Source organism: Camarhynchus parvulus, chromosome 1, assembly GCF_901933205.1.
Source record: "Camarhynchus parvulus chromosome 1, STF_HiC, whole genome shotgun sequence".
Lineage (NCBI taxonomy): Eukaryota > Metazoa > Chordata > Aves > Passeriformes > Thraupidae > Camarhynchus > Camarhynchus parvulus.
The window spans coordinates 17,431,833-17,576,011 of NC_044571.1; the positions used below are offsets into that span (position 1 = coordinate 17,431,833).

At 41.4% G+C, this 144,179-nt stretch overlaps 4 protein-coding genes across 9 annotated transcripts; 3 read left to right on the forward strand and 1 right to left on the reverse strand.

Moving 5' to 3' along the window:
• Positions 1-23,218: 23,218 nt before the first annotated feature.
• Positions 23,219-54,210, forward strand: AP1S2 (adaptor related protein complex 1 subunit sigma 2). 5 transcript variants are annotated; one of them, XR_004060822.1, is made up of 7 exons: positions 23,219-23,380; positions 24,364-24,542; positions 31,728-31,836; positions 32,741-32,878; positions 40,654-40,747; positions 51,433-51,441; positions 52,288-52,390. XR_004060822.1 is itself a non-coding variant. In XM_030950573.1 (6 exons), the coding sequence occupies exons 2-5, from the start codon at positions 24,364-24,366 to the stop codon at positions 40,696-40,698; spliced, it is 471 nt and encodes a 156-aa protein (XP_030806433.1). In that variant the 5' UTR covers positions 23,219-23,380; the 3' UTR covers positions 40,699-40,747; positions 52,288-54,210. The 5 variants fall into 5 exon arrangements, 4 of the variants coding, with proteins under 4 accessions (XP_030806433.1, XP_030806260.1, XP_030806347.1 ...); XM_030950573.1 differs by lacking the exon at positions 51,433-51,441 and having other exon boundaries at positions 52,288-54,210; XM_030950400.1 differs by lacking the exon at positions 40,654-40,747 and having other exon boundaries at positions 52,288-54,210.
• Positions 54,211-54,270: 60 nt separating this feature from the next.
• On the reverse strand, positions 54,271-73,243 carry ZRSR2 (zinc finger CCCH-type, RNA binding motif and serine/arginine rich 2). The gene is given in 12 exon segments (XM_030950059.1): positions 54,271-59,296; positions 59,929-60,038; positions 60,219-60,274; positions 62,514-62,727; positions 65,712-65,827; positions 67,927-67,965; positions 70,284-70,370; positions 70,680-70,788; positions 71,088-71,184; positions 71,322-71,337; positions 71,339-71,402; positions 73,197-73,243. Coding segments are annotated over 12 exon segments (1,437 nt in total). The 3' UTR covers positions 54,271-58,814.
• Positions 73,169-99,916, forward strand: CLTRN (collectrin, amino acid transport regulator). Of its 2 annotated transcripts, none has more exons than XM_030950180.1 (6): positions 73,169-73,287; positions 80,415-80,473; positions 86,239-86,324; positions 93,456-93,572; positions 95,386-95,580; positions 99,586-99,916. In XM_030950180.1, the coding sequence occupies exons 1-6, from the start codon at positions 73,230-73,232 to the stop codon at positions 99,734-99,736; spliced, it is 666 nt and encodes a 221-aa protein (XP_030806040.1). In that variant the 5' UTR covers positions 73,169-73,229; the 3' UTR covers positions 99,737-99,916. The 2 variants fall into 2 exon arrangements, with proteins under 2 accessions (XP_030806040.1, XP_030806130.1); XM_030950270.1 differs by lacking the exon at positions 73,169-73,287 and adding an exon at positions 79,979-80,045.
• A 10,292-nt stretch (positions 99,917-110,208) lies between these two features.
• Positions 110,209-134,652, forward strand: ACE2 (angiotensin I converting enzyme 2). Its single transcript, XM_030955525.1, has 18 exons — positions 110,209-110,397; positions 113,368-113,526; positions 115,416-115,509; positions 116,135-116,278; positions 117,621-117,733; positions 118,254-118,362; positions 119,085-119,182; positions 120,666-120,835; positions 121,889-122,115; positions 122,902-123,046; positions 124,514-124,612; positions 125,253-125,375; positions 125,706-125,878; positions 126,767-126,825; positions 131,290-131,390; positions 132,338-132,454; positions 133,715-133,909; positions 134,532-134,652. Exons 1-18 carry the CDS (start codon positions 110,215-110,217, stop codon positions 134,650-134,652), a joined length of 2,430 nt encoding a protein of 809 aa, XP_030811385.1. The 5' UTR covers positions 110,209-110,214.
• The last annotated feature ends 9,527 nt before the right edge of the window (positions 134,653-144,179 follow it).

A 144,179-nucleotide genomic window follows, 5' to 3' on the forward strand; every position in this document is an offset into this window, starting at 1 on the left:
CATCACTACTCTGTCCTCCCCCTTAAGGGCTAGAGTGAAAACTCAGGCCCCCCACTGACAGCAGGAGGTGAATGCACCTTTGTTTGTTATATTCTTTTAGGCAATAACCTATTCACATAATTCTCTTCCATGACTGGAGAAAGAGAAAGGACACAGAAAAAGAAGGGACACATTCAGGGACTTTCACAGCTGCAGGTTCCATAAAAAGACAGATGTATGGCATAGTTAATTAGCCTTTTTTTATTTCCATAGGACACATAAGTGACAACCAGATAAACTGAAATGCCTTTTGTTTTTGTGAAAATGCACTGAAGAGGAATGCTCTTTTCACTGTCATATTTTGGATGCTGTGCAATTCCTATGATACTGCTACTTGGGAGCTTCTGCAGCATTACCAAGTGAATTTACTGAGATTTTAGTTTTTACAATGGATAACCAAAGAATTAATTTAAATTATGAGCCTGACATGAATATAGTATTTAAGTATATTTAAATTTGGGAAAGTAGCCTGAGACTTTCTTTACTTCTGTTTTAGTTCATGTCTTATTGCAAGAAATAAATTCAGATGTTTAATTATTTAAAGTCCTAATGGTGTTACTTGCCATTAATTGCTGAATACAGATAATATTTTATTTATAGATAAAAATATCTTATGTTTGTTTAGGAGTGGTAGAAAGCAATAATTAAATAAACAAAAAATATTCAAATAAAGTAAAATAAATAAATTAATAACTGAAGTATAAAATTATGTTTATATTAGCAGAAGAATTATCTGCTATTTGTGACTGAATTCTCCCAATAATATATTATTACTGTCTTCATATTTTGCACTGTAAAATCAACTTGCCACTTCTGCAGTAAGTCTTTACAAAAGATATATTAAGGTCATGTCAGAATTTCTAAGTAATCAAAAATATTTCACAATGGATTAAGCATTAGAAACTAAAAAAATCCAGCTATAGGATGACTTTACAAGAGCCAGTTTTGGTCACTGAATCCAGAGTGTTGGAGCCTGTTAAATATTAATAAACAAGTGCTACAAAAGGATTAGTTCAGACTGGGAGCAGGTAGAGTGAGAGACAAGCCCTTCATACTGGGTCTGAGTAGGACTGACAGTGTTTGTTACACTTCTGAGTGAAAGCAGAGAACTGGATGCCTATTTGATATTCAAAATGGTCAGACTTTTTGTCAGAACATAAAATAAGTGGGAATAACAGGAAATTTTCCAGTTTGTAAGCAGTGTCCCACATTTGGCAGTTTTAACAGTGTAGATAAACATTATTGAATAATTCCTTTAAAATACACTTAAAAAAATTATTTAACAAAAAATCTGAATACTAGTTTGTGATGGCTTTTTTACACAAGAAATCGAACTAGTGGGAACAAGAAATCTGTTCTAGCACATGGGAGGATGGGAGTAGTTTATGAGTGTTCAATTAATTGTTGTCTGTTTTGATCTTTCCAGGAGTGTCACTTCAGACAGAGTTACTGAGATGCTACAGTGGTGTCTTGTTAGTATCATCCATGCTGTTAGAGTTGCAAAATAATCCTGACCAGCTTCTACAAACTAAACTGTAAGCAGGGCTGGGTCTGGTACAAACTCTGACTATACTCACACAGGTTATTTTGCCTCAGGAATCTCCTGAGAGCTATGATGGGTGTCTGGGTGCAAAGGCTGTGGGTTCTCCAGGCTGCTGTGTGCTGGTAGCACCCAGATGAAGCATTTCTCTCCACTTTTGGACCCCTAAATGCTTCTTAGGTCACTTAATATGGCTCATGCAAATTTTCATACATCACAGAATCACAGAATGGCTTGGGCTGGAAGGGACCTTTAAAGGTCATCTAATCCAACCCTCCTGCCCTTGGTAGGGACAACTTCCACTGGATCAAATTACTCTGAGCTCAATCCAGCCTAGCCTTGAACACTTCCAGGGATGGGGCATGCACAGGTCTCCTGAGCATCTTGTTCTGGTGCCTTACTGTGGGAGGGTGGATTGTAGCAGAATAGAGATAGTGCTGAAGGCAATCTCACCCCTGAGGAGCTGCAGCTGAAATAATTACCAAAGAGTAGGAACAGCCCTGCCCTTAACAGGTCACAGCTATGTCCAATAAGGATGGGTGCTATAAAAGAGTGGGTTAGCTGATTGAGAAGACAGTTGGAGATTGTTGGCTGTGCTGTGAGGAGGAAGGGTCAGGCAGTTGTGCTGGGGACAGGAAGGAGTCAGCTGGCAATGCAGAAGAAAGAGAAGAGGAGTCAGTGTTGTGAGGAACTGCCCATGGGCACTAATAGAGAGAAGGTATGAAAGTTTTACAGTAAGATAATAAACTGGCAATGACAGTCAGTTTCTATCCACCACTGATTGCTGCCAAGCGCTGACACTCACAATTGGTGGCCCATATGGGGATGAGTCCTGACACCTTACCACTCTCACAGTTAAGAATTTCTTCCTAATATCAATCTATAAGTGTGAAGTCATAATCAGTGACAGGATATTGGGATTCAGAGAGAAGCAGAAATGCAAACTTCAGGAGCTTAATCTTAATTAGAGACCACCAGGGACCAAGGCCTGCACTCACTCTGCACGACTGGCCAAGGAAGGACTGAGGATGTCATAGTGTGAGAAGAACTCCTGGCCTGGGACAACCACCCTGCTGCAAGGCAGCTCTGTCTTTGGAGAGACTTTGCACCCACCCTGTTGGACACATGTCCGTGTATCTGTATCAGCTCAGGGAACAGACTGCTTCTCACAAAAAGCAGTGAGTTGGGAAAGGGCTTGGTGAGGGTTGTAACATGGAGAAAAAAACATAAAAGAAATGTCAAGCTGGGGCTGGAAGGTTATATTGGTTCTGTATGTGGCAATTGTAAGGCTGCTGCTAGAATAGTGTGTTGCCAAGGATGATGCTGGAGGGGGGAGATTCAAAGAAAGAGCACAAAAGAGGATCTAGAATGAGGAAGGTATTCTTAGAACTGAGCTATTCAGCTTTTTTGAGAAAGGGTAAGTGATCTTACAATCTTTTAGATAGATATCTACACATGAAAAAAGTGCTGGTTTGGGGATTACTTTTACAGGCATGAATTAATGGCAAAAAGGGAGGAGGAAAACTTTATAGGGTTGCAATATGCTGTCACCACTGTCTGATGCTGCCCATTTGCTTTTTTAGTGATACAGGAGCTACACCCACAAATTTCCCCTTCCTCCCTGGGAAAGTGGAGCAGCTTCCCCAGCCTGGCTCTTCCATTCTGCAGACAGCAGGTTACCAGGATTCAGTAGCTAGAAGCTGAACTCTGCCAGACAAACTCAGATTTGAAGTAGGACAGAATTTCCCTGAAATAAGGTAATTAACAGCTGGAATGATTTGTCAGGGAAATGCACAATTTCCTAAAATGAAATTGTCTTTCAAAATAGGCTATAATCCAGTTGGAGAGAACAGCTTTAGGCCCTATTTATGCAGAAGACCAGAGTGAAAAAATACAGGGGTTCCTTTCACCTCTGCAGTCTATGAAAAATGCACCTGATGTTTATAGACACTTCAGTTCCTGATCATGCTGACTTTGCAGTAGTGCTCCTGAGCTGACTTGAGGCAGGATGTGGTGCTGCTCTATTTGCTGCTTGTCAAATTTGACAGTTATAGGAAGGAAGGGAATGGATCACTTCAAAAACTAAAAATGCATTTTCCTCACTTCTCTTTTTTAAAACCAATCAGTGTAGCAGCTAGTTAAAAAAATGGCAGAGAGGAAAAAAACCAATATCTAGTACAAAATTTCATGCCTGTATGGTAAAATTTTCAAAATAAATGTGTGGATGTTGAGAAATTCTACAAAAGAAAGAAGTCAGTCAGATCTCAATAACCCAGCTCTCAAAGGCAGTTTGCATTTCCTTCGGTTCTGTCCCTCTCCATGTGGCATGTCTGAGCAAAGCCCAGAGTGCCAGTGGCTGTGCCTTGGCTGACATGGATGAGGGTGCATCCAGGAGAAATGGAACTGCCATCGTGTCTTCCACTTTCTTCTCTGATCCTGATGCCTGCTGGCTATGAAATGGTGCTGTAGCACTTCTGCTTTACACATACACTGGCCAAGCCTTAATGTGCATTCAGAGCAAGCTGTTTTCCTTGGTCATGCCAGCTGCAATGCAGAGTAAAAGGAAAGGCAAACAGGCACTTAAATGGGCTTTGAAGCCCTCATTGCAATGCAGTGAGAATAAAAGCCTCTTTGCTGCAAAAAAAAAAATCAATTTGCAGCAGTATAGAGGCTCTTTCTTCACTGTATCCTCAGCTTACACTCACACTTTTACTTATGTTCCTCCACAAATTGACACCAGTTAAGATGTGGCAGCATGTGTTGTCTGGCACTATTTATTACATGGCTGGCCTGGGAGAGCATCCCACTCCTCCACTCTCCTAACTTGCCTTGATCACCTGCCTTCCAGTGTGGAGGTGTGTCGCCGGTTGGCCACAAGGTTTTCGGGGTGAAGGAAGAGACGAGATGGGCTCCATGATCAGAAGGCTTGATTTATTAAGTTATGATATAAACATCTATTTAAACTATACTAAAAAGAAAAAGAAAGGGAGAGTTTCCAGAAGCTGCTAGCTACCTAAGAATAGAAAGTAAAGAAAGAATAACAAACCTTGCTCTCTCGGACTGTGTCCAAGAGAGCTCAGTTCCGGATTGGCCATTACCTCCAAACACTCAATCTGGGCCAATCCAGAACTGACCTGCTGCATTCCACAGAAGCAGATAACCTATTGTTTATGTCTGGTTGCTGAACTTCTCAGCTTCAGCAGGAAAATCCTAAGAGAGGATTTTTCATAAAAGAAATGTCTGTGACAGAGGTGGACATGACATGGAAGTGGAAGCACCTTCCTGCATCCCTCTGCTCAGCTGGAGCATGAGGTCAGGTGCTGATTGGATCAGCAGCGGGAGCTGGCTGCAGGTTCCACTTTGCACAGGTGGGTTTTGGTCACAGTACTGCCAAAGGCTGTCTTGGCAGCTTTGGCCAGGCATTTCCATCCCTGAGCCTTTGCCTTTCTCCCCTTATCCTGCAAGCTCCTCAGGTCTGGGGGTCTTTTCCTGTGCAATGCACAGAATTACACTAACAAATAAACTGTCTATAACAATCCATGTTGCTCTATTTCTCCCCTGGCTGCACACATAGCTCCTCTACTACTTGATGTTTGTGCACCTAGTCAATCCAAGCAGGTTCCTGAGCACAGGACCACAGATGTCTACCCTAACCTGCCCCATTGTGTCTGAGTGAGTGCTCCCCAGAGCTGTTTCCAGGCACGGTCTGGCAGTGAAGGCAGCAGGGTGGCCCTGGCTAGCAGGCAGTGTGCCCACAGCCCCTCCATCTGCCAGCCAGATGGTGAGCTGGCACAAATATGGGCTATCCCACAGCAGGCAGTCCTGACTCCCAGGAGGTTTCTGGGCATGTTTCATTTTTGAGTAGAGACACGTGTCCATGGTCAGCATGCCCCGAGTCCATTTAGCCCCAATACAGGCAGTGTCTGACTGCAGACTGTGCACAGCTGTGCCCTGACAGCAGGTCCAAAAAATGTAAACTGTTTTCTAGAACCAGGCTGGACTCAGCTTGTAGCCCAAAAGGAGTGGGAAGTAAAGCAGCATCATATCCATGTTATTGCTTTCATTTCTCAGCTGTTTCAGAGACTGGAGTTTCTGGCATAATTCGGGCTCTACAGCTCTGCCTACAGAGCTCGTGGTACAGTCCTTGTGAAAAAACCTTGATAGCAGTTATCCTCTATTGCTAGAAGATTTCTGCAATCATACCCTCAGCTTTTCCTTCATTTACTGAAGAGAATGGAATAAGAAAGTGGATCTTTGTATTGCACAAAATATATGAGAGCACTGGGAGTAGCATCTCAAAAGCAATATATTTTAACTTCATAGGCAATATTTGAATAACCAACTGGACAAAATTCTGTATTTAAGTAAGTATTCCCAAAGTCTATAAACTTTAGACCCCAGGCAGATTTTGCTTTTTGGTATTCTTATGGCTCAGCTTTGTACCTGAGGTTGAGAAGCTAGGTGGAAAATATGAGGTAGTCCTAACTGCTATTTATGTAATTCTAAATTATGGAAAACATAAGCTTTTTCTGGAATAATGCTTGCACCACCTTTTTCCAAGCAGCTGCACAAAATCATTACACTTTCCAAAAATTAATATGTTTTTTCGACTTTGGAAAAAAAGAATTTGCCCATATCAGCATTTTGTTTCAGTAACTTAAAAATTATTATCTCCAAATGTCAGATTCTACATGATGATTAATAGCAGGCAATTTTACCTCAAAACTATCCAGGTTTTAGTGTAAGTCTGTAGGTCTTAGTGGAGGATTTGAGTTCATAATGAAATCCAAAAATGCAGGTTTAATTATTTTGCATACTGAAGCTGTCAGGACAGCTGAACGTGTTTCTTGGAAAAGCAAGCTCAGGTTTGGGAGATGAAAATCCAGCCACAAGATGGCATCTCGTTCTCACAGGAACACCCAGCAATGGGCAGCAATGTTGCTGAAAACAAAATGAGGCAGTGATAGGCATTTCAGTAAAACAAAACCATTTTAGACAGGACATTTGGTCATAGTGCTGCCCAGAATAGGGCTGGCATGAGAATGAAGTAAAATTTGGAGCAAAGAGCATATCTTCCTCTCACCCCACCCAAACTGCAGTTGTGATCTAATGTTTTTAATTGCTGCAATTGAAATAGAAAAGTCTGAATCCACCATGAATATAATGCAGGCACTTTGGGGCTATTAAAGGGAAGATGGATCACTAAAATTGGTTTGAGAACCTTTTGAGTGTAAACTACTCCAAAAGACAGTCTGTGGCTAATGTTCTGAACAGGAAAATACTTTGTCACTCTCTGGGATGAGACAACTCTTTCCTACAATTCTTTTTTTCCAGTACATGCATAATATCTGTGGTATGTTTCCAGTTATCAAAGAGTGATGAGACACAAAATAAAGCTATGGGCTCAGCTGAGAGCTACTTTAGTAATATTACCACAGAGAAAAATGTGAGTGGCTCTGGAATTGATATAGTATGAAAGCTAAATTTAAAAATACACACATTCTGGCTGACACTGCAGTTTAAAAAAGAAGGCTCTGGAACATAAATGTCTTTTATTTCTTATGTTAAGTAGAATCTTTGCAGTCTCAAAGCACTGTATGAATTAAAGACATGAGTGTGGGTCCTCTCTGGCCTCAGACCTTTGTTTTTCCCTGAGTAACACCACACATCTCTGCACCAGAAGCAGTACCCCAGGGACCCCAGTGTCCCCAAGAGCAGAGAAAGAGGAAAGGCAGCAAGGCTCCCTCCAGACTGCCCTTTGCTTTATGGCAGCAGCAGCACATCCACCACCATCTGGTTTCAGCTAGGGTTCAAACAGGAGCCATGGGATGAGGGGCATAGCAGGGAAGAAGCAGTTGCCTGCTTAGCCAGAAGCTGCCTGAAATCTCCCTCTTGGCCTGGATCATGCCTCTGTGTGCTGGTGGTGGATGAAGTTACAGGTAGTCCCAAGAACAGGGGAGTGAGACCAAGGGGACAGAAAGCAGATGAGCTGAAAGGTGGATAGAGTGGCCTGTGATATCCCCAAAACCAGGAGCCTATTTGGGCCAGAGAGTGCCTTGTAAATCATGGTCCTTCCAAAGGCTGTTCCTTTAAGGGTGCACATAGGTGACACCTTGCTCAGGCACACTGGCCTACTTGCTGCTGCTGTTCTGCTTGCTCTGAAGTGAAGTATCTTGTAAATGTCCTGTAAATCATAATCTAAGACAATACTGCATCTGGCTCAAACTGCAGTGAGAGTTTCAAGAGTCAGGCTGCTGTCACCTGTATTGGATTGACAGCACCTCTTCACCAAATTTTACATGGGCCCTCTAATGACTATGAGAGGTCACGAACCTCCACAGTGGCTCATCAGGCAGACAGCACCATGCTCCCCAGGAAAATATTGAAGCTTCAGCTCACCTGCTCAACCATGAATATTGACTACTGGAGTACCTTTGTCCTACGGAATGCTTTCACTAATATACTCAACAAGTATCCTCTGCAATTAGCATCTGAAATCCATGAAAAAAAAGCACAGCTCTCTTCAGCTGTGGCTTGGAGAAATGCCTTATCAAAGTTCTCCCAAGGTCTGCCCCTTTTGTATCTGTGTAAGAGACAAAACATTAAGTGAATGATTGTGTATTATTCCCATGTTTATTAATGGGAGGAAATACTTTGCAAAGCTTTGCCTGTTATTGAATAGAAAGAGCGACGCAATAAAAAAAATAAAAACAGTTATGACAAGAGTTCAGGAAAATATCAGGGAAAATATAATTGAAATAGTCCTTTTTTTCCCACATTGAATTCTGTCTCATTTTTATCCAGCCTGTTTAAAAATGGATCTGTTCTGTTTGCAGTGGAAAAACAATAGCATAGACAATTTACTCAGAACAATCACTTATTTGAGATCTGTTATAGTCAGAGAGCTCCAACAAAACCTGTGTCATCACGGAAGCTCATGAATGCTATTACACATCTGCACACACAAAATGTGACATTCCTGACACTCCACTGCCATCTGAATAGATGAAAAAATACTTTAGGACACACTTCAGAGCTGAGAGCATCTTGCAAGAGCTTCCACGATTTAAAACATTGAATCAAGGGGGTTTTAAAAATTAATTATGAAAACTGTACTCAGAATTATTAATAATTTGTTTCTAGTACTGTGGCTTAATTTCAGCTTTCTCATCAGGAGAGCTGATTTCCCCCAGGAGAGCTATGTTCCATCTTGTGCTGCACCAAAGCCCTGACACTTGGAGAAAAGCCCACACTGAATGCCACTATGCTGGCAGAGCTCCCCAGAACTGAATCTTGCTCAGGTAGACATAACTGCTTTGCCTACATCCCATAGGTCTGAACTTCCCAAGTCAGAGAGGAAGCAAAAAATTAGTCAGATTTGAGATTTTTGCACATGGTCTTGCCAGCAGTTCCTCCATTTACTAACACTTGAGAGCTGGGACTTCACAATAAAACTGTTTAGCCCTGAAGACTACCCCTGCTTCCACCTCTGTTACCAAACATGGGAGCACACTGGAGTTTTGGTGCCTGAACCAGAGCAAGCACCAGTGATGAACTAGTGTCTCTCCTCCACTCTGGTTCCCATGGACAGAATGTTCTGATGAGACCTGCAATGTATCTGCAGGTAAATACAGGTGCAATTTCAGCTTAAATAGCTTACATGGAATGTTCTCCCAGAGGTTCAAAAATGTGAGCCCATGTTCTAAAAGACATGTCACATACATAGAATAGAATGCATGCAGGCTTTTCAGACTCCAAAATGAGTGGATCTTTGCTAAGGTTATCTAAATAATTCAAAGAGATAGATTAAATAACAAATGCAACATGTACTGAAGACATACCCTGACTTGGTATGTCTTCAAGTCTAAACGGGATCATCTAAGTCACACAAGTCCCACAGCTCCCTTTCTGATCATTATGCTTCTTTTGCCACTAAACATCAGCCTTCCTGACATGGTGAGTTCTGAGGTTAAAAGATGTTCCTGTTCATCATAACTCCTGCCAAAAGAGACCTCATGACTCTTCCTTTATCCCCAAATTCCTCATTTGGCTCCACATGCTGCAATCTTCTATAGAGTTGTGATGAGCACGCAACCAACACTATGTACAATGAGAACTGCCAGGGCCCAATGCAGTCAAACACCCAGGTTCTACCCTGAGTCAGGGTTAGGTCTGATTTGGCAGCTGTCAGAGGGGAGGGAGGGGAGGGAGGGAGGGAGGGAGGGAGGGAGGGAGGGGGAGGGAGGGAGGGAGGGAGGGAGGGAGGGAGGGAGGGAGGGAAGGGAAGGGAAGGGAAGGAAGGGAAGGGAAGGGAAGGAAGGGAAGGGAAGGGAAGGGAAGGGAAGGGAAGGGAAGGGAAGGGAAGGGAAGGGAAGGGAAGGGAAGGGAAGGGAAGGGAAGGGAAGGGAAGGGAAGGGAAGGGAAGGGAAGCACAGTACAACCTTGGCGATTCTGCCTTTGTAACTCCACATTTCATACCGGTATCTCATCAGTAGTTACAGATTATAGTGAAAATCTCAGAAGCCACAGGCCAGAAGACCGCCTTTCCTCACCACAGCAGTAGCCTGTCAACATATACTTATTTAACAGGGCTTCAGCTTCTCACCTAAAAAGCCACCTTCCATATACATTTTCCCTCATAGATGTTTTATCCAGACACTTCTTCCTAGAGAGAGCTTGTATTTTCCCCTCCTTATGCATCAATTCATTTGTGATACAAGACTTGCAAAGGTTTTAATATTTGTTCTGTTTTTATATGGTCCATAAGCACATTATTGTGACACAGAATAATTGTTTCAGTTCCAAATGTGTACAGCCTGGGGACAGATCATGGACACAGATGCATCTCAGAAATATACCAGAGACTGGCAACATTTACTGTGTGGTTAGCAAGAAAATTTTCTATTTACAGTAGATCCTTCCTAACTTGTCTGCAAAATTTATTAGAATAATGGGATTTAGGAGCTGGTAAAAATGCTATTGTTATGATCAAAGAACATATTTAAGCCTTAAGGTGCTTGAGGATTGCTCTGGTTCCACAATGAGTAGATCTAATTAATTAGTAAAATCAGTAACATTTCTTCAAAAGCATGTAAGGAACCCTTACCAAATCACACATGTAAATTGGTGGCATCAGACTGTATTACAGATCAATTGGCCTATAATCTTCTCTTTTCCCTATGGAACAGGGAAAGGGAGCACCACACTTCCAATAACAGAAATATTAATCCAATGGTGAGACTGCTTTGCCATGTCCACAACATACAGTTAAGGAGATCAAATGACGTCAGAAGACCACTTTAGATGGAAGAGAGCTTCTCTCCATTTCACTTCCAGCTGCCACTCCTATACTTCATTTCAGAATGCAGTTTTCAGAATGCAGTGTTCAGAATGCAGTTTTCAATCCAAGGTGCAGGTGTTGCACCAAAGTGGTGGTGAGGATGTCCTGTATGATGCCCAAGGGATGGAAGCATGGACAGCTAACCCTGTGCAGATTTCTGCACTCACAAAACCAGCATGGATCTGTTGAACACCACTGGATACAAAAGGAAGAAGGAGACCATGAAGCCCAGTGCTCTCATATCTGAAAGCAAAGTATGAAAACATTTCATTGAAACCCTGATTTAGCCTGTATGCATCCAGACTGTATTTGCACAGTGCCTAACACACTAGGTTTTGGAAGGTCTAGGGACCAGAAAATAACACTATTTTTTTCTTAGGTAGGATTTAAATAAGCACAGTAGAACTACTTTAGCAAATTTATTTATTTATTTATTTATTTATTCAATATTAATGTCCTGGGTATCTTCCTTGACTAAATTAAAATGACCTAATGAAAACATCCAAATGTTTCAGATGACTCTGTGCATCTGAAAGAGCATTATCATGTGACCATATTATTTAAGCATTTTTCAGGCACAATTAAGAAAACAGTGATTGGAAAAGTATCCCAATTGGGACAGATAACATTTATATGGTGTGTGGGATGATGGGAGATTTAAAAGTGCTGTTTGTTACGCTACAGACAGTTATGAAACAAATGATCTGGCTCTAACATAAACTGTTAAACTGAAAATATGCCAGAGGGAGACAGCTGCCAGTACATTAAAAAGTCATTTTCTCAGACAACAAAGACTTAAACCAATCATTTTATAGACATATTTCTTTCCCCAACCAGATTTTGGTAATTCTAATGGTTTGCCTATTGCATGGAGAAGTAAAGTAAGCTTTTGCTCATATGATTTGTCAGGAATTTCTGATTCGGAAGAGCAGATGGTGCTAAAAAACTGAACAAGGATAACAGAATTATCAGGCTTTCAACTACAAAATCCATTCTTTCCATACACGTTTAAAATAGAAGCAATGCATATCACAAGCCTCTGACCACAGACAATCCACAGTTTGCACTTACATGGGAACGGTTTCTAGTGTTGAAGATCAAAGTTTGGAGTAATGTTTTCTGGATTTGTGACAAAGATTTTGAATTATAAATTAAAGACATGGCCAAACTTGCCATTGGTGCAAATCTGGACATCCCTATTAAATTGATGAATGTAGGGATTTACACAGCATAAGGACTCAATGCCAGACTTTCTAAACTATCTATGCCATATTTCATGCTGACCCAGGTTACTGCCTGGACAAGTCTTTGGGTAGTTGGGCTTTGAGGCAAAGGTCAGAGCACTGTCTTTTCCCGAAAAAAAATTTTGTACTTTCATAGCATCACCCAAACAATTTTACAGTACGGTACTGAGAGTGGCAGGTGGCAGCTATGCACAGACACAATCTGTTAAAGCAATAATAATGATCACCACTCGGCATTCCTCTCTCTCCAGAAGTGGCAACACTAATGAAAATGTAATCTGATCTTTTTTAAATATGTCATTACCAGGAATTTCTATGACAAGTCTAACAGCACTGTCTGTACTCACCAGCAGCAAGGCCCACAGCTTCTGTTTCCTAAGAGATGGTGAGGCACTGGCTCCACTCTGCAGCAAAGGGAGAAAATGGCAACCACATAAATCTGCCTGCCTGGTGTCTGGTGAATCTGCCTTTTTCTGATATGGACCCTGCATCCCTGGCTCTGCCTGGTTCCAGAGGCATCTGCCCTGTGTGCGTGGGAGAATGTCTGTGGAACATTCAGGAATCAAGAGTGTCCCAAACCCCAAAATTCACCCTGAACCTCAAAGCTCACCCTGAGCCCCAGTCAGGCATAGCCTCTCAGCACAGTGGCATCCCTGGTATCCCTCCCCTGGCCAGGTGCTGCTCATCCCAGCTGAGCAGGATGATTCAGCACTCAGTAGAAGGTAAGCAGAGACGCTGCCAAAGTCTCCAAAGCGTTGATGCCTACACTGGAGAGTTATTCAGGGCTCCCAGCCAGTTTGCAGCCTGCACACATCCATCATCCCCTCCCCAGTCTGGCAATTTCAGTCTGGAGCTGCTTTAAGACCCAAAACTAACTAACCTAGTGTCTGTCTATTCCTACGACTGGGTGGATCTGCAGTGAGGGTTCAGGCAAGCCAGCGTCAGCAGTCCTGCATCCCTGACCCACAGCCCTGTCATTCCCAGGCATGCCAGGCCTCCCATGGGTGGCACAATGGCAGGTCCTGGCACTCAGAGAGCTACTGGCTCAATGCTCCAGTACACACGAATGGGTACAGCAATAATGAGTCAATGGGAGCATCTGTCATGCTGTGACATGGAAATGTTCCCACGTTGGGCTACTGTGTAAGCTCAGAGCTCCTCAGCTCTGAGGGGGGACCTCAACAATGTGTGCAGTGGGCAAGCATCAGATTTAAGTATGCACACCTTGGTCTTAAATGAACTTTCTTGTGGAACATGCCCAGTCACACAGAAATGATCTTTTAAAGCACATCACTCCTAATTTAGGACATTTTCTCATAAAAGTTGTTTAGAGCACACATATAAATGAAAGATAGAAAAGGAATAAAAGCCCTTTTACTCTCAGCATTTTAGTAATCTCAACATAATCAATTAAATCAGCATAAAGTACAACCATTTCCAGTTCAGACTCCACCTGGTTTGCATGATGTTGTGCATTGTCACTGTAGATAGAATTTTCCCAGGAAGGAACCAATTTCCCAGGAAATGAGTGCAAATGTACAGTCAATAACACTTTCTCAGACACCGATGTGAGCACACACTCTGATCTCTTGCTGAGCATGGGGTTCTGACACCAGGCAGCCCCTGAGGCCAAGGCAGACAGTGAATGATGGTGGTATACTCTGCTCTGAGCCATCTGCAGTGACATTCTCCTTAACCAGCAACCACCCTTTTCCTTCCCACTTTCTAGAAAAGAAACAGGAAAGTCAGCTTCACAATTAATGTTTACAAACAAGCATTCCTGTTTCCATTTTTAAATCACTGTTTACTCATACTGTCCATCCTTTTTATGGTGATAAAATTGATGCATTCTTCTACCTACACTGGCATCACAAGTAGTTTCATCCAGCTGCCTATGAAGAGACAATCTTTATTCCTGAATTTGTGTTAGATATCTAATTTGTATTAGATATCTAAGAGAGATCAGCCCAGCTCTCTGTTTCATTAGGAGGTATATAAACTCTATATTCTATATGACAATTCTAAATGCAGTATTCTTAGGTGTGAAGCCTTCTTTGGGGGAGATTAAACTGAGACCCTAATTTCTATCTCTTTTCTTCAGACAGTATTTTTTAACCAATATATAGACACCAATACCCAACCATGGACACCCATTTGAGTCTGAGCCACCTTCACCTGTCAGCCGCCACCTCATCCAAGCCACCTCAGCTGTTGAATGAAAATGAGGGTAATGTGGGGAAAGAGCAGACTAGCTCAGTTCATCTGCTCAATGTGTTCTCTTAAGAAGAAAGTGGTGAGGTAAATGATACCTAACTAGCACCTAAGGTAGTGTCTGCATCTGTAGTCTCTATAAGCTGTAATAACCCAGGTACACCATGTACATAGGAGAGTGAGAAATCTTCTGAAAACCGCTGTGCACAGAAGTATCTCTCAAAGCAGGCAGCTGTGATGGGGAAACCACTGATCTCTAGCTTTGGACAACCATGCTGCTTTCCTGCTTTTGTACTATTTCCTTTTCCAGCTACTTAGCTGTGATGAATTGTAATGGGAGTCATTCTGGGTAACGCAAGTGAGAGTGGGCTGAAGCAGGCGAGCTGCTACATAAATTGGGCTGTTTGTTACAGCTTTTAAGTTGCTTAAACAGCCACACTGATGAAATGTTGGTAACCATCTGCTACAAACATTTGTAAATAAATATAAACCAACCTAAATATTTCCTGGCTTGTTGCTCTGTTTCAGGCATGGGTCTCTTGTCTGAGGAACCTTTTAAAATTTACCTGTAGTTTATGCACAGGCCTAATTTTTTCAGACTGTTTAGCTACCTGGGGGTAATTTCACTACACTGTTTTTTAGCATCCCTCTATGCAAATTATCATGACTGAATGGAGAGGAAAGACACTTAATTCTGAAGACAATGATGATGATGATGATGATTATTCATATCATTTATCAGTGTCAAAGCAAACTGTTAAACTTTGAATTCTTCATGGAAGACTGGTTAGAGAAATTAATTTTAAGCTTTATTTACATAATTTTTTTCTGTAAATCTGAGCAAGTGGGATCTCCTTACAAAAGGAAGAAATTTGAAAGCATTTAGGAGCCCCATCCAAAGCTCAGCTGTGTTTGGCTCTATAGAAATAAGGGACAGAATTTTGAAAGTCTGAATCTTTAGTTTCAGCCTTACATGAGGGTTGACTGTGATATACACAACACTCCTCATTTCAATGCATCCTGTTCAATACTTCCTCTCTGGCTTGTGATCACCTAATATATCTTTGTTTCCATAACAGATGCTTAATGGGAAAATATTATTATGAAAACTGTACTAGAAATCAGCTACTGGATACTTCTTCTAGCATCTACCACAAAAAAATGTTACTTGTTGACTGTCACTATGATCTTGCACCAGACTGCCCCAAGGAAATAAATGCTGCTCACTCTCAGATCCACTTTCCTTTCTGACACCTTTGTCTCTGCAACAAAAACTGCCTCCAAGCTAAGAGTGCTCTAAGCAAAATCCACAATTTGGGGAGAGTGTTTAAAATATGATGAAGAAATGAAAGTACTCCTTGAAAGCTAGGTTTTGCTGCTAGAGTATTGCTTTCTGGCAAGGGGTAGTTAAGGTTTACAACATAATTTTACAACTCCTCCAATACAACAAGGACTGTGCTTGTTTTAGACATCTTTTTTATTGATGACCTACATTGAATTATCTCTTATGTGAACAAGACTTCTAAATCAACTGGTCAGATGTAATGTGGTAGAAATATCTTTCATTTTTTTTTTAAAGAGTTCAATTATTCCTTTTCCACTAGAGAACTAGATCAAATATGAGCATAGCTGTATTATTTTGCACAAACCAGTGATCTTTTTATTTCTTTTTTGCTCCCACATGATTGCAATGCTTCTGAAAGCTGCCAGGATGCATTAAAATAATTCATGAATTTATAATAAGGGCCTTGGTTTCCACACTGCAAGTATTTTGCAGTAGAAAGGATACACTGCCAAAGGATTCATCCTTGTTAATAGCATGCTCTCTACTTGTGAAACATTGCCCTTTCAGGCTTGAGCAAATAATTGAATGTCCTTTTGGCTCTGTTCCACTAATGACCCTCTGGAATAGCACAGAATCCTAAAGTCAGAGAGTAAATGGGATCCCTTCTTACTGGTCTTCTAAGTGTATTTGATATCCTGCTGTATTAAATAAATCATGATTTTTAAAAAAGTGAGGCTTGCACGTGAACAAAATGTTCAGGGGGGTAGGAGGAGCTACTTGTTTCTTTTACAGTGATTTGAAAACAGATATTAAGATTGGTATTAATGGAGTGAAAGTGGAAGTGTCTGTGTGTGTGTGAAAGTACCAGAAGAAGCAGTTGTATGTGTTAAAAAGTTATGTGGATAGAGAAGAAGAACAAACTGACCTAAAGATAAGGTATCAAACAAGACAAAGAACAAGTCCAGGGCAAAAAAATACACAAAGGCAACACACATTCATGAAATTCATTGATTTGTGAATAGTGAAACAAAATAGGGAGGCGAAGTATCCCAAACACCACTCCCTCCCAGAGAATATAAAAAGCAAGTTCAAAATCTTGCTAACCAAGAAACCCAGAGGCACAATGAGGAATAACAGACAGCATCCTTATTTTCTGTACGATTCCACACACGATCTTGGCCAGACCAATGAAACACACATATTTATTGTATTATGAGGTATTTCCCAGTATGTGGGTGTGAAAGCCTAAAAAGAAACAGTCAATAGTTTAAAGAGATTTTGTTTATAAAATCACATTCCCATTCAGTGAGACACTATGAGCCTTATCACACTCACTCCATATGCACTCTAGTTCCTCAAAATCTGTCAAAACCTTGAGTTCCCAGGTAAATGAGGCACATATCCCCCTGGCAGAGATGTTTGCTGTCATTGCTGTCCTGCAGCTTTGTGGAAGACTGAGGGTTGCACTGCAGAGAGTGGCTTCACAAAGCCATGGCAATAGAGGTGGCCTAGGCAGCTTGAACAAGAATTCACATGGATAAAATTGTCACAAGTGGACACAGCCAGCACAATATCTATGTATCATTTAAATTTTTCTAGAGCCTTTAAAACTAGACAGTAAATGGATTACAGGCTTTGACTGTCCCAGTTTCATCATCTTAAAACACTTCAACCACAGAAAAATAGCAGTAAATGAAGACCTTATGTATTGTGTGATCCCTTTATGGAAGTAGCAGAACATGCAGTATATTTTCTTTAAAACAATAGAGGAAGTTATACAATAGAGGAAGTCTTCCAGAATGACTTGAAATGAAAGCTTAGTGTAAGACTGTAGAATCAGTGTGGAAGTTTGGGAGATTTATGAGTTTGATAATAACATGAAAAATTCTGGTTTCAGGTTGCGACCTCAGAGTCAGAGCAGTTTCCAAATTTTATTAAAAGTTTCTATGTGCTGAAAATTAAGACGCTTGTTGTGGAAGTCCAAATCTTGTGGCTATGCAAAGCAATGTACCAATCCGGGAAAGTCAGAGGTTGGAAACTGGATTATCTCCTTGGTGCAAAAGGCAATACCTCCTAAGGTATGTTAGCTCAGTCTCCATACACAGACCAAGAGGCCTTACAGGATCACCAGTTGGGCCTGTCTCAAAGCAAGGACAGAAGTGGACATAGATGCCTAAATGAGGACTTCAGTGGATTTCGGATGACCAAACTGTGTACCAGAAAACCTGTTGCAGTGTCTCCCTCTGAATGTCTGACTTCCCCAGTGTCCTATCCAAATTCATGCCCTGGTATATTAAAAAGATATCTTCATCCTGGGAAATATTGAGTAGTTCTGCACAATCCTGTCCAGATACTCCTTCAAATAAGGGGATGGATACAGCAAGCACATTAACCTGCAGCATCAGCCACTTCAGAAACCGCAGTGGCAGCAGCACCTGCTTTCTTAGGATTGCCAAAGCATGAGCAAGATATATGTGAGGTGTGGTATCGAACAACTCTTTAAAGTATTGATGCAGTCTCAGAAATCCCAGCCTCCTCTCCTTTCCTCCCAGCCACTTTCTTGTGAGGCTAAAAATTCAGGTTTCCCCACACACTTCCTTCAGAAACTGCTCAGTTCTTTGCTGCACTATGGCAGTTTGTAGCAGTGGAGCAGGAGGAAGCATTAGCAGTCATAACAACTTCTTCATAGATGTCTGCAGTGCAGTTATTTTCTTCACTTTTGGGGCCTCTGAGCACTACTCCAATATAAACACGGATAAGCAGAAGATAAGAACATGACCTAAATAAGAGAGAAATCTGCTGCTCACAAACCTAACACAGCCAGTGCTGCCAGCTGGTTTGTGCATGTCCTATTCTAATGGCTCCTGTGTCTTGCACCAGGCTGAGGCTAATAAATATGGTAGCTCACTGACTGGCATCTACCATACTCCCTTTCCTCATTTGTACATATCCAGATACTTTTAAAAGCAAGTTTTTATTTTCCAAAGCAAAGGACATGTGTAAGACGTGGTTTAGACTGTAATTCTCATAACCAGGCTGCACACTTCAGCTTCAAACTATTCCTTCAGCTCTGAATTCAGCTTCAGGGATAAACCTCCATGATAATAATTTTGGAGCTGTGCCTGTCACACATGTGACCTGGCATCTGTGTTCCTGGGAGCCATATGTGTCTGTTGAAAACCAACTGTGTTTAAAAGAAGACAGGCAAACTGGTAACCCCTACAAAGAAAAGACAGAGGAGTAAGGACACCAGCCACGATCTGATGATTTAATAGCACCTAGCAATCAGGCTACTAGATTGCACTTAATACTATTTCATCAAGAGGGATTGCTCACTGAAAAAAAAAAATAAAAAAAAGGAGCACAGCAATGAAAACTGTCCTTTGTGGTCTCATTTATACTTCCATTGGTTCCACTGGGATTAGTGTTCTGCATGAATCATAATGGGACACTGATAGCTTGGCCAATACTCAGACAGCACATCAGGGAAGGGAACTTCATACAGTAACGTAACATCTTGTTTGGAGGCTTAAGAGGCAAAAATCCAGCAGCAATCACTTCCAAGGGCACTAACTCAGTTCTTATTGCCTTCATAATGACTCCACAGTTATTCAGTCGATGTAAATGTAGCCTGATATTGAGCACCAAGAAGATAAATTAACAGTAAAGTGAGTCTTACTCACATATCCACACCCCACTTCAGTAGAGGACTGCAAAAACACAGCATGTACTCTTAAAGTATGTTGCCCTCCTCTGTAAGGTGCTGAGATGGCTGAAAAGGAGGCAGGAGCAAGCCCTTTCTTTACAAAATACTGTGTGAAGAAAAAAAAAAGCTGTTAAAATTTAGTAAGCAAATTTTCCATTGCAATTATTGAATAGTTCATGTTATAAATTTCATGTTACCCATCATTTTGGCTGAGAGTGAAAACACGACAAAATTATTTTATGAGCTTCAGATTTGGCAATAACAACATGGATGAAGTGCCAAATGCCAGGAGGTTATGGCATTAATTTTTGTATAAGACCCACCATTACAGACAAAACAACTATAGTCTAATTAAATAAAAGCAAACAAACAAACAAATCCACCAAAATTGACATAAACCATAGCACTCAAACCCAAGCAAATTTAATCTTGTTTGATGTAAGCTTCCTTCCTGCCTCTCTCCCCAGCTCCAGGCAGTTCTCTTCTGTGTTTCCAGTCATGCTGGAAACAACTTACAAAACAAACTCTTGGCTGAAGACCCAAAATGTCTTATGGTCAATGAACATATCCCCTGAAGACTTGCCTTACATCTAAAGTGGAATACAAAGGATTCTCCAACTATACAAAGGATTCTCCAACTATAGCAGCTAAAAAAAAAATCTATCCAAAATAAATCAGGGGATTATTATCAAGCTGGATATAAGACAATGAACAAAAGCTAATGAACAGAAGACTCACTGTGTCATGTTAAAATTAGATTGCATTGACATTTGCACTGTCACGGGTTTGCGGAATACTCAAAGGCATATTATTGTTGTAAGCATCATATATATCTTTATCAATTTGATAATTAGAGCTAATTCAGTACATTTCTAGTTCAATGGGTAAGTGACAGGATAATGTCATTGAGGAAAAAATGATGGAGTTGGTATTAAGAGGCAAATTAGTGCAAATTTTAACACTGAAAAAAAAATGTGAACAGAAAGTCTTCTGAAGTTCTTGAAAGAAACAGCAGGAACAGAAGGGACAGCATTACCTCTGTCACTGTCCCCCAGCACAGGTGCTCAGTCCTGAAGCCAAAACCAGCCTTGTTGGCAATAGGAGATGCAGCAAAGTGCCACAACAGGAAAAGAGATGGGAACACTTTAAACTGCTTAAAATAAACAGGGTCATTTTGAAAGAAATGAATTAAGGAATGCTCATATGAGTGGCAATCCCAGCAGGCTTAAGAACATTGCATCCTCTGTCTGAAATAGGGATGAAGAGGCAGGACAGGCTGTGAAAGACAGAAAGCTTGTGCCAGAAAGCTTGTGCTTGGCTAGAGTTTCCACCAGTGCATGTAGCACAGGTCTCACATGCCTTATCACAGCATCCAAAACTGTGTATAGCAGAGTCATTCTGCCCAGATGCAATGAAGAAACTCCAAGTTAGAGTCTGAAGAAATCCAGCCAAGTAAAAGAGAGAAGAAAGAAAAGTAGTGGAACAATTGCCCTTGTACCACTGTATGAAATGATACACTGTAAATGAGCAGTAAAATCTGGAAAAAAAAAAAAAAAAAAAAAAAAAAAAAAATAAAAAACATACAGGACTGAAAAACAACAACAAAAAAAAGAATCTGAAGCTGAAGCTTCAAGACATTATGCCACCAAAACAATTTCTTGAACTATCTGGGTAGTTTGATTTTAATCAACTATGTGTTTGCAAAATGCGTGGTTTGATCCATATGCAGAAATATTTCACTGAGCTGGGAAGTGACAAATCATAACACAGGTCTGGTGTAACTCCTTCAGAAAATCATTTTGGAGCTCCCATTACCATAACAATGCTAATAAACTGGAAGTTGCACAGATGAAGAGAAATAAAAATTGGTTGCCAGCTTAAATTATGATTTAGAAGTCTCAAGGTCCCTGAAGTGTACATGCACTCAGAGAATCACCAAATACACGATGCTGAATTCAAAGATGAGCGGAGTGCTGATTAGGAAAGAGATTGTTTATGAAAGTTTTCTGAAAAACAGGGTATTTTAGACCATGGAATAACCTCACAGGAAAGAAGCAGAACTGCAAAGCCTGGCAACTGCTGAGGACAAAGTGACAGCCTGGTGTAAGGGCAGCCTCTCGGAGGTAACAGATCCACGCACAACTGTTCCTGCGCTTGATGAAAGGCAGGTAAACACGAGAACGGGACAGCTGCTCAACGAACATTAAATGTGACAGGAACAAGCCCCTACAACAGCAGCTCTCATTTTCTACATGACCTCTAATACTGCAATTGCCTGATCCATTCAGCTTGGTTTCACATATGCCTCCTTGTCCTCATGCCACTTCACTCTTACAATTATAACCTCTTCTATAAAATCAGGAATACATCTGCAGTTTTCCTCAAGTACAATTGACTATAGCATTCCTTGAAACGCCAGAAAATTGGCTTTCCTTTCAGACCATGCACATTTTTACACAAAAGCATTTCCAGCCCCAGTTTCTGCTGCTATAGCCGTTTCGTAGCCAGAAGAATGGGCGCTTATTTAAAGTGTCAATAATAGAAAGTAATAAAAGCGTGACACATCCTGAGGCGCTGCGAGCTGCTCCTGAGGGAGAGCTGCTTTGGGAGCACGACCCTTTCCCGGGTTCTGTCGGTCACTGTCACACCATTATCGGATCAGCTCGGTCAGGGCACGGCTGTGCATTTACTGCGGGGGGTGGTGGTGAGCAGCGACGATGCCGAGAGCTTCAGGTGCTCGAAGCATTGTTTTTACCATACGGGGCTCCGACTTCGGCTTGCAGAGACACCGCTCTGTTTCTTCCAGCTAACTAATGCGTTTTCAGCCCACCTCCATTAGAATTTTAACACCAACCCACAACGAAAGCAAAACTGGCCAACCAACCAAACCCCCAAACTGAGCTGTTTCAGCATGCAAAGCCCCTGCAGACACACATGAATAATTTTAAAACCAAGCACTAATGAAACACAACACCGCTAAATCCCTGTCGGCGGCTGGTCCTGCCAATCTAATTGCACCTCGCAATCAAGGTGACTTTAGGGGAAAAACTTCCACTTGCAGGGACAATCCCCTCACGGGGTCGGTTCCCTCAGAAGGACAATCCCTTCACAGACTCGGTCCCCTCAGAAGGACAATCCCCTCACAAGCTCGGTCCCTTCAGAAGGACAATCCCCTCACAGGGTCGGTCCCTTCATGAGGACAATCCCCACACAGGGTCGGTGCCTTCATGAGGACAGCCCCCTCACAAGGTCGATCCCCTCACACGCAACCCCACCACTCCCGCCGGCGCGCGCCCCCTCAGCCTCCGCCCCCCAGGCGCGCACGTGCTGGAAGCAAACACGGGGCGGCGCATGCGCGACTCGGCCGCCCCTCCTTTACCCCCCCTCTCGGCTAGGGGCTGGCGGGGCCGGGGAGGAGCCTCAGTCTCCGGGCGCCTGATTGACTGATGTCATTTCCCCGGCTCCGTGCCGCGCCCGCCCATTGGCTGCTCTCGGACCGCTATCTGCACCGCGCCGCCTGGTTGGCTGTTGCCGCGCCGGCCGCTGCCTTATCGCAATTCGGGCCACGCGGATTAGGGCATCTAAACCCCGCCTCTTGCTCCAGCCCCTCCTGCCGCCAACACCAGCTCCGCCTTCCCCGCCTTTTCCAGCCTCTCATTGGTCCGGGACAGCTTCGCTCCTCCCTCTCGCCCGCGCGCTGAGCTCTCCGATTGGGTGACGGCCGAGCTCTCCCCGCTCCCCCCTCCGCGGCCGCTGATAAAGTTTTGTCCGGAGGCGCTGGGGCCACGCCCCCTCCATCCCGGCCCCGCCCCCCCGCGGTCCCGGCCCCGCCCCTGACCTGCCCGAGGGGGGCGGCCGTTGAGGCGCGCGCGCGCTCGCGGCGGCGGCACCTCCCGTCCCCTCCCGACCCCTCCCTCAGTCCCGCTCGGCGGCCGCGGCGGCAACATCGCTTGCACAGCTTTGGGTAGAGGTGCCTTCTTCTTCTCCGCCTCAGCTCCGCTATCCCCCGGGCACGGTGAGCAGAGCCGCGCGGAGCCGGGCTTTCCTCCCGAGCCGCCCGCTCCGCGCCGGGGGAGCCGGGGCGGTGCTGGGGCCGGCGGGGAGGCGAGGCGGGATGTTGGGAGGCTGCGGGGGCTGCGGGGCTCTGCCCCCGCCCTGGCACCGCGGAGCCGCTGCGGGCGCGGCCGCCGCTCGTCGCGGCTGGCGCTGGTCACGCTTGTCACCCGGGACCAGGCTGGGCTTTAGCATCGTATTTCATGTCTGTCATATTGCCTGGGAAACTTCTCCAGCCCGATACAACTTCGAGCAAAAAGGCAAAAGAAAAAAAGCCTGAGCCTTTCTATTTAATGTTACCGCTGCTGGAAAACACAGCCCGGCAAGTTCCTCTTAAAATACAATTGCAACATCACTCCTTTAGAGGAAGCGAGACCTGGAACATAGGACCGCAGGGAAAGCACTTAATCTCTCCTTTTGTGTAACGTGGGAAAAGACTGGGCTTTTCTGTGCCGTAGGACTCTCCGCTGGGAGGTTTGATGTCTTTTAAAGTATTCCGAGGCTTTTCAGAAAGATTTTAAGTGCAAATTGCTCCTCTAAGGCTTTAATCGGCTGAATTGGAAATGAGGTTGGGTATTGGAAGAGTCTGCTGTGCTGTTTTTCTGTCATTTTGGGTAGAAAACGCAAATGAAACCGTAGGAGTGCTGGACATGGCTGGTCTGAAATTGGGGTATATTCACTCCCCAGCCCATGGTTCTGACACCCCTTCTGAAACTTGTGTGCGCTTTCTTCTGCCTTTGGCTTAACTGACCTTGCTCTGCAGAATCCTTTGTATCATTGCTACTTCTAAATCTTGTGTAACATCTGCCAGTGCTATAGAAATATATAATGTAGTTTGGGTTTTGGATGTCCGACTTGCTTCCTGCTTGGTTTTTCTCAGATCTTTTGGAAACTCAGAGACTGAGATTAATGCTTTTCTCTTTTCCCCTCCTTCCAATTCAACAGATGCAGTTTATGTTGCTTTTTAGTCGCCAGGGGAAACTGAGACTCCAGAAGTGGTATGTCCCATTATCTGACAAAGAAAAGAAGAAAATCACAAGGGAACTTGTTCAAACAGTATTAGCCCGCAAACCGAAAATGTGCAGCTTCCTGGAATGGAGAGACCTGAAGATTGTCTACAAAAGGTGGTTCTGTCTCACTAACCTCGTAATTGCCATACATTACAAACTGTGTGTTAAGTAGCAAGAAAATAATGAAGGTTGTTCTTGTTTTGTTGGTTTTTTTTCCCTTCACTCTGCTGGTTACAGAGAAGGCTGACTTTTCTCTTGCATCTAATTTGATAACCAAGCAGGAGTCATTCATGTGTGGAAAATCACTCATGCATTTAGAAATGTGCTGAAGAAATGATCTTTCCTCCTATTTTTATAAGGAGTGGCAGTTCTTCTTGGTAGTCTGTTTACATTCACGCAGTACGTACATGCTTCATATTTGTACACGTTTCAGATTTAATAAGTGATAAAAATTTATAAATATTTACCTCAAGAAGTGGCTTCATAGATCACCTGAAAATGTAACTTGCTTTTAAAGGCTTCTAGAAATAAGGACATAGTTTTTCATAGTTTTTCATGGTTTAGGTGTTGCTTTTTTTTTTTTTTTCCCCGCTGTATGTACAAAAAGCGATTTTTTCATTATTGAAAAAATCATGGCTAGCTTTCTTTTGATGGATGTACTGTATAATTTTCTTCATGATAATTTCATTTTTCAGGTGCTCCCTAAGCTTTGTAGGAGCATTTAGCAGGCATTTTTTAGCTTTGTGCTGATCTTTGGAATGTATCAGAGTGTAGTGGTGTGAGCATAATTCTTCTCCAGAAATAACAGTAATCCTCCTCCTGATGTGGTATACTGCATCTCTTCCAGCTAAAGGTGGTGCTACAAAGCCTTGAGTTATCTCTCTTCCTTAGTTAGTTGTAAACCTGAGAATGTTTATGCATTCCTGTTTTCTCATGGAGATGGTAGATAGTTTGTGCCCCACAGTAAATATTGTTGTATTCCCTGTAGATAGGACAGAAAGGACTGGAGCAGAAATGAGCAGTTTGTAACTCTTCTTCAGGATAACAAATGGGTAGTATCAAATATGTTTAGATGTTTTCAGTGCTGCTCTCATATATACATTGCTTTGTGTAAAGATACGTGTGTGAGTATTGCTGGTCTGCCTAATGCATGCAGTTCTTCAACACGAGGAGAAAAGAGGAGGAACAATGCATGAAGCTATGCTAATAGCATACACTGTTTCTTCTGCCTCTTGATTTCCTCACAAAACTCCTTGAACATGTATGTAGACAAGCTTGCTCAAACACTTGTGTGCTTCCTTCCATATTAATGCCTCCAAGTGCCTTTTCAGCTGGACATTTATGGGACTAAATCAGAAAAATGAGGCATTAGTAGGCCAGTCTGTTTCCTTCCTTACTGAGTCTTGGACGGCAGTAGTTGTTCTGGGGATGCTTCCACACAGCTGCTTTCCCTCCCTGTTTGTTGCTGTTAACAACTCCTTGCCATGTCCTTTTGTGGCTAGGGAGCTTGTGGAAATTGGGGTAGGACTGTTTGAGTTGCTGAACGTTGTGGAGTTCTTACATCTCAGTGGTGTGTTGTGGGTCCTGCGGTCAAGGAGAATGAAGAAATTTGCTGGGAGACATCTATGTCTGGCTAAAAATGGTCTAAGTGCTGCAGTCTGTCTGCTGGACTGCTGGTGTGCACAGCTGACTGCAGTAGCTTATTTCACTCTCTGCAGACCAGTCTGGCACAGGGAGCCTGTGAAACTGCTCAAGATGAGCTTGTACCAAGCTAATGAACATCTCAACTTTTTTTTTGACTGAAACATCACCAGAAGGACTAGGTGTAAGAGGTGATAGTTTAAATGTCTGTATCTGGTAACGCTAATAGCTTTTAGGTTTGTGGGACTTGTTCCCATCATTGCATCATGGTTAAAGATGATGAGCACCAGCTAGTATGATTTCTTTGTAAAAGGTGACTTTTTATAGCTGAGAAGGTGATGGGCTAAAAGCAAAACACACCAGAAGGAACTCTGTGGCTTGTGAAATAGCAAAAGGTGCTCGCAGTTCCTCTTGAGCGTCTCTAGAGGATCTCTGCTAAGATTTGTTCTTGTCTGATCTGTTGCTGGGAATAATCTGAACCTGCTGGTACAAATGTTTTACAATATAAGTTCTAAAAGTATTTGCTACTTTGCATCTTAAATTCTTGAAATTTAAGTGCTGTTATTGTTTTTAGAGTGTGTTTGTTGTTCACATGTAGGAGAATTGAAGCTAGATATTGCGGCTCAAAGAATGATTGGCAGTATCAGAACTGTATTCAAAGGTCTCATCATACCTTTTTGAAGGAACAAAATGAACTCAAATGCAGCAGTTGGGGAGATAGTAGCCTTCCTTATGATACTTAACACTTATTAAGACTGCTGGGCTATTTTGATTAGCCTCCTTAGTTTAGCTCTGTAGCATTTCATCTTTATAGGATGTTTTCTGAATTTTTAAGGAAACAGATCTTAAAATTGATCTAAATGTAGGTGATGTAGCTTTTATTTCCCTCTGGTTTCATACATTTAAAATGGTTGCAACATAGGCTCAGTCGTTGCCTTCTAAAGTTTTTTTCCTTCAGCACTACAGAACACAGACAGAAAGGTGCCTAGCTTTTGTCATGGTGTGTGAATTGGCTTCTATGTATTCTGTAGCTGGTTTGGAAGATAGTTTTTCAGGCTGATAGACACCAGAAGATTAAAAAGAAGATGTGAGCTTCAAACTTCAAGAAGCATAGAGATTTGAAGTGACTTGCTGGGAAAATAAAAAATTAAATATGGGAAGCCAACCACAATTATGGTTTATGAAAATAGAGGGGGAGTCATATGCAGACAACTGATTAGAAACTTAACAAACACAGCTGATGTGTTTGCTCTTCACAGTTTGTTATTTAAAAACTAACATTGTGGTTTTGGAGCATATAGGGTAGAAGTTCATGCAGCTTTCCCCCTGTGGCAGAAAAAATGTGTTAAATGTTAAAATTTCTAATTTTTTCTTGGAAGACTTCTTCTGTTCACAATTTTAACTTCTGGCAATATGAGTTATTTTCATTGTGTAGTATATTGCAATGAAAGTCAGAACTTGGAGAAAAACCTCTTTTATATAAGTTTTACTTGGCTAGCATTTGTTTAGCTGCATTCATGGGACATAGTTTAGTTATTTAGTTATTTGATTAAGGATTGTGGCTTTGCTTTTATGTGTCAGTTTGGAACTGTATTTGGAGTATGATATTATGAAACTACAGTAGCTTTTGCTGCTCTTGATGTGGCTGTTGTCTTTTTACTTTTGCACCACATAACCATAATCAAAGGTTATATTAAAGACTTATTCTAAGTTTTAAGACTTTCTTTCTACCCTCCCTCCTCTGAAAGAAGCAATGACAGAGCCCATTGTGCAGGTGGTGTGTCTCTTAAAATGTTGTGAACTGAAGGTACAGCCATGTGGCCAGTGGGATGTGCCCAGCTTGGCATGATCCCTTTTTTTCCTTATGTATAACTTAGCAGCCAGTTGTACCTCTTAAAAGTATTACTGTGATGTTAGTTAGGTAGCTTTGTAAAACTGGCTGAATGCAATGATTTTAGTGAATTAGATACTTGGACTTGATAAATTTAATTAGATCAGGTCTTCTTTGCACAGAGTTTTAGTTTCTGTGGCACTAGGAGGACCTCAGTATCACAAAGCAACAACTTTTTCTTAGAGAATGAGCAGAATTAAATTCTTGTTAATTTTGGAGCTGCTGGGGGCTATAGCCTTGCTGAAATAAGAAACTGGAAAAGTGCTTCACTTTGATAGACTGTGTCCTGGAGCCTCAGAAGTTCATGTTTTTTTAAAGAAATTGGTAAAGTTGTGGGACAAGAAAAAAACCTTATGTCAAGCACAGCTTATTAGTTGTCCCAATTTTCATTGGGTTAGCTATCAGCAAACCACAGATTCTTGGGCTCATTAAACACTTGTCTGCCTCCTCATTGTCATTTGAAGTTCAGTTCTGTTCTTACCAAGCTTTGTGAGCTTTATACTTCCACAATTAGGATCTACATGCAAAGTGATTTAGATGCTGACAGACTTATGGCTTGTTTGCAGGCTTATCTGGTGCTGAACTTGCAGGGATGACTTCAAGCAGGTGTTCTCTCATCAAGGAGAACACCACTGAGCTGGTAGGATTTGTAAGTTGTGCTCTGTCTGCAGTGACCTGATCTCTCAGCGGAGTTACTGAACCTGGCTGTGAGAGCAGAAGAGGAGAACTCTGCTGAAATATTGCCTGCCTGTTTTGAGGCTTCCCACAGCTGAATTATTGCAACTCTTGAGGGGAAGATGCATGGATTTGTTTCCTATCAAAAAAGAAAAATCTCAAGGCCATCTGTCTGAAGGCAGGAATTTGCATAAGTATTTATACCTGCTGTGTTACCTTTTTGTTCTTTAATCCTGTGTTACATTTTCAGGTGATTTGGTCCAAACAGTTTTTGTTCTCTCTGGTTTTGGTCTCCTTTCTGATAGGTGGAGGATATTTATCATAAAATATTTTCCTAAATGAGGGTAAGCAGCTGAATTGAGTCTGATGATTATTTTAATAATGTTTAGTGAGATAAAAAAAAAGGCCAGAACTACAATAGGAATAAAAAAGGCAGAATGTTTCTTACAGACTACACTTTATTGACTTCTGGGTATGTACTTTTCTATCAGGGTTTGCCTTTTTATTGGGTGCATATGAAAGGTTTCTGTCAGGCTCATTAGGAAGAAGCTGGTTCTGCAGAGCAGAAATCTTTTTGAGCCTGAGTAATCTACTTGTCTTTGTGTGGATACTGTCCATGTAAACTTCTGTACTTGGCAAAACTTCCAGTGTCTGCTATGGATTATAAATGCACGCTTTTTTTTTCTGAAGCCCTTCCTGCAGGGGAAAAAATTAAAATAATGCCTCTGAGAATTTGGATCTGAAGCATTCCTTAGTAGTATGCTCATGCCCTTTGGCATGACTTGTTTTTACTCTTCTGCCTTTTGCCATTCAGGCGCATTAAATCTGCATTTGTTTTCTTTTGTTGAGTAGTGATCCATTAGTCGAGGTTGCTACTTAAAAAATAAATACCAAAATATTCTCTGCATATAATAATAGATACCCAGGCTTCCATTTTGTGTTGATATCCACTGAGTAGTTTTTGTTTCTTGGTCTTATTTCTCCAGAACTGCAGTTGGCAGGGCTTGAATGTGCAGTCTACTTGCTAGCTGCCAAATACAGTCTTTTGAAAGTATGTTTTGTGCTCTCTTAAATGAGGACACTGAGAGCAGACCATGTTCTGAGAAAGTATTTTGTGTTGGACTCCCTCTCTCCCCTCCTCCCTTCTTTTTCCATAAAATAGTTCTGTGGGTCAAGAGAGACTCCTAAGTACTAGAGGAGCAGAGAGGGACTGTCCATGTGGATAAACTTAAAATATTTGAGTCAAATTTGATTTGTTAAGGTCTGCTGGTACATGGTTCAACTTGTGTTTAGGCACTATAAGGAAGCAGTTGAACTGCCCTTCATCATAATCAGTGCTGCTCTTCTGCACGTGATGAAAGGCTTTGTTTAGATGGATTTGACCTGAGTGCTGGTGATTAGTGTAAATATCAAATAATGTGTCAATGCTCTTTTTTGCTACAATGAAATATGATGACATGGAGCTTGACTTACAAATTCCTCAGTAAATTTGAAAGCATGTCTTTTTTCTTTATAATATTTCTTTCCAGTACTTTTAAAAATAGTTTAAGTTCCTTATACAGATTGAATGTTGCAAGCTACTACAATGACTGTAAATGTCCTTGAAAAATTAGTGAGGCATAAACAGAGCAATGCAGAATCAAAAGAACTGTGCTCAGATGGGACTTGTGATGCGCTGATGAAATCCCCTTGGTGAAGAGATGAAAGAGAGGGAATGAAGGTGTCCTTCACTGGAGGTGTCTTCCTTCTTCTCCCATCATGTTTTGTGGTAGGATAGGCAATAATATTTTATAGTAGTTTAGAGATTTTGTATAAAACCTTGTATAAAAGCTATTCTGATTAATCTTTCATGTTGTAGCTGTAGCTGATTTGGAGCAGAGTGGGAGAAGGGGGGATGTTTTCAGATCATAAATGGTACTGGATAGGTGTCTTGGAGATGAATTTCAACATAGCTGAAAATACAGCAAGGTTTTTTCAGAATTTCTAACTTCTAAAAAGTCTGACAAGTCCCAGCTGATAAAATATGTTTAATGTTTAAAAGATGGATGGATTTTTCTGTATGGGAAATAACTATGCACCTTAAGCTAGGTATTATATATCTGAATGACTTATTTTTCAGTAGGGCTGTCTACACAGGAGTGCTTAATGTGGCCAGTTGTCCCCTCTAAAGAGGCAAACAAAAGCTGTTTCTGGTTTCTGTAAATTAGCAGTTACAACAGGTGGTACTTGAAATCTGGTTTGTGCCATGTGTGACTGAAAGGCATATGGTTTTGGCATGTTAGAAAAGACTAAATGGGGTTTTCAGCTTTCGTTCCTGCTTTGTTTTTTTTTTTTTTTCCTTAATCAGATTTCTTTAAACATGGCTTGAACAAAAATACAAAAATATAATTGAGCACAGTAGAATTGGATGGTCTTTTTGTTAAAGTGGAACTTGATCATATCTGAAATTATGACTCCCCTGTCTTCCAAGATGGAAGTGGATTGCTAGAAACTATTTGATGGCCTCTCATCAGTCTGATGCTAGGACAGTTAGTAGGGATTGCATTGTTGACTTAGTAGTAGTTGGGATGGATGACATTGGTGTTGGTTTTGGAGTTTTTGGATTTTTAAAATTCTCTATAAAGACCAAACCCTAATTGCTAATTCAGTCTATCTTTCTTGAGGCATTTTCTATGGTTTTTATTATCTATGTATAGCTTACATGATGAAAGTGTAACATGGGATCAGTTGATTAATATACTGGTGTGTGGATGTTACAGAGAGAAGAGAAGGTATGTCATCTCAGAACTCTATCACAATACTACAAAATCAAATATATTTAGTTTTCCAACCACCTCTTTGGCTATTTTAGTTCTGTCAGATAAAGGACGGCACAGAGTGAAGTCGTGCTTGACTCAGAGGCATAACTCCCATGTACATGTGTGTGTCTTCTGGTCTTTCAGCCATTCTTTGGTAGGACTTGCTTGCTTGTGATTTGGAGTACCAATATGCTGAACTTGAGCATGAGGGACTGCTGAGAATGTGATACTCCTCAAGTGCATTCATTTTGCTTATCCTTGTATGCTAACATCAGGATTATTTTGTTATTACAGATATGCAAGCCTCTATTTCTGCTGTGCTATTGAAGATCAGGACAATGAACTAATAACTCTGGAAATAATTCATCGCTATGTAGAACTTCTTGACAAGTATTTTGGCAGTGTGAGTTAGTTCTTTATATTTTGTCATTTTGTTTTATGCCCACAACATTTTTACAAGAAAATAACCAACTAGTAATTGAAAGGTGTATTTAATACATTTTGTGTGACTTGCTTGGCCAAACTAAGCTGATGGTTGCCTCTATTAAAATACAAAATTAAATTATTGATTTGTAGAAGAGCTTTAATTAATCTGGTGTTAATTGCCTGTATTTGTTTCATTTCATAGTAGTCTCACTTGGGGTCAGATAAAATCTTACTCTTAGCAGGAAGCTTTTCTTCTCCCTGGCACAGCTCTAGTGTGAGCACCTCTTATGTCTGCTTCCAGAGGAGGCAGTTGGTTGTGAAGTAGCAGGAATGGTTAGGAAAGATGTGAGAGACATCTGTTTACCCAGACAGCAAACACAAACTGCTACAGTAATGCACATGAACACTCCTGGAAAAACTGGTGCTCATTCTGCCTTCCTTTTGTAGTCCTTCTGACTATGAAAGGCACAGACTGAACAAGAAATCTGAGATTATTTGTTTTCATATCTTTCTGTAAGGTTGTGTGAGCTGCCTTTGCATACTGCAGGCAACGAGAGAGCTTCTATGGGGAGTGTTCTCTTGTGTCTTGAGGAGCTGTGTCTTACAGACTGCTGTGAATTGAAGCCTTTTTAACAGTGAAAGCTTTTTTCAGAGGTTACTGTAGCTGTTTTTAACTGAAGAAAAAATCTGATGTGTTGTTTTTTTCCCTCCAAGGTGTGATTTTTACTATTGCCCCAGTCCTTACAAGGTTACAGCCTTAGGCTAATATCTTGATTTGGTAAAGTTTGGTGAAGCTGTGAACAAGTTTAAGTTTTGTGAGAGGATATACCTCAAGTGAGAGTATCCTTCCACTTTGCAATAATGCCTGATGTTTTTTCTAGGTCTGTGAACTTGATATCATCTTCAATTTTGAAAAAGCCTATTTCATTTTGGATGAGTTCCTTTTAGGAGGGGAAGTTCAGGAGACATCCAAGAAAAATGTTCTTAAAGCCATTGAACAAGCAGATCTTTTACAGGAGGTAAGCACATCCAACTTCTCTGGCCAAAGTGTCAGCATGGTAGGCTGGGACTCAGAAACCTCCTGTTCCTCTAAGCTTCTAGAACGTATTTTTTAGCATGCTTAGCATGTAGTTTCAGCTTGTTGTCCTGAGTTAGCTGCTCTTTTCGTTTGGTTTGGCATGTTGACTTTGTAACCTACTGTGACTTCATGTTCTGCTAGTAAATGCAAGTGGCTGTTCTGTGTTTATACTTCTATAATTGTAGATCATGTTAATTTATCTTAGTGTTGTTCATGTGTCTTTCATTCCTTCTTTTTATTTATTAACCATTAATTTTTTTCTCATACCTGATGCATGTTCACTTCTTTACTTTTTCATTGCTGAAATCCAGAAGCTAGACTCCCTTCTTTGAGACTTGTTCAGGTATAGTTCTGATTAGTTCTTAGACCTGCTTTTCTGCTATAATAGCTGCTTACTGAGGAACATTTCCAAGCTGACAAAGCAGTAATAATAGTGCCGTAGAAACATAATAAAGTATAAGAACATTGTTTTTTTCTCTTTGAATGCTTTTGTTGTTTTTTATTATTATTGAAGAATGATGGATTGCATGTCTACCATTTTCTAAAAAAAAAAAGTGATATGAAGGGGTTCAATGGTATGGAAAAAATTAATATAATTTCTCCATATTTCTCCATCCTGTGCTGGTTTTGGGTTTATCTGATTTTGTTTGTTTTTTTTTTTTTTCCTTACTGAAATGTACACTGTTAAGGTCTTTGGCTGGTGTGCTGGGGAATCATCAAGTCTTGTGTGCAAGTCAGTGAACATATGTTTTAACAGTGATGGTTCACCTTTATTTTTAAAATCTACTGAGGTTTACTGCCTAGATGCTAGATCCAAGTTGCTCTGTTTCCCCCTACGTGAACCTTTAGTTTGTTGTTTTCTCCTATGAATTAATTGCTTAATTCTTTTACAAGCCTTCTGTGTTCCACTTGGTAGTCTTTTGTTGGCCATAGTATTATTGGATGGGGAAACACAAGGTGATCTTTACCCTGGTAGCTGTTTTTCTTTAATCCCTTCAGAATACATGCAGATCCCCTGCACGTTAAAGTTCTTGTCATGAGCAAGGTCAGCCATTACACACAGATTTGATACCCTATTTTTCTAGAAAGGAAATACATGCACTTATTTACTTCTTGTGTTATGATTCAGTTTAAGTCCTTCTTTACTCTTTGTAGGAATTATCTTAACCAGAAGTCCTGTTGCAGTTTACAAAGAGGGGAGAAAAATAATCTGTTCATTCTCTTGAAATCTTTTGCTCTTTATATGAAAACAGATATCACAGATTAGTTATATATTCCACTTTGTCTCCTGAAAATACAGTTAATTGTACATAAAGTAGAATAACTATGTTCTTTCTCTTTGTTACTCTTTTTGAACTTTATTTTCACTACTTTCTGTAGTGGGGCTGTTCTAAAGAAAAAATACATAATATTTTAGAAATTCATTCGTACTATTTTTCTTTCCAAGCAACAAACATTCTCTTTTTACAGAGAATATGATTTCATACTAATATAACTTCAAGTTAAAAATCTTAGGCCAAGGGAAATACCACTTTTTCAATGTGAGACTTTTCCTTAACCATGGTAGATGTACTCTGATTACCCTTCCTTTCCCCATCTTTAGGAGATTTTGAGTTGCAATGTTTATTAAATAATTCTGATTAACTTGAAATGTAGGAGTTTATCACAGCACCACTGGAGTCCTATGTTGGGTTTCTGTATTTTTCATTCTTAGTTGTATTGACTGTTGATCAAGTATAAAACTACTCCCTATACCTCTGTTTTAGTTTATAAACCCTGTAAAAGTCAGGGTTCATATTAAATTGAGCATCCAATAAATTTGGACTATTTTCTATGGAAATTTGGTTTTGTATGAACTTCTGCTATGTAAATTCTGGGTTTTATGAAGAGAGTTGTTAAAATAAGTTTCTCACATGTGGAGAATTTTTAGTATTTTGAGTTAATATCTGCTTCTCAGAATACTGCAGAACTACCAGACTGAAACATGGTGTGATTCCAAATGCAAAACATATTTCTTGCAGGTTTGTCATGTGTTTGTTTTTGACCATTCAGATTTTAATTATGTGCAACGAAGTCATTATTTGGCCCTGAATACTCATATTGCCAAGTATATATACATACATATGTATGTACATGCATATATATATATAGTCAAATACACAATATTATTACTTGAATACACAGCATTATTAATTAATAATGCTACAGGTATTGTTGTCTGAAGTACCTTAAAGATGAAGAGCTGTAAAGAATACTTACACAAAAGAAAATCATTACAGATCCATTAAGTGACTGTTTGTGTAATGTTAAGAGGAAGTACTCTAAGGCACAAATTGCTGAGTAGTGAATTAGTTCTTAATAGCCTAGCCTACTTGTATTTTCTGTTGAAGTTTTCCAGGATGTACTTCTATGTCTGAGCACCTACTTCAGTTTGTCATAAAGTTCTTAGTGCTGTGAGCTCCCATCACTAACTGCTACAGTTTGTGTGATGGAAACACACCAACTTGTTTAACCCCTCTCACCTTCACATTCTTGTTAGTTCTTCAGGAATGTACTTAGTTCAAGTATTCATTCCCTACCCCCCTCCCCCATATTTATTACCACTTGATAACATATCAGCAGTCAGTCATCAATTTTGGCAGTGGTACCCAGATGAAGGGTAGTAAAAGGTAATTAACTCCAGTACTTCCATTCTTCCTTGTCTCTCTATTGTAGAAATGCTTCTGTTCAAAAGAATGCTGATGATTTTATATCTTGTTTGCTAGAGAGATTTTAATACTTAACTAGTGATTACAAAGGCATGCACTGCTGAAAAGGTGGTTTTTGCTTGTGTGAACAACTCAATTATAGTGAAAGAAATTGGTAGATGCAGTGTGGTGTTGCATGAATGAAATATATACATGTGATGTGTGGAACTGCTAAAAGATAAGCCTGTGCATCATTTTGTGACACTTGAGTTTTTTAAGGCGTGAAACTACCAATGATAGATGTTCTGTACAAAAGAGAGGATTTGATTTATTTCTCTCAAAAGTCTAACTGCTCTGGGGTTTTTTGGATGGCTTCAGTGAGTTCAGTATGGTGCTTGGGAGGTTTGTGGTCATTTCCTGTGCTAAAATGCTGAAATCAAGGAGTTAATAATTATAATATTTAAACAGAGCAGTCATGTATATATTTTAAAGCAAATCTGTACAGATTTGCTTCTCTTCATTTGAAGTAGGAAAAATTTCCTAAACATTGGCTGTGAATGAAAATGTTTTTTGTTGATTATCCTAGGGTCATTTTAGAAAAGTATTTTCAAAATTATCCCCATTTTGTTGACCACTGTTCTCTTGTAGGATTTTTTGTGTATTTTTTTAGTATTTGATTGCAGAACATCTAAATACTTAAAAATACATATTTTTAAAGAGGTTTCTAAATAAAAAGGCCGACGAGTCTGTCCACAAATCAGACTTGCTTGTTTGTGTCACTACTTCAGTAATGATCAAAAACTTAAAAGCTATGTGAATGGTTTTTTTTCTTAGGCTTTTGCAGTTTGGCCTCAGGCAGTATTTACTAGTCCTTCCACATGAAGAATAAGAGATAAGCTATCAATTAACCTTATTTTCTTTGCTGTTTCAAATGCTTGCCTCATCCTGTATCCAGAAGGGTGTATCCAGACAGTGTTCATGTTGGCTGACTTGCCTCAGATGCTTAGGGTAGCTGCATAGATTGAAGCTTTTGGTTTTAGAATGAGCATCTTTGGAAATGAAACTCTGGTGAATTTCCTGCATATGCTATGAGAATTTTCTTACTGGAGATGAAATGTGCTTATTGGACACCATAGGTTTGAAAGTATGCATAATAGTAGGTATTAGATTGTTTTTGAGATGTGCCAAAACTCCTTCATTTTGTCATTAGCACTGGCAAAATTCTTATATTTTAAGCCTCCATTGGGAGTGAGTATAAGGAATTTTGTCTGGTTTAGGAAACAGCCTTTGTAAGCACCTTTTTATTACCATTTGCCTGAGAAACTGACCACAATGAATGCAATTAATTCAGTCTTCACTTCATGTTTTTTCTTAAATATGGACTGTTGAAATAGACTGCCTTCCTCAGTTGGCAGTGGCATTGTTTGCCTTGGCTGTACCTGTGTTCCCCTGAATGTGGAACAAGAATGAATAATGAGATCTTTATTATCATGGAGATCCAACTGCCTTGACTGCCATCTGCTCTTCACATATAACTTCAGTCTCACTTTCAGGTGGTCAACTTTGTTGATCAGTGGGTCGCTGCAATTTTAAGACATGTATCTGCTTGATTTTAGGCACAGATAATGATCTACAATTACATTTTAGTAGATATATATATATGGAGACCTATGAGAGTTACTGTGAATGAGAAATGATAGATCTTTAGTTCATTATTTAGGGATTAGGAAACAGCTATGATTTTTATGGATTTGGAATCCCTCCCAACTCACAGAAGAACAAGTTGTAGTGTTTTGGTAGCTGATGCTTTTGTAAAATGTGTTTCAGAACTCAGTCTCTGGAGATGTATTTATAGAAGAAAGGGGTTATAGTGCTGTTAGAGTGTTTGGCACTCTCCATGACGCTCAAAAAAGTCATGGCAATCAGATGCAGTCCCAGGTGACTGGGAAGAGGGAAGCTTTGTACCCATTTTTAAAAAGGGTAGAAAGGAGGACTCTGGAAATGACTTGCGCTGACTGCTGTCCATACCTGAAGGATCATGGACCAGATCCTCCTAGGAGCTGTTCTAGGGCATGTGGAAGACAGGGAAGTGATTTAGGACAGCCAGCACGGCTCCACCAAGGGCAAGTCCTGCCAACCCCTTCTGTGGGGCGGCCTTTTATAATGGAGCAACTCTGTCAGTGGGCCAGGGTAGGGCTACAGATGTCATTTGTCTGGGCACAGTTCCCATACCATTGCTCTCTCTAAATTCAAGAGGGGTGGATTTGATGGGACAGTTACATCCAAAGGATAGCAGTCAACGGCTTGGTGTCCTGGTGCATTTCAGTGGTGTTCCTCAGGGGTCAGTAATGGGACCAGTGCTGTTTGATGGCTTGGTTAATGACATGAGGGATTGAGTGCACCCTCAATAAATCTGCAGGTGACACCAAGCTGAGTGGTGCAGTTGACACATGTGAAGGATGGGATGCCATCCAGAGGGACTTGGACAAAGCTGGAGAAGTGGGTCCCTAGGAATCTCAGCAGGTTCCACAAGATCAAGTACAAGATGCTGCACCTGGGTCAAGTCAATCCCTGGTACCTGTACAGGCTGGAGGGTGAACAGGTCAAGAGCAGCTGAGAAGGACTTGGGGTGCTGGTGGATGAGAGGCTGGACATGACCTGGCAATGTGTGTTTGCAGCCCAGAAAGCCAGTTCTGCCCAGGGCTGCATCATAGCAGTGTCCCAGCATGTCAAGGGAGGAGATTCTGCCCTTCTACCCTGCTCTGGTGAGACCCCACTTGGAGTGCTGCATGCAACTCTTAGGAACAAATCTCTAAAGGTTTGTGAATTTAATTGTAGCAGACAGGTCTGTAAACCTTGATATTTCTGTATTTTTAATAGATCATTTTAAACAGTCCTTCTTGTACTGCAGAGTAGGCTTTCCTGCAAATGCTGACCGAAACACACTTGGACATTTAAAGTAATAGAAAGTATTCCAGAAAATGAACAGGAGAACCTGCATCTCTTTTTCCCAATTATTAATGGGGGAAGAGGAGGTTAATATTTTAACAAGAAGATTAAATATCTTCTTGAAAAAATGGCACCAAGTATCCAGTGCCATTATCATGCTTTGACCTCTTCCCATGCTCAGTCTGATTTTTTTTGTTGTTTCTTTAAGTGTGTATGTATGTAAGATGTGGCTAATTCTATTACATCAAAGAAATCAAAATTAGAAGATCTTAAGACTCAACAAGTTGAAGAAGTCCTTCATAAAAGTGTTAAATATACATTCATTAAGCTTTGCATATCAAAGCATCAGAAAGTTTCAATTAAAAATAAGACAAATGAGCATAGGCAGTCCTTGCTGTCTCCTAACTATCCAGTACTCTCTCTGATGTGAATTCCATTACTGATCAGTTTGCAAACTGTGAACTTGATAATTTATTGATATAAGCAATTCTTGTAGTGCTGTTGAGGGTATATTAACAATACACTGAACTCTTTGTAGATTATAATTCTAATAAAGATGTATTTATTCTGTACATTCAGCTGATAGATTCTTTTCCAGAGACATTCTCCTGTCCTCAGCAGTAGAAGCACTGTGTCAGGGTGATGCAATGAAAATTTTAGCATTGCTGCATGTGCCATAGCTGTTTTCAGGAGTTTAGTCATGTGCTGCTCATCAATTAGCATAGTAAATTCAGTGAACAATTGCAGAAGGCTGCTTGTAAGTAAGGAGTTTCTTACCTTCAAAATCAGGTGCTCTTTCTGAATCCTCACATTAATCTGCATTTTAATAGAACAAGTTCATTGGATGTGGCAGGTTGTTGAAAAGATCAATGTTAATGTTTGGATCTTGAGATTGTGAGGAGAAAATTCCATTTTTACTCTGTTGTCTGAGATAATGTATCATGTTGCAGTGCTACTACCCTTTCCTAGAATTTTCACTACCTGTGAGATGATCTTAGCGTGCCAGAGAATATTAGGTGGAAAGAATACGAATGTCCCCAGGAGGCATCCTGTTGTGTTTGGTTTTAGATTCTCATTTCTTTGTCTTCTCTATGTGTTATACAGATGTTGGGGCACATTGCTGGTATGTGTTTTAGGGCTTTTATTTATTTTTAAGGGAGAAGCTATTTTTTTTTGTTGCCAAGCTGTCTAACAACAGTAGTAGTTCTGGTGATGGATATCAAGATACAATAAAAGTGTGTATATTAAATTTTATAAAGGCTGAAAATTTGATATTAGAAGGCAAAAAAAATCTGAGAAGACCTATTGTTCAAAACTCTTTGAGAATTCTAAGTATGTTTGATTAACAGATGGATTGATTCAAGTGAAAATGTTGAACTTCTTGCACTAAGCAATACAACATGAAAGTGACTACTCAGCAAGTAACAATGGTGACTTAATAAATATGAATTTTGAATTAAATTGTTACATTACTTCAAGGATGATAGGTTGAATGAAACTTTTCTTCATGGAACAAGTCTTATTATTTATGTTAATAATAATACTGTGTGACAGTTAATTACTGAATGAAATATATGTAAATTTTGTATTCTATTATACTTTTAATGTGTTCCAGTAATGAACAACTGCTCTTTAAAAAAGTAAAATCTTTGAATTTAAATTCCTTCATGCACAACTGAAGCTTTCTAAGGAATTCTTTACAACATACTCTTTTAAGGTATCAATATCCTGTACTCGGTTAAGAAATGAAACGTAAACTCTAGAGGTTTTTTTAATGCATCTCCTTGAAGTCTTTGAACAAATGTTTTCTTTTGGTGCATTTCTATTCGCTTTCTTAACAGTGGACTTTTAGGAAAACCTATTAAAATTGTATTAATCTAAAGAATAATAGTAGCTGAAACAGATTTAAGTGAAATAACTGAATTTATATCTTCTGTATATAGTTTAGAGTATTTTAAAGTCTTATTTTAAATGTAAATAAGCTGTACACGTTTGGGTGGCTGTTGGGTTTTTATTTGCCTTTTTTTTTTCATTTAATAGTTGATATTACATTTTCACTGCTGCTTGATTTTGTTTGTAGAGCCAGAATGAAGACTGGGGAGGTTTGTCTGAGGATATCTTATGATTAAGAGCAATCTAAGGCATTAGCCCTTTTGACCCCATCTAAATGATTGGTAACTACCAAGTTTACCATTTTGGTGGCATGGATTAAATGGGTGCTATGCAAAGAGTGCTGCACGTGTAATTAAGTCCTTGCAAGGGTAAACAGAAAATGGGTGATGGGCTTAACTTTCTGCAACACTTGCATGATGGTCTTTGAAGAGTGCTTTGAGTGTTTCCTTTTATTTTCCTTTTATGTACTAACCGCATCAACTTGAAATCTCTGACTTCTACTGGCTTTCTTTGGTGTTGGTAATTAAGTGGGATAATGCAAGTTAGAGAAATGGATACCAAAGCTAATAACTAAACAGATGTTTGGCTTTGTTTACTTACAATCAGCCCATATAAACATGTATTTATTGGAAAATGAGCTGTTTACATCTGCTATGCAAAGAAAATGGGCCCTAAAAAGATTGGGTGCTGCTGCAATTGACTGTGTTTCAAAATGCCGGATGCTGCATGACAGAACAAAGCTTATTTGCATATATAGTGCATTGCAACATATTTTTGTCCAAAGCATAAGTGGAATACGTTGTGGCAGTTCTACTAATAAAGGTAAGATTTTAATTTGCATAAAGCAAGTTTAAAACATACACGAAAATGATTTGCTGGGAAAAACTTAATTAGTCTGCTACTTATTTGATATCATGATAAACAAGTAGTTCAGTAAACAGATTGGCTTTTGTACTGTGGAACTGTGGTAATAGATCTAATTTCATATGCAGCTTTATAAATACCAGGATTTAGTTTCCAGATAAAAGAAAACAATTGTAGTAGGCAAAAGTATTTGTAATATGTTCAAAACCAAATTCACAGTTGGTGTATGGGTATTTTTACCGTTTAAGAGTTTCCTAGTATATGATAGAGCCATTGATTTGTGTTAGGAAGAGGAGAGCAGCCAATAATCTGTTTGCATAATAGACCTGAAGAATTAGGGCAGTCCACAAGTCATTTGTTGAGAACAATTTCTTTATGAGCTTAGACAGATTCTAAAACAACTGTAAGAAAAACTTAAGTGCTCAAGCTTGATACTTTCTACATTCCCTCCCTAGTTTTATTGCTTTTTCTGTGCTCTTCCTGATAAGAAGTTCATGTACAAAGAGTGTGATTCTCCTGGTGAGGTAGAATTGAAACGGTGCCTATAAAACTTTCCTTGTAATTAGAACTTTAAAAAGCTACCTACATTGTTCAGCACCTGTGCTATGAACAGAGCTTAGGAGTTGTAATCTTCCTTTTTGTGTCTCAGATGGCTACAAAGACCAATTCTGACACATACAAACTCAGGCTTAGGTAACTGTGTGACTCCAGTTACTTGCCTACAGTATGTCCCTGGGTGAATTCTGTGTGTGGGCATAGTTTTGCTTGAAGAAATGTGCTCTGTCCCATTTAAATTAAACACAGTTGTATTATCTGATGCCCATGGAATGCTACTTCTTGGCCTGTACTGCTCCTTGGAAGGAGTGAAGGAATTTACAAGGTTGTCAAGGTTCCTCAGAATATGGAGAAATAGAAATGGCATCTGCTGAGCTGAGTGGAGAGGGACAGATAGATGAAATCAGAGATGGGGAATAGATAGCCTGCAGTAAGGAGTTGCAGGTTGTATATAGGAATGAAGATCATCTGGGTTAGAGAAGGATCTCCTGAGGTAAAGGAGGTTGCCTTAGGGCAAGGGGAGGAGTTTGGCTCAGAGCTTGGGTGTTTGGATTAACCTGATGTTTAACTAATTGGTTATACAACTTTAAATTACTTTAATCCTTGTTACTCTGAGGCACAACCAAGCCTAGAATGAGTAGAACTTGGTTTTTTGGTTGGCTGTTTTAGAGAGATTTTCTGTAAACTAGGGTGTTGAGTACTACATGTTCCATGTGGCAATTGTAATAAGCTGCATATTCAGAAGTAGTTGGTTTCATAGAGAATGTGGTTAAATTTATGGTAAGCCTTGCATAATACTGAAAAACCACATGAAATCTTGATATACATTTAAATTGTTCTGTGTAAAAATTCTGCTTTCTATGGAGAGCATTTTACAGTGGTAAAGTCTTGGTTTTGAGTCAGGATGCAGGTTGCTCATCACCCAAACTCATGCTGAACAGTGACTGTTGTTGAGAAAGCTGGATCTGTTCTCACTCCCACCTTTGTGTTGATCTGCTTGACCTGTGGTTCTGGGGCTCCTAGCTTGTTAGCCAAAACTTGAGCTCATGTAGAGGGAGCATGAGGGAAGTGCCAACAGGAAAAAACCAGTGGCATTGAAAAGGGAAGTAAAAAGCAGCTGCATTTGGCAAGCTAGGACTTTTGCTAAAGTTGATAGTACAGCTTAAATTACATCCTATTTTTAAAAAAATCACAATATCTAAGTGCTTTAAAAAGCCAGTGTTCCACACATCTTGTCCTGACTCTCTGTCTGCTGTGAACCCCCAAGTCAGCCTGCAGAGGTAGGGTCTAATTTACTTGTCATATGCTACACCCCTGCTGTTGGCCTGAGTCATGGGAGAGTAGTGAGGAGCTTCAGCAGCAGTATTGACTTTGGGAGTTTTCAGCTGTCCTTTCTCTCTCTTTCCTTGTGCCAGAAAAACTATTTATACAACCGTTCTAGAACTGGATTTCAGATCCATTTAAACTGATTCAATTAAAATTGCTTATTTTAAAAAACATATAGTCAGCAGCTTTTCTTTTCTGTGTTTACAACTTGTGCCTGCAAACATTTGTCCAAGCAATTGTAAGAACGCAGAGTGCTGCAGTACCAGGAAGGAAGGGAGATGCTTAAATGCCATTGCCATGGAAGCTGAATAGTATTGGACGTGACATGGCTTGTTGCAGCAGTATATTCTGGTCAGCTCTTCAAAGGTAACAGCCCTGCAGTTTAAGCAATGCTTCCTTGAGCAAAGGAGAATAAATGATGCAAACCTGTATCTGCAGTGCTGAAAGAAAGCGTTAATGAATCCTTATGTGCCTAGTGTGACAGTTTGCCAAACATCCAGACACTGTCAGATTATCTGATGGAGAACTCAGTGATTTTTTAAAATAATTTTGGCTCTAACTTCACAATACAAAGTGTTCAGCCGTAATATGTGCTTAAAGCATTTGTGTTTTTGTGGTGGAGCCTCTGATGGATTCTTAGAACCATCCTTCCTGCTGAAGGCTGGGCTCTCGATTGTTCCTGGCTCGCTGCATAGCAACTGATTGGCACATGTGGAGGAGAGCCCCAGAGCGATTATCACCTCTGAGCTGGCAGATCAGAGCAGCAGCTCAGAGGCAGGAAGCACCTGCTATTATCCGGTTATAGTGCACAAAGCTTCAGCTGATCTTTGCAGTGCTTTTGGGGAAGAGGCAAGCAGGGGCTGCTGTTGCACCCTTCTGCGCTGGTCTGTTGAGGTGATGTTTTAGAGCTGAAGTCTGTGCATTTGCTTTGGTGTTTTGCTGAGTAACATTTGCAGGACAACTTGCTGTTTCATATTCTAGTTGAGAATTCTGTTGACCGGTTTGCTTCAATCTTGAAGATTTTTTGTTTTCTCTGTATAGAAAGCTGCAGACAAGATCTTGACTAGGAGTTGGTATTGATGAAGCATTCATCTTTTTATTTGTTTGCTTATGGGTTTTTTCATTTTTTGTTCTTTTTTTGTAAGAGCATTGTAGTTAATACTTGTCTTTGAAGATGTTCAAAAGATGTTTGTGTTTCTAGGTTCTCTGAGATAACACTTGGGTCTTCTTTGAAAGTAAAAATAGAATTTTGTAATAAAAATGCCCTGGTGGGAAATATCAAGGCCAGACTAGATGGGCCCTGAGCAACCTGGCCTATTGTAATGTATCTGCCTATGGCACAAGGGTTGGAACTAAATGATCTGAAATATCCCTTCCAACCCAAACCCATCTTTCTAATAGAAGTCTCTGAACAGTTAGCTAACCAAAGATTGGGAAACACATACTCTCCTGTTTTGAAATTGAAAAGGCAAATGAACAGCAGCAATTTCCTAAAGCAGCCGTTCATTAGAAATATTGCCTAATAATGATTCAGAAGTAGAGTGTAAAAGTAATTGCTTTTGAAGCATTGCTAAGGAAGTACTTGTTAAATGTGAATTTCTTCCTACTGTAAAAATTTCATGTTGCTAAACATAATTCCTCGTCCTCTGCTCTTGATTCTCCCATAGCCTGCTTCTGTAGAATTCTTCCCAAAATTCCATGCACTCCATGGACCCACATCTTGTCTGTTGTTCGAGATAGGGTTTTGTTAGATGATGAGTGAGGAAAAAAGCCGAGTCTTTGTCAAACAATGGCAGTTGTAATTTTTGTGTGCAGTTTAACATGGCTTGCCTTCACAGACTTTGTGCTGGGTTTGATGGTAAAGAAGTTAAAATAATAACATAAGCAAACTTTCCCTGAAAAAGAAGTTGAGCAAAGTGTTGATGAAGTCTGTGTCAGTGCCATGAGATGTCATCAGTAAAATGGCAGCCCTGCAACATGCTGAACTTGAGACAGTTTGGTATAGACATAAAGAATTTCTTTTCTCTCTCTTGCCTGAGGAAATAGCACAGTTTTTTGTCCACTACAGACTTAAAATACCTTAAATTGCAGCAAGTAAATAATTCAAGGTAGCTGTTAGGCAAATTTTCCAGTGGAAAATGATAATTTAGCATTTAAGTAGATTGCCTGAGGGACAATAAAAAGGCATCACTGGATGCCTTTAATAGATGAAATATCTCTCAGGAAAGTTATAGGTATACTGTTTGGGGGACTGGATTAAATGAAGTCCCTTCTAATTTTATTTTAGCTATGATTTTTAATTAGTTAGGGTCATGACAGAGTTGGCTGAGAAAATGTCCATTGGGTTGGACTGGCTAAATAGTTCTGTTTGCTCAGATCAACTGTACCATTTTTCTAATTTAAAAAATTTCCAGTGACTCAGGCTGACAATTTCAGAGAGTATTATTAGCTTTTTAAAATGAGTTGTCAACACAGATGTCGTTTTGAAGAAGATTAATTCTAGTAACTTTTAAAATGCTGCAATTCCACAATGCGCAGATTGTGTTGTAGAGCTATTACTTTCTGGCAGTACTAGGATCTAAGACCTTTGTGTTCAAGTCAGATAAATGGTTTACAGCCAAAGTTTTAGGTGATGATTTTTCAGAGGTGTATTTCATGTTAGTTTGCCCTTATATTGTACTGTAAGGATACCATTGTCTCTTCCCTAGCTTCTAGATCAACTAATTTATAAACTTATTAAATCTAAATTGGTATCTTAAATAACATCTGAGCCTGTGAAGTGTGTCCTTGAGGTCTGCACATTCCCACCAAAGGAAAGCAAGGTAGTCTAGATACTGATTGTGCAACTGTGCCTTCTCTATATTGTCTTTTCTGGTATTCAGACCAGCAGGCTAGCTGCTCTGGAGACATTGTAGTGGGGGTCACAAAAAAAGGTCAGTCAGGGTTGAAACTTGTGAAGTGCTGTAGTTCTGTGATGGCAAACAATTTGTCAAAACTTTATTTTCCTTTTGGTTTCTTGTCAGGCAGCCCACAGTGCCAGCCCCTCTGTGTGGGATGGTCCTGGGTGTCCTTGGTGGGGTACAGAGGCCTCACTGGAACACCAGTTTTCCTTCTCAATATTACTGTGTTATCACTTTATATCTCCATTACTGTTGTCTTCCATTTAATCCTTCAGGCTCACTTCTACAAGGTCAGTTTATTGCTAGTCTACTTGCAGGTGATGTTTACACATTCTGTTAACTAAAAAGGAGTGAAATAAGCACTTTCTTCCTATTGTTGTCTGACCATCTGTCTTGCTTCATCAGTAAACCATAAGTTTCTGCAAAGATGAGGCACTGATCTCACAATAGTAACGTGAGTCAATAATCTAATCTTGTGTACCATGATTTTAACATCAAAAACAGTGAATTCCTCAAGGTATAAACCATTGAACATACAAACAGGGTGGGGATTACCCCAGACTCTGTGGGACTGTGCAAATTGGGAAAGGACATGAAATGAGCACTTCCATGGCCTTATTTGTTGATGTTTACAGTTATGTAAAATGGGACATGGTCAGTGTTTCCAGGACAAAGAGGATGCTTAAGAATATGTACACACAAAATCCTCGAAGACAACAGTGGGTTGCAGTCAGCTTCATAAGAAAGAGAATGAGCTGCTCTTGTAATTCTTTCTGTCCAGAGAGCTAATGTAAAATTAAGGAGAAATTTGTTAGGAGATTTGACAAGCATTTCAGTGAAGGCACCAACTTTGATGGCTCCACATTTCCTATGGTAGACAGTGCAACACATGAGTTTTTTCAAGGAAGAGGGGAATCATGTGAATGCATCTATAACCCAGATAAAAACTGGGCATTTTAGATTATTACAATATGCCTGTTCTTCAGTTGTCTTAATGAACAGTCACCAGTGTAAGTAAAGCAGAAGTTTTCCCTAGAGACCTTGCTGGGAATATTTGTCTATGGGAATTCTAAGGTTAGTACTTTCTTATTTTTAGTCAAAACTCCCTAGTCCCTAATAACATACACTTTTCCAGTTAGGAAAATGCCTCAGCATTTTGTTTTTAATGTAGACTGATGATTTCTATTTAGGCCATGCAAGTGGTGTTAAGTGTTGAAATATACATTTGTAATTTTTTATTATATACCAAATTATTTTCAATCTAAAAATTATAGCATGCATCATATAACTTATTTGTAACTGTCACAGAGTTACATATAGGTGCTGTTATTTTGTGAACTACTGGATTTGTAGTTAGCTTGGTCAGGATAATGTAAACTACTGTGACATGATCTTCAGATTACTGATACTGAAAAGCAGTATAAAAAACTGTACAGCTTCTGGAATATTTTTGTTGTGCTTTTTTTGTAATTTGAGAGTCGAATTTAAAAACACGCAAGCTTGGACATGCAGATAAACTGAGATGGCACAGAGGAGACAGTTTTAGAAGTCCATGGGAACTCTCTCAGTTCTGTTTTAACACTTCTGTCATTCTGGGAAATGGGATACTAAAATAGATTGAAGATTGTAATTGGTACAGGATCAAAGATGGAAACTGACATACAGAGAGTTGAGTTTTGTGTGTTTTCATCCCAGAAAAAGTTATTTCAGCATATATGGGGCTGATGCTCCTCAATTACTGTTACTCCATTACTGAGTGTTGCTTGCTTTCTAGCTCATCCTTCAGCAAATTGAATACTAATGTTCATGCCAATCATACGAGAGTGTATTGAGTTCAGCAGCATAATCCAAAAGCAAAGAAAACTTTGCCTGCTTTGAGAGGTGTATCAGAGGCCTCCCTTTTTTAAACAAACTCTCTTTCAAGAAAAGGAATTTTTGTCACCACTAATGCCACCGCTGGACTACCCTGGCATGGTGAGCTCACAGCCATGTTCTGGAGGCCTGGTACCTCTCAGTGTGTGTTTTATTAGAGCAGATGTGGTGGGTGATGTCAGATGCTGCTTAGCTCAGTGCCTGTCTCTGACAGAAGCCAACAGTCAATGCCTGATGCAGAGACAAGGAATAGATAGGGTGGCCCACCTCTGGTGCTTCAAACTTTTTTTGGCTAAGAAGAAACTCTGAGCTTATGTAATAAAGTATTTATGACACAAAGTTTTTCTGTCTATTGTTGGACACAGCGTGCAAGTATGGGGGGGTAAAGCAATGATTCTCCCCACTACCCTCCCCCCGTGGACATCTAGAGTAGTCAAAAATACAATATTGTATTTCTGTATCAAATGTCCTTTTAATGTCAGAGATACAATAGTGAGGTAATATTTTTGTTTTCTTGCATATCTGTCCACCTTTCTATTATGTATAAGAATATGTACATTTCTTTTGTAGCCACGTCATGAATACTTTAATGTACCAGTGTACTAAATGGCTTCATTCATCATGCATGCAGAATTTCAGAGGCGATAGACCTGTGACTTACTCATGACAGAACATTATCATCAGCTTGCTGAATCCAGTCATCCTGAATCTAATAGAATGCCACAACCATTCTCTGCTGTTGTACTTTCCTCTTCCCCCTCTGTTTTACAGTGTTGTCTCTTCACATGTCTCATTTCAACAAAACTTGTGCTTGTTGCCATATGGTTTAACTTTTTTATTGTGTGTAAGCTTGAAGTCTTATGCTTAAGAGTTCTGTAGCATTTTCTGAGCTAAACATCTATATACTGCAATACCTACATTGTAACATTATTCAACCCACATTTATCTTTTAAATAGGTTGTGGTGATATTTAAACATATTCTTAAATTAAATCTGTAGGTGAAGTTAAGACTTACAGAGAAAGTAGTGAAGGAGAAGTATCATGTGAAATGTGTATACACACAATTATTAAATGATGCTGAATTAAATTCTGTGTAGACCATGCATCTTAATTAAAGGTGCAAATAACACTATCCCTTTCTGAAGACTGGCACAATAGTGTGACTGATCTTACAAAAAGGAGAGGGGCATAATTGATTAGGTCAAAGAGAATGATGGGTAAATCTGAAATTAAAACGTTAGTATCTAAGTGTGCAGAATGCTCTTGTGAGTAATTTAAGTTACTGCCACTGAAAGCAAGAACAATACCATTGCTTGACAAATGAATAATGGAATCATAGAAACATTAAGGTTGGAAAAGACCTCTTAGCCTATTGAGTCCAGCCATTAATGATTAGGGTTGGAAAGATCCAAGTCCATTAACAGTATACTTGCAATATGCCTTCTTAAATTGGCATTTCCAGTTTTAAATGCAGGCTGCCTTGTGTATGGGAGAACTGCCATGAGGGGGAATAAAAGTACATTCAGTTGAAAAGTGGGCAGTGAGAGGGCATGTAATGCATCCTGTTTGTAACCTGAAACCAGGGCTGATTCTGAAAATTGTTTCCATGAATTATCAAGGAGGCAGTTACTAAAATGAACCACAAACAAGCTAGTTCCCTGTACTATATGTGGTAATGCACTACCTTCCAAATGTTAAACTGACAAAAAAAATGGGAGATTTAGGGGATTAGACAAAAGATTTGGATTGGATTTGCAGCATTCTGAAATCTTAGAAAACAAGATCATAGGAGTGGTTTTCCATTTCCAAGTTTGCCTTTTTTCTGTAAGCCATTAACAATGTGTTTGGATGTCTGGTTAATGCTGCTTTAGCCTGCATTATTTCATGCCTGTTGGCTTAAAATGCTGTGCATTGAGCTATAATGAGATGCTGTTTTTCTTGTTATCTGTATACAGCTGCTTGCTTCTAAATGACTAGGTAATGAATTAGCTTTTCTGGCATGTTTGAAATAAAGTATTGCATGCACTTTTGTCTCATGTGAATGACTTTTTTCCTCATCTGTGTTCTGATATTTCAAATTCAAATTGTTGTGCCTTGGGTGATTCTGAGCTGCAGGTAGTGTATAACACTGCAGAATATTTTACCTAAGAATTGGATAAAATGTTTGACACTTAGTAAAACAAATAATGTGAACAAAACATAATTCATTCTGTTTGTTTCTTAAAACTAATAATTAATGAAGTTATTCTTCCAGCAAAAGACATTAGCCTTTAGGTGTTCCTTGAGATTATATTGTTGATGAGGAATGCACATCTGTCTCAAGATTACTGCTTTAGTAATAAAAAACATTAAAATATGTCTGAGTTCTATGGGTGATGTATCTGTGGACAAGTAGCTAATGTCCTTGAAATAGGTTGCTTTTAATGGTTAGCCAGTGACCTTGATTTACTTGAAGAAATGTAGAGTTTAGGTTTATGCCTGCTGAAAATCATCTCAGACTTTGAAATGGCATTGAAAAACAACAATACTAAACTGCTCTAAAAACAGTGGCATCACTGCTCTGTATTTCTTCACAGATATAAGGAACTTTGTTTCCAGGTAACTTTATAAATATCTCTTGCACTCCTGTGTATTTCCTAAGTGCCCACTGCTGTCTAATCAATTTTAAAAGTGAATTTATTTCAAATATTTTGAAGCCCCTGAAATGCTTGAGAAATTGTATTCTTGTAGAATGCTCTTCAGTTCTGGTGTCAGAATTAGTTAACAGTATAGGATTTCTTGAGTAAAATGCCTTACCTTGGTGGATAGGGGAGGTGTGTGTCTTCCAAAATGAATGCAATAAAGTAATCTGGGAATATAATACAAAAAGTTATATTAAAAATGCTACACAACCATTTCTTCAGTCAGTGCCTGCTTTTGGGGATTCGTTAAAATACACATGTAAATCTTTAATCCTACCATCCTGTTTGGCTTTGTCAAGGTCACTGCAGATCTAAGAATATTTAAATATTGCATCTGTGAGGGGGAAAAACCCAACCCAGCACTACATCTTTAATACACCAAGTATCTTTTTTCCAGATTTAAATTGCATTTTTATTGCAATTTTTTATTTCCTTCTGGATTTTAGAAGCCATCTCAATATGCCTGTTCCAAGCTCTAATTGATTTTTAATGAAGTTGACTTAAGGTATCATAGGTTGTTCCTTCACTGCTGAATCACCTTATACATGAGCTGAATGATCATAGTAAACTTGATCATTTTGTGCCACATAGTCAAGGCTGATAGAGACAATATTCCGATGTTATTTGCAAGGTTTGAGGTGTTTAATTTTGTGTTTTACTGACATTATTTTCCTAATAAATATTTGCAAAGCAGTTGAAAAATAATTTGTTGGCTGCCTTAACTGTTATCTGCTTTTTTTTCTGCTGCATGACATGTCTTGTTTTAGGATGCTAAAGTAAGTTTATTCATACTCTTGATGTTAAAGCTTTTGTTTTGATACAGACACAGTATCCCCTTTATTTATCATGGCATTGTTAATAGTTATTAAAAAAAAAGCTCAGCTTAATGTTTCTAGTTTAAATAATTTCAGATGCTATGGAAGTAATGAATACAAAACTGATGATAATTTTTTGGAATTTGGTATTAAACAACTTTCTCTGAATCTAAGGAAAGCTTTCTAAGATTAGAATTTACCTAAAACTTTATGCCTGGTGTGGAATAATAAAATTCCTGTCCTAAAAGCTCCCCCCTCTTTGAAAGGGATCAATTTGACACCAGGTATTGTGACCTGCTTTTATTAATTAAGCATGGGATCACTGTATAAAAAATGAAACAAACCAAAACTCTTTTTATAAAGATCTTAAGGGATACTGTATCTGAGTTCAATCTGTAATTTCATTCATCCACTTATTTGTTATTTCTGAACAGATTTTTGAGACCCTTGAAACAATTCACCACAAAATTCACTGACTCCATTGCAGGCTCCTTCCCCATCCCTCCCCAGTTCCTATCTCTGTTACTCATTTGTGATTTGTTCCCTGCTGGTAGATCTAAATTGTTTTATTTTTATTATGCTTAAGGGCAATAAAATCCACTCACTATTCTTGTGAACCATGGCAATCTAATTAACAGCTCTGTGAAAAGTGCAGCTAATACCACGTTTGCAAACTGCAGTGCTTCCATGTTTTCATGTCTTTTCAGCTTACTTTTTCAATTCAGCATCTTCCATACTAACTCATGTACAGCTCTGCTCAGTAGAAACAGTGTTCATTTACTACTGTCTCAAATTTTCCCTCCGTAGGAAGCAGAGACCCCACGTAGTGTACTTGAAGAAATTGGATTGACATAAATCTTCTCTTCAGCTGATGCCATCTCAGTGTTTCATACTGTAAATGTTCACTGCCTTCATTGTAATGTTTAGCTAATGGTGTAAGATGCTGTTTGTCAGTATTACTGTTTTGCTAAGCTGCTTCATTCAGGCCGACAAGAAAAATACAAAAATACTTTTTTTTGAAAAGGGAACCAGAAACCTAAGTTCAAAATTTATAAATGAAAGGGAATTAGATTTAAATTGACTCAGTGTTTCCCTTCACTGCATTTATAGGAAAATTGCATTTGACTTCAATAAGCCTACTGTTTTTTATAAGCGAACTTGACTTCAGGAAATAAATGTATTATTATGACATAAGCATAGCCTACCTAAATGAAAAGAAACTACATGGACAACTCCAAATATGAAATGTTACAGTGTAGAAATTGTGTTTATGCAACCAAAGAATTTGTTCATCTACATTTTAGTCACCACTTGTGATTATTCTGCTTATTTCAGTTGTTGCATAATGATTGGAAGTATCTGTTTACTACTGAATTTGTCATTATACCAAAGAATCCTGCCAGGATCTGCATATCAAACTGGTAAAAAACTGTTAAGGTGATAACTGCTTTTTTAGGAAAACTGATCAACTCACTAGACATGAAGGTATATTTTAGTGTAGCTACCTTGAGCAAAACTGTGCAAGTTAATATATTTCCAAGAGAATGCATGTAGGGGAGAAGGAAAACTAACCCAGACTGAATAAGGAAACTGATTTTAGGTCTGATATTGGCTTGCTTTGACCATGAACACAAGGAAAGGAGGTCAGCTTTTTAACTGAATAGAGAGATGCATAATGAAAGCTGAATACTTTCAAAGATGGAAAAGAAGCTTTACAGAAGGGACCTTTTATTATTTTCTTTCGAAGTCTACCAATTAATTTGTATTTTCTGGTGTTTTGTAGTTATGCTTTATTGGGTGTATAGGTACCTTTAGGACACACTAAGTGTCAAAGTCATTTAACTGCTTTTCTTGATCAACACATTAAACATGTGATACATCCCTTACAATACTCCTGCGTGATGTAGTTGAACCAACTAATTTGCAGTGAGAGCTGCATTAGATTTGTATAGTATATTCACTACAAATCATGTAAACTGATATCCAGGAATATTTTGACACTTTGGACAGACTCTCAGTAATTACAGACTGAGCCTGTTTCACTAGCAGAAATGTGATCCATGTGTGATTTTAAGGGAGACAGTGGGAGTCTACACCTGGGAGTAGCCGAGTTCTGTTGCCTGTCCCCTCCCTCTCCACCCAGACACCTTCCCCTAGGAGTTTTGGCTTGTTCACTTGAGTGGTGCCATGTTTTCACAAAGCTCAGCTCTGGCAATGCTGCTGGAGAGTGGGTTCAGTAGTACCAGCCAAAGGAAAGGTGCAGTGGTGCCACTTCTAAGACCCTGATCCAGACCCCAGCATCAATACTGGGGCCAACAGAGTGGCCAGCCAGGCCCAGGCTGTGTGTGCCACTCCTATGGCAGTACCAGAGTGGTGTCTTTGAACTCAAGCCATTAGAACTTGTCTATGGATGCCCATTCCAGGATTTACACACAGATTCCAGATGACCAGAGACTGTTTTTTGTCCCAGAGCATTTCCCCAGTGCACAGTGGGCAGGGGTAGATGAGGGTAGAGTGGTAGTGAAAGGACCCTGTGTGTGAGATTGTAGCGGTGAAATGGATTTAAGTCAAACCAGAAGCAATTTTATACATATTAAACATGTTTTTAAAGTTTACACTGTCACTTGTATGTGCTTGGCTGGATTAAGCTTCGTTGTGATTGTGACAAACTGTGTGACCTCTGTCTGTCACATTGGTTTAGTTGTAATAAATGTCCATTTTTACACCATTGCTGTGTTTATATGTAATTAGTGCCTGTATTCACAGAGGAAAGAAGAGGCCACTCAGTGCTGGCTTAAAAAAAAGGGAAATTTTATTACAGTGCTTAACCTGTTCTTGAGCACTTCATTAAAAAATGTTGAGGATACTGTGTCCAAGTTCAGTTATTTACATCCATTTAAATTGTAGAGAAAGCAATAAATTAGCAAGTTTTTGGAAAGCTTGCCACATTAAACATGAAATTTATTTAAGTGAATGTCAAATTGATGGGGGAGGTACCATTTAATTTGAAAATTAAACCACATGTTGAGAGAGATTTCTGGCTAATAGAGACTGAATATTCAGTTCTTTTCATAAAATTCTGAACAAGTCAATGCAATGTTTACAATCCTGGTCGCAACCAAAAATATGTCAGATGAATCTGTTCTCCACCTTTCCAAAAGAACTGAACTCCTTGATCTTATCAGCAAAAGCATGGGGAAAAATTAACATATTTGGGCATTTCTGAAATCAATCTGAAATGAAATTCCGGTTTTTGAATTTCCTGTCTTGTGCAGAAGGGTTGGGGAGAGCTAAAGAATAAGTAGGAATTTCTGGATTTTTCAGGCAAGTTGATTGTTGAGTGTCTTCGACTTCACTGACTTAAGTCTTTAACTCGAAGAGGCCTTCCTGAATATGTGCTGTTCCTTTTGGGGTAAGGCCACAGTGATGTTCACCCTCTGGCTGCCTCTGTCAAGTTCCCATGTACCGTGGGTTACGGCTGTCCAGCTTGCTTTGCAGTCTGTCCCACAGCTCGACAAAGTGTTACCTGTCCATGCCACATCAGTTCTGGTTTTCAGCCATAGATACTCAATTCACCTGATACATCAGTGCTGAGCAGGAGTGTATGTGGAGTAAATGGGGTTCATTTTAATTACAAGCTTACAGTGAAAGCAAAATGAGCTGCACTCTTTGGATGACGTAAGAAAGTAAATTAAGCTTTTAGGTTATTAACTATCATAAACTTCCATCTTTCATGTTTTGTAAGAAGTGCTGATCCAGGACAGGAAGCAATAGCATCTTTTAGCAGGTTCTTGCATGTCTTTAGAAAAAAAACAAGTTATTCAGCGCACAGGAATGTCACTGGTAAACCGGAGGGCATTTTCAGTACACTGAACGTGCTAATGCAAAACTGGATGCAAAACAGCCATGCTGCCATCACAGGGCGTCAGAGTGGGAGAGGAGTCACTAGGGATGCATTTTGGACAATGTGCCCTGTACACAAGGGCTGGTGCCAGAGAGGGAAGGCCTTGTTGGGTGTCCACAAGAAATGCCTTGCATTCAACACACAGACACGTGCCACCCCTCCTCAAGCCCTGATGGGGGTTTGCTACTCTGGACAGGCAGACAGGGAATGAAATCCCACAGAAGTGGCCACCAGCTACAGTTGGAGGGAAGGCTCTGCTGCGAGGGGACAAGCCCAGCTCCCTGATGCCTTAATTCTGCTGGGCAGCAACAGTGCCCATGCCTACAGGGGTTCCCCCTGTGCTGCTGAACAAGGCAGCGCTGCTGCCTGGCTGGGCTGTTCCTCCTCCACTGAAGGGCAGGGCAGCACCTGCTTCCCCATCCTGACTGAAGCAGGGCAGCTGCAGGCCCTGGCACTGCCACCCTGAACCTCTGTGTAAATGCCAGAATTACTCCAAAGCACCTCCGTGATCCCTGCAGAATTCACAACTGAAAAAAAGGTATTTTGAAATAATGCTACTTTTAAATAGTCGTCGAAGACAAAACAAAACTTGGCCCATATTAATTCACTTTATAAGGTCCTTTCCTGTGGAATATGCACAATAACATGCAATGGGAATGGGCTGTTCCTTGCAAATTTAAATCCTTTCCATGTTCTTCTGGGGCTTTTTCCCGTAGGGAAAGAAAATAATTAAGCTTAACATTAAAAAACTTCTAGTCTGTTTGTCTCTCCAGAATAAAATAGCTCACTCAAATAATAAGGAAACACAAAACCATGCATATAACACTACCTAAGATTATGAAGCAGAGAAACAATACTGAAAAATACAAACTCCAAAGTTAGAAAACTGGTGGAATCCCAGGTTTCATGCTAACAAATGCAAGCTAAATGTCAGATCTACAGCACTCAAATTCTGTGTAATAAACGGACATCGTGTGAAAGTGCACGGCAATCACAGCTACCAGTCCTACACTGTACAGGTACAGCCAGCACGTTTGGGTCCAGACCTCAAGAAAAACAAGCTGAAGCTTCAGCCATTGTAATAGCAGAAATAAAGTATATTTAAATTTTTACATGCATTTCTGAGCAAGTTTGGGGTTTTTTTGTTTGTTTGTTTGTTTTAAATACAGCCACTTAGCTTCCCAAATCGTGTTGCAAAACTGTGGGGACAAGGAGCCTAATCACCTGTGGAATTCTCACATGGTTGTTAGTGGGCACTTAGTTTCTAATCCCATGGAGGCCTGGTTTGCTTATTTCACCTGACTGGTCACAGGTTCCCACCACCCACTCCACCACATTTCCTTGATCTGGACAGCTGATTTTGCTGGGCTAATGCTCCATGACATCTGTCCGTGTGACACGGGGTGCACAGTGGGGGCACAAGCCAGCTCTCCCACCAGGAGATCTCTGGGAAGCAGGGCAGCCCAGGGAATGGAGGATGGAACCAGCCTGTGGTGGCCAACTGAACCAGTTTGCCACATGCAGTGCAAGTGACCCAGTGAGACAACTGAGCATCTATAAAAAAATAGAAACCTCAGGGAAAATTTGCCTCTAAGGTGTGGTGAGAAAAAGGTACATTATAAGAAACTGGCAGTAACAAATTTCTCAAATGGAATTAAAAACTTCGTGCTGTCTGTCCTTTGAAATATGCCTTTTAAAAAAGTTATTATTTCAAAAGTCATGCTAATTAATTACAATTCCTACATCTGTTAATAACTAAAACATTTAATGAAATTAACTAAGCTACAGCTCTGCCTAAGTTATGACAATATATCATCAAAGTTGGGTTTGAACTGAACATCACTTTTGTTGTGCTACTCCATATTGGACAAGTTACACATGAAGAAAGAAGGAAAAATATATAATCAGCATGCTAGGTGCACTATGCATTTAGAAAAGCAAAAATATATATATCATATCCAGAAGCAATGTTCACTTGATCTTAACTATCCTGGGGAAAAACATTCTTGCTGTGAGGAATGCTGTTGGTAAAGTTCAGATACCTAGATTTTCTAAGGGAGTTTATGTTACATTGCTGGGAGTTGTAATGAATTCCTATTTGGGAGCACTTCATGCCTGTTTTAGGCTTCTAACTCATGGGGTCTGATTGGCTCTCTGAAGGCAGGAGCCCAGTTCTTTGGAGAGGCTAAAGACAGGGAGGTATCTCTACAGACCGTTAGGGCACCTGCACCTTCGGTGCTACACGCTCTCTCTAAGTGTCTGAGAACACTGAGGTGCCCAAGTTAAAACCTGAAGATAAGCCATGTGAAATACAGTACATCTAACAGCACAAATCTTTTAAATAAAAGTGAAAAAATATTGGTAAGGATTTATCTAACTGCAGGTACTTCGCTAATATAGCTGTCATTTCAAGGAGGTTTTGTCCCAATAATTTCGTTTTTATGTACCCTACTCTTCACCTTGGCTGTAGGAAAGCAAGGCAGTAGGGTGCCTTAAACTATTTGTAAAATAAACCTCAAAAGGCTCTAAGTCAAGTTCTCCTCTCCCAAAACCATGAAATAGTCTTCAGTTTCTTCAGCCACTCTGCAGTCATCTTGACTGAGCCTCCACAATCACATCTTTGGTTCCCTGATGGACACTTTCCACCCCTCCAGCACAAGTTAGGCAGGTCCTTGTCACCTACAAATGGTGTGCAACCAAGAGGTATGCAAAGCAGTTATAACCTCACTCAAGGATTACAGTTGCATGGTCTCCAGTCTCACTTGGGGATTAAGGTACTGAATAAACTGATTGTTTCTCTGTGTACTTTCTGCATGGTTTTAGTCTACTGCAATCCCTACAAGCCATCAGCTCAGCAGCTCAGTCAGGGCCGAGAAAAATCCAACACTCGTGACCAAAAAGCTCCTACTGGGCAAGTACTGTACAATCAAACACTGATGTCTTTGAGATCCCTTTTCTCCAACTCATAAAACGATTATATTTTCTTTGTCTAGAAAGCAATTTCCAATAAACAGATGAAAAACACAAATGGCAATCACCTACACAGACCTGGATCTGCAGTGTGCTGGGGTGTGAATTTACTGCACACTGGCTGTTCTGTACTAACAGTAAACACTTAACATACACATAACAGAAATAAACATATACCAAAGAGGCTTCACCTCTCTATTTGTACTCAGTGTGCATCCAGGTGTAGCAGCTGTTCAGAGGGACAGAGTAGCTAGAGTACTTGACATTCACACCTTCTATAGGACTGAAAACTTTAAATTTTCTCAAGCTTCGCACACAGTAAACTACGTTCCTTTATTAGGAAGAAACATTTTAATGTGCAAGAACACTTTATTTGAAATTCATATATATCTGGTACCCTATTGGGAAGATTTCTTTTTCAGCTCTATTTTTATCAATTAGTGATTTCTGAAAGTAATTCTCACTTTGTTTTGGGAGTTTCACTATTTTTTCCTCTGCTGCTTGATCTCTTTTTACCCCTGCTCCTGGATCGAGAGGAGCTCCTGCTGCGTGTCCGACTGTGACTCCTGCTGCGACTCCGGCTGCGGCTGCGGCCTCTCCTCTTCCTGCCCCTGCTGTGAGACCTCCTCCTCTCTCGGCTCCTGGACCTCCCCGAGCGGCGCCGCCTCTTGTTTTTGCGGCGACTCTTTTTCCTCTCTGATTCTCCGTTTCTGCGGTGGGAATGGTCCGGGCTGGGGCTGCCCCTCCTCCTGGAGCGGCTGTAATAGTCGTCACGATGGCTCGATCGGTTTCTCCTCTCAGAGTTTTTAGACAACTGATGAGTCCGTTCAGGAGAAATACGTATGTCTCTGTTGGCCTCCCAAAACTCGTTGTTTGGATTTTTGAATACGTGAAGAAAGTTGCAGTGTTTCCCTCTTGGACACTTCTGCCTTTCAAATAAACCTGCAACAGATTAGGGTTTGCTTTTTTATGAACCAGACCTGTTAAATCTCTTTCTTCATTATGTACTAACTGGAAGAAATTTAATAAACTAAATTTTGCTTCTCCAAACAGAAGAACATGCATCTGACCACCTATCAATTTAACTCACACAAGATTAATTTTCATTGTGTACTTTTCTTGGAATTAGCTTTTTAACAGCTATGAAGATTGGTTTTAGCTTAGAACAAACTTAATGAAATTAAGTTTTATTTACCTTAATGTAAGAAGGCAAATAAGTCACATGTTATATGTACTGCTTAGAACTGTTGATAGTCCAGAAACTGCCGTTGCTTCTGAAGAGATAAATTAGTACTTCCTGGAGTTTCACCTTAAGATTATTAATTCCAAAGCTAGAATCCAAAACTTTTTTCCCAGACCACGGTAAATCCATTAGAACAATTCAGACACTTACATGACATGGTGTAATACTCCTTTTCTTTCCTGGATCTACACAAGCAAGTTAGAACATTTGTCTTCCAAACCGAAATGAATACAACATTAAGCAGATCTGAACACTACAGCCTAATCCCTCTTTTTCACATCCATGAGTGAGTATTCTTTCAGTAACATACATTCTCTTTTCCAAGACTCACCACATATGGCAGTTTTCCACCTTGTCACAGGACAGAATTCACAATGAAGCTGTCTGCCTGCATACCATCGTCCGCTGAACAGAGCCAGAGCTGCCTGACAGTCCTTCTCCCTTTAAAAAGTAAAAACAACAGATGGCATGACCATCGCACAATCATTTCAGACACCCCCTACCAATTCTGGGTTCCCAGTACAGTGTAAGAATGAACTGCATGGATGATACAAACACTTCTTACTCATCACTCAGCTCTGGAGTTTAGCTGTAACCCTTGGTAAGACTGTGAGTACTTACGACTGGTACTGGACGTACACATTTCCTCGCAGGTGGGGCTCATAGTTGCAACTGACCTGAGGGGATGCAAACATGAAGTTAGGGCAGTGGAAGGTTTATGCTGCACAGCAGCTCACACGTTCTGAGATGGGCAATTCTCATTTAAGACAGTTCATCCATATCAACTTAGAGATGATGTTTTTCAAAACACTAAGTGTTAATAAAACAAACAAACAAAATCCTTTCTGGCTTATGTTTAAATTATGCTTGGATTAACTCTGGGACCTTGGCTTCACTTAGTCCACAGGAAAGCTTGTTTTCCATTGTCTTGCACTTGTCTGGGCCAACCCTATGTGCAACAGCCAAATCCTGCTCTAACAACAATTATTAGTATCCTCACATGGAAAGGAGGGATTCTTTACAGTAAGAGACGCTAGAGCAATGCATCTTCACAGCATCCCTTTAAAATGGCTTCAAAAAGCTGATGACACCATCTTTCATTGTACAGTTCTGAAAAACCTTTTTTGTAATAATTTAGCATTCAAAGTAGATCTAAAGCTCTCAAAAATTAACTTTGAAAAAGCTTGCTGCTAGTTACAGAAGATTCCAACAGGCAGGTCCAGGCAGGTGAAACCCAGTTCTCCAGGACAAACTGTGATTCCAGCCTCTGTTGCCCTCAGGCCTCTTCCAATATTTGCAGCAAACAAAGTTAGCAGCTCCTTTCATCCCTGAACCCTGACTGACCCTCAGGGAATACCTCTGTGTGCTGGATCAGCAAAGGGCTTCAGCCACAATAACAAGAACTTGTATAATTAAGTATTACAGGATAAGGAGTCAAACTATTTGAGATTAAGTGTCAATACAAGAACAAGTGAGAATGATTTTGCCATAGACATTTTTGGGTAGGAAAAGAACCCTAGTGTTCTAAGGTAGTGTTTTATCAGGACCTTCCAGATTCTGGAGCAGCTTCCCAGAAAAAACAGCCAGAATAAAACCTTGGGCTACACTGGAAAAGTCGGTAAGCTGACAGAGGGGTGTGTATAATCTGATTCTTAATGGTCACAGAGGCTCAGCTCACTCACAGTTAAGATCCCTGCAGCCAACATGTTTTTCTGAAGCATCTCTAATGTAGCAAAAATGTCCATGAGAATCATCTTGCTGTTGTACAATTGCCTCAGAAGCCAAGGAATGCCACACTAATAGTCACAGGGACCCAAGCAGGTGCAGCTTAGCACACCTGCACAGAACCATGGTACAAAGCCAAGGACCTGACTTTGCTGATAAGGCATTTCAAGCCACGCTCCATAGGGAATCTGCATCCTGTTTTCTAGTAGAAGACAACTGGCTATTATTCCATGAGTCAAAATATGGAGGGGATGTTCCACTCCTCCAAACAAGTGAAGGTTTCTTACCTATAAAGCTCATAATATAACTACTGAAAACTCACTCCTTCTACTTTCCTCTTGCTTGAAATGCTCATGCCATCTCAGTCCTGAGGCAGCTGTCAGTAGATGAACACAAAAGAAGAAAAGGCACTATATGCCTCCTGGTGACTGCAGGAAAACACTCAGGAATGGCAAGCAGAAAGGGATGCTGCAATAGATTCAGATACAAGGAGATTGCACCATCCAAGCTGCATATTTTCGGGGCAACATGGGACTGTTAGCACACATCATTCATCTCTGAGGTCTCCATTTACAGATCCCTCTTTATCCCCGTAAGGAACAACAATATAAATGGGAAAAAATCAGTACAAAACACTGAGCAAACCAAATGCACAAACTAAGCATGGATGACAAATCTCAAACCCATTTATGTAACTTACCTTTCTATAATTCTTCCTACTGAAATATCTGCTATCTTTTCAGTTCATTGTAATCTGGTTTTATTTTATTCAGCCAGTCCTAAAATGATATTGTTTGGGTGTACACTCCAAATGTATTTCATACCCGCACTATTTCATTCCTTAGGCCCAAATACAGTAGCTCAGATGTATTTATATTGTCTAACAGTGTTAATGGATCCTCTGGGACTTTGCACAGGATAAGAAAAGAAAGGAATATGAGATAAGTGAACTGTTGAGTAGTGTGAATAACGTGCAATATAGAAGCCCAAACTTTTCTAACACTTCAGAGGAATGGGAGAGAAGATTCACCCAGAGTAAGATGGTGCTCTGTAAGAGCAGTGACAAGTTTACAGGTGCCATGAGAGATGCACAGTTTGTTGTAAAGACACAGCATAGTGCCCAGAGGATTTAGCTGGGGCATGCTGGACAGAATTCCTTGTAAGGCTCCTAAACCACACATAGATGCATACCTTGAATTGAACCACCTTCCCCACATTCTGAAATTCAGGGAGCACATCCTCATAGAACTCCAGGAACTGCTGGTAGGTCTCCTCATCACTGTACTCCAGACTGGCATCTGTGTCATAGTCATCCCTCCGGCACTGCTCCATGCCAAAGGTGATGAACATCCCTCGCACCAGCAGCGTCTTGCTCGATGTGGGGTAGTTGTGCTTTCGAGAACACCTGGACAGGTGCAGTGAAGAAAGAGAAGTGGAAAGATTGGCACTTCCAGCAGAAGACACACTTGTTGAAGCTTCAAACATTTGTCATTTTCAGTTACAGTTACTATAAAAGAAAATCCATTACTGGAAGATCAAGATACTTCAATTACTAAACCGAATATTTCAGAGTGAATTTGTACATAACCTTAAGGGTTCCTTAATGCCATTAACAAACACATTCTTGCTTAAGAAAGCAGAACTATAAAAGTTGTAGATATCAGTGTCACAATGAGAGCTGAAGTAATTTCTTTTAGGCTACAAGGGTTAATGTGTTCCCATTTTCTGAGGGGCTTAAAAGACTGTCAGGAGTATTTCTATAAAGAGATTTTAAAGCAAGTCACTGCTCCTCTTTTTGCAAACTGAAAAACTTTTACTGTAGTAGTTTCCATCATATGGGAATGGAAGGTGGGAATGTGGGAAGAACAGCACATTTAGACCTGCACCTGGATGAGTATAAGACTGGTATTTTTCCACTTCTAGCAAAAAAACACCCAAATGAAAACAAACAAATTAAAAAAACCAACAACAAAAAACCACAAACAAACACAACAAAAAAACCCAAAATCGCCCCCCACAAAAAACAACCCCCCAAAAGCCTACAAAAACCAAAAGCCAAACAAACAAAAAGATTCAAAGATTCTTCTAAATCAGTCATATCTTAATCTGCAGCTTGTTGGCAGCCATAAAAGTATTAGATCTCCCTCACCATCCATCATATTCAGGCTACCTCACTAGCATGCTGAAATACAGTTCTCCCCTAGACACCTTTAGATTCAGTAAGAACACAGATGTTCTCCATGTTTATTTCACTGTGTTTTATGACTCCCATTCAGTATATCCCCAAGCAACTGGGTCATGCACTCTCCCAACACTTTTCTCCTTTTCATGACATGACCAGAAAAACATCCAGACTAGTCTAATCTCTTTATGTCACTGGGCAGCACAAAAGAACTGCAGGAAGGTCAGGTCTCAAAATGGACAATTACAACCCAGACTTCAGCTAGGAAGTTTTTCTGTACCCAGTCAATCAGAAATGGACTCTCACCTTCTGGTTGGCCCCTTAGATTTCAAAAAGCAAACAACAAAAAAAAATCCAATCTCAAAACCCTAAACTAAACCAGGAAACAATTAATTTGATGATTATTGTTTTTTTACATTTTAGAAGCTGCCTCCTTCTGCTGTTCAATTTCAATAATAAAACAGAAAATATTAAACCCACCTAATATTGTTTGTGGACAAAATGATATATTCACATGGCAGAACAAAAGGAACCCCAAGGAAAATGAATGACCCAAGAATCCAATATTACTGCAAAATGTTAGGGTTTGAATTACTGGGGAAATTGGTAGTAGCAAACTCAGCCAGTTTCAGCTTATTCAGGACATAGTAAGCTTTGACGAGATTCAATAGTTATTTGTTGATAACACTGGCTGTAAGTTTTTCACAATTCCTTTCAACCCATCCTTCCAGTCCTACCCTAGCTGTACCAGTCCTTCAACTTAGAGACAGCACCAGATGTTAAAATGACCAGATTATGAGGGAAGCAGGTATGTGAAGAAAAAGAAGGAAGATTAAATGGAGGTAGCTGAGATCAACAGGGGTGAAAGAGGAAGGGCAGAATATGATGTTTCTCAGTATTTATTTTCCAAGGGTTATTCATAGTTCAAATGCAAAGTTCAAAGCAAAACTGAGTTTTATGGAATCCATAAATAATCTATGGAAGTTATCACCATTAAAGATCACTACAACAAAAATACTGCAAAGACTACAAAGACCCAGACATTTGAAAAAAAAATGCTGTCTGCAGTGATATAGCTGGTGAAATTTTTATTATGGAATTCAACACATATTTCAAAATAGGAAAAAAAAAAGATGTAAACTTGAAGCTTCCATATAGTTGAATTATCTTATAATTATCCACAATATACATCACACTGGAACAAATTACTCCCAGGGTAAAGAAAACTACAATAGCTAGACTGCACATGTTTCAGTGATACAAGTTAGTAAAATAACCTTGTAAGTTTTTGCTGAAGATTCATGTAATAAATATCAGAGTCCTTCCCTGCTAAGCTGCTGTTTCTCCTTAGCACAAAAAAAATCAGGGATTCTCAAACCAGAAGCTGCATTTGGGTCATCATTGTTCCTGGTCGCCAATGAACATGTACTCACTCCATAAACTCATTTATACTTCTGGTTTCCTCTGCATCCTCTGGGAACAAGTTTGCCATTTGTTTCATATAAGAAAGTCTTTCCTTTGTCAAAGCTGGTAAACGTTCTGAAACATCTGACTAAATTGCAAATAATCATTCCCACCCTACTCCTGAGTTTGCTGTTCATCTACCACAGTCCTCTTCCATCCCCCTCTTTGAAAGCAGAGTCTGGACTTGTCAGCCACTTCCACAGAGATGCTCCTCATCTCTCATCATCCTGATGAGCTTCTCTGTTCTTCCCTTTAACTGCACTTCACTCCTGAGACAGGGGCATCCTGTCAGTGTACCAGAATCACAACTGAATGCATCACACATTCAAATAGTGAGAACTCTGGAAGCTACCTAACAACTTTCCCAATTGTGCAGATTTACCTTAACTTACTTTCTTTAATCCACTTGGGATTTGAACATATGCAAATTAGAAAATATAAAAAACTAGCATCTGACATATCAGACCTGTACTAATAACAGACCATATACATTCTATCAGAATATACCTGTGCATGACTCTAGGCTAAGAAAAAACAATGTAACCAGAATGCACCATCAGTAATATGCCGTAACAATAAATAGCTCAATTCCAGCCAGGCAATGCTCTGCTCTCAGTCCACATCCAAATACACAGAAGTATTTTATGCAGCATTTTTTCCTCAGTTTGCTTATGACCTAATTAAGTTGCCTTTGTTTTATCTCCCCAACACACTTCTATCCTGGTAAATATTCAATGGATTACCTGTCTCCAAATCGGCAGGAACCTGTTTTAATATAAAATGGACAATTTGCTCTGTCCTTCTCTGTTCCCAGATTCTCTGGGGGCTCTGGGTTATGCCAACTCACACCATTCTCCAGCTGTGGAAGAAACATTAAAATAGACAAAATTTAGAAAACAGGAAAGAAACGGAGTGTCAAAAATAAAACTTAACAACTGAATTCACATGCAGTTATGAGAGCTATGCTTCTACAAGGCAAGCTGAACCTATTTAAAGCATTGTTTTTCAAAGCTGCCCTGTGCCTTGGGTCTCACTTTATACATCTGTGTCATGGTTTAACCCCAGCCAGCAGCCCCAGAGAGCCACTTGCTCACAGCCCCACCAAGTGAGATCAGGGAGAGAATGGAAGGGTAACAGATATAAAACTCATGCATTGAAATAAAGACAGTTTAAGAGGGAAAGCAAAAGCCAGGCAAAAAAGCAAAGCAAACCCAGGAATTAATTCAGTGCTTCCCAGGTGCAGGCAGGTGTTCAGCCATCTCCAGGAAAGGAAGGCCCCACCACGTATAACAGTGATGTGGGAGGACAAACACCTTCATGCCAAATGTCCCCCTATTCCTTCTTCTTCCCCCACTTTATACACTGAGCAGGATGTCAGATAGTCTGGAACATCCCTTTTGTCAGTTGGGGTCACCTGTCCTGGCTGTCTCCTCCCAACCAACCATGTACCCTCTGCCTCTTCACCAGTGTGGCAATAAGAGAAGCAGAAAAAACCTTGGAAGAAAAGGTCTGTGTAGGCCCTGCTCAGCAATCACAAAAACATCTCCACACTTTCAACCTTATTTTAAGTGTAAATCCAAAAGAGAACCCTATACTAGCCACCATGAAAAAAATTAACTCTACCCCAGCCAAAACCACCACAACCTGGCAGAGAGAAAGCTGAGACTATTTACTTATTTTTCTCTGCAACAGCCCAAAGCTCAGCAAGCTCATCGTTATCACTGTTATGTGCATCTAGAAAAGGCTAAAATAGAAGTAACCTGCCAAAGGACAGAATTTTAAAAAATTAAATTCATATAGTTAGCACTGGAAGTAAAAGTGTCCATACTGATCATCTTGTGTCATTAGGAATTCTCTAATTCAAAATGGCCTCACCAAGTTGCAAGCCTTGAATGACTACAACCAAGACACATATTTTAAAAGGAATTTTCATTCTAACCAAACAATCTGTAAAGCTTGTTCCTAAGTTCTCATTTTAAATCAACTGAAAATTCTTTTTACTCACAAGCAGCATTTGACCCAGATACCAATTCTGCTCATGACTCGCAGCCATAATTTGCTATCACCAGAACAGCCCTGTTATGTCAGCAGTAAATGAACCCTGAACTGCTACTCTAATGCAGTCTCTAACATACCACGTTTCTGACTATTCCTTTGCAGACATGACTGCTAATGCATCTTGAGCTCTGGGCAGGCAGCACTTCAGAGCAGTTTCCTACCCATCTTATGAAACAGATTCCCTACCTAAAGAACTGTTTAAACATAATTTGGAACCAAATGTAACTCCAATGTAGCTATGGTAGTCAATAAACAATGGATAACTAGGTTAAAACTTATTTTTCAGATTCATGGTTTAAACAGAGCAGGAATCTTCACAAGTTTAACCATATGACAGGGATAAAAATCCAAATTATTCTTTAAGGCAATCTCTAAGAGACACATGGAAACTGCAGTTTTCTTTTCTACACACTGCCAGTTTGTGATCCATGCTCTTCCAGGCATCCAAGCAGTCAAGCTGCTCCCTTCCCCACCTTTTTTTCCTTTCCGTAAGGATCTCTACCACTCAATCCTCTTATTTAGAGCCTGACATCTGCTTAAAAAGCCACGTTTATCTTGCCACCCAGGACTGACAGATTTATTTAGAATTACAATTCACAAATAAACCATCATGCACAGTGGTTTTTAACAGCACACAGCAGTATTTCCAGGTTCATTTTGACTCAGACCTCCTGAACAGTCATCAGCATGCACAACTGCACTGCCACCAACCAGCCAGAAATATGCTTAATTATGTTCCACCCAGTAAATAATTGTTTACAGCTCATGCAAGCCACTATATATTAAATTGATTCAGGCCATTAGGTTCTGGAGAGCAGATGGACAGCATGCTAGAAGGCAAACACTGGATGGAAATTAAATTACTTTTCAGTTCTTTTTTCAGAAAGTCTCTGAGCATACCTGGCTTTCAGCTTGATCCAGCATCCTCTGCACAGCTGCCTATAAATGGTGCAAACACAGGACTAGTGAAAACCCTGAGGATACACAAAACATCTGGTTTCTTTAGTTAAGAACCTAATTTACAATGCTCAGTGATTATGCATAATGAAGGTGTGATGGGGTTTGCTTTAAAAATGGGAGATTTACTTTGGCTCTGTAGCAATTCATGTACTACAAAGCTGTTAAAGGATACATCAGACAAGACCCTCACGCAGATGATCTTCTAAACTAAATGACAGACAACAGAGAAGTTTAATTTTCTTTTTTAAAACTATCATAGAACTATTGATGCTTAAATCTATCTGCTGCTCTAGCACACAGCCTGGTTACAGGTGAGTCCATAATCGTTCAGTTGCACGAAATGTTTTAACTTACACATTTCATGCAACACACAGAAAAATGCAATGCTTAGTGAGCCTCTGTTAAAGCAAGAGATATAACTGGTAAGAAACTTAAACATTGCAAGTTAACCACATCTAGCCTTCCAAATACAGGAAAGCAATTAGGATTTTTTTCCTTCATTTTTCTAAGTGGGCTGAGCATAACAATACAACTCTCCAAAACTGGCTGGACACTACTTCTAATAAATTGCGCTATGAAGTTCCTAGAAAAAAGATATTTTAACATAATCAGTACAAGAAAATATGCTAGGACTGGAAGAGAATTAATTAAATTTTAAAAGAGCAAATGAAAATTAAAAAATGCAATTAAAGATGAGGTCCCAGACAGCACCTGGTACTGATCACCAAGGATGTTAGATAGTACCCGCTCTAATAAAGAAAAATTAAACAGAACAAACAAAACTCCCTGAACCACACAAAAAAACCCCAAAAAAAAACAAAAAAAAAAAACAAACAAAAAAAAAAAAAAAAAAAAACAAAACAAAAAAACCCACCAAAACAAAGAAAAAACAAAAACAAAAACAAAACCAAACAAAACCCAAAGCCAAAACTAATCCTTCACCCTCTCCAAAAAAGCCTCTAATCACCACCACCCATCAAACTAGAAAATCTATTTCTTCATTTTAGGGAGGGAAATTATTTTTTTTATTGTATCACTGTTAGAACTTGAATAAACTGCTGTTTCAAGACACAGGCAAAACCAATTAAACAACTTTCTGCTGCTAAAATGGGTGGCTCTGCTTTTAGCTGGGTAATCAGTTTCCCTCTGGGTGCCTGTCATTGCCCTCTATAAGCCAATTTAACTCACTATCCCCAGAAATAATAACCCAGAAAAACACAAAGCAAAGAATCCAACAACCAAATAAAAAAGAAAGCTGCTTCCATCTAGTTCAGGGACACCAGTTATCCCACAGAGGGCTTGGGCACACCCAAACACAACGACAGAGGGGAGGAAATAAAATCCTGCTGTTATCATGGCTCAACTCTCTCCAAACTGCATCTCAACCCTAAATAAAGGACACGAGCATAATTTTGTCTCCCTACTCTGCAAAGACAGAAATGGACACCTGAACACCAGAGGAAACAAGACAGGAAATACAATAGTTGCTGTTCTTTGGCATCCCTCATTCAAGTGTTACATCATCACTGGCACAGCCACTAAGTGTCTGCTCATGGCTCCTCTCCGCTGTGGCTATCAGACACAGCTCCCAGAGAAATGACTGGAAACTTTGTGACTGTGGAGAATCTAAAGTGACCAGAGCCTAGAAAGCTGCAGTCACTCTTCAGTGGCAGTAAGAGGCTAGTCCTCACACTGGATTACTGTACAGGACACCTTACATCCAGGTCAGTGAACTTGTAAAACTTAAGACAAATGTATCATTAACAGAAATGTTATCAATGACTTGTATCTTCAATATCATTTTTATTCCACCCAAGGAGCTCTGAAAAAAGATACATCCTGTTGGATGAGTCAGGTAAAGAAGAGCTGTAACACATCTTTTGATTAATAACTGTGTTAAGGAACAGCAGCAATGTACTTCCATATTCCATATCCTCTTTGGGCATTTTCTTCAGCACTGACTGTGTTTAACTGGGACATTAAGGAAGGATTATGTTTAACACATGATGCAGAAAGTGCACTTATCAGAACCTGCACTGGCACAGTACCTTTGTATTCACCTGATGTAAACAATTACATACTGTGAACAACCAGATGGGTTAACAGGAGTTACACTTCAGTATATGGAGCCCCTGGATGCTCTTTAACACTGAAGAATGGTTTAGGAGCTTAGACAGAATGGGTTAACTAATGCATTTGCTAATTATAAAAAAATCCCTTTTCAACATGCACAACTGTTGCATCTGATCATGTCACAGGATATATAACATGTATATCCTCCCACCACCAAGAATCACCTCTCTCTCTCTCTTCTCCTGTTGCTTCTGCTGTGCCACTTCTCTCTCTTTTCTTTGCTGCTCTTCCCATTCTTCTTTGATCTTCCTCTTTATGACAGAAAAAAATAAATTAAGGAACAATGCTTTACAATCAAAGTCAAAAGCAGCATGTTGCATTACAACTCCTTGACCATTAAGTTTTCATCCAGTCAGAAGCAACTAAATCTGACAAAAACCCTTTTAAGAGCTGTTGTTTTCTTCTCTTCTCAATTCTGCTTTTCTATACAAAAGAGTGGAGAGTCTATGCTTGCAAACACACCAGCATCAAGAAAAATGGGTCCATCACAAAACAATGAAAGTTACTATACTCGGCTACCTTGTTGCCTAGCACAACTCTAAGGTTTTACATCTTTATACCTCTTCTTCCTCTTGACGCTTTCTTGCAGCCTCTTCTTTTTCTTTCTTTAGCTTGAACTCTTCTTGGGCCTTTTCTTCTCTCAGCAACCACTGCTCATGTAGTTTTTGTCTACCAAAGAAACCAGACACCATTCAGACCACCAACTTAAGGACTACCCATGACTGATGCAACTGTCATAAAAACAATTCAATATTGTATTTATTACTACAGTAACTGCAACTTACCTAATCTTATTTAAAAGAGAAATTTCCATAGGAATCATTCAGGCTTTAGAAGAAAGGACTGTGTAGCCTGACATATTCAATAAAGACTGTGTTTCACAGAATATATTTGAACTTTTCAAAGTATTAAAATGGAATTGATTAAAAAGTGTTTATTGCATATATGCCATTTTCAAGATTTCTCACCTTTCTGCCTCAAGTTTTTTTTCTTCTTCTTCTTCCTCCTCTTCTTCCACTTCCTCCTCTTCCTCCTCAGACACAGATTCATCTTTTTCTGCAGCTTCTGAAAAAAAGCACAATTCAACACACCTACACAACTGCATGCTATGGCCAACACAGATACACAAAATGATATCTTAAAAAAAAAATCCTCACTAGTTCACTTCTAGTTCCACTGACAGTACCAAACACTTCAGTTACCTGAGTCCCTTAGTTTTGGCAAGCGCCTGCCGCTTTTTTTTCCTCTTCTCCTTCTTCAGAATCGCTCTGTACTTTTGATGGCTGAGGATGAGAGAACAATGATTATGTTAAAACAGCCAAGCAAATACTTTTTACTGTCATACATGCACTTAAATTTCCTTCAGCAATACAAAATCCCACAAACTGCAAAATTACAGGCATTTATATGAAACAGTAACTCCACAGCAGCATGTGATGTGACAATGAAATCTGTAAATCTGTGGCTGTGCTGTTCAGACTTGCACATGGGCAGCAGCAAGAAGACACCTCACATGGGGTCTCATCTGAGTTCTGAAGTACTCAACATCATCACCAACTCCATGAAATCTCCTTCAGCTCCTAAAACCTGGTCACTAGATAAGGGAGAAAAACTTGGGCATCTCCTACCCTACAATTCTGGTACAACTTTCAGCACATTCTAGTCTTTCTTTTATGGGACATGAAATTTCAAGTCCTTTCTTTTCTCTTTTGTTATTTTCCACACACAGCAGTCTCAATGCACAGCTAACAAAACACACTCCACAGCCCGCAGAGACAATGCTCAGCACTGCTCTTCTGCTACAGAAGCTTGGCCACACTCTTCCTTGCTTGTTTGACAGCTTTGAACAGCTGCCTACAAGCAGCACCATGTTTTCACTATGGTTAAAATACCTCTAATGTCTGAAGCATTTTCACATCAAGCTCTTTTCTGTCAGGTTTCATTCTATCTTTCCTTTTCCTAGCCAGGTGATAATGGAGAAATAGGAAGGAGGGATCATCTTCTGCTCTTGTCCTTGTGCCAGACCAAATGCTGATAGGAGATTACTACCTTCCCCTCTTGGAGTGTGTAATTTCAAAAGATTCCACAAGTGTAACTCAGCCAGCCAGCCAGAACTTCACCCACATCTCCAGTCCTGTTCAGGATTGCCCACATCCTCACTACCTGCACACCTGTGCATGCCAAGGTGACACCGCGGTGCTTGTCCCGGCAGCAGCGCCTGCCCGCACAGACAATGTCACCACCTGGGCCCTCTGCCTCTGCCCCGGCCAGCCTGGCCGATTCTCACCTCGGGTCCCTGCCTGAAATGGATCGCATCCCTCAGCAGGTGCCTGGGGCTGACAAGCGAGAAACTCCTTCCCAGTTCCTGGGAACCTCTTTTTCTTGAAACCCAAGGAAGGAAGAGACGGAGGGACTCCCCTTACTCCCGGGCCAGCACAGGAGAGGTGGGCACACAGCTGACGCGCAAGTGGCGCCCAAGCCGCTCCAGGGCTGGGCTTCGCCTCTCCCTCCAGCCGCAGGACACCGGAAGCGAGGCCTGGGCAAACCCCTGCAGACCCCGGCCAGGGAATCCCCCTGCGAGCACGGCTACCCTGCCCACGGCCTCCGCGGCGGGGCTGGCCGGGGCTCAGCCTGGGCACGCACATGCCGCTGCCTCCCCGCGCCGCGGCCTCCGCTGTCCCTCACATCTCCCAGTGCCGCCGCTTTCCCGGGCGCGGATCGCTGTCCCGCCCCGCCGCAGCTGGGGCGGGCCGGCACGGCGGCCCCGCTCCCCCCGGATCCGGCCGGGGACGGGACCGGCAGCGCCCCCGCCCGCTGCTCCGCGCCGGGCCCGCTCGCCGCCCGCAGCGCGGCCGCGTTCCCGTCCCGAGAACCACCGAGCCCAGTTCCCCCGTCCCGCCGGGCCACGGCCGCGCGGAGCTGCGCCACTGCCGGGCCTGGCCACGGGGCGGCCTCAGCCGCGGCCGTCGTGCGCTCGGGCGGTCCCGGCCAGGACGGGGCCACAGCTCTCCGCAGGGACTCGCGGGCCCTCCCCCTTGCCCCGGGGGCTCCCAGCCCCGGCCCGGCCGCGGCCTCACCTCGGCTTCCCCAGGGGGGGCTCGGGCACCAACATGGGCGCCGCCATCTTGCGGGAACCGACGGGACGTCACGTGACCCCGCGGCGGAAGGGTGCGCAATCGGTTCCGGCGGCCGCGCGCGGGGCTCGGCGCGCGCCGAGGTCCCCGGGCTGAGGGCGGCGGGGTCGGTGCGGGCTGAGGGCACGGACAGGCGGCACCGAGGGCGCGGAAAGGGGGCACCGGGGGCACGGACAGGGGGCACCGGGGACAGGGAAAGGCGGCACCGGGGGCACGGACAGGGGGCACGGACAGGCGGCATTGGGGAGCCCGATTTACAGAACTGTCCCAAGGACCGCAAGCGAGGGAGTGCAGAGAGCGTTCCGTTGTCACGGAATCCCTGAGTGGGTCAGGTTGGAAGGGACCACAGTGGATCATCTGCTCCAATCTCCCTGCTGAGACATGGCCATCCCAGGGCGCAGGGCTGTGTCCGGACGGTTCCTGAATATCCCCAGTGAGGGAGACTCCACACCCTCTCTGGGCGATCTGTTCCAGTGTTTGGTCACATGCAGCAAAGAAGTTTTTGCTCCTGTTCAGGTGGAATTTGCTGTGCAGCAGTTTCTGCCCGTTCCCTCTTGTCCTATTGTTTGGCACTGCCGAGAATATGAACCCCGCTGGACCCATCCTCTGACGCCTCCTTTTAAGTATTACTATGTGTTGATGAGGTCTTCTCTCGGTTGTCTCCTCAGGGCTGAACAGGCCCAATTCCCTGAGCCTCTCCTGACTCTGTGGGATGTCCTCAGTCCTGTTGGGTACCTGGGTGCCCGTGCAGTGCTGCCTGAGCTTGCCTGGGATGCTGCTGCCCATGGCAGTCACTGACACTCCGGGCAGTGCCTGCCTGCCCACAGCCTGTGCTCTGTGTGGGAGCTGCCTTGGCTGTGTTGGGAATTGTGTGTGGGAGCGGGGTGTTCAGTGCCTGCCATGAGGGGAGCTTTCAGTGTGTCCCTTGGCTGCTGTGAGCATGGCTGCCCTGCCCCACAGCCTCTCAGAGCTGGGGGAAGTCACAGTTCCCGTGCATTGATCAATGTAACTCACACTGCTGATGTATTCCCATCATCGTCTCTGAGGCATTGTACCTGACCTGATTATAAACGCATTTCATGCAGGAAACTATTCCACACAGACCCTCCTGGGCGTGATGGGTGGAAATATGCAAGTTGTCAGTAATCAGTTCCTCTGTGACAGGAGTGATAGATGGCAGCTTTCAGAGGCAGTGTGCTTGCAGCTTTCATTTGGGCATGTTTTGCATAGCCATTAATAAAGTACATTGTTGATTAAGGTCTAGATTACTCTCCTAAACCACAACGTAGGAGCTTATTTCTTACATCCTGGAGGTAGTACACTGCAGGAACAGCCAGAGCTGGTGATGGTGAAGCACACCACAGCAGGCTCTGTCAAAATCTGACTAATTGACTGTGTTGTTCATTAACAGCATAATGAGTATCCTCTTTCTTACTCTGAAGCTCAGTGGAGTTATTCAAAGCAAGCATGTGACTGCTGTAGTCAGCAGTTACATTTGCCACTTGACCAATGAATATTCAGACCATGACCTCTCTGCTGTTACTGAACCATGTGCCAGATCCTAGACTCTTAAAATTAAGGAGCTGTCATCAGTAGTACTTCCACTGCTCCTTGTGCAGAACATACATGTAAAGTAACACATAATTTGCTGTTTCTTGGATACAGAAGATGGCAGTATTGGGCATTTAACAACTGATGAACCATTGGCACCCATGAAAGTTTTGAAAAAAACAACCAAATGTGTTTCATAATCTTATGTCATTAAGAAATTATAACTATAGCTTTCATCCTCCCATCAACAGAGGAAATGCCATACTATTAACCTTCCTTTAAGCTATTTATGAGTCAAAATTGAGAAATTCTGTAATTTCTTTCTTTTGGTATGCTACATTTCATCATGACATTTTTCCAATATTCTTGGGGAAGGCACCATCTTAAGCTTATATATTTCAGCAATTAAAAGCAGGATCTCATTTTAAGAAAACACAAAACATAACAGCTATTAGAGATATCCAGAATGATTCTGGAAAAAGCTTTCATTCTTTTCAAAACAAGGATACACAGTTGCATTTTTCTCTGTTTTGTGTATTTTTATTAGTTTATACACATGTAGCAGCTTGGTTTTCAAGTCCAGGTGCAGACTTCCATACAATTTAATTGATAGAGTGTCAGAAAGAAAAAGATATGGCAATTCCAGGCAAGAGCCATTCACATATCCAAAGTACTACTGCATTCCAGTCAGTAGCTGTTATTCCTTACACTGGAATTATAGACCCCAGGCCTTCACAAGCCTAGTTTATTTTTGTGGCAACCTTCAGGTTTTGGAACTCACTCTTTCATATTTTCTAAAGAGAAATACTCTTTCATGGTCCAGTACCACATGAACCCTCTCATGAGAAGGTCAATGCTGGATGCACAGATTGTACTGTGTGGGAAGCCCAGAACAGAGAAACTTTTATCTTACAACTTGTAGTTATGTACCATGCAAGTAGTAACTACCATGGATGTCCCACCTTGCACTGCAAATCCCTGTGTGTCTTTCCAGATGTATGCACAGAGCTGTGCATGCACAGTTGAGCATCTCTCTGTTGAAGTGCAGTGACTCTCTTTGACACACATTTGAACTTCCTTCCCCTGTGGCTCTTCTGGTTTCCATTTCTTGTATTTTCTGCCATTGTAGAGTAACATAAGCAGATAAGAAGGGTTCACTCTCTTTGTTGTATGCCCCAGCCCTCTGTGGAAAAAAGAAAGATACATTTGATAAGCATACAAATTATGTAAAATTGTCCTCACTATAATATTTGCCATATGCTCCAGGAGAAGAGTGGCACCTTTCCTCATGGAATTGTACATCTGTTTGTTTCTTTTTTTTTTTCCCTGGATGATGCAAATGGAAATAAGAGAATACGAGGGGCAGTCAAATGTCAGTCAAATCACTCGCTTGGATTTGTCTGACCCAGAGGATATGTGCTAAGTAGGAGACCTCCAGGAAGTGTGGATTTGGGATGGGTCAGTTTTCATTGACACTTCTTGCTGTGTTTGTATAATAAACGTGACAATGAAGGGGTGGCAACAGCACCATCCTCCCACCCCCTCCATGCTGGAAGTCTCTGCTCACTCTCAGTGCCAGCCCTGCTGTGGGCTGTCCTTGGTGCTTTCCACTGCAAAGTGCCCTTTCCAAGGTGATAGATGGGAATGCTGGCGAGTGCATCCTTCCCCCACCTGCACTACTGTGCAGAGCTAAATGATTTCTCACCCACTGTCTGCTTCTGTGAGCGCTAATAAAAACTTGGTGACCGCCACTTCTGCACTGTTACAGTGGTGACTGTGGTGGCAGTCCTCGTTCAACACCCTGTTCCCCCATGTCTTCTGGAAGTGACAATGCAGTGTTTGTCATTTCCACTGCACCCAAGGAACTGCAGAGCACTGTGCACAACTGCAGGTCGGGTCTGCAGTTCTCCAGGTACATTTCCATGAGTGACTAAAGCTGACAGTCACACATTGGCTCTTTCCTCCTAAGAATTGGACACAACTCTTTGAGACTAAAGATTAACTTCCTCAGAGTTTAAAATTGTTAATTTGTCAAATTTGAAAACTGAGGTTAAGTTTAGCCATAGTTGTTAATTAACTTGTACAATAGCTATCAATATTTTACTTCCCTGGGATTTTCCATTTCCAAGACATTGAAAGGAGCAGAAAAAGTACATTACTAATCATATGGAGAAGATTGAGGGGATTTGTTTGTTTTACCAAGTCATATGCTTTCATGACTTTTCAACAAATTTCTCCTGATTTGTTCAGTACTCCAAACTTTGATGTATTTTTAAATATGTACATACAGATTATACATGAACTTCTGTAGATAAAAATACTGAAAAAAATTACAGAGATACTCTTATTTTCAGCTAGGCAGACAAATTCATTTGGTACAATAAGGAAATAATTCTTTGCACTAGTTCAATGATATTTCTGGAATGCAGATCATGCATGAAGTTCTTCATGGCTATGACCTGCAGCTCCACAGTAGTTAGGAAAAACAAAGATAGTATAAAAGAGGAACTACTTAGAAATCTAACACCTCACAAAGTAGTCAGTTAAAAACATGCCTTGCATATGTGCCGGAAGATTGTCATTTATTCAAGCAAACTGATGCCTGACTGATTAATCAGTGGCAAACAAATGCAGACATGCTTAAACAGTGCTGTGTATCTGGCCAAAATGGAAGCAGAGAGGCTGGGCAGAAAGTTATCCATGCATGTAGATTTATTACAAAGATACGAAGTGGCAGAATGTCTGTCTGTCCTTTTAGGTTATACAGATATACTCCATTTGTAAACTGAAAAGTTGCAGTGCTTTTTAAGACACTATTTAAAAATACCATTAATTTGAAGCAAAGTTATCTTCCTGCTAACACCTGGTATATTCTTGCATGTCCACCTGGCTTATTTGAAAACTGTGCTGGCTTTGGGAAAAGATTTATAGATGTGTAGCAACTGGTGCAGCACTCTGTGCATGTACAGTTGGATATGCACGTGGGCCTTCAGCTGGATGCATTTGGCACACATCCCCGTTGCTGTGCGCGTATATATCAACTTCATGATGCTCTCCCTGTGAGCTCTGAGCTGGGGTGTTTATCACACTGCTTCTTCTCCTGACCTCCTCCCCTCTCTGCTGGAAAAAATAATTTGTCTTCCTTCTTACCAGCAAGACAAATTGGGGAAAATCAGCCATCCTGGCTGGAATTCAGCAGCTCTGATCAGGGAATCCAGTCATGTCCTCTGAGTTTGTTCCTGCTGGGTGTCGTGTCCCTTTGCTGTACTTTGACACTGGCCCCATGCAATTCTGAGGGGAAGAACTGATTTGTGGTGTTTTACAGAAGGGGGAAGTGGTGATGCTGTGTATCACACTCAGTTCCATTTGACTTCTGGCAGCAGGGAAAGAATGCTTGGCTTTTCTTCTCTCTTCCCAAGTTCTCCAGTGTTTCCTCCAAAGGTACAAAAAAGTTCATGTGTTCGCTTTTGAAGCAATGCACATGAATTTACCATGAAACTGACTGCATTCACATTCTTTTAAGATTTTTTTAAGTTACAAATGCTACAGAAACCTGATAGTCCTTCATATATCTGTACATTTTTCAGTGTGCTCCTTTTGGTGTGCATATACACAGCATGTTAATTTAAGCTGTCATTGGAAATGAATGCATCACTTTTTTGTTTTCATAGGCATAGATTGAACATATGAGCAGATAATGTATCCAATAGTTTTGTACCCAGACTGGATTGCCTAGTGAGAGCAAAGAGGTGCCTGGGAATCAACTTGGTGAATGACTTTTAAAGATGGGCTATCAAGTCCTTTAACAGTGGCCTCTAAAAACAGTTTAAATTACTGAAACAGTAAGTCCTCTGCTACCTGAAAGTCTGAGTATCTAATGCAGTAAATATTGGTTATTGTTTTTCATAAATTTAGCCCACAATTAAGTCAGATTTTCTTACTGTTTGTCATTCATGTGAAGCTCTTCGGGTTTATAGTCTCAGGACACTTCTTGGTGCTAAAGGACCAACTGAAAGTAATTCTGAAGTGATCTTCAAGGTAGGAACTAACCATTAATCAGAGCGGCTGCAGGGGGAATACAGCAACATAATGAAATAAAGTAATCCTGTCTTGCTGCTTAGATTGCAGACACTGTGCAAATACCTGCAATACATATCAGTTTCTGAATTCTTTTTCCTCCATATTTATTTATTTATCTTGGTAAACATTTGATTAATAGTGCAGAGTGCATTAAAATCTTTCCACATGTGTGTGTAGACATATACACAGTGGGTCATGTCTACAAAACAAAAATACATTCCTTTTCAACGGGCTTCCTACTAAGTCCTTTATTGCACCTCTGCTTATTCTAGTTGCTACCATAATAAGCCTCTGACAGGAAAAACGTATTTCTCCCTACATATAACAGTTCTTTTCATGCAAAGCAATGCCTCAAATGTGGGGTGTTTTTGCGTAGAGCAAGGCATTTGCTCTGCTGGGCTTGAGCAAGGACACAGGAGTGGGGCTGGGGTGGGGATGGGGGTACTTGGCACTGTGCCCATCAGGCTGGCCTTTCCCAAGGGCTGTGAGTTCAAGGGAAAGTGAGGGGCAATGCCTGAGCTCTGTTTTTTTGGATCCAGGTATTCTATATTCATCACACATTTTTTTTTGGTGAGGTGAAAAGGGTGCCCAGTCTTCCTTTATCTTCAGGGACCCTCAGTGGGGCCAGACAGTTTCCCCTGGAAGGCAGGTGGCAGCTTCCTTTGGGATCTAGTGGCAGCCAAGCTTCAGATTTGCCTGCTGTGGGTAGCAGTTGCCAGTTGCTCTGGTGTGACATGCCACAGACACTTTGTGTGTCTGACACTATGCCTGTGAGAAAAAGAGATTGGCCTGGAACACTCTGTAAAATGTTATATTTTTCTAAAAAGGAATAAGGAAAATTAAATACTTGTTGCAGTTTTTTGGTTTTGTTGTTTTTGTGGTTTTTTACTACAGAGAAAGGTAGTAAATAACTAACAGACGACAGTTGTTTCCAGTGCCTGTTTTTAGCTAAAATAACGGGGGTTAATTATTAAACCTTTTACTTGGTCGTTCACTTGTGCTTCTGATGCTTTAATCCTGGGTCACACAAAGTTTAAGAGTGCTTTACAGGGGAGTCTCACTTCTTTCTGCCTCAACCTTTCCATGCTGACGGAATGTTACGGGCTTTGCTGCTTATACTTTCTGTAGTTGCCATTGCTCATGCTGAGCTCTGCAAACCAGGTAAGATTTGGAGCTAATTCCCATCTTTCTTTAGGTAAAGTAGGTAACAGTTTAGACTACAAAGCAGCCAGCTTCTAAGATTTTCATTTTAACTGGTCTTCAGTTTGAAGATTGAAATGCTGAGTATTCACTTCTTTTTTTATGAGTTTGCAAATTAAGTATGGAAGTTGGTTGCACTTCAAGAGGTCATTGTAAACCTCATTGAGACTGTGTTGGGATTTTTTCATGCAGGTAACTTCTGTTCTAACCATGTGATTTCTTAAGACACATTTAGAAACTGACATTTGTGAAACAACCAGGGAAGTAAATGATTTAAAATCCTATTTTGAGTGACTACCAATATATGTTTGCTTTTTTCTCTTTTGTCAGATGCACAGAATGCTTTCAAAGTACGGATTAGTATCAAAACGGCTTTGGGAGATAATGCAGTGAGTAAAATATCTTCACATATTCTTCCTAACACAATATCTGCCAAAACAGAAGTACTGTATACTATAAAATTTGAGAATGCAGTGCAAGCAATCTATTCTGCAATGTTAATTGTAATAGTTTGCTCAAGTCATGATCCAGGCCTCCATTTCTTGACATTTGACTAGCCCACTCCTATAAATGTCATCCTTTAGGAAAAATATAAAGCTTGTTTGTTCATAAAGATAATTTTCTGGTCAAAGATTTTTTCTCCTGGAAAAGCAGTAGGGATGTTGCATTTTATACATGAGAAGTGCTGCATAAATGTAAGTCTGTATTTTGGGAAAAGCACTTCTGCTCGTGAGTGCTAATTGTAAAGTCAAGCATGTCTAGGAAGAGAAGCAGGAAAAGATATTTAGGTCTTTATGAAATGGGACTTTATATCAGGCTCTCAGACAACCATTAACTGTAGAGATCATTCAAGCATGTCTCATCAATTCCTTGCCAATGGAGGGCTGCAGATAGTGGCCTTTCTTCTCTGCCTGTGGTGCACAGGCTTGTCTCATGAAATGCTGTGGCTTAATTCAGATCTTTGGGCTTAACGTAGAAATACTGGTGTGGGCAATGAAAACTATGTAAGAGATTGCTACATTAGATAACAGGGTGGTCCTTCCTGATCTAAAGCACTATTTAATATGTCAGAGCCCAGTACTTTGTTAGTAGTTTTGAATACTTAGAGCAAATCTGCAGCACGTTAACAGGGCTCAGCAGAAAATTAGGTATGAAACATCCTGGACAGTCATGTCCACTGTAAGTCTGGTGTCTGATCATGTTATGAGCAGTAACATGGGAAACAAAAAGCAGTAGGTTACATGTTTTAAAAGACTGGTGATATGAGAAACTCCCTGTGACTGGAGAAGCTGTTCTAAAATTAGGTAGATCAGGTAATTTAAACTAACATTAGCAGGGACCGAAATTTCACTAGTTATTTTATAACCCAGACAAAGTACAAAAAAATATTCAAGATACCTGCTAAAGTAAATGTCTTGAAATTCATAGTGAAGTCAATTCTCTTGAGTGGGAGACTTTAATTAAACAGTAGTGCAAGCCTAGTTTTTTTTTTAATGATTAAAAATAGAGTAATACTATGGCTGAAAAGATGTCAAAATAATTATCAAAGCTCCTCTTGATGATAAGTGCTAATATTTTGATTTAATCTTGGTTCAACATAGTAACAAAGAACAAAAATTTCTGTTCCTGGTAATGTCCTTTTTTAGTGCCTTTTCCTTTTCCAGCTGTAGTAAAATAAGGGGAGGTTGTTTGATCATTTATATTTTTTTTTTGTTTTTCACTCAAAAAGGGTATGAGACAAATCATTACCCATGAAGGCACTTTGTATTGCTGGGAAAAAAGCCATAACCGAGGAGTCTATTGGTTTTTTGTAGTTGTTTATGTCATAGAACAAAGTGTGTGAAAGCTCAAAGAATGGGACAGTCAAGAACAGCATTTTAGAACAACAGCTTGCTGAAAGTGGTATGATGCCACAGAAAATCATCCACAAATAATAAACCATTTATTAAGTACACAGGTGGTAGTAGTTCCTTTTCATAGCCATTGCAGTCTTCTCTGTGAATGATTGAAATTGAAAACTGAAACTACTATGGAACTGAAATTCATTTTGTTAAAGAATTTGGGGCAATTTACTTCTTTGTGTTGTTTATTTTAGCAAAGAAAAGTGTAATACTGTCATTGTGTCACAGCAGAACGTGGTCAGCTTGGTTCATTTCCAGGTCACTTCAAGCTCCATGATAACAGAAAGCTGAGATGCTGTGGGAATTTTTCTCTAGGAGTGGCAGGATAACTCCAGTGTACATTCAGGGGCATAGGAAAGAGGTTGGTGCAGCTTTTCTCATGGTGTAGTGCATGCCATCCCCTGTGTATGAGACTGATGAAAACAGCACACCATTTTTTGATTTGTTCACCAGGTAAACTGTACTCTGAGCCAGGGAGTTCCATTTGGTGTATTTATTTAGTTCTTATCACAATGGAGCTGGAAAGACCAGCTCTGATGCAGTAGGTATTCAGTTGTTATCATTTTATTTGCAAATAATGGGTGTACTTGACAGAGGTGGTGTTTGCTGATCTGTGGGAGGAAACACAGGGCCTGTAGGCCTAAATGGAAGGCGATTTATGCGTCTCTCTGAGGATGGTTTTTGACTTTATGAGCAACTTCTGGAATAGCTGCTAGTCACTAGTTGCATTCTGTTCATGGAGCCAACAGAGGGGTAGAGAGTCAATTCAAAAGGGACAGAGGCAACTAGAGAGTGAGAGGAAGTGATGGGCACTGACAAGTCTGTGTAACTTGGTGTCATCACTCATTTTCACCATAAGAGTCAAAGATTTGGCTCCTCAGGGGATGCAGCCAGCTGAAGTAGACAGTGCACTTCCCTTTAGCCTCATGTATTCAGGCTGCTTCCAGGGTAGAGGATGAAGAGAAGGAAGGCTGCCATACACCTTGTGTTTTGCCACCAGATGGGATCCAGAAGTGTGTGTCTGTAGCCACTCTGCAGTTTGAATGGCTGTAAAGTTAAGCACAGAACCATTCAGGAGGGAAGAGATCTTGGATGGTCCCTAGTCCTCACCTGCTCAAAGCCAGGTCAACACTGAAATCAGGCCAGGTTGCTCTGTGCAATCTTGTAATATTATATTCTCATATCTTGAATTTTGTCTTTTACAGCACTATTACAGCACTTCACCCCCTCAGCAATCTACACTCATCATCTTTCATGCATTATCTCATCATCTTCTTCATTCAGTAAGAGACATTTAAGACTGCCTTTCACAGTTAGCTGTGTCCAATTCTGCTCTTCCTTAACTTATAAAGGATGGCAAGTGCAACCGAGCCAATGTTTTTGTGTTGGTTCCTTTGTAGTACAATAAAGATGGTAAATTTAACAGTTCTGATACCATCATGTAGTGTTTCATTGATAACAGTTATGTTTACAGCATGTGGTTCCAAATGATATTTAAATATGGTTGCAAATGATATTTAATGTTTCCTCTAGAGCAGCAGAAAGTGTGCATCAATAGCTGCAGTGCACAGGGACATCCTCAGTCATCAGCTGTGCTCCAGGCCTTTGCATTTGGAGGATAAAGATGAAGCTGAGAAAGCCCTGTGTTAGAATGAATCAGTTCTAGTGGAAGGTGTCCCTGCCCATGGCAGGAGAGTTGGAACTAGATGATCTTCAGAGTCCCTTCCAATCCAAATCATTCAAGGTTTCTTTGCACCTCTGATTAGAGAAAGCTGCTGATAGGAAACAGTTTTCTGGAAATTCATGCCCACCTGTCCTGAGTTCATACAGTTTTTTAGCTTAAAGTTGTTTTTGCCTTACTTTTCCTCCTCATTATGTTGACTCCCCCTTGTATATTCCTGTAAGCATTCATGTACAGGGGTTCTTGTTCACCTGGAGCCCACAGCCATGTCCATCTCCTCTACTTCCTATTTAGCCTCCATTTTCTTGGGGCTTCTTGCCCTTCTGCCCAGAAGGTTGTCTGCAATATCTCCTCCTGACTCAGGAAGACCCTTGATTTCTGCTGATCTTTCTCTGCCAGTCTCCTCCCCCTCTTTCTCACAATTTTCTGTTTATTCTGTCTCTTTTCCTACTCTTCAAGCGCCTACTCTTTCAACTGAGCCTGGAATTCCTCACTACAAATTATCTTCCCTGATTTGAGATACTCTTTTTGTTACTCTGACTTAAAGAAGTGCTAGGCTACTGCATTATTTATGAGAGCTGTGAGAAATTGTGCATGTATATATGCATTGCACTAAACATAAACATACTGAGTCCATGCACTTCGTAGAGCTGCATTGTATTTGTGTCCATGTGAGCATGAAATGGAGTGTGCTTCATCATTATCTATTTTCAAGACAACTGATTAAATTATCTCTACAGCTGGTTTAATTCACAGGCTAACAAATGACGTCTTTCCTGTCCTTTTGGACCTGCTCTCAAAGACTGCAGATGGCATGTGGGGATTCAGTCAATAGTGCCACACAGAGAAAAAACAGATCTTCCCTTTTAGTAATGCAAATTGTGCTTCATGGTTTAAATACAGATATCTTTAAAGTTATGATAAATAGTTCTATGGCTCCAATCTGTATTAATTCCTTTACTACGCAATCTCTTTCTTTCAGTACTAGTTGCTCTCATTACTCTCACATTTTCATCAGTGCAGTGGGATCAAAACACAGACTTTTATAACTTTTTTTCCAAGGAGTTTCTCTCTGGGTTTTTTTTTTTTCAATTTAAGTTCCCAGGTTGACAAGCATTATCACAGTATGTTCACAACCCCTTCATTCACAAGGCAAGAGTGGTGAGTCAGAACCCAGGTTCTCGGCAGTGCAGCTGCACTTTGGTGCTGCTAAAGTTCTCTTCTGCCTCAGCTTTGTTGTCGCTGTCTTATCTCATCTCAGAGAGCCCATTTCACTTAACATTCATCTAGGGATGATAAATAAGATCACTTTCTGCCCTTTAATTTACTCCATCCATCCCTGTTCAGTTTCCCAGGATGCCAGTACAACATGAGGGCTGCAGATACCTGAAAGTTGGATTCTCTTTTTTTTTTTTTTCCGTGGAGAGGTTGCATCTCCATGTACCCAAAATCAGAATTTATAAACCAGAATTAAGATTTGGAATTTTCAATGCTATCTACTGCTTTTTTGATGTACATTGCTGTTTTTTGAATGTGTTATAAAGGACCATGAAAAGTAGGTCCAAGTTTACAACAGAGCTAAGTGCCCACACCACTGGGTTTCTGGTTTGGATGATTACAGAGCAGATTTTTTTAATGCTGAAAGTTAAAGATTAGATTTGTGTTCTGACTGGCTGAAGAAAACTGTTTCCAACCTCCCTTAATATAATTCCAAGAAACTAATAATCTTTGTAATCTGCTGAAAGGGAAAGAAATTCAATCAGTATGCCTCAGTCATGGCTCCTGTTATAAGAATGTAATAGATGCAGTTCTTACAGGTCTTTAGAATTGCATATGTGAGTGAAAGCCCAGGGGAACCCAGTGAAGCTGTCTCAGAAAACTTAAATTATGAAAGTATGATTTTTCATCAAGACAACAGAGAACAGTTTTTGGAGCCTACATGATTCTTCTTATTGACGTAGTGAGGATACTATTTTCTCTCTTTTATCTCACATGCAGTATAATACTTTTTAATATATTTGTGTCGTCTTGTAATCAGGACAGTGTGCAGCAATAAGGCTGCAATCTCAGTTTATTTCCTGGTGTCCTAATGTCCAGCTCCCAGAGATCACCTTAAACAATGGTTTTTTATTATTATTTTCAGGCAGAGCCAAATAGTCTTAGACGGTGGATTTAAACCTTCTACTTTAACTGAGTTTCTCCAGCAAAAGAGGCAAGGCTATGAGTGCAGTTATGTGAGGAGAATTCTAATAATATGTCTAGTCTTTGGTATAATAAACTTTATATCTCCAGTTTGGTCAGCTTTCAGAAATATTCAGTTAATTTAATTTTTTGGAAACATTCTTTGCAGTTTATATGATTTATAATACAGTTTCTATTACACCTTTTTTTTTTTCCATTAGAAAAAGTCCTTTGTCCTCACTAAATAATGGGCATTCATTTTCTTAGCACAACCAGAGAATTTTTATTCATTTTCTTGATCAATACAGCATTTCAAGTTCAGCGACTCTTTTCCCTCTGTGTACTGCCAGCACTGGTGCTGAAACTAATTATTTTTCATCTCCCTTTACAGTATGCCTGGGATGCTAATGAAGAGTACCTCTTCAAAGCAATGGTGGCTTTTGCAATGAGAAGATATTCCAGCAAGAGCACAACTCAGTAAGCATCTGCTTGGATTTGCCTTATACATATTAACAATGCTGCATGTAGTGACCTGTCCTCTGCTGTAGCAAGCTGCAGAAATCATTACATAGAGATTCTAAAAGCAGGCTGTTCCACTGTACTTCTGACACCCAGTTACATATTCAACATCACACTGTCTCCATTTCAACAATGTTCAATCTTTGAACCAGTGTCCCTGTGGATCTCAGTTCACTTTCAGCAGAATGCAGCAGGAAGATTTGGCACCTTCTGGAAACTCTACTGGGTGGAGGTGAAGGGAGACTGTGGGAGGTCAGGAAAGGCAGCGCAGATCTTTGAGTGAGCAGCTCTGGTGCATCCTTCCTTAGAGCTCAGCTTCAGCAGTGTGCTGAGGATGAGCTGACTCAGAGCCCTGGGAGGTGGATAGCTGTGCCAGTGCTGTGCTCTGCATTCCTATCCCTGATATCACAGCAGCTGAGTTACCTACCATCACCGAGTCTCAGATGTTGTAGTGCAGATAGAAATCAGCCTTTAATTGGTTTTGGGATTATATCTACCCTGAGGTATTGGACGTTCCTTGCTGGTTTCTGATCCTTGCTACTCTATGAAATTAGATACCAGATTTGACAGAGCACTTAGCAAGCTGTATTTTCAGGATGCTCTTATCTTTCTTAAAAGAAAAACCTTGTAAGTGCATTTCCATAGGCCTATTATTTTTTATTGTTTTTCAGTCTGAAATGAAAGATTGACAGTTCTGGTAGGCTAACATGGATAATGTTTTCAATTTACTTAAAAATAAAACTGCTTCAGGCCATCATTGCATCAGGTGAAGCATATTCCACATTTGAAAAGATATTAGTTAACTTTAGTTGCATGATGATTACTGGGGCTGCTGCCTTTCTCTTAAATAAAAGGGGATTTCCCCCTCCATGTGACAGGAGTGTTTGATTCCTGCTGTTTCATTTTTATTCCTCAGAGGTGGTCTCCTTTGAGCAAAAGAGCTGATACATCAAGCTTAACAAAAACAGCCAAGTGTGCTACTCAACCCAATTAAAATGGCACTTAAAAAATTAGTTCAAGATACAAGCTAATGATTATGTATGGCTTTTCTCAGGTTTTCAAGGCAGCAGAGTTTTCATTCAGCATCTGCTTCATAAAGATTCAGTTTTGTATACTTATTTTAGTCCTGGGTCCTTTTTAAAAATTATTCTCTTCCTTCAAAGTCATGCTGCTTTCACACAGCAAAAACCTGTGTCAGAAGCAAGTGATCTTTTTTCTCTTCAAGCACTGTGGTTTTCTGCAGATTAAAGTAAAGTTGCTGCAGGAATGGGAAAAAATCAAGCCAGTATGGAAGGAGTAGAAGTTTTAATGGCAGTTATCTGTACCCACTCTGGGCAATCATAGAATTTATACTCATTAATTCAGTTTCCTACCCACTCTGGGCAATCATAGAATTTATACTCATTAATTCAGTTTCCTATCTAGAGAGTTTTTCCTAGGGACAAATATGATGATGCCAGTGTTACTCCAGTTTGGAGGTGGTGTTGCATACATCAATAATTCCCTGCTACTAAGTTGGTCAGAGAAGTCAGTATAATATTTGGAATCACCCTGCTGTGGGGATCTTCACCTCTTTTTAGGATGGTATCTGGCTTTCTCATGGGGTATAACTTGGGTACACCCCTCATGGGGTGTTTATTGGAGAATATCAGTCCAACTGATAACTCAGGTAGGACTTAGAGAAACCTTTGAGGTCATTATAGATAGCATTCCACCTGAAGGGGAGCTGTGCAGCTCTGAGATCTGACACTACTTCCTAGGCAACAGGCTGAAGAGTCTCCTATGCACAGATCTCTCTCAAATCCCAAGGGACTTCAGAATCCCTGTTTAGTGGTGGAGAGGTTGGATGAACCTCCCAGTACACCTCAAATAATCTGCCTGTTACATGGAGCAGGAAGGCTGTGAAAGCCTCCATCCTGTTAGATGTCCTGGAAATAACACACTCCTTTCCCCACAAAGGAAAGGAGTGGCTGGCAGCTGGAAGGAAGGAGTGCAGTCCTGCTCCATCCCCTCTGCAGTGGGCATGCAGGTATGGGAGCACCCAGCATCCCAGAGGGAACAGCAGATGCTGTGCACAGGAACAGCACCCTGGCAGAACTGGTGAGGACACTTCGCTGTGGTGAAGAGAGAGGCACAAGCAGGAGCTTGTAGCAAATAAATTACATTGCACTGCTGGCAAATAAATTGCATTTCACTACATGAGCTTTTGCAGGAAAATGTCAACAGATTTTCTTCAGGAGATGTAAAAGACCAATGACCAAATTATTCTGTCATATAAGGACAAACAAATTGCCTATGATTGCATTCTGGTAGCATCTAAACTTAAGGAAATTTTGCATCTGGTTAATTGAAGTTTTTTTCAAAATAAAACCTATGAAAAAGATCACTATTATTTTATGTAACTAAATACTGGTTCTGCCAGGGTGTAAATTATGCATGTGGCCATAGCCAGAATGTGACAGACCTCTGCTTTAAAATCCCATTAATTTCTAACACACCCACAGCCTTGAAGTAACTCACAGCCACAACTAACTTCCACATGTGACACAAATGCCATTAACTTCAACAAACTGTATCAAACCCCAGAATAATTTGTCTGGTGGATCAGGATAACCATTGTTGCAGTCTGCCCCATAATTTTTGATATTTGAAGTCACCTCTTGTTAGGTTTCTGAAGGTGGATAAAAGCCAGGCTGTGATGACAAGCATTTCAATGTGCTGCTGCAAACAGCAGCTGATGCTGTTGCTGCCCTTGTGTAACCACTGAATGACCCAGCACAGAATGGAGAGGATTGCACGTTACATCTCGAGCTCTCTAAAGTTAATTTCCAAACTGAAATTTAATAAATCATGGAGCAGTGTTTAATGTTTGAAAGGCCTGTCAAATTTTCAAGTTTGCACAAAACAGAAGATAGGTACAATCAATCACATTACTCAATAACTATTAATAGTTACAAATAAATATTTCTTTTTCAGTGGAGAATTAACACCCAATTATTTCCTGCTTTAATATGGCCTTTCAATTGATTCTCAATTCATATGGTCATGAACTGCATAAGGCAACCTTTGATCTCTCAGTGTTAAAAAATTGTTGTTGTAGCCTGTGTTAGCAACCCTGGTTTCTCTAATCTGTGACTCATTTGAAATAATATGCATCTCTTTTGGGCCTGAGACTAGTTAATCTTTAGAGCAGAAAGAATGTCAACACATTTGTTTTCATTCAAATAACAGAATCTACTTTTGGTACATCTTTCTCCCGTTTATAGATAAAAAAAGCTGAAATTTTCCTTATGAAGTGATCAGAAAAAAAATTCATCAACATTATCCATCTTCCTAAGACAGGCTATTTTTTGATACTAAAAATATTGTGACCATTTAGAACAACAAAATAAAGAGTCTGGAGTAAAGCTGTTAAATCAAAGTGATCCCGTGGCTGCTGGGAGGAAAATAGTGTTCCTTTGCAGATGCAGCTGCAGAGCCCTGTGTTGGAAGAGGCGTGATGCTTTTGGGAGAGCTGGAGATAGGCACCTGGGGCTTGGGGACTGTGCTTCTTCCATGAGCTAACAGCCATTGTGGGCACTCAGCTCCTTTGACTCTCTGACAGCTCTTTCTTACCCCTAAGCAATCATTTAAATCTCCATAAGGAGCAATGATGGTGTTTCAGGCCAAGGAATTGCCAGGGTTTCCTGCACTATACTCCCTGGTGTATTATAGGAAATGCAATTTTGGACTTTTGCCATGGTGCCATAAGGCCAAACCAGGATTTTGTCATTTTGATGGTAACAGTCTCCTATAATCCCATGTCAAAAGTCTATCAACTGCTAAGGAAAGGAAAAAAAAGTCCATATATAAATTTACAAATACACTTCCTTAGTGCCTGGAGAAGCCAGGTTTGTCAGATCTATACAGTGTGATGGCATAGTTGCAATGGTTCTCTGTGTTGTGAACCGAACCTGCAATCAGATGGCATGGGAGGAAAAAGAGTGCACCACTGCACAGAAATTGCCGCATGGGTGCTTGTTGAACCAGTCTGTTTTGGTGTTTACTCATTCCCTTTGAACTTCTCATGAGTGGGATTATTCTCTTTGGGGCCTGGAAGGGTCTATGGAATTTGTATTCTGCTGATGAAAAAGTGATGGCGGTGAAACCAGAGTTTGGATGCTTGTAATGGAGAAGGATTTTAGAAAGAAGAGGGAAAAGAAAAGAAGCCAAATTTACAAATCCTTGTGCAAACCTTGCTGCCCCTTGTTTCGGGGGGCAGCTGTTGGTTCTACAGAGAGATGCTACCCCTGTGGTGATTGAATGCCTTGTCTCATGCTAAAAACCTTGGCACTTTAGGGGAGACCCTAGCTTGAAGAGTCTTTGAATGAGGATATGACAGTCTGGGTGTTCTGCCAGTCCTTGTCTGCCTTTATCTGTCTTTTTGGGGATCAATCTTTCTTACCCTATTTCAAGAACATCTGTAGGGCAACACAACTCAGATTTCCCACTTGACCCAGTTTTTGATTGCACCACAGAAGCTGCAGCTTTAGGAACTTTGGCAACATGAAGTTTTGGGTCCTACTGTTATAAACACCGAGATAGAAAACTTCCTCTGCAGTTACAATTTTAAATATTCTGTGAAGTCAGCAAGAGTTTGTCAGCCACCAGCCAAAAGTAGGCATTTTTCCCCTCTCCTGTAAATTTTGTGCTTTCTCTTTGTATTGCAAAGAATAAATCTGCTTTCATCTTCTGACTGTTGCCAGCAACTGATGTGAACATCTTTTCAAATTCCAGAGGATGGCTTTCCTCTTTTATCCATAAAAATTCTCTGTAAAGTTGATACTGTTCTAGAGAGGTAAAAGTGGTCATTTTGGCTCTGCAAAATCACTGCTTTCCATTTTACTGCATATCTCTCTGGAATGAGTGCTTATATCCCAGAAAGCTGACTGCATCCTGGGCTGCATCCAAAGCAGTGTGGCCAGCAGGGCAAGAGAGGGGATTCTGCCCCTCTGCTCTGCTCTGCTCTGCTCTGCTCTGCTCTGCTCTGCTCTGCTCTGCTCTGGTGAGACCCCACATGGGATGCTGCATCCAGCTCTGTGGTCTCCAGCACATGAAGGATATGGAACTGTTGGAGTGAGCTCCAAAAAGCCAAAATTAAATCATCTCAGTTGGAGCATGGTGTTAATAATGCCAAGGTTGTGGCTTTGATCCCTGTGTGGATCACTCCCATAAGAGCTGGACTTAATGATCTTAGTGGGTCCCTTCCAACTCAGAATATTCTGTGATTCTGAGATTAGAGGACTGGAGCACCTCTCCTTCCAGGAAAAGATGAGACAATTTAGTTTGGTTAGCCTGGAAAAGAGAGACTTCTGGCATGACCTTATAGCACCTTCCAGTACCTGAAGGGAGCCCACGAGAAGGATGGAAAGAGACTTTTGACAAGGGCATATGACAGGACAAATGGGAATGTCTTCAAAGTCAAAGAGTAGGTTTAGATTAGATATTAGTGAGAAATTCTTTACTGGTGGTGATTCACTGGCACAGGTTGCCCAGAGAAGCTGTGGATGCCCCATCCATGGCAGTATGCAAAGCCAGGCTGGATGGAGCTCTGAGCAGCTTGGTCTAGTGGAAGGCTCACTGCCCATGGCATGAGAGTTGGAATAAATCTCTAAGGTCCTTTTCAGCCAAAGCTCTTCTATGATTCATGAGATAGATAGATAGATAGATAGATAGATAGATAGATAGATAGATAGATAGATAGATAGATGGATGATAGACAGACCTCTGTAAAATGATCTATTGCACTACCTGGGGCACCCAAAACATCACTCAAAAAAAGTTTTCATCGGGAAGTAAAACATTTCTACAAAATATCCATAATGAGGCACTGTGATCTGCCTTACAAGCAGATCCCTGGCTGGATGGGGAATGCCCAGGCATGGGCACTCTCTCTCCCTCCTGTCCCTCTCACCCCCAATCCCCCTAGTCCCCCCAGTCCCCCCAGTCCCCTCAGTCCCACTAATCCCACCAGTCCCCCCCCATCCCCCCGGTCCCCCCAGTCCCCCCAGTACCCCCATTCCCCCAATCCCCCAATTCTCCCAGTCCCCCCAGTGCCCCCAGTCCCTCCAGTCCCCCAATTCCCCCAATCCCCCCAGTCCCCCCAGTCCCCCCAGTCCCGCCAGTCCCAGTCGCGGCCCCCGCGGGGCCGGGGCGGTGCTGCCGGCGGCCGACAGGTGGCGCTGCCGAGCAGAGCGCGGGGCGCCCCCGGGCCCTGTCCCGGGTCTAGAACGGGTCGGTTTTCGCTTCGTTTGCTTAAATATTCGTGATGGTGTCATTCCAGAAGGCTTTTCTGATGTTTCCACCATTTACCAGTAGAAATCTGAAAAGAAAATCGCGTTTAAAAGGCATTTTGCAGACCATTTTCTTAGTATGCCATGAGAAGCTGCCTGCCTGTGCCCCTTTCACATGAAACTGAACAATCTTCCTTTAAAATAGATAATATAAATATTTGATACAGCATAAGCTAAAAGGAAGAGGCCGGTGCCAGTAGAATGACTAAAGTTAGCTTGTGCCATCCACTCTGTGCGTGGCTCTGTGAACAAAGATGTCAAAAACTATAACATCAATTGCACTGATCTTCCCTCCAACAAATGCATCTTGTAGAAGACCTGCACTTACTTCACAATCACGTGGGCAATTCTCAATGACTGGTTCCTGTGGTATTTGCTGTCAAAACCAGAATTCTTAGTTCACCAATGCACTTGCTCCATTATATGGCCTTTATCATAGCCAATTATGATTGTTATTAAAATATGTATTTTTCCATTTGATTACACTAAATGTGTGTCCAAGACCGTGAAAGTCTGTAATAGATTTAGAAATTTGTTTGAAGACTCATTTGGTCTTCATAAGCTTGACTTCTTTAAAATCATATGGGAAATGGGAGATGTGTGAGTGATATTTCTTCTTGAGTACTAACTGTTAGCTTTTTTAAAAATAAAAAAATTTTCCCCCTTAGTTGAGAAAAATATTTTAAGAAAATATAAAATATTTCAATAATTCTTTCCATGCTTCTTTAATGATGATTTTTGTTTTATTTGTCTGCAGAATTTCCAATGTGCTGCTCTGCAATGTGACAGACCGGGTGTCCTTCTGGTTTGTGGTCACAGACTCTTCCAAAAATGTGACAACTGTTCCTGGAAGTGAGGTAGAGGCAGCCATCAGGTACAGTCACTGCTTTTGCAATGTTTTCTTCCTTGTCCACTGAGGATGTTTTCTCTCTCTGGGCCTTTTATGAATGAGCACTCTGCCTCTTTAAGGATGAACTAATCCAAGTTGCTAAAACACTGAGGGCACAGTACTGTTTAATGAATGTGAGATTAGAGGATGTTTAACAGTCCCACAGAATGCAAACAACGTGAGCCTTGGGATTGTAACTTTGGAAAGAGTGTCTGTTGATGCTGGAGACTCTCAAGAAATCTAATCCCTTTCCAGAGCTCCACCTGTGATGTGCTGCCCAGTGTGTGGCACACTGCTCTCATCCAGCTCTCATCACATTTCCCAGTGAGACAGGTGATGGAAGGGCACACTTTCTGGGTGAGAATAATATAATTTGGTTTTTACTGCATGCTACATGCACATCTACACCTGGGCCAATGACCATAGGCTCCCCTTCAGTGCTTCTCACTAACAATTCGTCTGACTTAATTTAGAAGTCAGCTTTCACATGAGAAGAGCTCGTGTGAGCTCCTCATGAGCAGAGCTGGCTGTGTCCCAGCTTGGTTTAAGCAATCTTGTGCTCACATTCTTTTCATACCAGCTCCTTCTAGAATGCCAGTCAATATCCCAGTTGAGCATTGCTTGTACAAACTACAGTGCATAACAAATCACTTTGCCTTCTACTGTCACATTCTGGAGCAAGTAAAAGGAAGAATTTGGAGCTGACAAGGAAAAAAGAAAAAATGGGATAATCTGACTTCAATGGTCCAAAAAAACCTTCACCAGGGGTTTATAGGGATGAGTCCCTCAAGCAGCATAACACACATATATTTCTCAAGCATGGAGTGGAAAATGGATCTCTTTGTTTTCAGGCATTCTGTTCTGTCTTGAAAATTCGTGTTATCGCAATGGAGGTGTAATGCCTAATTCCTGATGAATGAGTATGCGTTCTTTTGGAAAGATTAATTTAAGCTTATGAGCAGATTAAACTATTTCCTACAGAGACACCAAACAATAGCTTCATAGCATTAGTGAAGGAAGCAGATTATTTATTCACTGAAGCTCTCTGTAAGAGTGCTGGAATGCGGGGGTTTTGCATTTCTGTTATTCTTTGATACATTCAGTAGCATAAGCTGATTTATTTAAGTCTTTTATGTGCCCTGTTTGGCACAGAAATTGGATGGTGTTATTGTTTGGTTTTTAACTGTTGTCTGTCACCTGATAAAGAATACGCTATTTATGAAAAGTTTTAATTCCTACCTAATTTAAAAACAAGAAATAAAATGGTCTATAAAACTAGAATGTTTTTTTGTTCAATTGCTTCTGGTTGCAGGCTTCCATACAAAACCTTTATTACAATTCTTCATGCTAGGGTAGCGCATAGCACTAGTCATGGACTACAGTTTTGTTGTTTGAGATTCCTACAAAGTAAGAATAAAGAGGAAGGTAAACCATGTCAGAGCTCTGTATGATACTCAAGATTTTGCATAAATATACACAAGATATAGTTATGCATATACAAACATGAAATGCACTCGTAGTTGCCTGCATGTGTTTTCAGCACATAATTCTGAAACTCAAGCCACTAGATGAGGGTAAACAATGCTTATTTCATCTGTTCACAATGATCCTTTCATATCAGTAAGGAAATCTTTTCCAAATGGCAGACAGCTTATGGAATTATGAGTCTTAAAACATGCCATGGCTTTCAGTCCTGTCCAGGAATGCTGACTTTCCATTAAGGCTAAGAACTTCCTGTTTCTAACTTGTAAAATACCTTTATAAAGAGTTGTGATTTTTTTTTTTTTTTTTTTTTAAGGATGAACCGGAACAGAATCAACAATGCCTTCCTACTGAGTGACAAAACACTGCAGTTCCTGAAGATAACCTCAACCTTATCACCTCCTGTTGAACCCTCTACACCTGTCTGGCTTATTGTATTTGGTGTTGTTCTTTGTCTCATTGTGGCTGGGATTGTTTTCCTCATTGTTTCAGGGATTCAGAAACACAAGAAGTAAGCAGCCTAGCCTTTCTTCTGTTTTAGTGGAATACTGACTAGTTAGGTCAGCTGAGCTGGATTTGTGTTTCAAAGCAGCCTCAGACAGATTAATGCTGTGCATCCTTCTCTAGCTAGGTAAAGATAACCTATCTCTTCTTTTCTGAGGAAAAGACTTAAAATTTTTAACTGCAATGTACACATGCAATAGCAATTTTGGGATGTAATGAGGAAATGGAGAGTGCAAGAATATGATCCTGGAGGCCACCTAACTAGAGATGAGCTTTAAAAAGACAATTAATGTCATTCTTGGGAAGGTTTATTGTGCCAGGGGTGAGTCTCCTCTCACAGAGCACCCACATGGCTGCCAGGAGGGGGAAGGCTGGCAGTGACTGTGTCCCTTCCAGGACAGTAGTGTCAAAAGCTGGTAGGACTAAAAAAACTGTGCTGCTGCAGCTTAAGACTCAGTAGAGCACACAGTAATTATTAAAGTGTGGCTGAAGAGGGCTGCTTACTGGAACAGAGCAGGGTTTCATTTACCATTCATGACCTGATGAGCTCAAAATATGCAGCCCTTCATAGGTTCATGGGCAGATCTCCCCATAAGCTTAGGAGTTTTTCTGGTGGTAGGGTAGGAGAGAAATACTCTCTTTTCCTCTCCATTTCTGCCCTGGTGGCACTGGTGAAAAAGAGAAGGGTATTCATGCTTCCCTAGTGTGAGCATGTGGGACCAACACAGAGAGCAGGTGGAGTTTTGATCCTCTGCTGGCTCTGAGTTGAGCATAAGGAATAGAAATTTCTCAGCTGAGTTGAGATTCTGCCATAGAAGTTCACCTTCTACCATGCTTTTGGCTGCCACAGAGTTTAGATTTACACAAAATTATGACTTCAGCAATAAGTTCATACAGGAACAGCAGAAGAACTGAAAAAGGGTAAAATTCCTGTTGATAACCAGATAATATCAAAATTATTGACTGTATAATGGATTGTATCCCCAAATATATCAGAAAAAGGAATTAATGTATAAAAAGTGGTATGTTGCAGACACTTCTCCTTCCTGCCTTTTTATTACCTTGAAGAATGTTAAAAGACCTCAGAAGATCAGCACTTGGGAAGGTTAAGTGCTTCTCATAGAGAACCTTTAGTAGTGTAGTCAGAATCCCTTCAGTTATATTCTGCAATCAGAGGAGTTACATGAATTTCCAAAACCCCTTCCTGTTTTCTAAAAAACCCCACAAAACTCAGTAAACAATAGATGAAAGGTACTGTTGGGAAAAGAGTCTGGGAAGGTATTTGGAATCTGTGGATAGTGAAAGCCCTATCACAACCATGTTGTATGGATTGAATTATTTCCGGCCCTAAACATAGGCAACCTCTTCTGTAAAACTGAGTGATGTTGCTACCTGAAGCCCATACCTGCTTTCTGTGGTATCATGGCTCTGCGTTTCTTTATAGTGCCTAAATTTAAGGGAGTCTTTGAACATTTCACGTAAGTGTAATAAAATAAACTAGGATAAATAGCTGGGATTTTTCCAGCTAAAATAATCACTTGTGCTTCATATCAGGCTGAAAGACAGGATTCCCCCCTGTATTTTTAAAATAACTTAGCTGAGCTTGAGCAGTTCCCCTCAATATGGTGCAAACTGCATGCTCTTATCATCAGGCTGCCATTAATATGGCTTGTTGCTGCCTGCCTGTGCTCACTTGGCACCCTCTCTGTCTCATGCTCTTGTCCTTTTAGTTGCTATGCTTTTTTCACTTCTCCCTCTGTTTCCCTACTGTACCATTACATAAAACTTTTCCTCAGAGCAGGTTCATCTGTGGCTGAACTGTAACCCTCCTTTCACATCAATAACATCTGCAGGCAGGGGTGGGGAAGTAAGAGAGAGGGTAAACCAAGAATATATTTCTTCTATCTACTGTTGCAAGGACTATAGAGGTAAAAGGGATGGTCTGGGCTATTTGGCTTCTTGGGAAAAAAAATTAAGAGAAGAGGATTTTAAAAGCACTGATCTTTTTGTCAGATAGGGAAGTAAGTGACCAGGTTTTCAAAGACTTCAGCATGTTCAATGATTAGTTTTCTTAGAAGTCTATCCAGAGCTTACATAATGGGAACCCTGTTGCCTAGTAAGCTGTGTTGGAAATCTGATCCCTAGGATGGTGTCATCTTCTCATAAATCTGGCATTTTGTCTTTAAAGGCCTTTAAAATACCTCAGTTCAGATAAGACCAAAAGCACGTGCTCCAGGCTGTCCATGCTCAGGGTGTCAGGGAAGGGGAGTTGGCTTACAGAGAAGTTTCAGTATTGAGTTAGACTCATGCATTATTTATTGAAGTGAGAGATGTGCTGAATTCAGTGCCTGCAGTGAGCTGGGTCAGACACACTGTCTCCCAGCCTTGTGTTTGTTCTCCTATCCTTGCAGCAATAGGACACCTCCCCCTACAGCAGTAGATTTGCCACATGCCCAGGGCAGGATCATCCTCTGCAGTCTATCCTGAACTAGTCCAAAGTCTCCCCTTATCCCCCTGCAGCAGGGGCCATAAAAATTGCCTTGGGAAGAGTGAAAACAGAGTCAGCACAAGTTCTTTCCCTGTATTAGTTCTCCCAGGAATTCATTTGCAGCTTTGGGCCTTCCTGAGATGAATTTGATCTTCTTGTATGTTTTCTCTTCCTTTAACTTCCTCTTCCCTTAACTTCCCTGAACTTAAGGCGTTGAGTCACCCCTTGGATTAATGGAAATTTTAGCTTCTCTGAATTCCTCTGGTAATGAGTTTCACATATCTTCTACTCCTCTCATTTCTTTTGAACCTCCTTCTTAGTAACTTTTATGTTCTGCCCCCACAGTTTTGTGTTAAAGAGCACTCCTTTTTATCAGTGTGAGAGCAGCCAGAGGTCAGAGGTTTCCGCTACTACACCCCAAGTTTATTTTAGCAAGTCTGTAATGTGAAGAATCTCCCAAAAGCCTATAAAATTTTATTATTGTTAATAACTCTGTCATTAGCAGTTACTCTGAGTCAGATTTTTACAGTTGTCCTGAGTCAGATTGTTACAGTGCATGTTGTGAGATAGGAAGAAACAATGCACCTGACCTTTGAGTTTCTTGTCCTCTGAAACCGCTGATGCTGCAGGCCATAAAGTACAGCAGGTTTTTCAACTATGAACGAATTGTTCCCAAGGTCAGAATAAATCTGGAATTAAAGGAACATCATGACCTGATATTTGTTTATTACATCTTATAATGATTGTATTTTAGATAATATTTTTTAGGGTTTTTTTAATGTAAAGAATTTTATTCAACCATTGTTATGTTTTTGGGACAGCTGGAGTCTGGAAAAGTGAAACCCATGCAATTGTTTGATCTAGAAGATAAAAGTATAAAATACTGGGTAGGAAGGTGGCTGCTAATGAAGTTCGAAGAAAAAAAAAATGCAGATTTGCCGCATTGAGATTACCTAAGAAAGTAATAATGAATGTTCTGAGGAAGGTAATCATGGATGTCATGGATGTCTCCACATTTGGAGGCTACAGTTAGTCTAAGACTGATCTGTTTCTAAAAAATATGTTTTATTTAGTACAGATCATGGGGTGTGATCTGTGACATACATTGCAGGGTCAGACTACAAGCTTAGTGTAGACCTTCCTGAAGGTAAAAAATCCCAAACATATTTAGAGATTTTTTTCAAATTTTGTTTTGCTCCAGCTTTTCTTTTGCACCTTCTAGTCATGTTGCAGAAGTAGAAGGTGAAATAATATTTAACACTTACAACATGTCTGCTTAAGGTTTTCCGGTCTCCAGTTCTGAGCTCAAACTGCTAAACTTGGGCTTCCAATCTGTGGGTTCCCCAGCTATGTAGATACACCCATCTGGTGTATTTACCACAGCAAGGAAGTACACCAGATTGTGCCTTTAGGAGCATAACCAATGACAAACTTCTAAATAAATACGCAGTTTTCTTTCTGTGGAATCATGGTGGAGTGCTGCAGGTCAACAAAATAAGATGATGTTTTCTTTCTTGTTTTTAGAAAGAATAAAGAGTCAACAGAGAGAGAAAATTTAGAAGAGAAAGTTGAAGTGACACTAGAAAACGGGATTCCTTGTGAAGCACTTGATATAAAAGCAGGCCACATTAATGGAGTCTTTGCAGCAGATGATGACCGGTTCACATCCCTATGAAATGCTGCCACTGCTCTCTGGTGGTTTTCTGAAAGACTCCTGTGCCTGCCTTTTCTCATCACTACTCCTGAATGTCAAACATGAAGACAAGAAAAATGTCCTTTCACGTGATTTCCCTTGAGAGAACCTTTTGCTTGGGTGAACCTTGATTACAGTTCTTTTACATGAGCAATGCAACTAAGAAGGCTTTAGATAATATCCAGAAAGATTCCAGAAGATGTTTGGCAGAACAGGGTTGGAACCTGCCTTGTGCCAGGCATCTTGTTTTTAATGATTATTTAAATATGTCCATTGTTTGTTTTTTCCTGACATAAATGTGAAACTGCATTTTTCCTGAGTGTGACTGGGGAGATCACCTATCTCAATGTCAATTCTTGATGGGTTTTTTTTCAAGCCATATGCAAAAGTTTCTCTGTAAAATTACTTCTGTTTGCTGCTATGTAGTATGCCTTTAGATGGAACAGTCATCAGTGCATAAATGTTTTCATTTATTGAGAAAAAAAAAAGCTTTCACAGCCTCTGTAAGACCAGGTCAAAATACCTGGGTCATGTATAGCTCTGGGGCTAGCAAAAATCTGGTTCTAGAAGTGTTTTTCACTTAACTGTCAAGGTTACAGATTATGTGAGCTGGAAATTAAATTTGCAAAACTCTGAAATTTGTTGAAATTAAAAGTCGCAACAAAGTGCAGATTTTCCACAGGTGCAGTCAGTGTTTTGTGGCCCAGCTCTCATTAAATCATAGAATCACAGGCCAGCCTGGGTTGGAAGGGATCTTAAGACCATCTCGTTCCAATCTCCCTGTCATGGGCAGGGACACCTTCCACCAGACCAAGTTACTCAGAGCCCCATCCAGTCCAGCCTTGAGCACTTTCAGGGGTGGGGCATCCCCAGCTTCTCTGGGCAATCTGTTCCAATGCCTCAACAACCTCGCAGTAAAGGATTTTTTCCAAATATCTAATCTAAACCTGCCCTCTTTCAGTTTGAAGCCATTTCCCCTTGTCATGTCACTACATGCCCTTGTAAATAGTCTTTCACAGCTCTCTGGAAATGTCTTGCTTACAGTTTTTAATAATAAAACTAGAGTAGCTTTCCAACATAGCCAGCCTGGGGTCAAAGGAACCTTCATGTTCATGTGATAGGTGAAAGGATTCAAGGTGTGAAGCAACAACTGCTGAGTTTGGTGCACCTGATCTGGATAAGTGATAAAATTCTGGCTGTCTCTAGAAGCACTGGTCAACAGAAAAGGGGAGTTTTGTGTGTAACTGTAAAACTGTGGGTAACTGTAAAAAGATAAAGGAAATGAGTTGAAGCAAAATATAATATCTACAGTCACTAAGTATCTGCCCACATCACTTTAGGCAGGATTTGACCATAACCATCCTGTTTCCAGTGTCATGTCTAGAGGCAATATTAGAAAATATCTTTGCTTATTAGGATTATTTCATTAGACTCTTCACCAACAGGAACACTCTTAAACAGAGTAAAATGTGCTCATAAAGGACCATCCATATCCTGAAGGGTACAAAGGTTTCTTGTTTTTGGCTGTATGGAGCACCTTTGACTTGTCTCAGTACTGGCTCTTAGGACCAGTGTCAGCAGAAAGGGAGGAATGGGAAACAGAAGGGAAAGCAGCAAGATGAAAGGGGAAAGCTAAACAAGGGAAGCCCAAGGCTAGGGGAGGCAGGACAGAGGAAGGCAAAATACAAAATAAAGCCATGGAACCCACTAATCATTTGAATAATGTGGTCTCGTTTGTCACAGTTGTCTTTGATGTCCTGCTGATGGATCCCTCTGGACAAGGACTGCATCATCTCTGTGTCCCAGTGTGTGCCGCTCCATTCTGGAAAGGATTAATAAAATTGGTTATTAGTGATAATATCTCTGTGCTTCAGAATTACCATCCACAACATGTGGATGTGTTTCACACAGGAATGTTGAAGATGACACTTGCCAGTGTTGGAGGGGAAATGTAGAGTACAGTGTTATTATTACTGCCTCAGTTGTTGCTCCAAGGTCTCTCATGCAAAGTTTTATTGAGGTAACTCAGATCCTATCATTTCTAAACATTCACATTTTTCCATTCTTTGCATGACAGACAGCTACACCTCAGTGTGACCACAATGGATTGCTGTGTCTGCAGCACCTCTGCAAGAACCTGTGAAAGATTTTGGTGAGAACAGCTTAGTAGTGCAAGAGCAACCTCAGCCTACAGATTAAGAATTGCTGTTTTCCTGTATTGTACTATATGATACTGAAATAAAATTCTCTTGAGATGAAAAAGGGCCAAGCTTATCTGAGCATACTTCTTAAGGCCTGAGTGAAGGTTCAGTTGAGCTCATGGCGCTGGCCACCAATTTGAAAACAGATTGAAATTCTCTAAACAAGACATTATGCAATGTGGGCTGACTGTGGTGGTAAGTGTTTAATCAGTGTCTTCCTGACAGCTCACCTTTTACTGCAGTTTGGCTTAATTTTCTGCTAATGATTATATGGGAATCACCCAGAGCATACGCCTAGCTTGCCTCTCTGCTGACAGAAGATGGCTTGAGAGAAGCAAATGATACATGAGCAGCTATATACTACATCTAGCAACATTTTGAAGTCAGTGTAGATATTAGCTCTTTCACTGAAATAGACACTACAAATAAAGTTAATCAAGGTCACAGTGCTACACAAGAAATAAATCTTTTTTCTAGTCTGTGCGGTAGGATCTTATTAGAAAACAAAGGACACTTTGATTTGGTACAGCCTGTCCTCCAGAGCCTGTAAATGGTACAACAATTTATATCCCTTGAGGATCTGTCCCACAGGTTTTGTGTAACTTCCACTTTTTTTTTCTCTAAACCACCGCATCCAACCCATGATAATAAACAGCAAAGTGAGTAACAAGTGATATAGACTATGGTGAACTGCTTCCCAAAACAATGAGTTGGTTATGATTTCAGTTACATTTGTACTGTGCCAATGAATCTTGAAAAAAGGTACATGGTGTGCCCAAGACTGAATTGTTTCATTTTCAAGAGCTATATTTAAGAGAGGAAAAAGGAAAATTCAATTCAATGAAGCAATAAACACAGAGAAGTTCTGTTTGAAGAAAATCTGCAGTGTTCATCACTAGCTCCACATCCCTGGCAAGTCAACATTTCAGAAAGGACTTTCACAGCTCTGTTCAGCTTACTTGAGAGAGAGCATTGATGCCTACACCAGAATGAGCACAAATCATGCACAAGTAAGTTGTTTACACTGTCAGTCATTAGCCAGACATTTGGAGTGCTGAAGAACATTGGTATAAAGAGTCTGTCTGTGGTACTCAGACCTGAACATCTCTATCAGCTCACCTTGCAGCCTGGTACTCCTAACTGGACCTGGTATTCCCCTGGGGCTCAGCCAGTGCTGAGGAACCTGCAGAGATGAGCTCAGGGTCCTCATGCACACTAGCTGCTCCTGTTTGTCCAGGTACAACATTTGCTTCTGCCATACTGATCTTCATGGGCAACTCTTTCCTGTCTGAGCCTTCCTAAATGGTGCCTTTATTCTACATTTTGAGGGACGTCAGTCCATTGTTTCTGCTGTTACTCACAAAAGAGATGGGTGAAATGGGCTCAAGAAGTCTCAGGGCAGTCTCAAGCCCTGTTCCTTCCTCACTGTGAGTACGAAATAATTCCCAAATTAATACAAATCACAGTATTAGCACAAGAGATTTTGGTTTGATAATTTCTTTCAATAACTGGGTTCCAGTTTTGACCAACCAAGGAGAGTTATCTTGACAGAAAGGGTTTTTCATGTGTAAACTCCCACATTTGGGAAAACAAAAGAAATTACTTTTGAGGTCAGGGAAGAAGTGCAACAAAGATGTGAAACAACTCAGTGAAAAGTGGGAGTCTGTGATTCTGGATACTCTTAAAACATGGCTCAGATGCCCTCAGAAATTTGGTCAGTTCATCAGTGCAGTAACCTGTGACTCATGAAATAAGCTGCTTTAAATATGCTGAGTTTTTACAGAAAATGCATTGACCAACTGTCCATAATCCATTAGTAATGAACAATCTGTGCTTGGCTTTCTATGAGCAGCTCCTTTTGGCCTTTCATGGTTTTTGTTTCCTTTTAATGTGGCATGCAAGAAGGGAGGTGTGCAGTGGAGTGACACCACAGCTTCCTACGCCAACAGACAATTGCTAATGAAAAACGTGCACAGTTACATATGCCTAATTTGATGGACTGAACTTGCTATTTTTCAAACCACATTAAACTAAAGTACATCGACAGTGATGAGTGGGTCACTCTTGCCAGCACAAACACATCAGTACGTTCAGTTTTGTGAATACATTAAGCGCTGTGGATGCACTTTGCATGAAAGCCTTGTGTTTTAACTGGATGTTTTGTGTCTGCAGTGATGTTTGCATCAGTCCAGAGTAATTTTGCCCTTATAGCCCAGATCCAGCTTTGTTCTGAGTAAAGTAAGCAGGTTCACTAGGAACTGAATTTGATCTAAATCAAAAAGTAAAATTTGATTTTGTTAGTCTGTCCTCTTCCTTCCTACTATGTTTCCCTTTCCCTTAGAGGTGCCAATTTGAAGCTGTCAAAGCATCTTGCTAGCTACAGCAATGACTAAATGGAAAGCATTTAATTTTTGAAAAATTGCAAGAGTGTTCTTGCATTATTTCTCTATCACCTTTGCTTTTCTCCTATAATTTGAATTATAATTACTACAAATGACACTATGTAGCTTTTATCAGTTGTGGACCAACAGGAATTTTAGACTTTGGACTAACATTCTTGATGATATTGTATCTAAACAACTTTGCAGGTGCTGTTGTGTGAGCACATGGTCGCTGTAAAATGAACTGGGACCACTTGCTTAGTAAAACTGAAGTGAGAAACACGTTACCTGGATGCAAAGCCATGTTTCAGAGGATCAATACCTTTCCCTTCATTGTTGGGGCAAGGTGTTTTTTTTGTAAAGGGCAATGCGTAAGGATGCAGAGTATTGTGCCCCTGAGTGGTTGCCTCTCCTCTGCCTTTATAGTGTATGGTTTTGATTTTTATTGTAGCCTTCAAAGTAACACTTTATGATACCCTGATTTAACCTGCCAGTTAACCTGCCACTCATCTTCCTAAAAATCATTCAGCTTCTAAGCTTTCTCCTAAACTTTGCAAAACTATTTTGGTTTCCTGATGCTTCAGGAAACTGACAGCATCTTTACACAGCTCCTGATGTGCTCAGATCTGAGGCTGGCCCCTGTGCACAGGGCACTGTCCCTTGGCAATGCTGAGCACTCTGACTTGGGAAACAGCCATCAGCCTGTGGCAGCCTCGGAGTGCAATGGAGCTGAGTGGAGGTGACAGCTTTTTCAGGTCTGAAAAAGAAAAGCAGGGAGCAAATGGGACAGGAGGTTATGGAGAGGTATGGATTTGTTGTCCAAGGCATTGGTCCCAGGCTCGGACCAGTGGGGTACAAAGCCCCTTGTGCCCCAGGAGGTCACTGGGTGGTGGCTGGCAGTCGAACCAGCTGCAGGAGGTGGGTGCTCCCCAGGTAGCAGCCTGCCCTGGCTTCCTCCCCTCACAGACAGAGCTCCTGAGTGTGGTGCAGCAGGTGGGGAGTCTCTGGCTGCCTTTACCTCCATTGCTGCTGGGCAACAGGGAATTAATCCAGCCAGCCACTCATCTGCCCTTTCTCGTTCCTGCAGAGGACGAGCCAGCTAAGCCCAAACTGCTGATGCTCAGGCTGAGGTTTGGTGCTGGGATGTGCCCTTGGTGGCTTGGATGGAGCTGGACAGGCAGTGTGTGCCTGCAGAGGGGGAGAGATGTCCCCCCTCCCTGTCACACAGCTCCGGTCCCCTCGAGAGACTGGACACGAGAATCTCATGAAAGCCTCCTCTTGCAGACAGGGATGGGCAAAGCCACTGTGGCACGGGCTGAGGCTCACAGCTGGAGAGTCAGGGAGGCAGGGAGTCAGGGAGCTAGAGAGCCAGAGAGTCAGGGAGCCAGGGAGCTGGGGAGACGAGGAGTCAGGGAGTCAGGGATTCAGGGAGTTAGGGAGCCAGGGAGCAGGGGAGCTGGGGTCAGGGAGCCAGGGAGCTGGGGAGTCGGGGAGCTGGGGAGTCAGGGAGCAGGGAGCCAGGGAGTCAGGGATTCAGGGAGTTAGGGAGCCAGGGAGTCAGGGAGCAGGGAGCCACGGAGCAGGGAGCCAGGCAGCCAGCATCCCAGTGCCAGCACTTTCATCTGAGAGAAGGCGGATGGCACGCATGCAGAAGGGTTAGTCATGTGGGAAGAAGGCTGCCCAGAGGATTAAAAGGACAATTTGCCCAGCCCCCCGTTCGAAGCACGAGGAAGAGGAGAGGATGGGCATTACCCCCGGCCATGCCCAGGTGCAGCCGAGGCAGCACAGCTCCTCGCCAGCCGCTGCTGCAGGGACACGTGCGGAGGGGCTGAAGCCACCCCTGGGCTGTTCACTGCCTCCAAAACCACTTCACGGGAGACCTCAGAGCAAGGATCTGCCAGGTATTCCACTGAAGCGAGCTGCTCTTTGGCAGAGGGCAGAGGAGGGGCAGAGAGGTGGACACAGCCTTGTGCGGGCAGTGAGGTGGCCCTGCCATGGCAGCTCGGTCTCCCTGGGGATGCTCCAGGACAGGCAATCCCTGTGCAGCCACAGCCTTTCAGAGCCCTTCTGCACAAAGTGGCCACTGAGTAACGCTTCTGTCCCTCTTTTATGCACTAGGCAGAACGACAAAGTGTAACAGAGAGCTTAAACAGTGCTCCTGTGTGGAAAAATTGCCCTGATAATGGTATTTAAAGCCATTTTAAGGGTGTGTGGTGCCCAATACACAACACAGGGGTTTTTATTGAGGCATGTCCTAACAGCAATTCTCTGTTATTGCAGTCCTAGTTTCATAGCACAGCTCAGCCAACAACGAGTGGTGAGGCAGAAAAGTGCTCTAACAGAGCCAGAGCACAGATGAACATCGGTGGGCAGCTCATTCAGCAGATGTCAGCCAGCTCGTACCCTGGGGACAGGACTGGGAGTACAGGTAGGAGCTGGGAGCCACAGCTCCTGCTGCAGACGGGAGGGGTGGAGGGGAGAATGGCACCCGGGAGGAGAAGGAGCCTGTGCCAGCCTGTCAGGTTACAGACAGCCTTTGTGCTGTGGCAGTGGCAAACTCACACAGCCCTTTGCTCCTGCCAAGCAGGCTGGCTGCCATCACACACAGCAGGATTTCACTGAGACACGGTTTAAACCTCCAGCTGCTCCTCTATCACCCAAACCCATGGCTGCTGCCTTGCTGCCTTTGGAGGTTTGAATTTCCTGAAAAGGCTCGAGGTACTTCCCTTTCTCAGCTGTTTACTGTTTCCTTTTTGCTGTGGTACAACTGTCTTCTTCGTGCTCTCATCAGCCTTCCAGACTAGCATGAAGGTCCACCACAAGAAATGCTCCTCATCCAAGCATAGATGGCCATTCACACTTTATCTCTGGCTATATAAATCACTCCCAGCTAAGAGCCTGGCCACTCTGCAGGAAGCCTGCTGTTCTGGTAAGGCTGACACAATCGAGTCTCTATCACCCCAGGGGTGGTTGGGCACTGGAACAGGCTCTCCAGGGAAATGATCACAGTACCAACCCTGTCAGAGTTCAAGAAGGACTCAGATAACACTCTCAGGCACATGATGTGAGCCTTGGAGCTGTCCTGTGCAGGGCCAGGAGCTGAACTTAGATGATCCTTGTGAATCCCTTCCAACACAGGATATTCTAGGATTCTATGATTCTACAGTCTAGTGTCTCCCTTATGTCTTCTCAAGGGGAGCAAATCCATCCATGAAGGTTTGGTGTGCTTGAGGCTCAGTGACTCCTCACTGTTCCCACACAGTTTTTTCAAAATGTAGCTTTGTGCTAATTCATCTCACAGCTTATTTTTTTCTCTTGTGCAAAGGACATGGCAAGGAAGGTGGAGTGTAATTATTGTACTATTCCTCATATATGATATCAAGGTTTGCATTTAAGTATGCAGTAGAAAATAACTTAGAAACAGGGCTGAGAACTTGCAGCATAATTCAGTGTGACTCTGCCTGCTCCATTTCCAGCTCACTACAGTGCTCGCACACACATTTAAACGCAGGTGCAGAGGCAAGCCCTATACAGCTCTGCCCTACAGGTATCCCCCAGGAGTATCCTGCTATCTGGGAGCTCCTGGCTCGTGCATGTAGCCCTTGGGGTTCCAGGCTGTGTGCTGACAGGTGGCTGCAGCAGGTGGGAGTGAGGGGCAGAGGTGACTCCTGCACCGTACCAGTGAGGTGACAGCTACCAGGGCTGCCTCTGGACAAGCAGAGCACTGTAAAGGGGGGGAAATGACACCTGCATGTAAAGAGGGAGTTTTGAATCAGCCAGCCCTGTTTCAGTACCCTAAAAATACCCAGTTCAGTGATTGCCCAATTAACTTGCCAGCACAGAAAATAGGAGAGTTGAAGTGAAGGGTCAACATAGTTCCTGTTCTCTACTGAAGAAGAAGAAATCAAGGTAATAATAGGCATAATTCTCTGCTCTGACAGGCAGCAGCTGAAACAACAGCACAAAAACCTTTCATCATTTCACCATGTGACAGTCTCACTGGCAAATTGAGAAGCGATGAGCAAGACAAGAATCACAAAAGGCACATAATTACTTAGAAAACAGGCTTTGTGGTTCTCAGTCAAGAATAGGGGCATTTTAATACCTCTCCTGGGCCTTACTGCATCCCATATCATCTGGATGTGGGAAGAGAATATCCATCTATTAACAGGTTTTTGGGCATTGCCAAGCACTGCCAAGGGAGTCCTTCAAAGGATTACAATTCCAAATGATCATAAAATTTTGAAAAATGGACTGAAATCACTGTGATGTGCTTCAGCCCAGACAAATTGACAATGCAGTAATTGGTGCCACCCTGGAGCCAGATGTACAGAGACAAAAAAGGGAATGGCTGAGCAAGTAGCACTACAAGGAAGGTCTCAACAGGAATATGAGTTGATGTTGACTGATGTCACGAGAAGGAAGGTGTGTATCAGAGAGGCACTGAGTGTAAAGTGTCCCAGTGATTGGATTCCTGGTCACTGGTACAGTTTCAGTTGTTTGCAGATATGGACACCATCACTAAGGAAGCACCAGACTTGGCAAGTCTGGATGGCACCAAGAAGAGCAACACGAAATTTAGGGAACATGACCTCTGGGGAAGGGTTGAGTGAATGTTGTTAACTTGCACCCAAAAAAACGATTGTTAGAGGATTGCACATGGATGAGAGAGATCAGTCACCCCTGGCCCACAGGACGTGGCTACCACAGGATATTGAAGCTGGCTGTTCCCTCAGGGTCCCTGGTTTTGGGCTGATGCTTGTTGCTGGTGGCCCTGCTGAGGCTGTGCTGGGCTCCCAAGGGCTCCTGAGGGCTGGACCTCCTCTCCAGGGTTGGGCAATGAAGGGTCAATTCCTGCTGCTCCCATGGAGGCAGACTTGTGGTGGTTTCAGAGAAACTCTGCTGGGAATAGAAAACCAAGCCTGTGGATCTGGCTTCAGAGTTACATCTCAAAACAAGCCCTGACAAGACCCAAAACAAAACCATCCAAGTGATCCTGAGCAGAAATAGGCTAATTTAAAAAATACAAAGGCACTGTCTGATTGATAACACTCAACCCAAGCTGCATTTCCAGAGCTAATTCATGCATTGATTTTCCCATTGATTTGCAGTAACTGCTGGGTTCCTAGCTAGATTAGCAAAGGTATTTAAATATTAAGATGGAGTCATTTCAGTAGCCTTAGTCACCTTAGTACTTAAATCCAGTTGATTTATAGTTCAGATTAGGGCTCTACACAAGAAGTTGTGATCCCACAGTCTCTTGCTGCTTTTGGATGGCTCAGTGAACACATTTAAAATTCAGGTTTTATATGCCCTGATTGCTTTGAAAATGAGGTCTGTTCCCCAAATCACCTGGGCTTTGCAGAGCTTTTAAAAACATGTCCCTAAACACCCAACAGGTACCCTATCTCAGACTCACTGGGGTTTCTTCCTGCCTGGGAGTTAAGGTTCTTGGCTTGGTGTTTCAGTGAAGTTTCTAAATATTTTTACAGCTTATCACCAACCTGTTAAAGGATTGACGGATTCTGAGCTACCAGAGACACGGGTAGGCTATAGATAAAGTGACCAGCTGTATCATTGACAGCACATTTGGGAAACATTAACCAAAAGTAAAAGCCTTTTATAAGAAGGCCATAAAATGGCAGGAGTAATTATGTTTTTCCAAAGTTAATCATTGACTTTTGTTTATTTGGCTTTTTGTAAAAAACTTTTTCCTTTCTCTCCTATAATGAATAAAACCTATAAAAGGTCCAGCAAATTGGATTCAGCCTTTCTTCTTCACGGTGGCCCTGCTTGAAGGCTGATGAGGCAGAGGCCAACAGAGAGGCTTGCCTGAGGAAACCTACTTCACTGAGGGGTTCTCACCCTGAACGTGAATATGTTGGTCCACTTCTGGCTTCTCTGCAGCCTGAGCGCTGTTGTGACCCCTCAGGATGTAACACAACAAGCCAAAACGTTTTTAGAAGAGTTTAACATGAGGGCAGAAGATATCAGCTATGAGAACTCCATTGCCTCATGGAACTACAACACCAACATCACTGAGGAGAATGCCAATAAAATGGTGAGTGCTCCATCCTGCATCCTTACTGTTCTCTTAGGAATCTGACACTTTCTGGTTTGTTTTGGTTCCACCAAGCTTGTCTGAAATTGGAGTGTTACTTCTCTGGTAGCTGTGCTTCATTTTGGGGAGGGTAGAGGAGCTTGCTTTAGTGTAGCAATGCTCACTGGATGTGCCTGGGCCCCTTACAGTCTCTACAGCCTTGGGTTAGCACCTGGAGTGCCTGCACTGCAGAGGGATGTCCAGAAGCTGGACTGCCATCACTTCAGGTCACTCCAATGAATGGAGGGAAAAGGCAAGGGAGCACTGCATGTTGATCCTGAAAATCTGTGTTGGATGGAGAGAGATGTTTCCTTCTGCTGAGTGCAACACCACCAGTGCCTCCTGGTGTAGTGTGTTCCTGTGGGGTTTCCCTTTCCAAGAGCAAAGCATTTCCCTTTCCTCTTGGAGAGGGCATATCCTGAGGGTGAAGATCCTCTCCAAGGGCCTGGGGTAGGTGCGCTCTGTGGTGCAAGGAAACAGGATCTGAACCTCGCACTCGCATGAGCTCAGGTCTCCCACTTTCCCTAAGACCAGACAAACACTGGGCTTTTTACTGACACAGGCAGTTGTTGTACTTCTCAGTGAGTATGCAAATATTTCCTGGATGCAGGCATTCTGTTAAATGTTTGCTGATGGATTTATAGGCCCACACCAGTTACTCAGTGGTGGACATTTCCCCCTGCCCCCATCACTCTTCTCACAGGGCTGTTGGTAGATTGCCTGGAGGTATTAGACTGGGAAAAATGAAGTGAGATCACAGACTAGCAAATGCCAGCAGTGGATTTTCTATTGCAGTGGTCTTGTTTGTTGGTTTGAAAGTCCATTTCTGTCTCAGAGCACTTTTATTTATGCTGTCTTTCAACACAGTTCTTGCTTCTCAATGCCAGCCTCTGTCTGCCCCAGCCCTGGGGGGTCTCTAGGCAGGAATTTGTCAAGAGCAGGCAGCCATGGTCTGGCTGGTTACTGATATTGCCATGCCTCAGCTCAGTATCTTGTAAGCGCAAAGCCTTTCAAAATGAACAAAAGCACTTTGAATTTTGCTTAGTTTAGAAGTGTCACATTTTTTAAAGTTAACGCAAGCCTTAGAGAAAACAATTCAGAGCATAAAAATGAAGCTGAACATCTATTTTTGCCTAATGGCTGGTCTTTCACTTTGTGGTCATATAACTTAATTAAAACATGTTTTAATTATCATATGTCTTAATTAAAGCTAGGAGACTTGTTGCTGGAAGAAATCCTAATGACTAATCATTGTCAATCTGGATTTTTTTCCGAGGCACCAGACACTTAAACGGTAGTGTTTCCAAATACATAAAATGAAAACCCTATATAGTATTTTCAGCATTAATGAGATGATAATAAAATACATGAGGAGATACCAGCAATAAAACCAATTAGGCTAGCGTTCAGAGAGAACTTTTTCTCTCTCTTGATCTCTTCAGCAGCGCTGGTAATAAACCCACTGATTCCCTCCTCCCATTCTGCTGGAGGAGAGTTAATGAATACTGTCCCTTCTGGCTCCTTCACACCCATTTTCCTTCTAAATTGTGTCACAAACCCTACAACTCTTCCTCTGACTTACCAACCAATTCCTCTAATTGTGGAAATATCGGACAGCTTGATAACTGCTTTCCCCTGGCTTTTGCAGCCAGCGAGCCCCCTCTTCTGCCCTGCCACTCCTGAGGCACCTCTCTGCTCCTGCTCAGGACAGGGAGCTCAGGAACACACTGGCACAGCAATGCTCTTCTCTGGGTGCTTATCAAGCTCTTTCCCACTGGGCTCCGCAGGCTGCTGAGGAGTGTCCGGAGTGTCCCATGAAGGGGAGAGTTTGGAAAGCCTCCCAGTGAGGGCTGCCCTCCTGCAGCTAGGATGGAGGAGATGTGGGGATGGGATTACCATGGGTTTACACCTGCCACCACCCCTCTGTGCTGGAGCCTGGAGCAGCAGGTGCTGTGCCCCTGTCACACATGGGGCTGAACAGCTTGGGCACAGCCCTGCAGAGAGTGTTGGTCCTGCTGGTGTGTCTGCCAGGGGTGAAGGGTGCCTGAGAGAGCTCCTCAGGTACAGTATGACATTGGAGCACCCTGATGCCTCAGCACCAGAGATGGGTGTTACAGGTGCCCTATCCACAACCTGGGAAGCTCTGGTGTAAGCACAATTAAATAAATTCTCCCAAGGACCCAGGTTGATTAGTACTGTTCTTGTTGCCATTTGGAATTGCTGCTGATGTGTTAACCTGTGTACTAGAAAAAGGTGAATAAGGCAATCCCAACTCTGAATTGTGCTCTAATGCTACGACTTTGTGAACTGAAATTTGGGAGTTTCACGTATCATGGTCTGTAACTGCAGAAGTGTTAAAAGCAATTTCATGCAAAATGTGGAGATTTTGCACACCCAATTTGGGCACCAGTTTAGAGCCTCTTTTGCCCAAGTATAATTTTTTATTTGCCAGCATTTCAGAAGAAAGTGATATTTGCCTTAAAAACAGACTCAGTGTCACTATCTTGGCAGCTGAGTGTTCCTGCTACTGCAGCAGAAATGGGGATTGACATCTGGGTCACAGATCTCTTTGTGTCCTGGCTTATTTCTTCACAGGTGAGTGAAGAAAAGCACTAAGGGAAGAAAACGTGATTTAGAATAGCAGGAGACACAGCAAAGTGATGCTGGATCAATTATAACAACCAAGGTGTGAGGAGACAGTCATGCTTTTTGCTGTTCCCAAAGAAAAATGGTTATCTGGAAGTGTGAATAAAACAAAGCCAAAAAACTCTCTAGCCATTTCACCAGGTGGTTTAAGTGCTCAGCCTGCAGTCCAGGGGTGTTTTTCACAAATGAAGTTCTTCCTAGAAGTGATATTTTTGTTCACTGAGTGCATCAGGCCACTCCAGTGCCTTGGAGGGATTAATTGAGGGTTGTGTGACCCCCTTCCAGAGTGAGGCGGGCGCCAGGTGGGCCACGTTTTACGAGGAGGCCTCCGGGAATGCCAGCAAATTCCCAGTGAGCAGCATCACGGATGAACTCACCAAGCTCCAGATCCAGATTCTCCAGGAAAAAGGATCATCTGTGCTGTCATCAGAAAAGTATAACAGAGTAAGTTGTTGAATCTAGTTCATCATTTCTGGGGGGTGAGTTCAGCTGCCTCTCACAGCACCCTCACACCAGGGCATGGTGCTGTCACCACCCTGCTTGTTCTGGGATGATGCAGTGGATGGTATGGAAGGGTACCATGTACACCTGTTCTAGGTGTTCACAGCAGAATAGGACTGGGGGTAGTCTGGCCTAGGAAGCTGGTTGCCATTTCTGTCAGCAGTTTTGCCATGGAATAAATTTCAAACACGCCTCAGAGCAGTCCTTACACTTATAGCTGGATTAGCCATAAAACCAAGAAAGGACATGTGGTAAGTGCTTGGTGAAGTCCAGACCTAGGGCAATGAGCAGAAAGAGATGGGTACAAGGCCATTCAATGAGTCAAAAAGGTGGAGATGGAGGAAGTCTTTCTTTCTCTGAACACGGCACAATATCACATTGGGAAAAAGAAGGAATGTTTCACTGCACTGGGCACCCTGGTATGCCTGAAAATGGGGAGGGTTCCACAGAAACCTGCTGAAGGCCAGCAAGATTTGGCAAGAACTGTAATGAGATTTGACATTTGCACTGACAAGCTCACCTAAGAGGCAGATACATGAATAATGACTATATGTGAAATTGAAGTGAGCAGCTATGCAGACTCAAAAGGGATTTATAACCAAACACCTGAGAGTTAAATTACTTTCCCTTTGCTGAAGATCAAATTGAAACATAGCACTGAGTCATGGGTACCTACAGTCCAGGACCCTACAGTCCTAATTCCAGAAGAATCCTGAGATTTTTCTGCTAAGGTCAGTAGTGCTAATCACCATGCAAGGGAAGCAGCAGATTGGCTGGATCTCTTGTCTGATCCAAGTAAGATGCATTTCTGAAAAACAGATTGTGTTGGTGGGAATGCTGGCAGTTCATACAAACAAATATTTATTTTGGATCACAACAGTGCACTAATGGTAATGTTGTCTCTGTTGAGGAGATATGTTCTTCAGCACCCTCCTTGTTTAGACACTTATTATTTCCTAGATAATGGCCTTTGGGACTGAAGTTGTTGATTCATGTTTCAAAAGTGACTTTTTTATACAACCTGATGGGGTTCCATAGGAATATAAAATTCCAAAAATTTGCCTGGGCACTGATTGATTGTAATGCTGACAGAGGTAAAGTTAGAGGTACTCACTAATTACCCCTCCCACTGACAGCTCTTCAGAGTTCTGGTTTAAAGCTCTAAGTGAGAACTTGCATAGTCCTAAAGGGACAGATAAAAGTGGTGCATGTTATCCTTGAGGCATGAAGATGTGAAAACATTAAAAATATTTGAAACAAAGCCATAGGTTCTGAGATGCAGCTGAAAGATTTCAGGTGCATTTTGGCTTTCAGCCGGCCCAGGACATGAGCCATAGATTCTCTGTGGTGGAGTCCAAGCAGATCCATGCAATCCATGTGATGTGGACACCCACAGGCAACAGTCAGCCTGGCAGCGCCTGCCAGAGGGGCCCTTTGTGCTGCCACTCAAAGCCACAGCCTCCCTGCAAAGTGTCTGTGTGTTCATGCTTATGGAAGCACATTGATAAACTTCATTTTTTTATTGCTGCTGTGTATTGACAGCTCTCTCATGACAGTCAGTGCTCACTGAATCCAGAGCTCTGTCTGACTGGATATTATGAACCTGTAGGTTATATCATATATTTGGGAGATTATCTGTCTTTTCCAAATAGATCTGGTTCAGTTATGCATTTAGGCAAATTCTTTCATTAATCTCTCCTGAGCTCAAACATATGCTTAAATATTAAGCTGGTGGGTGAAGTGTTGATTCTAGCTTTTAAGGAATTAGCATAATTGGCTGTTATTTTGCACAGAGTGGGTTTCTAACAGGCTGTCTTGCATCTAACTTGCAGCTGGGCACTGTGCTAAATACAATGAGTACCATCTACAGCACTGGGACTGTCTGTAAAGCCAACAATCCATCGGAGTGCTTGGTGCTGGAGCCAGGTATGACACCAACCACTGCCCTACTGTGTTCTTCACCCTGAGGGTGCAGAGAGAAAGCCAAAGGGTGGCCCCTGATGGCAAAAGAACAGGCTGTAATTTCAACAGATACTTCCTGCTATCTACAGCTTAGTCATAATTTAATTGCACCTTGCAGTTCAGGCACTTCCATTGGACCTTCTGCCCACAAGACATACTGTCTCCTCTTTGTAGCAAAAAAAAACACTGGGGAGGGCTGCTCAGCTTGTTTGGCAGCCTGCCTGTCACCTGGGGTTTGCCTATATCACAGAAAATCCATTTTTTATTCCCTGCCTTCAGTTGTGTTGGACTTAATGTTGCATTGAGGCCAGTTCTGAGAATTCTACCAACTTAAGGGAAGCTAATGTGGAGACAGCATTTAAGAGACTATGAGTCTATAAGACCATGGGTGTGCTCCATGCTTCTTAAAGACAAGGGGGAAACCTTACATTAGGAAAGGATGAGGTGAAATAATGGGATCTTTCAGTATATCAAGTACAAAGTGTTTTCTTCTCTGTTCATGAATTTCTTTCACTTTGGTTTGTTTGCCTGTTTTGAAAGAAAAATTCTGCTTTTTCAAAGCCTAGCACCTACTTTCTTGTTCTGACAGGTCTGGATGCTATTATGGCTGACAGCACTGATTATAATGAGAGACTGTGGGCCTGGGAAGGCTGGAGAGCTGATGTTGGCAGACTGATGAGACCATTATACGAAGAGTATGTTGAACTTGAAAATGAGGTTGCAAGGCTTAATGGTAAGTCAATTTTTGTTTTCTTTTTGTTTCTTTTTTCCCCCCCTTCTGGCTTCCAGAAACTAGTAAATATACTGCAGTCTTACCCATTTTTCCCAGGAATTCAAAACACATACATAATTTGCACACAATTTGCTCTTGGTGTGCATGTCTCAAAGTAAGAGGCAATGCAGACAACAGCCATTGACCAGTTCAGAGGTTTCTTCCCAGCCTGGAACAAGAGGCACCTTTTTGGCCAAGTTGTAGCCCTTCTTGGTTGGCACTTTTCCCAAAGGCCATAATGCATCAGTGCCCCTCATTACATAGCACCCAGAACTGCACCATTTGTGATTTATGGACAAGCACACTCCATCTACACAGCTTCTGAGTGTTGCTGAGTTTTGGCAACATCTCCTCTTTCCTATGGGCATTGATATTCTTGCAGCAGCCACAGTACGTTTATAAGCATTATTCCCCAGCTGGAATGATCAGATTTGGTAGGCCTGGGACAGCAGGTGCACTGGGTGTTCAAAAAGGATTTTGTACTAAGGGAGCTGTGCTTCCAGTCTGAGATCTCCACGCAAATCATATGGAACTCTTTTCAAGGAACAGTAGCAGCTGCCCTGTGATTTTCTTTTAGGGTCTTCTAAGGTAGCTTCTGAAGTAGCTACATCATCTGTCTCTTGGCCAGACTGCAGCTGTATCACCTGCTTTCCCATCCTCCCTGTTTTGCAAAAACTGTCAGGCTGGAGCTGGATAAGAAAATATGGCCCAAATAGTAAGACAGGGAAAAAAGCCAAACATTAAAAAATGGTCATTATGGCCTTCCTCTGTACCACTGAGGAAGAGATTGCAGCTAGAAGCCATTTTACTCCAGGCTTGATGGAGCTCAGTGGACTGGAAGATGTACTGGAAGTGGGAGCTGAATTTCCCTGCTGGTGTCTGCATCTGTCCTGTGGTTTAGTTTCTGGAAGAGGGAGCCCATATTCAATGTTCACCAGTTTATGCCTTCTGTGAGAACCTGTTAGCATCCAGCCTGAGCAGAGGCTGCTGTCCCTCATAGCCCAGGAGCTCCAGTCAGGATTCCTGATTTCCTTTGACCTCCATCTCTGGACTGAATGACCCTAACCAGCAGATAACCATGACATCAATTTCTGAATTTCTTGGAAATCTCCCATACCTGCATGTTCATGAGGGAGACTTCAGGGAGGCTTTTTCCTCTCTGCTAAACCCAAACTATCTAGAATTTTACTGCTTTTTTGGGGGGAAGACTGCAGGTCTGCATGGGATCTGCAGGGAGCTGTACTTCTGCAACCTAAGCAGTGCCACTTGTGGTGTCCTCATGTGATGCCTCCATGCTTTACAGGTTATTCTGACTATGGAGACTACTGGAGAGCAAATTATGAGGCAACATCTCCAGAAAATTACAAATACAGCCGTGACCAGCTGATTGAAGATGTGGAGAAGACATTTGAGCAGGTAGAGGCAGGAAGAGCTCTCATCTGGGTTGCTGGGTTGTGTTTTGAAATGGTGGGCTCACGTGCTGATTTTATGAATGAAGATGAAACCTGCTTTAAACTGGCTGATCTCAGTCTATGTGAATTTAACAGAAACAGATATGAGGAGACACGCATGGCTTTTCTACCTCTGTAGCTGTTCAAGGACCAGCTTGGTCCCCAAAGGCAGGGGAAGAGGGAGATCTGCAGGTCCATGTCTCTCCTCCAGGTAGAGTCCATGGGGTAGATGGCATCCTTGATACTCCAGCTTGAAAGTCAATGCTCCCTCCCTCATACCTGGGCAGAACTTCTGTGGCTGGAATCTGGATTCAGTGCCTGAGCCCTAAGGCAGGGGGCAAAGCTAAGCTGCAAGGTTGGGGTGCAGGTACCTGCCAGGAGCTTTTTGTCAGAGAGAGCTTCAAGGCTCTCTGTTTTAAGAGTAATGAGCGGAATAGAGCAAAGTGAAAAATAAAAATGGTTTCCTTTTCCTCCTCTGCCTCCAGATAAAACCTCTGTATGAGCAGCTGCATGCCTATGTGAGACACAAGCTGGGGCAAGTGTATGGCCCCAAGCTCATCAGCTCCACTGGAGGCCTCCCTGCTCACTTGCTGGGTATGTCAATGCATCCATGGCGTGCAAGCCTGACTTTATACACAGGACTGTCACCTACAAGGCACATGGGTGGAGAGCAATCTGACTGTTTAATCAAGATACTAACAAAAAGGTTACAGATAAAAGAAGGGTAGAGGAGAAATGGATAAATTCCCAGCAGAGATGACACAAGTGCTCAGCAGCAGTGGCAGGAAGGGAGGGCAGGTATTCTCATCCTCACCAAACCTCACGTAGCACAAAACTCTAGCACTTGGCTGGGACATTTCCCTCCCCTCTGCAGCACTTGTCTTCCTTAGAAATGAGAGTTTCAGAGAGACTTGGTTTTCCTTTCAGATTTTACTCTAAGATCCCACATTTCATAACTTGGCTTTCAAATCATGCAGCCTTAAGCTGCCATAAGTGTTGTGTACCTGAACATGGCACAACAATCATGTGGACTAAAAAAATGGATGTTCAGTTTTCATACAACTTTAGGAATGCCATCAGTCCTGCAACCATATTACTCAAGAATTGCTGATATTGGGTAATAAAAGGATCCTTGATCTGAGTTTATCCTATGCATGACGTTCCAGAACTGTTCCCCTTCACATCTGGATCAGGCCTTGTTAGATGAATAGAGTCCCTATTTTTGACACTGCTCAATTTATAGACCTGTCTGGCACCTGTGGGCAATACATAATAAATCATTTAAAGTATTTCTTTGTTTCTCTCTTTTTCTGAAGGTGATATGTGGGGTAGATTCTGGACAAATCTGTATGCCTTGACTGTTCCCTATCCAGCCAAACCAAACATCGATGTAACTTCTGCAATGATTGAAAAGGTAAGACATGCCTTTATGCAATATGCATTATGTAACAAATCTAGAAGGTATTAAAATTATGTACCACATATCAGCTGCTCTCTAGAAATCCATGGCTGCCCTCAGGCAGACACACTGCCAACAAAGTGTTTCTTTTGCATCCTTTTTTTGCTTTTCAACTTTTAAGCGTTTATGCATTTTTCACTGTACTCTGTTTTCCTCCATGCTCTTTGACCCCCTTAATCTTGCCTCCAAGTCTGTTTTCCTCAGAGACTCTTATCCATTAAGAGATATATTTTGTACATATAAATATTTCAGTACTCCTGGAGGGGGCTGGTATCAAATATGACCTTTGCCAGTCATTACCATAATCAAATAGTTTGTATATCACAGTTTGTTTTATTTTTGTCAGCCTTGTTTATTTGGATAGAGCTAGAAAAACTGCAATGCTGCCTGTTATCTTCTGATAACTGCATAGCAGCATAAGGTCTGTGTTTGAGATCTGTAGAGCTATCAGCTGTGACACCACCTTTACCAGACCAGGAACACGGGTGAAGATAATTCCCTGTAGTCTTGCCAAAGCCTTACTCCTTTTTTAAACTAAAGGGAATTTGATGGAACTAGATGGAATTTGATTTCTGAAATGCAATTATTCACCTGAAATCTACTCTCCTTTGTAGGCAGCACTCCATGAAAATGTTATGCTGGTAAGAGAAGGAGTAGTTGAATTTGATTCCTTAGCAGTTTGCACAAGTCTGCATTAATCTCACCTCTGTTTTACACTACTGACCCACTTGTAGTCATAAATTTGTGTCTGTTGAAGTACCACCACAAGAAGGGAAGCATTATTTACAAAGTCTTTGAGCAGTGGGAGGGCTCATCCTTGTTGGTGGGTGTGCCCAGTTTGGGATTTTAATCCAAATGAGGTGTTTGCCACCCAGGTCTCTGTGAGAGCTCATTTCAGTAAATGCAGAGCTCCTGCTGGGTAGAACAATAAAACTGCTGAATGGCAAAATTATCCTGAACATAACCACACCGTTCTAATCTGATAAGCAACTCCCACAGATACATTTGCCACGTTTTATGGTACTGGCTGAAGTCTCTCATGCTCATCTGCTGGGAATGTAGCTCCACTTCCTCAAATGTGTTGTCCCCAGGTTGGCTGAAGTGACTGAAGGGTCGGATCACAGATCTGACATACAGGAATGCATTTTTTATCTTACTTTATCTTTTATTGAGAGCTTCTCTAGTCTGGGTCAGGTGCAATCTGCTGAACCTCTGAGTGCAGAAACCTATTTTGTTTGCAGGGAAAACACTTAAATCCAGTTCCCAGCAGAATTCACAGAAGTGCCAAAGGCAGCCACTACTGACTTACTCTCAATAGGCCAGGCAGAGGTGGGAAGCTCCTGAGAAATATGTTAAGTCAGCTGCCCTGCATCAAGCAGAGCACTGGGAACAGGCTGCATGCAGAAGCAGAGGTTAATGGTGGCATTGTCTCTTTCAGAAATGGGATGCAACTAAAATATTCAAATCTGCTGAGGCCTTCTTTGCTTCCATTGGCCTTCATAAGATGACTGAGGGCTTCTGGAATAACTCCATGCTCACAGAGCCGACTGATGGCAGGAAGGTTGTCTGCCATCCTACAGCATGGGACCTGGGCAAAAACGATTACAGGTACTGGAATTGCTATGACCCCTTCTTGTACTGCCTCCTAGAACAAACATATTTTCACTAAAGGTGCACCATGCTGTCTTAAGTTATAATTTCTCCTTTATTTTTTTTTTCTGGCTGAAGAGAGGGGGAGGGAAGACAAGAGAGCAGGGATCCTGTGGGACTGTAAACCTTTCTGTATAACTTTTCCTGTTAAGATCTACTCAAACTTACTCATAGATCTACTCAACGTCTACTCTCAAATTTTAGCTGAGAAGTGACTAATATTTTTATGAATTAGAGAAATAATGGCTATGTTCTAGGGCTTAAGGGATAAGCAGAAATGCAGGTGGATACCAGTGAGATAACAGCACATTTTGCAGCAATGACAGTGGTCCCTGGATAGCAAGGGAAAATCTCCTGAGAGTCCAATATCAATCTTCAGCAGAGTTATCCAGTTTCATGAAAATCCATCAGTCTCTGCCATACTTGGGAAAGAAGTGGGACAGCAAGTTCCCACACAATTAATACTTCTCACAGAAATTCGGACCCCTCTTGCAGCCCTCACAGTTACCCAGGGAAAGAAGCTGGTGCACAGCAGAGCCGAAGTGAAACAGCTCAGTGTCCCACCTCAGCAGCGTGGGGAAGGTGAAAAGAAGCACTCTTTGGAAGACATTCCTTTAGTAAATGGTAAACCCTACACGAGGATGAAGTAGCAGGAGTCACCAACACACAGGGGTTTATACATTACTGTCTTATTAAGATTGGTGGTTATTCACTCCCATACATACAGTGAGTTTATTGCCAGGTTTTAGGGAACAGGTATTCTCACAAAACAGCAGTTTTCTCTTACTCCCTGGACAATTTCAAGGTGGCTGAAGGTGTTTTGCTGAGTTCCCTAGAAGTACTGCTGTAGCAGGAGGATCCGCACTGCATACCAGGATGTAGCTGCCTGGGTTTTGCAAAGGGCATTTGCCAGCTCGGGAGGGGCTGTGCCCCATGGCTGTGGCACACAGGGCTCAGCCTTTCTCTGGGCCACTCTCTATCTAAGCAAAGACACTTTATTCTGGTGTGTAGGATCAAGATGTGCACCAAAGTGACCATGGATGACTTCCTGACAGCACACCACGAGATGGGGCACATTGAGTACGACATGGCCTACGCGGCACAGCCCTACCTGCTGAGGAGCGGTGCCAACGAGGGCTTCCATGAAGCTGTAGGGGAAATTATGTCACTCTCTGCAGCCACACCTCAGCACTTGAAATCTCTTGATCTGCTAGAGCCAACTTTCCAAGATGATGAAGGTAAATAAATGCATAAATTTTATACATGTATATGAAAGCACTTTCTGTCCTTATTTTGTAGCAGACGATCATGCCTGCAAACTCAGCAATCAACTGACAGGCTTCTTACTCCTCTAATTTACCAGAAATACTATTTTTTCTCCAAATTGCATTGTGAAGCAAGGATCACTTCTTTACAGTGCTGTTACATAATTTAAAAAGAAGTAGCTAGCACTTCACTACCTTCAGTACTGAACAACTCATCCTTAAATCTTCATAGTTCATTTAGATGAGTCTCCAAAACTTTTTTCAATCTCTGTTGCATGAATCCATACATATCTCTATCAATATATGTATTTAGCAGTTCAAATGAAACTGAAACCTTGAGATTTACATTTCCCACTTAAGTGACTATTGATTGAAAACATAGGTAGGCCCTCATTATAATGCAGTTCATCTGGCTTCTGAGCACTGCCTTGGATGGATGAAGATGAACAGTTTATACATTTTGAGATGTCTTCAGCTCAGAATTCCTCAGAGACTGGAGAGGTTCTCAGTGATGGGTAACTAACTGTAAATGTCAAAGGACTAGGTTATTTAAGAGTTTGTGGGAAAGAGACAAAACAGTGTGCAATTCCTAAATGATCTTATGTTTTTTTCAGTAGTATTCTTCCTTCCACTTTTTCCTTAGTGAAAATCTGTAATTCAAACAAGATGTAAGCATTAGCTGTTAAAGGAAACAACTTTAGCATCCAATCAGATACTAATTGCTACCATAACCATTACCTTAACTGCTTCTCTCTTCAGAAACTGAAATCAACTTTCTGCTCAAACAAGCACTAACCATTGTTGGAACAATGCCTTTTACTTACATGCTGGAGAAGTGGAGGTGGATGGTGTTTAGGGGTGAGATTACAAAGCAGGAATGGACCAAACAGTGGTGGGAGATGAAGTAAGTTTGAGAAACAAAGGGGATTTTTTTTTCATATGAACCTGCAAACTCAACCCTAGTTAACATACTGAGGTGTTTGTGCCCCCATAGGGCAGGATCTGTGTCTCTGGGTTTGTCTGTAAATACCAATAGAGTGCTAGATAGAAATACCCAACTGTGGTGCAGACAATGTCTCGTCATGTCTCATGTCAGCTTCCTGATAAAGAGAGCCCATGGCCTTTGCATGGCCTGTTCCAGATCAAAATTGCTGTCCCCCTGACACATTCCCCAAGACATCTTCACAGCTAAAGTACAGCCCTTCCCTAAGTCTCATTGGTCTCATTGTGCCCTGGTTTGCTCCCCACATCCTTAAGGACAAGTGGAAAGTGAGGTTCATTGTGCTTGCCAGCCAGAGAAACATGCAGATCTCAATTCACCAAGTATCTGAGCACACTTCCCTTCCCACTGTGTAGTGCTTTTGGAGGCAAATTGTCTGAAAGATTTCAGACTGAATCTTTCCTTCCTTGTGTACTAAGATATCATCTTTCTCAGTACAGAAAATACAGTTCCCTCGGCAAGTAACAGCCAGAGGTACCTTTTCAGATTGTGCCCATCAATCAGTCTATTTTCAGCACCTTGGGGCACAAGATTAAAAATAAATGTGATTCAGACTGGAGTTTGTAATTTCCCAGGTTGGTTTTAATATGAGGGCAGAAAAATGCAAAGAAACCAAAAAAGCCCCACACTGAAAATGGAGCCTGAACTCTAACACGAACATGAACAGCAAGCCTCCATCAGCAAACAGAATCTATAATAAAAGTTGATATATGCAAGCCTCCTGACCCACTGTAAAAATCAATCAGCTTCAATGTATTCAAAAGTAGCAGAGATGTCAGAGAAATAGAGAATGACAAATTGTTTAGGGAAGCTTATCACATCTGTTGCAGTGGCACTGCAAAGCTCTCTGCTTGAAATACAGGTTTATGAAAAATATTTCCATGGAAGCTTATTGCCATTTTCAGAACTCAAGGCATGGGTTTGTTTCTCAGGAAACACAGTCTCAGGAGAGGAAAATAAAGAGAAATCTTATCTCCAGCGGAGTGGCACAGGAGGTTTTTGGGTTGCCTAGTCTCTGCATGCCCTTGCCAGGAACAAAATACAGGTCTCTAGACTTGGGATGGCCCAGGGCATGAGGTGGTTTTGTGAATCTCATGTCTTGCAGATTATTTCACACCACTAATTGATCCCTGCACACCTTGCCATCATACAAATCCCTTCCTTGCATTATGAGTTTCCAAACAGCTTCCTCTCTGTGGTCTCTGGCTGTGGAGCAGAACTCGCTTGGGGTTACTGGGAGCTGTATGGAATTCTTCTGTTTGCAAGTGAGAGGTGTCCATATGCATCAGACAAAACTGAAGAAAAGCTGAGCCAGATTGCCTTTGTTTATTGTCTATAAACAGAAACCCTGTGTTGTTCCTTCTTCTCCAGGAGAGCCATAGTTGGTGTTGTGGAGCCAGTCCCTCATGATGAAACTTACTGCGACCCTGCCACGCTGTTTCACGTGGCCAACGATTACTCCTTCATAAGGTAGGGCAGTGTTTCATTCATGACTCAGGTTTTGTCTACAGAGCAAGCCCCAGCTACCTAAAACATCTGCTGGAGAGTCTCAGGATCCAATCTTATTTTGTTTAAAGCCCAGACTGAAGGTTGCTGATTTCAATGGGAGTGTTTCTCTGCACATCAGAGGTTGTTTCACAATAATCTCTGAGCAGTGAGGAGGCTGCTGACCTTCTTACTGAACGGAAAAGTTTCATGCTGCCATCAAACCAGCAGGAGCACTTGTGTATGAGGTGTTTGCCCCCTGGGGGATCACTGTGCCCCGTGTCATTTGGGCCATGAGCATGCAGCCCTGGATGTCCACTGTGTCCCAGCCACCTCATTTCAGAGGGCTCAGAGCAGAGAGCTGGACCTTAAAAACTTTACTTTCTTCTGATTTATGTGGCAACAAACACATTTGGGGCTCTTCTAGTCCACTTGATCTTGGCATTTTGCTGGATTTGAGTTAGCCTAGCCTGTGAATATCAGCTGGCCTCTGTCCCTGCAGTGCAGTCTCCCAAGCAGGAGTGACAGCTGATGCAGCAGAGCTTTCCAAAGGCCAAAGGCTTGCAGGTTTCCTTGACAGACAGCTAATAAAACCTGTGCCTCCTTTTCCTTGCCCTTCCTTTAGGTATTACACCCGCACCATCTATCAGTTCCAGTTCCAGGAGGCACTTTGCAAGGCAGCCAACCATATTGGCCCTCTTCACAAATGTGACATTACCAACTCCACTGAAGCTGGGCAGAAACTCAGGTAACGAAGCAAATTTCTCACATGTAATAAATCAGAGTGTAACAAAGCTTCTGGAGTAAATGAGTCTGTATCAAGAATAAACAGCTTGGAAATTTAGCCTATACCTGCTCAATTCATTTTGATGAATTGACTGAATTTATGTACACTAAGGTTCTAAACATCAAAGGTTTAATTACTTGTTTGTGGGAATAAAATATTTTATTAATAGGAGTAGTGGGAGAAAGGAGTGAATTCAGAAGCAAAGAAGAACACCTTTGTACTGATCACAGTGTATTTCTCATCCAGATGGAGCATGGCAATAACATATGACTTCTTGTTCCACATATACAGACAATTGCTGGAATTAGGGAGATCCAAGCCCTGGACTGAAGCACTGGAAAGTGTAACAGGAGAGAAATACATGAATGCAGCTCCCTTGCTCCACTACTTTGAACCTTTATATGAGTGGCTGAAAAAAAACAATTCTGGCAGATTCGTTGGCTGGAAAACAGACTGGACACCATGTACGTATGGCTTGTGGGTGATTCAAGGACACGAGTTATTCTTCACAACCCTGGGTTAGCAAAGTGCCCCTCTCTTGGCGCTGTTGGAGGCTATTCTCCCTAAAAAAGCAGGGTTATGGGAAATAAACACTGAGCTGTAAGTTTTACTCACAGGAAAACCGACTGGCTTCCTCATGGCCAGAGCTGAAGAAGTCAGAATGTGTGCTTGTCAAAGCCTCACCTTGTTCACAGAAATTGAGGTGTCTTTTTTTTTCATGATGGCAGCACTCAGTGTGGGATGGCTCTACAGAAGGAGAAAGATTCAGAAGCTCGATCTTGTGTGGCACTTTCCTGAGAGCAGCGTGCCTGTGTTGCAGAGCTGGGAGCCACTTGTCCAGGGAGCTAGGGGCAAACCAGTACAAAAAATTACTGCTATGGTTTTGCTGACATGTGTTAGTCAAAGAGGGGAGCTCAAGGGGAGGAAAAGGAGGAGACTGTGGAAAAATGCATTTTTCAGCTTATTGTCACAGTGAGTGATGAACCAGACAGGTTATATTTGTGTAATCATTGCTGGCGCTAGAGAGCATTGTAACTCTTACAGCCCTGTGCCAGTCTCTGATAGTGGGATTCACCTAACCAGGCACCAGCATCTGCATCTAAGCTGCTCATTCCCAGTGATGGAAGAGACAAATTTTCCTTCTATCTGCTACAAAACCAGACTTGGGAACTGACAGCTCAGATAAGTGTGTTTGCAGTAGAGGTGACTGAAGGGAAACAAAATCAGTCCCACCACGCTCTCCAAGGGGAGCAAAGGAACCTGTAAGGAAGCTTTAGCCACCTCAGCATTTCCCAGGAGCAGACTTTCTGTTGCAGCAGCTCTAACATGGCCCTTGTTTCTTTCTGAACCAGATTCTAGCAATGCCATCAAAGTGCGCATCAGCCTGAAGTCAGCTCTGGGGGACGAGGCGGTGAGTGTGTCTGTGCTGTGGCACCCTCCTTATTGCTTGGCCAACAGAGGTGGTGTGGCAATGGCTCAGAAAATGAGTCAGGGCATGGCTGATCTTTGTGTCTGAAGGGTGGCATCAGCTCAGCCGAAGGGTTATCACATACAAGTTGTCTTGTCTAAGTTTGTGGTCAAGGCTGCCTCTAAAATTAGTGGAGGAACTTCTGAGTGAGGCCACCCATTTTAGGAAAGGCATCTCAGCTAGGTGAGTTATTCTGCAGAGATAGCAATCATGATTTTCCTCCTCCTACAGAACAGGCCTGGAGGGCTAACATTGAGGAACCTGTGTACATGAATAGTTTCCCCAGATTTGCTGATGTCTCCACTTAAAGCTTCTACCTAATTTCTTCTAATTGCCATTATCATGGCTATGGTGGCTGCCTTCAGAAGTTATTAGAGCAGCTAACTTCACATTTAAAAGCAGGCTGGTGGATCCCACTCTCTGTCCTTAAATGCTCTTGATTTCAAACTAAAACACATCTGTTAGCATTTCTCCATAGATTTTTGTTTGGCTGTGTACAGTAATATTTCCAGGCCCTGATGTGTTCAGCTGCCTCCCTGCCCTCCAACCCTGACGCAGAGACAGCTTTGTTACTGAGATTGCAGGGGACAGTGCAGTGCAGCTGCTTCTGTTTCAGACGAGGCGAAGGGCTTTCATTCCCAAGAGCTTGTCTGCTTTGCCCAATTATACCAGCTGGTCCAATAAAACGTATTACAGCAATGAAAAAAATCTCATCAAAGCCGAAGATGGCTTTTACGATTTTAAACAGAGCGTTGGCTTAGCCCATCTGCTTAACCCAGGCTGCAAATTCACTCCTTATTCTAACTCTTCCTCTTTATGCTAATCTCGTGGAGGCAGTGTAGAAGGTTTAAGTGCAGACACTTCATTCCTCTTAATAGCCATTTTCACCTTCCAGGACATTAGTAATTTTCCAAGAATGAGTATGTCATCAGGCAGGCCATTTAGACCTGCGTGTTGGAGCCTATTGCACTAGCAAGGACACAAACCACGGGCCCATTTTTCATGAATTGATGCTCTTGCTTCTATCACTCTCTCACATGCAAGCCCCACTGGAGTTTTATTGCTTCCTAGACTGCCTAGTCGAGTTAGATACAATTCAAAACTGATAGCAACAGCATAAAAAGGTTCCATATTACAACACGTTTATTAGTCATTATGGTTAATGTTTAGCTTAACATCATTTTTATGCCTGCCTTTAGCCATCATAGTCTTTTGTTGTGCAATTGAGCAGCTGTAAAACAATCTCATACAGATTACTTAATTTGAATTATTGTATGGACAGTAGGTTCCTAAGCTCTGAAGAGGAAGCCATACATTTTCCTCTCAAAACCAGTTCACATCACTGACTGGCAAGAAACCTTTTATGTTTGGTTGCTTTCTGCCTCCCCACGAATGTGCCTTTTGCTGAGCTGAATGCTGGTATGGCAGCAGCAGGTAGTGGTACATGTGTGAGCTGGCACAGAGAAAAGGCAGGGGGAATCTCGGGCAGAATCTCAGCCCAGCTACACAGAGTGATGTGTTTTGGGTGCTTTGCACGGCTCACAGTGCACAGTAGCTGTGGGCAATTGTTTAAGGTGTATTTTGAGTTGCTTTGCCCTCACCTAACAGCACAAAGCACTCTGAGTATGCCAGCAAACAGTTTTGCATTTGCGCTTGCTGGCTCTGGAGAGAGCAGGCAGGGAAGGATTGCTGCTCTGGGGCTCAGGCAGGGAAGGATTGCTGCTCTGGGACCCAGATACAGCTCATGTACAGCTGTGCTGGGGGCCAGGGAGCTGCAGCTCACACAGGCTGTGACTCAGCCCCAGCAGGGACGGTTCAACAGCCCCAGTTCTGGCAAATTAAGCATCCAGACTCTGGATGGGCTCAGCGCCAGCTGTACCAGAGCGTGCACTGCCGCAATTACCCTGCTAATTGTTTTCAGGCTGATGAGATTAGAGCTGCAGCCACAGCATTGCTGGATCACCGGTGCAGCTGATAAGGCTGAAACATCCACAGCTTTGCTTCAGCTGGGGCTGTATGAAAGTGCCTGCACAAGGGAAACTGCTCCAAGATCCCCACTGAATGCCTTGGGGTCTGTCACATTTAAAGTAAACTGTTCCAGGAGTGCCTGCCCCTAACTGCCACTTAAAAACCAGACCCCTCTCCAAATATTAATTCAAAATTCTCTACCAGGTCAATGTCATATATGTGATCACATTGCAAAGGGCTGTCACACAAGACAGTGTTAGAGAATGGAGAGCTGTCAGCCTGAAGGCATTTCGATGTATTTGACAATGAAAAATCCTTTTTGAATCAGAGGCCACACTTACACTGTCTTTCAAATCACATACTGGATCTCAGAGTGAACACACTGTAACAGAGCAGAGGTGCCTGGCAGAGTTCATTTCTCTCTGAAAGCAAAGCAGCTTCTGTAGGGCACAGTGTGGGGTGGGGGCCTGGGATGCCTGGGGAAGCCTTGTGGGTAATCACAACTCAAACCCAGATCAGAAACCAGCCAGGTACTTCCCCTCCACACAGCCAGTAATAGTATTTATAAAGGCAATTGAGAGGCACAGTGGCAATTAGAATACATTAGTTTAAAAAAGACAAAGTGTAAGTTAGAGAAATGAATAAATCATTAAAAAGTTAACATACTAAGTACAGAAAGCATCAGTAGCGGAATCAAGCTCAGTTAGATCCTGGTAAAATAATAATAATAAAAAAGCAGCACTGCAAGCCTAAAGGTGTTGGGCATAAATAGAAAATTTAGAAACCCCAACAGCAGCCTCTCAGCTGTGATAGTGAACAGTGCCAGCTGCTGGAGGCAGCAGCAGTAACAAGAGGAGGAGCTTCAGTGCAGGGCTGTGCCAGCAGGAGAAAGCTGGGGGCATTTGCCTCGCAAAGGGAACTCAGCCTCAGCCTTTCCTGGTGGGAACAGCCAGGGCTGGCACAGCCCCTGCCCTCCAAATGCCCTGGGGACTGCTCTGATTGCCGTGGCTTTGGGTACCTGTACCTTTCCCAGGACCTGGTCCTGAATGGACTGACAGCAGTGGGTTCTTTCTGCCCCTTCCTGCCCTTTATTAATGGAATCGGGACTCTTTAGGTTGTGAGGGACCTTTAAAGATCAGCTAGCCCAACCCAACTGCAGCGAGAAAGGACATCTTCAGCTAGGTCAAGTTGCTATAAGTCTCACCGAGCCTGACCTTGAATGTTTGTAGAAACTGAGTATCCACCACCTCTCTGGGCAACCTGCTCCAATGCCTCATCACAGTAAAGAATTTTTTCCTAGTAACTAATCTAAATCAACTCTCTTTTAGTCTAAAACCATTACTCCTTGTGCTATTGCAACAGACCCAGCTAAACAGTTTATCCCTGTCGTCCTCATAGATATTTATACATCTCTCTCATTTTACATCAATGTCAAGAGGTGGACACATCTGAAAAATGTAGCTAGGTTTTATAAAGCCTGTTAAAACAGAGCTGCCTTCTACCACACCTTCCTGAATAATGCTCAAGAAAGTCAGGAGCTGACTTTCCATCACTGACAGCATTTATGGACCTTCCTGCCCAGGTACCATAAACACAATCAAATCTATGCCTGAGTGGAATAAAAAGATATTGCCACAGAGTTCAGCTGGGGATTTTCCCTTTGTGCACACATGCTGTTTCACAACAGACCAGGCTGCTTTATCACCTCCTGTGGTGGTTTTTGCCCCCTGTACAGCTCTTGGTTTCTGCCCAGAGAAGCTTATTTTGTCTTCCACTGCAAATAACTTTGGACTCATAAGGCAGGTCAAGAGAAGCCTGCACACAGGCAATACTTTTTTTTTAATATCACCTATCTATCCTCCAGGGAAAAAACCCCAAATATGTGCTTGCTGCAGAAGTACCGATACAAAGAGTTTTTTACCAAAACAGACCACAAACAAAAATCCGAGCTCATCAAGCAAATAAATTAGCCACATTCACACAAGAGCTCTACCACAAAGGTTCTCCTCCTTAACAGAACAGCTCTGCAAATAAAATTATGTGATTAAAACAAGAATCTAAATAATGAAATCTTTAAAACTGAAAGAGAATGTACAATATTTAGTAGGAATAGCCTTGCTGATGCCTTTTCTCCCCGTAAGGCAGGGAGGTGTGCTGGGCCTGCAGCATCTTCAGCAGTCCCATACAAAGGTGCCAGAGGTTGCAGAGGGACAGCATGATGTCTGGCACAGGGATGCCTCCTTGGACATTCTCCTGCACAGTGCCCAGATCAACAGACCTAAAGGGTTTGGGTTGGTTTCTGGTGTGCTATCATGGCCCAAATAAATAATACTGAAGTGCATGCCAAGCATCACAGGTGCTATTTCTTTTTAGAAGGATTTCTTAATGTCCCTGATTTCTTGCCATCTCTGAGGAATTTCTCTTGTGCTGTTCCTGCAGTATGAATGGGATGAAAGCGAGCTCTTCTTGTTCAAGTCATCTGTTGCCTATGCCATGAGGAAATACTTTGCAGAGGTGAAGAAGCAGAAAGCTGCCTTCGAGTGAGTGGCTTGCCTAATTGTGCCAGCTCTGCCTGCATTGCTCCTGCTCAGCTAATGGCAGGAACTGGTGGGATTAACTGTGCTTCCTGTCAAATGTAAGGTGACAGAAACAATGTCAAACATTGTTTGCAAAGAGGCAAGATGACAGCTTGGGTATGTGAGATCTTTCCCCTCAAGAGCCTGAAGTTTAGGAATAATGTGCTAAAGTTAGGTAAGCAGGCTTTGTCTCCTGCAGCTTATCAGTGATAGAGATGAACCTTTATAATTTGTGCCAAACACACATATAGAAATATCAGGGAAGGCAGACTGATTAGAAATAAACATTTCTAGCAATGTATGTAAATCATACTGAATATCCAAGAAGTTTGGGGCTAAAGAAAGATAAACATGTTGACTATAAAGCACTAGAATTTGATACAGACTTACTATCTTATCTAGGTTCAGTTACAAGCATAAAATCTTTCACCTGAAAGTGATTTTGGTAAGAAAAACAACCCTTTTGATTAAGTATCTTCAATAATGTTCTGAAGCTATCTACCAAAGCTATTAGATATTACTTTATAGAACTACAGTTATGTAATATCTAGAATCTACTCTAGAAAAATAAGAAAGAAACATATTTTTTTTCCACTTTGTACTTCACACATCACCTCATTCATGAGATCAACCTCAGACACTCTCTGCAAGTGATTATGTGCTATGGAAAATTACACCAAGACTTGTCTTAGGTATGAGGGAGACTCTCTCAGCTCAAGTTACAAATTAGCACATAGAAAAAGGGATTCTGGCAGGAAAACAGATTTCACTTGCCAGCTGATTTCACTATGCCCCCAGTGTAAGCTAAACCTCTGGCAACGTCAATCAAACACAACTGTTCACTGGCTTGAATTTAAAGCTAATGTCATCTCAACAATGGAAATAACCTTTTTCTTCTGTTTCTCCTTCAGCATTACAGACATTCATGTTGGGGAATTGACACAAAGGATCTCCTTCTACATTACTGTCAGCATGCCAGGCAATATCAGTGACATTGTGCCCAAAGCTGACGTGGAAAATGCCATCAGGTGACATTTTGCTTTCTGGGAAAAAAAACGCAACCAACCAACCAACCAACCAACCAACCAACCAACCAACCAACCAGATGGAAGGCTGGAAGGGAAAGCAGTGCTTAAGTCAGCTGAGGCAGAAGCAGAGACAAGAAAGTAAATCATGCAGTTAAAATGAAAATAGTGGGATGAGAGATACTAGGATGAAAACTATTGTGGCAGAAAGAAAATAGTCCATCTATCAGATGGTATCTTGGACAACAGCCAAATAAAATGCTCCAGGGTGTTGCCAAAACACATCTTATTTCCATCAGACCTTGCCAGCCACCTAATTGCTCAAACTTTAACAGGAACTATTTTATATCCTGAAATACAGAATGCAGTAATGATGTGTGCATGCACACATGTGTTCTTCCTCTCATTTTTGAAAAGTCAGTGCAAGAATTATTGTTAACAAGGACTCCAGAATAATGGTGTACTAGAAAGACAGCCAGATGTATTTGATTATACAGAAGAGGTCAGAGCAGGAGCTAGTTTCCACTTACAGGTTAATAAACAGCTCTTTTATGGCATGGTGTGGCACCACTGTAAGTCATTGCTATAAAAATGATAAGTAAAACTGCAACTCTGCAGAAGATCATGGGTAATGTGCAGTGGGAAATGAAGAGGGCACAAATCTATAAGCAGCATCAACCTGAGATGGGGTTGAAGGAGCAGTGAGATACATTGGTGAACTAAGGGAGAAGAATATGGCTGTGAAAGTAACTCTTGGGTTAGCACTCAGTAGCAGATGTGGAATTTTAAGGAAAAACAAGGCACAGATGATACACCAGGGAAAGGGGTTTCAGGGCAGTGAGAAACACACTAATCAAAATTGTGTAAGATTGTAGGAGGGAAACAGGTAAGATGTCAAAGCTATGGTTTTATGTGGCATAAATAAGAAACTTTTCAATAGACAAGAAATGGTAAAGAGAATGAACGGCAAAATACAAAGAGAGAAGGAGATCAGAAGGTTCATTTAATAAATGTTAAGACTGAGTTTAAGAGTACATACAGTGTCTGAACACGTCAGTTAAGCTGCAATAGGTTAAGGGTTTAAATTTCTAGGATTGTTACTCACATGCCAGAAGGAAAATGGGTTTAGCAGTACCTCCTCTGCTGCCTTTTACACTGAGCTGTTCAGGGGAAGCTTGCCATGCTGAAGATTTATAAAAAACTGAAAATGGTTTTTCCTTTCAATAAATGTGTGAAACCCTTTGAACTTGCATTTGATGGCAGGATGTCTCGAGGACGAATGAACGAGGCTTTCAGACTCGATGATAGTACCCTGGAGTTTGTGGGAATACTTCCAACCCTGGCTGCCCCTTATGAACCACCAGTAACCATCTGGTTAATTGTATTTGGGGTGGTCATTGGTCTGGTTGTCATTGGAGCTATTGCCTTGATCATCACTGGGCTGAGAGATCGCAAAAAGTGAGTAATATTTTTGGGTACTGTGGTCATGACTACTGGGAGATGTCCCTATAATTGAATAATCAGGATTTTTTTTACAGATTAGGCTTCAGTTAACCTGAAGCAAGTTAAGGAATGAAAGCCTGTTATCCCTTTCCCATCAACAGTGATAGCTAAAGGTTCATCTCCCTGTCTCTCAGTAGAGGACAGCTTTGGCAGCTTTATGCAATTTCCCCATCACCATCAGTGTAACCAATGCTTTGGCCACAGGGTGGCCAGGCTTCTGCCAGGGAGGAGGGCAAGTCCTGCTGGGATCATGGTGCCTTCTCCAACAGCAGAGTTCCCCACATTCACCAGCACCTGCATTTTTCTTTAATCTGGTTGTAGGCTGTACAGTAATGACGTTTTCCTTAAATATTACTGCATGAACAAGTATAACTTGGTTGGTTTTCTATGTCTCTCTGCTAACAGGGTTACTAAGAACATAGCAGATTTGCTAGAGTTCCTCTTAAACCTAGCTCGATTTCTTTTATATAAATATTTCCAGTTAACTACAGTGTTGTTTACAGTCAGGGCTTCTGGAGATCCAGAAGGACTTGGAACAGAACAGGGACCTTCTAATATAAATGAATTTTTGTTACAGGAGAGCAAGAGAAAGCAGAGGTGAAGCAGGATCAAATCATGAAGAGGTGAACCCTTATGGTGAAGAGGGAAGAAGAAACCTGGGCTTTGAGCCAGCTGAAGAGACACAAACATCATTTTAAAAGGTGTGGGTACACTAAGGGCTTCTGGGCTTTTTTAATTTCACTTTTAACAATAGTGCCTAGCAAAGGAGCAAAACTATGGATGTCATCAAACAATGTCTTCTGGTTGACCATTAATCTACTGGTTCATGGCCAATAGCAACTAAATCTGCTGTTTATGTGGTAACTAGAAAACATGCATGGCTTTTCTATGAATTATGTGCATAACATTACACACCATTTGTGCTGCTTTTCATGTGTGTGCTGCACCCAACATCTGTTTCCTGTGTAATGAGATACAAAAGCTTGGAAGTGTACAGTTGTACACAGACCAAGACACACAAAACAGTAACTCATGTACTCCTGAAGAACATCTTGATCTTTCCAGATGGAGACCTCAACAGTGTTTCTAAAGACAGTGATGAAAAAAACCTTGACTATCAGAGATAAAGAACTCAATTTGATATAACTGCAATTTTTGCACCTTCAAGAAATCTGTATCAATGTAAAATGGATACTGGATGAAGACTAACAAGCACTGGAAGTTTATTAGAAAATTATAACATAAGTTATTTTTCTAACTGTTTGCTTGATAAGTATTGTAGAGATGAAATAGCCCATGCTCACTCAAAAAAAATCTCTTTTATGTTGACATTAAAAATGGAAACTTTCTTAATACTAAATGATCAAAGTGGTTTTGGCTATTTTTCCCTATACCTTGGCCATTGCCTCCACTATTCCAAATACTGCATTATAAATGCTGTCTACAACAAACACAATTGTGCTATTACATTCAAGGGGCAGTAGGTTGAGGCTTGGGAAATTCTGGTTGCACCCGAAGAGCAAAATCTGTTCACATGGATGATAGAGCAGCACTGGACCAGGCTGCTTGTTCTGTACTCTGGGAGGGGCTGTGGGATCTCCACCTTTAGAATTGTTCAGAGATCAGGTAGATGAAGGTATGGATGATAGAGCAGTGGAGATAATCCCACTCTGACTGAGCAGTTTTACTAGATGACCTCCAGAGGACCCTTTCAGCCAGATTTTCTGCAATTCTGAGTCTTTCAGGTCCCCCACTGTAGCTGCAACCATGCCAGTGTGTTTTTTTCTGTACACACCCAGTCCCAGCAAACCACAAGATTTTCTGATACTCAGTCCTGGACTTGCCAAAGAGCCCATAACAAACATGATCCTGCATGAAAAATGCTCAGAAAATGCGTGGACTCTTAAAATCAAGGGCCTCCAAAATGATCACAATCTGTAAAAAGCAGACAAACATATATCTGAAAAATACATCTGGGCTCTACAGGTTCACAAAACACTGTTATAATGCTGCACATTCATTTCCTATTTAAGAGACAAACCCTTAAATGAAGCAGTTCAGAATGGTAAACTGATGATACTAATTAACAGCAAGCTAGACACTAATGCAAAGGAATGAAAATACTTTTTTAACTTATATACTTTTTAAACTATACTTATCTATACCACATATTCCATTGCCATAACAGCCCCAAACCTTAGTACTTGAGCTAAACTTTTAGGATAAATTAATCAACAATTTGTGATCTTCCTACTTACTCTGCAGTAACACAAAAAAGGAGTGGCAATTCTGGAGACAATCAAATAAAGTAATTAGTCATGCTGGCCCTCTTCAGATCTGTTGTTAAGAGTAACTCTTTCATGATGACAAAACTTTGATTCCAATAAAATTAATTTTAAAAGCTGTGCTCTGAATCCAAAAACACCATTCAGAATTGTCAACACATAAAGCCATGACAAGAATATAGCAGGGTGTTGGAAGAACATAAATAAAAGACAATGTTTATACAAAAAAAAATCACCTGCATGCATTAGGGCACACTTTCTGTGCTGGGGGAGCCCTTCCTCTCCTACTTTCTCAGTGTCAGCGCTTCTTCCTGATCCTTTCTCTGAGTCACACTCCTTGGCCCAGGTTGGTCCATGAGCAGCATCCCACCAAGCCCTGCCTCTCTCTCCTGTGCAGCCTCCATGGCTCCCAGGCCTGCACAGATCCCCAGGGATGCATTTCCATGGCCCCAAATGCAGCTTTCCCTCAAACACACCTGCAGCTCCCCAGGTGACAGGGATGTGCTCTCTGAGCCAGCTCCCAGTGCTGGCACCAAGCAGGGCAGGCAAGCTCAGGCCTGGGAGCCTCTGCCTGGCCAGAGACCTTCATTTCTCTCTGCTGCTTCCCCACATGGCTGCACCCTGCATTTCTTATTCCTTAGGTTCAGGTGAGCTCCAACCAGAGCTGCAGAGAGGTCCCTGGTAGGGCTGGGCCAGCTCCATCAGGGAAGGGGCAAGCAGACATCACTTGGGCTCTTACCAGCATCACTTGCTGAACTTGCTCAGATATGGGGAGAGAGAAAAGGATTTATTTCAGAAATTACTTTGTTTTAAAACCTCTTCATACATGCTAGATCAGCATTTTACAACTGTTAGTGTCTAAGTTTAGATGCCTCTCTTTTGTAGCTTCAGATGTATCTGTATCTCAAGACTTGCTGAAGTTAGCACTGATTTTTGTAGTGCTGTGCACATTTGAAAGTTGGGTGCTCCTATTTAAGCACTAACATCAGGAGCCAAATTTCAGTGCATCAGTAGTAAAATATTTGGCTAAGCAATTATATTATTAGCATTTTCATTTATCTTCAAGTTTTTGCTTTTTAAGTATTATAGAGATCAGCAAATTTACCATTTACTGTTGCAATGACTATAGAATTCTGCAAAAACCATTTTCTTTATTTCTACCTGTTATTGCAGGAAGCAATAACACTCTACTAGATGCCTCGTATGTTGCTAAATTGAAAATATCCTAAATATGCAGCTTAGAATGAATTCCAAATCAAATATACACCCTGGGGGCCAAAACTAGAGTCAGTAATACTGCTGAGAAGTCATGTATAATATTTTACCTGTAGTAATTTCTAAGTAATTGAAAGTGAGACTATATCTATTTATGTTGCTGTCACTTGCAGTAGTTCTAAGTTTGACTTTAGGTGTCAGCTTCAAGTGATTATGAAGAAAAACCACATTCAGATGAGTTATGATAATCAAAAAACCCACCAAGCATATATTTCCCTGTTTACATTTCCAGTTAAGGGCAAATAATGACAGTTTGGAGGCACTGAAGGAGTGCAGATAATTGGTATATATATCTCAATATCTGAGATGTCTTTTGAAAAAGTGCTAACAAAATAAATTATATTCTGGCACAGTATTCTTCCAAATTCTGTCACCCACAGAGTGTCAGAAACGCTTTCTCCATATGCTCTTGGTCAACCCCCGATTAAATGAGAAGAACACTAAAATATAGAATAATGAGGGTGGGTAATGCCAGGCAGATTTCAGGTTCAGCTCTTGTATAGCAGACAGGTGATGTGGAGCCAGAATGCACAGTCATCTGTTTGTGAGTCTTATTTTTCAAGCTCTGTTGCCTTCCCTCAATGCCTCAAAAGAATGGTAATAGCTGATAAAAAGCAGGCTACTGTTCTGGTAGCTAAATGAAGCAAAGATGATAGGTACAGTTATTTAATTTTGAAATCATTCAGAAATTGTAATTTGCATTCTTTTTTTATTTTAACATGCAGAAATTCATAGATGGTGATGTCACTAGAAATTTCTGCATGCTAAAATTAAGTTGCAGGAGGTAAATAAAATTTAACTTACTTTTTATATCTATATTACATTGTGATAGTTTAATCTTCTTTCTTTGCATTAATATATCCCCTAATATAAGTCACTTTACTCATTTTTCTGGCAATTATATTAAAAAGCCCAAGAGAACATCACAGTCATTTCATGGTGTCATCAATAATGTGCAAAACAATTCTTTGTTGCTGGTGAGAAACAAGTCCTGGTCTAGAGACAGCTGACCAAAATTTAGGTGAGGAGGAACAATAAATCAGGATAATTTTTGGCACAGAAGATGCAGACGTCAAAATAAAACCAGCATGATCAGCATTTGACTTACAGCCCCTAGAAGACTCATGGATGGGGTAACACATCCTTCTGTTGTAAGGGCAGGGTTATTTCACACAGATTTATCTGTCTATAAAACTGGAGGTCTCTTCTATGTCTGCTGTTTAAAATCTCTGTACAGGAAGGCAAATATCTTCTATTCTGTGGCTGCTAAGAGAGAAAGGGCAAATTACCACAGGGAGGTACCAGTAATAGTCCTGTAGTTGTGGAGGAAATTGAGAAATTTAGTTTAGCTCAGCACACAATTTTTAGGTTGTTAAAATTAAGTGAGAGGATTCTCATGCTGTATTTGTTGATATTGAAAGGTGCTATGCTCAAATAGGTGCTTCTGGAAAGAAGGGAGCCAACCTGCCTTTGTGCCTCATCTCCTGTATTAACCCTATCCTGAACCAGATAATATGGAATGTATTACTTACAAGCAATGGCTTTTATTAAAGGATATTTTCAAGATGAGCATCAGTTCAACTATCAGCAGGGATTCCTAGTGGTTCCTATTATTTCATTTTCTCCAGTTTGTATGTGCAGATGTAAATACATACTTCCTACCAGCAGCTGCCCATTATCTGGTAGGTGGTGTTTGAAACCTGCTGTGCTCTGTAAAGTCTGAATCCTTGAGAAACTTTCTGCAGTCATCATCAAGCTCATAGGGCTGCTTTCCCAAAGTGAACACCTCCCACATTAAGACATGAAATGAATGTCAATAAATACAAGATAAGTCCTTCTTCACAGAGCAAGATACACATGCAACATAAAAATGATCAGACTCTGAGAATATTGTCCAAAAAAAACGACTGACAAATGTGATTCTGTACCTGAATGTAAAACAACTCCTACTGCATAAGAAGATTCATTTAGGTGATAAAGTTAGTTACAAAATATATTTAATGGAGACAATCAAATATATTGGGCTGAATTTTCTGCAGAACACATGCAAATATCATCTTAAGTATGTGTGTGTACACAGAGGGAAGGAAAAACAAAATGACAACTATAGGTATCTATGTCTTTATAAAAAAATTACTGATTTTTCTGAGTGGGACATACACTTCTTTGGTATGAGAAAGATTTCCAAATATCTTACTGTGTCAGTTGTATATATACCTTTAAAAGCTGGAATACACAGGAGCAATAGAGACACTGAATAATATCATAATTACTAATTCATAATTATGGCCTTGCAAGCAACATTTTTGCTTGTAACTGAATATATGTGATAAATATGCCTACCCTACAGTAAAAAAAAAATTATTTCACAATTATATATAATATTGGCTGTAATTTTCTTTTTAAAGAAATTCATGGGATCTTTGATTTCACTCCAGCTTGAAGACTGGAGCATTGTAGTGTCACAGTGACACTAAAATGGCATCCAAATCCCAGCTTTCCTTGATGAGAACATAAAAAAAAACAGGATTCTTTGTTCTCTGACATCTGCTTCTGGGATATGAATACATCAGTTCTGTTCTTTAGCCCTTTAAAGGCTCATTAGTTAAAAACAATCAAACAAGAACTGACTGATCCCACTCTCCCCTTGCTTCCACTGCATCAATGGATAGTGTTAAAATGAGAAAAATATCTTCTAAGGAAAAATAAAATTTGTCATTGAAGTTAATGCCAATATTGACATTAATGAAAGTAAAGCCTGGGGCCAGGATTTAATCAATAGAAGCAAAAAGAAAAGTATCAGCACAAAATCCAACTTGTGATTTAATTGGATATATTATGAACAACTTGTTAAGGACATGAATGAGCTGTTTCTCTGCCAGAGTGGTTAACACTGGGAGGCTAGCTGAGGTTAAAGATAAGAAGCAACCCAACATTCAGAAAGACTTTTATCGGCTTTATTCACTGTGGTTCTGTGCCAAGAACAGTGGGTTGCCAATCTTTCATCACTTTGACAGCTGCCAAAATTTTCCTTCTGGAGAAGCAGACCCAGTTAAGTGGAATTCAAGCCTGTTCACAAAAGGTTCCCTTTCCTTTGACACCTTTTACAGACTCTCAGAAACACTGAACAGACTCCAGGGATTTGGAAATCACAGCTTGAAACCGCTGAAGTAGAAGTTCAAATGTTTGAAACTCCTGGTGGGAAGTGATCTGCAAACAGATACTTTTTGCTGAGATTCAGAGTCCCAGCTCCCAGAGAGTCTTATCCACAGCTGGGCAACACTGATTTATGGTCTAGACAGAACAAAGACTTGACTTGATCTCCACTGCCAAAGTTTACCATATTAAACACATATGTGGCAAATGTGGAGTGGGTAGAGTTTCTGTTTGTGTAAAAGAAGAATCCTAGGGCTAAAAATCCAACTATGACATGGTTTGCTTGCATAAAAATATTGGACAAGGACACAAACTATAACTGCTTTTTATAGTCCTTCAGTGTGTTAAATGTCTAACAATTCTGCTTAACAAGTTGATGAAATCCAAATGTAATGGCACATATACATACAAACTAGCACGTCAAGTTCCATACATACCAAAGGCCCATGCACCTGACTTGCTGCTAAATTTGGTGTGATGAAAAACTTCTGGTGCTGAGCACTTCTGTGGAAACTTGTTTCCTAGAGAACTTATGCACAGCTTATCCAGAACATACCTAAAAAGCACAAGCCAAACTTGCTTGTGATCGAGTTACATTGAAATACTATTTACTGCTTCTTGAACATCATAAGGTTCCCAAACAAAGCCTAGGCAGAATCTCAGGTTTCCAAAGATACCTGACAGAGGCATTTTCTATAATCCAGAACAGATCATTGCTATCAATTTAATAGGGAAATAATGCAGAATCACAGGAACACCTGTTGTCAGGCCAATCTAGCCCAGCTTTCTGCTCCAGCTGGGTTATTCCCAACATCACAGCAGGTCAGCCACAGCTCTGTCTTGCGAAGTCTTAAAAACCCCTAAAGACTGCCATCTCCCTGGACTGCATGTTTCACTGTTCCATCACTCTCCTGGAGAAACAACTTCTCTTACTATCCAGCCTGAACTTCCTGAGGTGCAGCCGGTGGCCAATGCCTGCTGTTACATGACCTGGCACAGATAAGATTCCATTAGTTTTGTAATTGTAAGTTGTAGGTGGATACAATATAAGTAAATAAAGTGGTATAGAATGTAATCTCACCCCTAAAGAGTTGCAGTTGAGCCAATTACTAGAGATTAGGAGCAGGCCTGATGTTAACAGGCCACAGCTGTAGCCAATCAGAAGAGTGTTATAAAAGAGTGGATTGGTTGGTTGAGGGGAACTGGAGTTGGTTGCCTGCTGTGAGGACAAGGAGCAGTTGGTGCTTAGAGGAGCTGCCTACAAGAAATATCAAGGAGGTATGAAACTCTGGCAATATGGATCCCTTGCAATGTAATGACAACAGTAAGTGGCTATAGGCAGCTTTTAGATCCCCTTTTATCCCCCTCTTCTCCAGGCTAAGCAGCTCTCTCCCTCAGCCTCTTCTCAGAGGACAGGTTCCATGGGCTGCTCATCCTCTCCAACTTCTCTCCATTGAGGCCACTGATTAAGATGCTTGGTCTCCAAATCAGTTGTGGAGACAAGCTCCAAACCTTGTACTCAAAGTAAACATTGAGGTTTCTTTACAAACATGACTAGTGAAATGTCTCAGCTGTGATTTGCCTTTAAGCCTTAACTTTTTGAGACAGCTGTGTGACTCTATTTTCTCTTTTCCACTCTTATTCCATAATGACTTATGATCATTAATGGAAAGAAAACACAAAGTGCTGTATCACACCCCTGGCAGCCAGCTGCAGCTGATCAATGCCAGTAAACTGCATATCCACCAACATCTGAGCCTCTAATTGTCAGGCTCCCAATTCTTTCGCCTACTCTGTCATCCCAAGGTCAGATACTTTACAGTAAGTTTGCTGTCAATCAAACAGTTCCTAGCAGCATTTGGTGGAGAAATGAAAAGAGATGAGTGGAAAGAACACAAAGAGGACCAAATAACATCATGAGTTTGCTAATAATTACTGTCCTCTAGCATTTCAGTGAAGAATGACATCTTTGATTGATGCAATTGAGTTTGAAACCATAAGGGAATAGTAAGTTGCTCTCTTGCTTCACTTTTTGACTATTGAAACATTCTGTAGCATTATCCCAGCTTAAAAAAAATAAGGAAATTGAAGGATGAGAAACAGAGGTGAGAAACCCACATTCATCTAGGAAAACAGCAATAGAGCAAGAAACTAAACCCTGTCTTTTAAAAGGCTTCCTACTCCAGGCCCTTTTTGGTAGTCTCAGAATTTACCAAGGCATCAAAAAGTGAAAAGCATTGATTGGATTATTTGCAGCACACTACAAACAGAGTGAAAGGCAATTTAAACAGCTTTATGAAAGGTTCCAAAGAAGCCTATTTCTGCAAATGATCACTTGAGAATGTTTGTCTAGAGCTGTATTCTCTGTGTGTGTTCTCATTAACTTCTGTGATAGTGTTTGCATCTACAGTTTTCAACCTGAAATCAAGCTCAAGTTTTACTTCTGCTTTCCCATGGTGCACAGCCAGTTTTTGGGAAAGTGACTTTATATTTACAACTTGAATTCTGCTACTTAAGTTGTCTGAAGTTCCTGATTTCTGAATCAGTTTGTGAAAACTGGTGAGGTACGGATTTAACAACTTTATTCACACATAGATAATTCTTTGAAAGCATCAACACTACAGCTAAAGTGCTACCTGAGGCAATTGCACCCCTATTGAAAAATGAAGTGAGTCTGGAACATAAATTGTCAAAAATCTTCCAGCTTGTTTTGTTGAAAATTAGAAGGCAAAATATTGCTACTGACTGAAGCATAATGCAGCAGAAATTTGGTTGTGTTCGCTATTATTAGGCCAATAAAATAATATTGTATTTCCTCAATGAAGGAAAGCGTTTTTGAAAGTTAAGTTTTGCATAAACTTTAGATACAAGTCCTTGAAAGGACTGATCCCATTATCAAAAGCAACTTGAAATACTTGCTTGCAAACTGGCAGATAAATGTGGGAGGTTCTCATCATTAAGGCCACACTTTTGTGCTGCTAAATCCTGTTTCAGGTTTTGGCTGTAAGACTGTAATTTTATCAATACTGAGTCTTCTTTTGATTGTCATCAATACCAAGTTTCAAAATACTAAGCAGGACATTCAATCCTTTTGAAATGGAGTATTTGAAGTCTGAGAGGGGATGATATCCAGTTTCAACAATTTCTTTCAGAACACTCTATTGATATTTGAGGAACAAAACTTAAAAAAATGTGCAGTAATTTCTATTTATTCTTTGATTATTTTATTTTTTTTCCTGTATTTTGGGAAGCTTAATCATCCCAAACACTTTGTGCTGTAAAATGTATGCTCAACATTATATTCCATTAATTTATTGACTGAATACTTGTCTAATGGCTGTTTGGTCAGCCACCTAGGGTGTCGTGGGAAGGGACCCTTTCTACCCTTTACCTTTCTGGAAGTATTTTGGGTATTTGTGCTGAGTGAAATAAACATGGGCAGGAGTCCTTTCTCCTTTATAATGCCTTTATTAAAAGTGATCAGCTTGGGTGGGGAGAATTGATGGGTC

Excerpts from the sequence above, each read along its gene's own strand:
- AP1S2 (XM_030950400.1), top strand. The coding sequence starts at position 24,364 with ATGCAGTTTATGTTGCTTTTTAGTCGCCAGGGGAAACTGAGACTCCAG. Across the intron at positions 24,543-31,727 it reads CTGAAGATTGTCTACAAAAG|ATATGCAAGCCTCTATTTCT; the intron begins GTGGTTCTGTCT and ends TTGTTATTACAG. Across the intron at positions 31,837-32,740 it reads TTGACAAGTATTTTGGCAGT|GTCTGTGAACTTGATATCAT; the intron begins GTGAGTTAGTTC and ends TGTTTTTTCTAG.
- CLTRN (XM_030950270.1), top strand. The coding sequence starts at position 79,979 with ATGTTACGGGCTTTGCTGCTTATACTTTCTGTAGTTGCCATTGCTCAT. Across the intron at positions 80,046-80,414 it reads TGCTGAGCTCTGCAAACCAG|ATGCACAGAATGCTTTCAAA; the intron begins GTAAGATTTGGA and ends CTCTTTTGTCAG. Across the intron at positions 93,573-95,385 it reads GAGGTAGAGGCAGCCATCAG|GATGAACCGGAACAGAATCA; the intron begins GTACAGTCACTG and ends TTTTTTTTTAAG.
- ACE2 (XM_030955525.1), top strand. The coding sequence starts at position 110,215 with ATGTTGGTCCACTTCTGGCTTCTCTGCAGCCTGAGCGCTGTTGTGACC. Across the intron at positions 123,047-124,513 it reads AAACAGTGGTGGGAGATGAA|GAGAGCCATAGTTGGTGTTG; the intron begins GTAAGTTTGAGA and ends CTTCTTCTCCAG. Across the intron at positions 124,613-125,252 it reads AACGATTACTCCTTCATAAG|GTATTACACCCGCACCATCT; the intron begins GTAGGGCAGTGT and ends CCCTTCCTTTAG.